Below are 144,179 nucleotides of genomic sequence, written 5' to 3' on the forward strand. Positions count from 1 at the left end.
CCAGAACATGCTAGCCTTCCTGCTAGTCCATTGGACTGTGGATAGTGAGGATTGTTGGTGACATGTGAGATGTCCCATTCACTGGTGAAAGTCTGGAACTCACCACTCATAAACTGCATGGCATTGTCAGTAAATGTCTTTTCATTTTGTTGATGACTATGGCACTTGTCAGTTGGTAAAGATAATCTCTCTTGAACCAATTGTAATATGAATCCACTAACAAAGTGCTCTTTCTCCCTCCATTCAATGAGATCTGCATTGGCGATGGACCAAGGGAGCTAAGGAACGTCTTGGAGAGTAAGCGGTTCCTTGGCATGATGGGCTCGTAAAGCACAGAGACAACCTGCTCAATGGCCCTCATTTCGAGTTGTTCGCTCGCTAGCTGCTTTTAGCAGCCGTGCAAACGCTAAGCCGCCTCCCTCTGGGAGTGTATCTTAGCTTAGCAGAAGTGCGAACGAAAGGATCGCAGTGCGGGTACAAAATAATTTTGTGCAGCTTCAGAGTAGCTCCAGACCTACTCCTAGCTTGCGATCACTGCAGACTATTTAGTTCCTGATTTGACATCACGAACACGCCCTTGGTTCGCCCAGCCATGCCTACGTTTCCCCAGCCACTCCTGCATTTTTATCTGAAATGCGTGCGTTTTTACACACACTCCCCGAAAACGGTCAGTTACCACCCAGAAACACCCACTTTCAGTCAATCACTCTGCGGCCAGCAGTGCGACTGAAAAGCGACGCTAGTGCTTGTGTAAAACTGCATCGGCTTTTGTGAAAGTACGTCACGCGTGCGCATTGTGCCGCATATGCATGCACAGAAGTGCCAATTTTTAGCCTGAACAACGGCAGCTAGCGATCAACTCGGAATGACCACCAATGTCAGCAGCCATAGGGGACCAAAACAGGGCATCCTTAGCCTGCCATATGTGGCCTCACATCTCACACCCAGGGTGCCCCTGGTAGGGATGCTGAGTATAAAAACCTTGAAGGGCATAAGATATCCCAATATGCTGACCACAAATGTGGGTGCCATCTGAGAGGCTTAATTCAATGCGCAAGGCAAAGAAAGACTTCAGGTCACAAGATAGTTCCCTGTAAAAAGAAGGCCAGCTATGCAGGACAATTTGAAACAACCATTGACAAAGGTCACGTCTGAGTGTGGAATTCCTCCATGCTTCCGGAGGATAGGACATCAAAATCATGACATTCAGGACATGATCAGCAGTGGCGGATCTTGCCACGGGCAAGCAGTACTTTTGCCCGGGGTGCCGCCTTCCGGAGGGCGCCGGCGCCATCCGGAGGGTGCCGCACCATGGCAAGATCCGCCGCTGTGCCCGCCGCTGGTCCCCCGCTTTGAAGGGAACCAGACGCTACGCGTCTAGTTTCCCTTCATGGAGAGGACCTGTGCTGTGCGGTGTGCGATGACGTCATCGCGCACCGCACAGCAAAGGTCCTCTCCATGAAGGGAAACTAGACGCGTAGCGTCTAGTTTCTCTTCATGGAGAGGACCTTTGCTTTGCGGTGCGCGATGACGTCATCGCGCACCGCACAGCATAGTGGCACAGACACTAGGGGTCATAATTGACCTCTAGTGTCTATGCTGTGCTATGGGAGAGACGTAATGACGTCTTTCCCATAGATCCGAGGACTGGAGAAGAGCGGCGCTGGTGGAGGAGGAGGTCTGGAATCAGGAGCGGGGATTGTAAGTATACTTTTATTTTATTTTTATTTTTATTCCAGCTGCGCTACAGGGGCACAAATGGGGGCGTAACTGACCATGCCCCCATATGAAGCCATGCCCCTATTTTTGCCCGGGGCGCCACAAGGGCAAGAACCGGCCCTGATGAGGGACACAAGAGTCTGGGCAATGAGCACATGATAAGGTGTCAGTGACATGGATTCCTTTCCACGTTTGTACACCACAGGCAGATGGTACCTTTGGAACTCGAGTGGGAAACATTGAATTCTTGCTGAGGCAGTATGCAGGGGATTAGGAGAATTGTAATCAGGGTTTGATAGTCTTTCTCAACCAGAACTGACTGCCCATGGATTAACTCATGAAACGTTTGACAAGCAAAGACTAGAGCTGACAGTTCCTTTTAAATCTAATCATATTGCGACTCAGTCTCCGTTAAGGCCTTGGAAGTAAAAGCGATGGATTTGTTATGCTACACAGATAAAAAAGTAAATGCTGGTGCACACTCTAAGTACTAAAAACACTGCTAATCAGAACGATTATATATGCGAAAGCCCTCACTCACTCACTCACTCACTCATTCACTCACTCACTCACTCAATGACTGACTAACCACTAATTCTCTTACTTCCTGATATGTTAGGAAGCTGAAATGTAACATAGGTATTCTTCAGGTGGGAAATAGGAAAACTATGTAATTAGAATGTTAATATACCTCCCCTAAGGGGATGAAAAGGGGGTTGACATAATGACGTCAACACCAACGCATGGCTTGTGTTGCGTGAACTATAACGCCCAAATGGAAAGTCAGATCAAAATTTGGATTGCACCTCCAGTGGGTAGAATTTAATTAACTACAAAAATGGTCCTGTCACTTTTTCCCATACTGTATCTGCTACGGGTGATCCTCAGTTAATGCCAAGAACCATGGATTAATATTTACTTACATTACGACGTCCCAAGTTTACATTTGTATAGATTTTTAAAAAATGTAATACTCATTTATATTTACAACCATGAAAATCAGAAACTCCCATGTGAAGAAAGGGTAGAACAGCTACAGTAGTATCATATACAGTAAAGTGGACCTTAGAGATCTCAAATGGTTTTATTACCAAATAAAAAAGTTTCACTGATGTACACAAGAAAGAATTCACATTCACTCATTATTGTCATGTACTGTATATATAAAGATAGTATCTTGAGTAAAACCAGAGTTTCCAAATTTCAGTATACATGTTAGAAGAAGATGTTGTAATAAAAATTAGCCAATCGGTAAGTGCTGGCAAAGTAGCACCAGACAGGCAGAAAGAGTATCTTACATTCTCTGATGGCTGTTACTTATACAGTACCGTTTTTAATGATCATTATCCTAATATAAACAATAAAGAAAAAAGTCAAGTTTTAATAGTTATCTAGCACCTTCTAGAACAGGCATTCCCAATAGAGTTCTTTTCTTTTTAGTCATCTTGCTTTAAGATATTCATTTATTTTTACTGCCTATTAAAAACAGGTTGTGTTACCAGCAGCCGGGATCTCAGTGGTCAGCATCCCAGCGTCGGGATCCCGGCCGTAGAATACCGACGAGGGAGCGAGCACAAAAAGCCCCTTGCAGGCTCGTTGCGCTCGCCACAGGTTCTATTCCCGCTCTATGGGTGTCGTGGACACCCACCAGTGGGAATAGTCCCTGTTAGTCAACATGCTGAGTGTCAGGATTTTGAGCGTGCAGGATGTAGGGGTCAGTATTGTGACCGGTGGTCTCCTGACTGCCAGTCACATAACTACATCCCATTAAAAACATACTGGACTTCACAGTTCAATTATGCACGTCTAAGTAGTGTGTTTTAACTGCACCTGTATATAGAAATAAACCAGTGCAGGAATCCCTTCCTCCTTGCTTGCATGTAATTGCATGCAATGGTCAGGTCTCTTTTTTAGCTATTATATTACTTGCAATTTTCCAATTGGAAGGTCATAATCAATAGACTAAAAATGGGTTTTAGTTATGGGAAATGATACAACAAAAAGCAGCTCAATATTAACTGTTTTTTTTATAAGTTTGAACCTATTTTTTGGGTGAAATATAAAATCAACCCAGTGGCTGCCACAAGACCTATCAAGAGTCCAGGAAATCTCCATCTTCTGATGGAAATGCTTGCCTCTTCACTCCCCAACAACAGGAGTGGCATGCCTCCATTTGGAGAAATGGAGGCCATGGTCACCCCCTCTCTGCCCTCAAATGGCATCAGGCTGTCAATCACTGACAGTCTGATGCCATAGTGCAGCCAATGTCACAGACCCATACTGCACATGCTCAGTATGGGGCCAACACATGCACAGAATACCAAACATTGGTATTCTGCGGCATGTGCCTCTACACCAACCACATCTGAATCAGACCCAGTGTACTGTGCTCATCTGTAATTATAAGAAGATTACTCTTTCATGTTCACTTCACCCCAATTGGTCACTTGCCCTCCAACTGGCACTTGTTAATGTGTATTCATGTCTCCACCAATAGTGATGGCCAACACTGGATCTGAAAGGGGGCTCAGAAAAAATGGTCCCTACATTAAGAGAGCAGCTTTTAAAAAAGAGGGGACTTGAAGGATTTTCTATAATGATTCCTTTGTCTTCTTATGATACTTAAAAATATGTACTTTATGTAGATCTTGGGATGTATCAGAAAAATGTACTGGAATGTATTGTGAGGACCACACTATATAATTGAGGCATACAGTAAATACAGTACATAAGATGTGGATGGAATATCATGGAATAACATTAGCTAAACATGAGTTCTTTCATTCCTCTGAAGTGCTCCATAGGTGGAGGGGCATTGCTGTTGATAGATATGTTCCACCAGTGTGTTACTCCCAGGTACCATGGTTTTACCTTCGCTGTTCATATAATTCCAGAGATGCAAGGCGTAAGACTTAGGAAAGGTTGGCAAATCCTTCCACACCTCAAAATACTTTTTCCAAGATGAATATGAGAGAGGATAAAAACGATCAGGATGAAGGTAGGAAATATTTGCACACATGGCATCATCCGCAGATGTAAATTTTGAAATCCCACACAGCCTTTTCACAACACGTGTAAAGACTCCTGGTCCTTGGTGTCCCCATATCTCACCTCTGTAATTCTGAACAAAGTTTTCCATGAACTCCCATGTCACGTTATAATGTGGAGGGAGCCCAAAAACACTACTGCTGGTAGCTGTGGAGTGCTCAGCAGCTACAAAATGATCTTTAGGAATGGGACGAAGCGAAATAACATCAGCATCCATGTAAATGCCACCATATTTCCATATCAGGGCAAACCGGCAGGCATCTGAGCTAACATGCGTCCAGTAAAGTTCTTTCTTAGGGTTCACCTAGAAATGCAGAAGAATACAGTAAGTGGTGGGAGAATGCCAGATTATGAAAATAATTATTCAGCTTTCTAGCATACTTGACAGAGAACTTGTGCTCTATTGGATGTCACATACAAATGCAACAACTTTTTGAGGTATAATTAGAGGCTTGCTTGAATGATGTACTGTATATCAGTTGCATATATGACAAGGCTGTTATCCCTGAAAGACGGAAATAAAAAGATTAAAAAAAAATACCCATTCACATGATAATTCTTCCATGAAGTGAGGTGAGAATATCATCTAATGCAGCAACTCTGGGGGCCAGAGATGATGTTACCCAAGTCTGGTAGTTCTCTCCCTTTCCAGTCATCACACCTTACTGGAAGAAGTATAGTGTGACACTCATATCCTGTACCCTAAAATTATTATATTACTAGGTTAGTTATTGGAAGCTAAAGTGGAACAGTACCAGGTGGAAGGGCAATTTATTTTTCTTCAAATACTTTCACTAACTACAGTATACCTGTTTTAGGGCCTGATTTAGAAATATATGCAAACATCATACATGCCCGATGTTTTCAGTACTGTGCATTTGCAGATCTCTGTCATGCATGATGGTTGCAGTGCTCTCTACCATGGAGGGTCTGCACAGATATCTCTGATAATGAATTACAATGCATTTCTCATAGCAAATCAGAAAAATGGGGAACATCATTTTGTCTTACCCCCTGTGTATATATTTATTAAATCCAACAAAAATAATAAACTGTAGCTGGTCATTTAAATAAGAATGTAAATATTCATACTGTGAAGACAAAATGTTCTTAAAGAAATGAGTGGTCCTAAGAGAAACAGAGATATATAATAAATATATGGGATGAAAAGCCTACAAAATCATGGTTTACCAAAGGCAGAAAAGTTCTACAGTATTTGTGCTACTTAAAGGGCACTGGTTCTGAGGCTAAAGATATCAACAAGGTACTGGATAAATTCAAACCCCCTATAAGGTTTTAGGCAATCTATTCCCCTAACATGTTTCATTGCTCCAGAATAGCAATTTCATCAGATGGCACTTTATTGGCTGAACTAATATAAGAACACATTTATTTAAAGCAGGGAGTGCATCTTTTATATTTAAACTAAAAGTGACTTGTGTGGAATTAAAGTCTCATTAATAGAGGAAATAGAGACAACCAAAATTGTTGATGAAATTTGGCTATTGTGACAAAATAATTAATCATGCAAAATGCCACAAGAACTGTAATAATGGACAACTGTACCTACTGACCATGTACAGTATGCATGCTTTTATGCATATAGTTGCTTCATGGTTGACTAATTAGATATATGCCTTGATGAGCAGCTGTACCTAAAATAAACCATTTAGAGAGACTGTGGTTATGTGACCGGCGGTCAGGATACCGATGCAGGGACCCCGACTCCTGCCAACCAAAAGGGACTATTCCCATTCATGGGTGTCCATGACACCCATAGAGTGGGAATAGAACCTGTGGCGAGTGCAGTGAGCCAACGAGCCCACTGCAAGTCGAGTGCAAGAGGCTTTGTTGCGCTCGCCCCCGCCCTCTGCTGGCCATCTAACAGCCAGGATCCCGGTGTCAGTATTGTGAGCGGCGGTCTCCTAACTGCCGGTCACACATACCCAACCGATTTAGAGATATTTATGTACAACATTTATTGTAATAGAATTCTAATTGTATATAAGCTAAAGGAAAGCACCTTTAAGACCAACGTTACTTGTATGTGTGTAACAGTTATGCTAGTTTATTGTATGCGTGCTATAGACATAGGGCCAAATTCAGCATGGAATGCTGCTGCAGTGTTTGCATACTTATGCTCTGTGCGCGTGTGCACACTTGGGCAGATGTATTAAGTCTGGAGAAGGGATAAAGAAGTAATAAAGCAGTGATAATGTACTATTCCACAGGTTCTCAAACTCGGTCCTCAGGACCACACACAGTGCATGTTTTGCAGGTCTCCTCACAGAATCACAAGTGAAATAATTTGCTCCACCTGTGGACCTTTTAAAATGTGTCAGTGAATAATGAATACACCTGTGCATCTGCTGGGTTACCTGCGAAAACATGCATTGTGTGGGGTCCTGAGGACCGAGTTTGAGAACCACTGTACTAGTCTGTCAGCTCCTGACTGTAATTTTTCAAGTCCGTAATGATTGGCTGGTGCGTTATCATCTTGCAATTATCACTGCTTTATCACTTCTTGATCCCATCTCCAGATTTAATACATCTGCCCCACTGTGAGATGCTATGGCATCTCATATCTGCAAACTAGAGATGAGCAGGTTCAGTTCTCATGGACTTCCCACCACACTCGGATCCCGGAACAAGGCAAAACATCATCATCCCACTGTCAGATTCTCACGGGTTTTGGATTCCATATAAAGAGCTGTGCATCACCGCCGTGTTCATTCTGGACTTGAAGAGTGAGGGAGACAGACCTCTGTGTCTCTCTTTGGGTGGTGGCATCAGGTGGGGTCAGTGTGTGCTCTTTAGGGGTGCTGTCCTGTGTGCTGTTAGTGGTGCTGTCCTGTCACTGTGGTGTCATGTGCTGTTAGGGGTGCTGCAGCTGTACATGGGCGTTGCTGTCCTGCCACTGTGCTGTACAGGTGCACTGTCCTGTATGCTGTAAAAATACAGGGGTGCTTTTAAAATACAGGGGTGATGGTTCTGTCCTGTATGCTGTAAAAACATACAGGGGTGTTGTAAAGGTACACTGGTCCTGTTTTTTATGCTGTAAAATGACAGGGGTGCTGTGAAAATATATGTACCCTGACTCTGTCTTGTATGCTGTAAAATACAGGGGTGCTGTGAAAATACAGAGGTGCTAGTTTTGTCCTGTAAGCTGTAAAAAATACAGGGGCATTGTAAAGGTACACTGGCCCTGTCTTGAATGCTGTAAAATTACAGGGGTGCTGTGAAAATAAATGTACACTGGCCCTGTCTTGTATGCTGTAAAATACAGGGGTGCTGGTTCTGTCCTGTATGCTATAAACAATATAGGGGTGTTCTAAAGGTACACTGGCCCTGTATTGTAAGATGTAAAATTACAGGGGTGCTTTGAAAACAAATGTACACTGTCCCTGCCTTGTATGCTGTAAAATACAGGGGTGCTGTGTAAATACAGCAGTGCTGATTCTGTCCTGTATGCTGTAAAAAAAACAGGGGTGCTGTAAAGGTACACTGGGCCTGTCTTATATGCTGTAAAATTACAGGGGTGCTATGAAAATAAATGTACACTGGCCCTGTCTTGTATGCTGTAAAAATACAGGTGTGCTGTGAAAATACAGGGGTGCTGGTACTGTCCTGTATGCTGTAAGAAAATACAGGGGTGTTGTAAAGGTTCACTGGCCCTGTCTTGTATACCGTAAAATTACAGGGGTGCTGTGAAAATAAATGTACACTGGCCCTGTACTGTATGCTGTAAAAGTACAGGTGTGCTGTGAAAATAAATGTACACTGGCCCTGTCTTGTATGCTGTAAAAATACAGGGGTGCTGTGAAAATAAATGTACACTGGCCCTGTCCTGTATGCTGTGAAAATACAGGGGTGCTGCTGTTAAAATAAATGTACATTGGCCCTGTCTTGTATGCTATAAAAATACAGGGGTGCTGTGAAAATAAATGTACACTGGCCCAGTCTTGTATGCTGTAAAAATGCAGGGGTGCTGTGAAAATACAGGGGTGCTGGTACTGTCCTTTATGCTGTAAGAAAATACAGGGGTGTTGTAAAGGTACACTGGCCCTGTCTTGTATACTGTAAAATTACAGGGGTGCTGTGAATATAAATGTACACTGGCCCTGTCTTGTATGCTGTAAAAATAAAGGGGTGCTGTGAAAATAAAGGGGCACTGTTCTGTGTGCTGTAATAATAAAGTGGTGCTGTCCTGTGAAATGGAGACTACAAATTTGGAGGAAAAAAGAGTAAAAGATCAGGAACCACATCCAGTTGCTAGTACTAGTGCTGTAGCTGCTGCTGACACCAGTCATGACATTGATGATGCAATTCCATCACCGTCTACTAAGGCCAATGCCCAATGTCATAGAGGGCATGTCAAATCCAAAAAGCAAAAATTAATAACTTTTTTTTTGGTTATCTGATAAGAAATTTAAAATTGACAATATGCCATTCACGTCACGAAGTAGCAAGGAAAGGCTAAGGCCTTGGCCTATGTTCATGACTGCTGGTTCAGCTTCTCATGAAAAATGGAGGCCCACCTCGCTCTCGAAAAAGTAAAAAATGAAGCTTGTTAAAGCACAGGAAAAAACAACTGTGCATTCAGAGATATCACAAATCCCCAAGGAGAGTTCAAGTGTGTCTGTGGTTGCGATGTCTAGGATTGACCTTCCCAAGACTGTATGGGAAGAGGAGTATCCTACCACCATTTGCAAGCCCCCTGCAAGTTCTGGGAGGATCACCGCCAGTCCAGTTGCTGATATTGAGATTTAGGATGTCACTGTGGAAGTACACCAGGATGAGGAGGATATTGGTGTAGCTACCGCTGAGGAGGAAGTTGGTGAGGAGTATTCTGATGGTGATGTGATTTGTTTGAATAAGGCACCAGTGGAGACTGTTGTTGGCCATGGGATGAAAAAGTTCATTGTCATGCCTGGGCAAAATACCAAAAAAGCCACCTCTTCGGTGTGGAATTATTTCTCTGTGAGGATGAGGATTGTGAGGATACGGGGTTCTTCTAATCACTCAGACACAGAGCCGATGAAACCAAAGTGATGGTTTATTTCTCACTGCCCACAGGAATAGATAATACACCGGATATAGAAGTAAATATAGCCCAGAAACAATACACAGGTAGCAGTACAGATAGCAAGTCCCAGTAGAGGTTTTAGGTCCACAGCAATTCCACATATAAGTTCCAGATAAACAGGTCCACACAGCAGAACTATCACTGAGTCCACACAGCAGTGATAGCAGATTAGTCCATGCAGTAGTAAGTACATATAAGTCCACACAGCACTGGTGATGCGTTCCACAAGTATCCTGGCAGAGAATTACCCCTTAACAAAAGTCCTGCGACTAACATCAAGAGCTGACCTGCGCAAACTCTTTTAAAACCTTCCAAATGCCAATCATGCCGCTTTCACCTGAGGAGGAGACACTGGTTCCTAATTGGTGGGATTACACCTCAGGTATTTCCCTACTCCCTCCCACAGCTGGTCTTCTCCTGCTGACAACATGCTGGGTCAGGCTCCGCGTTGTCTGTGAGAGACCAGGATGTGACAGAGGACAGTAAACAGAAGGCACAATGACAGGGAAATTTGTTTAAGTCCTGATTGTCCCCTGTGGAGGAGAAGCTTCAAAGAGACATTACCTGGTCCTCAAATGTATTTCCTGTGTGACCATATAAGGATAATAGCTGGACTCAATAGGCACAGCAATGATAACCTGTAATAACCTCATACCAGACTGCCATTCTCCTACAATCATAACATGACAGCACTATGTGCCAGGTCACAGCCCACCTGTATTTACCTGGGTAAGATTATAGATCAGAATATATTGGCTAATGGATGAACACACACATGGGATAATAGTGACACAAGCCAGAGAGGCATGAACAGAAGGAATAAAAAGTACTTTAAACGCTATAAAGATTTAAACACCATAAATACAGTTTTAGCCCCTGCCTATATCTTTACAAGGATGTAAACACTAAAGGGTGGGAGGAATCAGGGGATGAGGACAACATCTTGCCTCTGTAGAGCCAGTTTGTGCAAAGAGAGATTAATTGCTTTTCTTTTGGTGGGCCCAAACAAAGCAATCATTTCAGCCACAGTACAGTGGCAGAGCTTGTCGCTGAAATGATTGCTTTGTTAAAGTGTGCATGTCCTGCTTATACAACAAAGGGTGGGTGGGACGGCCCAAGGACAATTCCATCTTGCACCTCTTTTTCTTCTTTGCATCATGTGCTGTTTGGGGACTAGTTTTTTTAAGTGCCATCCTGTCTGTAACTGCAGTGCCACTCCTAGATGGGCTAGGTGTTTGTGCCACACACTTGTGTCGCTTAGCTTGGCCATCCAGCTACCTCATTGCACCTCTTTTTCTTCTTTGCATCATGTGCTGTTTGGGGCCTATTTTTTAAATCTGCCATCCTGTCTGCCACTGCTAGATGGCCCAGGTGTTTGTGCCGCACATTTGTGTCGCTTAGCTTAGTCAGATCCAAAACCAAAACCCGAAAGGGTGGTTTTTGGAAAAACCAATCCAGACCCAAATTCCGAACAGAGATCCAGATAAGAAACCAAAACACAAAACCTGAAAAGTGTCCGCCGCACATCTCTACTGCAAACACCTCGGCGTGATTGACAGGCAGAGGCGTTCATGGGGCAGGAGGAGATGGGAGGGGGCATCGTGGTGGCAATTAAGGGGCATTGTGGGGACAATTATGGGGCATCATCGTTGGGGGGGCATGGTCTGGACAATGCATGTGTGTCCGGACCGTTTATGGGGCGGGTCTCGGCTGCGTGACATCACATGCAGCCGCTACAACCCGAATCATGGCGGGTAGCCATCTGCCTTCGCAACTAGGCTGCATAGGCAGAGCTCTACCCTAAACGTGCAAAGCATCAGTGCCGTGAAATGCTTACACATGGGGGCCGGATCCGGCATGCAGAGTGGACTTGCCCTGTGCTGGGTACACCCCCCCCCCCTTCCGATTTAGTGTAATGGATTGTAGATGTAGGATTTTTCACATATCTTCAATCCTTGCTGAGTTGGGCTCATAATACGGGATCAGTATGCGATTCCTGTGGTCAGGAGACCGATGCCGTTGGTGAGTGCTGCGTGTCCCCTTGCGGGCTTGCTGCACTTACCATTCTTCAAGACCATTGGCGACCTTCGGTCACCACAATGGTTCTAACCCACCCCGGATGGTGGCATGGACCACCACGAAAGAGGGGAAACCAGCCGCAGGGATTGCAGCTTGTGTTGGGATTTTGGCGGCAGTATATTGACCATTGGGATCCCGTCAGGTGGTCAATTGACTGCCTCCCCATAATACATGCAATGAACAATTAATTATTTATCATAATATTATAATTATATTAACCTATCATGTTGAATTGTTAATGTCCTGTTACTGATTTCTAGATTAACTTGACCTTATGCATAAGTCAGCTGTCCTCTATCAAAGGTTAATTTAAACATTTTTTTCAAAATTTCCAAAGGAAATGGTTCTATACACTATTATTTGTAAAGTGAAAGCAACCATAATATTACTACTTTATGAAATAAAAATATTGTACCTACATTATACTTTTTCATACCTTTTTATACCATAGCTGAAGAGGTGTGTCGGTAAATAATTCCTCCATTTTCAGAGGGAAGAAGTAGATGTTATCAAAAGATGAGAGAGTTGGGAAATGTTTCCTAGTTCTGTTCTCATCCTCCTCTGTGTTTATGTCACCCAGTCCTTTCATGAAGTAGACCACGGGTCTGTCAGGGTAGACACGAGCTGCTGACTCAATCGCACACAAGACCAAGGATGGTGGTTCCATTCTGTCAGTGGTCTCCATGAGTAAGATTCCATTACCTTGGCGTAGAACAGCATCTGGACTTACAGAATTAGATGTTGCATTTCCTGGTCCAATGGATATTCTACCATTGTTGTCTATATAAAGGGAACTATTTTCAGTGGTTAATGATCCTGATATTAAGCCTTTTGAAGTGAAGAAATGCATGATGTATGAAGTCTTTTGCTTAAGAGTAGTTCTACAAAGAAAGCCAATGGCTGCTATTAAAAGTATTATGGTGAATATCCTTAGTTCCTTCAACATAGTGAGATAGCATAAGTTTAAGCTGTAGAAGAAAACAAAGGTTTGTTAAACAATTATTTTATAGTTTTCCATGCCATAATGTCATTCTGAAAAATATTTAAATCTTGTGCCACACAGAAACATTTTAATTAGAGATGAGCGCCGGAAATTTTTCGGGTTTTGTGTTTTGGTTTTGGGTTCGGTTCCGCGGCCGTGTTTTGGGTTCGACCGCGTTTTGGCAAAACCTCACCGAATTTTTTTTGTCGGATTCGGGTGTGTTTTGGATTCGGGTGTTTTTTTCAAAAAACCCTAAAAAACAGCTTAAATCATAGAATTTGGGGGTCATTTTGATCCCAAAGTATTATTAACCTCAAAAACCATAATTTACACTCATTTTCAGTCTATTCTGAATACCTCACACCTCACAATATTATTTTTAGTCCTAAAATTTGCACCGAGGTCGCTGTGTGAGTAAGATAAGCGACCCTAGTGGCCGACACAAACACCGGGCCCATCTAGGAGTGGCACTGCAGTGTCACGCAGGATGTCCCTTCCAAAAAACCCTCCCCAAACAGCACATGACGCAAAGAAAAAAGAGGCGCAATGAGGTAGCTGTGTGACTAAGATAAGCGACCCTAGTGGCCGACACAAACACCGGGCCCATCTAGGAGTGGCACTGCAGTGTCACGCAGGATGTCCCTTCCAAAAAACCCTCCCAAAACAGCACATGACGCAAAGAAAAAAAGAGGCGCAATGAGGTAGCTGACTGTGTGAGTAAGATAAGCGACCCTAGTGGCCGACACAAACACCGGGCCCATCTAGGAGTGGCACTGCAGTGTCACGCAGGATGTCCCTTCCAAAAAACCCTCCCCAAACAGCACATGATGCAAAGAAAAAAAGAGGCGCAATGAGGTAGCTGACTGTGTGAGTAAGATAAGCGACCCTAGTGGCCGACACAAACACCGGGCCCATCTAGGAGTGGCACTGCAGTGTCACGCAGGATGGCCCTTCCAAAAAACCCTCCCCAAACAGCACATGACGCAAAGAAAAAAAGAGGCGCAATGAGGTAGCTGACTGTGTGAGTAAGATAAGCGACCCTAGTGGCCGACACAAACACCGGGCCCATCTAGGAGTGGCACTGCAGTGTCACGCAGGATGGCCCTTCCAAAAAACCCTCCCCAAACAGCACATGACGCAAAGAAAAATAAAAGAAAAAAGAGGTGCAAGATGGAATTGTCCTTGGGCCCTCCCACCCACCCTTATGTTGTATAAACAGGACATGCACACTTTAACCAACCCATCATTTCAGTGACAGGGTCTGCCACACGACTGTGACTGATATGACGGGTTGGTTTGGACCCCCCCCAAAAAAGAAGCAATTAATCTCTCCTTGCACAAACTGGCTCTACAGAGGCAAGATGTCCACCTCATCATCATCCTCCGATATATCACCGTGTACATCCCCCTCCTCACAGATTATCAATTCGTCCCCACTGGAATCCACCATCTCAGCTCCCTGTGTACTTTGTGGACGCAATTGCTGCTGGTCAATGTCTCCGCGGAGGAATTGATTATAATTCATTTTAATGAACATCATCTTCTCCACATTTTCTGGATGTAACCTCGTACGCCGATTGCTGACAAGGTGAGCGGCGGCACTAAACACTCTTTCGGAGTACACACTTGTGGGAGGGCAACTTAGGTAGAATAAAGCCAGTTTGTGCAAGGGCCTCCAAATTGCCTCTTTTTCCTGCCAGTATAAGTACGGACTGTGTGACGTGCCTACTTGGATGCGGTCACTCATATAATCCTCCACCATTCTTTCAATGTTGAGAGAATCATATGCAGTGACAGTAGACGACATGTCCGTAATCGTTGTCAGGTCCTTCAGTCCGGACCAGATGTCAGCATCAGCAGTCGCTCCAGACTGCCCTGCATCACCGCCAGCGGGTGGGCTCGGAATTCTGAGCCTTTTCCTCGCACCCCCAGTTGCGGGAGAATGTGAAGGAGGAGATGTTGACAGGTCGCGTTCCGCTTGACTTGACAATTTTCTCACCAGCAGGTCTTTCAACCCCAGCAGACTTGTGTCTGCCGGAAAGAGAGATCCAAGGTAGGTTTTAAATCTAGGATCGAGCACGGTGGCCAAAATGTAGTGCTCTGATTTCAACAGATTGACCACCCGTGAATCCTTGTTAAGCGAATTAAGGGCTCCATCCACAAGTCCCACATGCCTAGCGGAATCGCTCCGTGTTAGCTCCTCCTTCAATGTCTCCAGCTTCTTCTGCAAAAGCCTGATGAGGGGAATGACCTGACTCAGGCTGGCAGTGTCTGAACTGACTTCACGTGTGGCAAGTTCAAAGGGCATCAGAACCTTGCACAACGTTGAAATCATTCTCCACTGCACTTGAGACAGGTGCATTCCACCTCCTATATCGTGCTCAATTGTATAGGCTTGAATGGCCTTTTGCTGCTCCTCCAACCTCTGAAGCATATAGAGGGTTGAATTCCACCTCGTTACCACTTCTTGCTTCAGATGATGGCAGGGCAGGTTCAGTAGTTTTTGGTGGTGCTCCAGTCTTCTGTACGTGGTGCCTGTACGCCGAAAGTGTCCCGCAATTCTTCTGGCCACCGACAGCATCTCTTGCACGCCCCTGTCGTTTTTTAAAAAATTCTGCACCACCAAATTCAAGGTATGTGCAAAACATGGGACGTGCTGGAATTTGCCCATATTTAATGCACACACAATATTGCTGGCGTTGTCCGATGCCACAAATCCACAGGAGAGTCCAATTGGGGTAAGCCATTCTGCGATGATCTTCCTCAGTTGCCGTAAGAGGTTTTTAGCTGTGTGCGTATTCTGGAAAGCGGTGATACAAAGCGTAGCCTGCCTAGGAAAGAGTTGGCGTTTGCGAGATGCTGCTACTGGTGCCGCCGCTGCTGTTCTTGCGGCGGGAGTCCATACATCTACCCAGTGGGCTGTCACAGTCATATAGTCCTGACCCTGCCCTGCTCCACTTGTCCACATGTCCGTGGTTAAGTGGACATTGGGTACAACTGCATTTTTTAGGACACTGGTGAGTCTTTTTCTGACGTCCGTGTACATTCTCGGTATCGCCTGCCTACAGAACTGGAACCTAGATGGTATTTGGTAACGGGGGCACACTGCCTCAATAAATTGTCTAGTTCCCTGTGAACTAACGGCGGATACCGGACGCACGTCTAACACCAACATAGTTGTCAAGGCCTCAGTTATCCGCTTTGCAGCAGGATGACTGCTGTGATATTTCATCTTCCTCGCAAAGGACTGTTGGACAGTCAATTGCTTACTGGAAGTAGTACAAGTGGGCTTACGACTTCCCCTCTGGGATGACCATCGACTCCCAGCAGCAACAACAGCAGCGCCAGCAGCAGTAGGCGTTACACGCAAGGATGCATCGGAGGAATCCCAGGCAGGAGAGGACTCGTCAGAATTGCCAGTGACATGGCCTGCAGGACTATTGGCATTCCTGGGGAAGGAGGAAATTGACACTGAGGGAGTTGGTGGGGTGGTTTGCGTGAGCTTGGTTACAAGAGGAAGGGATTTACTGGTCAGTGGACTGCTTCCGCTGTCGCCCAAAGTTTTTGAACTTGTCACTGACTTATTATGAATGCGCTGCAGGTGACGTATAAGGGAGGATGTTCCGAGGTGGTTAACGTCCTTACCCCTACTTATTACAGCTTGACAAAGGGAACACACGGCTTGACAAATGTTGTCCGCATTTCTGGTGAAATACTTCCACACCGAAGAGCTGATTTTTTTGGTATTTTCACCAGGCATGTCAACGGCCATATTCCTCCCACGGACAACAGGTGTCTCCCCGGGTGCCTGACTTAAACAAACCACCTCACCATCAGAATCCTCCTGGTCAATTTCCTCCCCAGCGCCAGCAACACCCACATCCTCCTCATCCTGGTGTACTTCAACACTGACATCTTCAATCTGACTATCAGGAACTGGACTGCGGGTGCTCCTTCCAGCACTTGCAGGGGGCGTGCAAATGGTGGAAAGCGCATGCTCTTCACGTCCAGTGTTGGGAAGGTCAGGCATCGCAACCGACACAATTGGACTCTCCTTGTGGATTTGGGATTTCGAAGAACGCACAGTTCTTTGCGGTGCTTTTGCCAGCTTGAGTCTTTTCAGTTTTCTAGCGAGAGGCTGAGTGCTTCCATCCTCATGTGAAGCTGAACCACTAGCCATGAACATAGGCCAGGGCCTCAGCCGTTCCTTGCCACTCCGTGTGGTAAATGGCATATTGGCAAGTTTACGCTTCTCCTCCGACAATTTTATTTTAGGTTTTGGAGTCCTTTTTTTACTGATATTTGGTGTTTTGGATTTGACATGCTCTGTACTATGACATTGGGCATCGGCCTTGGCAGATGACGTTGCTGGCATTTCATCGTCTCGGCCATGACTAGTGGCAGCAGCTTCAGCACGAGGTGGAAGTGGATCTTGATCTTTCCCTAATTTTGGAACCTCAACATTTTTGTTCTCCATATTTTAATAGGCACAACTAAAAGGCACCTCAGGTAAACAATGGAGATGGATGGATACTAGTATACAATTATGGATGGACTGCCGAGTGCCGACACAGAGGTAGCTACAGCCGTGGACTATTGTACTGTACTGTGTCTGCTGCTAATATAGACTGGATGATAATGAGATGTAGTATGTATGTATAAAGAAGAAAGAAAAAAAAACCATGGGTAGGTGGTATACAATTATGGACGGACTGCCGAGTGCCGACACAGAGGTAGCTACAGCCGTGGACTACCGTACTGTACTGTGTCTGCTGCTAATATAGACTGGTTGATAAAGAGATGTAGTATGTATGTATAAAGAAGAAAGAAAAAAAAACCACGGGTAGGTGGTATACAATTATGGATGGACTGCCGAGTGCCGACACAGAGGTAGCTACAGCCGTGGACTACTGTACTGTGTCTGCTGCTAATATAGACTGGTTGATAAAGAGATGTAGTATGTATGTATAAAGAAGAAAGAAAAAAAAACCACGGGTAGGTGGTATACAATTATGGACGGACTGCCGAGTGCCGACACAGAGGTAGCTACATCCGTGGACTACCGTACTGTACTGTGTCTGCTGCTAATATAGACTGGTTGATAAAGAGATGTAGTATGTATGTATAAAGAAGAAAGAAAAAAAAACCACGGGTAGGTGGTATACAATTATGGATGGACTGCCGAGTGCCGACACAGAGGTAGCTACAGCCGTGGACTACTGTACTGTGTCTGCTGCTAATATAGACTGGTTGATAAAGAGATGTAGTATGTATGTATAAAGAAGAAAGAAAAAAAACCACGGGTAGGTGGTATACAATTATGGACGGACTGCCGAGTGCCGACACAGAGGTAGCTACAGCCGTGGACTACCGTACTGTACTGTGTCTGCTGCTAATATAGACTGGTTGATAAAGAGATGTAGTATGTATGTATAAAGAAGAAAGAAAAAAAAACCACGGGTAGGTGGTATACAATTATGGATGGACTGCCGAGTGCCGACACAGAGGTAGCTACAGCCGTGGACTACTGTACTGTGTCTGCTGCTAATATAGACTGGTTGATAAAGAGATGTAGTATGTATGTATAAAGAAGAAAGAAAAAAAAACCACGGGTAGGTGGTATACAATTATGGATGGACTGCCGAGTGCCGACACAGAGGTAGCTACAGCCGTGAACTACCGTACTGTGTCTGCTGCGACGGATGATAAATAATGATATAAAAAATATATATATATCACTACTGCAGCCGGACAGGTATATATTATATAATGACGGACCTGCTGGACACTGTCTGTCAGCAGAATGAGTTTTTTATAGAATAAAAAAAAAAACACCACACAAGTCACACGACGAGTGTTTAACTTTTTCAGGCAATCACAATATAGTATACTACTAACTATACTGGTGGTCAGTGTGGTCAGGTCACTGGTCAGTCACACTGGCAGTGGCACTCCTGCAGCAAAAGTGTGCACTGTTTAATTTTAATATAATATTATGTACTCCTGGCTCCTGCTATAACCTATAACTGGCACTGCTCCCCAGTCTCCCCCACAATTATAAGCTGTGTGAGCACAGTCAGATATATACATAGATGATGCAGCACACTGGGCTGAGCAGTGCACACAGATATGGTATGTGACTGAGTCACTGTGTATCGTTTTTTTCAGGCAGAGAACGGATTATATTAAATAAAACTGCACTGTCTGGTGGTCACTGTGGTCAGTCACTACTAAACTCTGCACTCTCTACAGTACTCCTAAGCTCCAGTAAATCAAGTGTCTCTGTCTCAAATCAATCTCACTCTCTCTCTTCTAATCTGAATGGAGAGGACGCCAGCCACGTCCTCTCCCTATCAATCTCAATGCACGTGTGAAAATGGCGGCGACGCGCGGCTCCTTATATAGAATCCGAGTCTCGCGAGAATCCGACAGCGTCATGATGACGTTCGGGCGCGCTCGGGTTAACCGAGCAAGGCGGGAAGATCCGAGTCGCTCGGACCCGTGAAAAAAAACATGAAGTTCGGGCGGGTTCGGATTCCGAGGAACCGAACCCGCTCATCTCTAATTTTAATAGACTGTAACAATCTTTAACGTGTTTGATGTTGTTTTCTCCATACTTTTTCAGCTTTTGATTTCTTTCCTTATTCGTCCCCTGTCTCAGATCATCAATTTATCACTTACATACTGTACTCACATACTGTATTTTATCATTTAGGTGATCATCACCATCGAGTCATCATCTGCATATTCACTAATATCATCAACTTATGTAATCATCACCAGCATTATATCACATACACACTAACTAATATTACCACCTTAGGTAATCATCATTATCACTTCTTAAGCTGCATACTCACTAATGTTATCACCTTATGTCAGGCATGTCCAAACTGCGGCCCTCCAGCTGTTGTGAAACTACATATCCCAGCATGCCCTGACACAGTTTTGCTGTCAGAGAATGCTAAATCTGTTTCAGGGCATGCAGGGATGTGGAGTTTCACAACAGCTGGAGGGCCGCAGTTTGGACATGCCTGCCTTATGTGAACCTTGCCATCACCTTATCACCTGCACACTCACTAATGCCATCACTTCATGGGGTTTGTTATGGGTGATCATACCGACGCTGGGATCTGTGTGTTTAGATTGCTGGGGGGACGAGTGTAACAAATCCCCTTGGAGCGTAACAAATCATCGTGGACACCCATGACTGAGAATAGTCCCTGTCATTTGGCATGCAGACTATTAGGCTTTTCACCGGGAGGGATTCCAGCATTGGTATCCTGACTGGCAGTCTCCCGACCAGCGGTCACATAATTGCATGCCACCTCATGTTATCCTCACCATCACCTTATCTGCTGCACATTCGTTAAAGTCATCACAATTTGAGGTCATCATCATCATCTGCATACTTACCAATATCAATACCTTTTGAGATTATCGCCATCACCTTTGAGTCTTTGGAGGCAGCAGCAATTAAAAAATATGCTAATGCCACAGGAGGCATTTGAAGAAAAAAGATGTCTCCTACCAACATCACAGATCTGAATGCTGTGCCTGAAGACAGAGCATCTGATCACCATTGCAATCATCGGCCATCTGATGAAGAAAATCTGTGCTTGAAGATGCATGACTTTGCCACACCTACAAAATGGAGGCAAAATTCCCATGTTTTATAAAATAGTCCCATCCCTACCCCAAACATCCACAGCCTGTCAGCCAGGCTGTGTCTTAAGAAGCACTGTGTACAACAATGCCAGACTCATTCTCCACATGTGCATAATGGGTCCTGTACATGCACAGTCAGTACATCCACCATCAGAGTGGTACGCAAACCATCTGGTTTGCAAACAACTCTCAATCAGGCCCAGCATACAGTATCTGTGCAGAACATTACTTTTTTAAACTGAAGGTTTTTTTTTAGATTTATACATGATCAAACAATAGAAAAATATTATCACTGAACTAAACAATACATAATAAAATGAGCATGAGCAAACAAGAGACATACAGTAGCAGCACATTGAGTATGGAGGAAAGAATACACAGTATATAATTATATGATAGCTATAGAGCAGGGTTTGGAGAAAAATAACAAACGAGAAATTATCAACTGAGTAATGTAGAGAGTTGAATATAAACAGGGGTCAGGCATAGCAAGGCACCAGAGACACCACAGAGCCCAACATAAATATTGCATCACAAATCAGGAGGGGGTGAGTCAAAAGCATATTTAGAGGGTTTCCACAGAGCCCATACCCAAATTTGAGAGCACATTGTCTTTTAAGGTACATAAGTCTCTCATGAGAGAAGTGACATCAACCAAGGCCACCCAGGTAGGAAAGAAAGGAGCATGTGGAGCCATACAAGTTCAGGCTATATAGACTCTAGCTAAGGCAAGGAGGTTGTTACCATACAGCTGTAAATATGAATCCAGGGAATTCACCAGACCAAGGCCAAAAATACAGCAGGGGTACCCTAATCCCAGTTGCATTCACACAATCCACAACTCAACATCAAATTGAGGAGACCTGAGAGTAGGACATCAGGCTAGATGCATCATTGCTTGGAGAGTGATACAATGGAGAGAGAAAAAGTACCAGCCAATCAGCCCCTAACTGCCATGTTACAAGCTGTGTTTGAAAAATGACAGTTAGGAGCTGATTGGCTGGTAGTTTATCACTTTGCATTTTATCACTCTCCAAGCGATTATGCATCTAACCACAAAGCAGATGCAAAAATCCAGCACCAGAGTTTCTGCATTTACAGTATGACAAGAATTCAACCATCCAAAACTACTGAGCCTAATGGGGGTCTAATATACCCTATGAAGAAGGTGCTGCTACATTTGAAGGTATCTGGCAGATGCCATGTCCACCTGGGTGGACCCCAAGAAAAACTCATCATCAAAAAAGTATCCAGGTCTACTTCCCACTGAGATCTAAGGGAATAAAGAACCTCAGCCCTGAGTGCAAATGAATGATGAATACTGTACATCAGAACAGGGAACTCAGGGCCTTATTCAGCATCAGTTGCAGTTTTGCTATTTTAGCAAAAAGCATTTTTGCTAAACCAAACCAAACACAAAACCGGATGATGAATTAATACCAAAACCAACAAAAATGGTCTGTCGCACATTTCTAGTTTTAATAACATAAAAGTAATAAGTCTGATATTTGAATACATTTTTAATGTGCGGATATCCTTCATACAAAAAGGTTTAAAGGGCCATATACGGAGTGTTTATAGTAAAAGCAAACAATGCCTTTGAATGTGCAAACAAGTTTTAAAGCCAAAACAATACTTTGACCTTAGGTACAAATACACATAATAAAAAATACAAGTTTGTCTATGTAAGGTACAAAAACCTGTAATAAAAAAATACCATGGAACAAGTTTGTCTACTCTTTTTGCCAATAAAATACTTTGTCATCTCTACAAAGTACAAATACACATATGACCTCAACATGTCATGCCAACATTGATATATAAATTGATTACATACAGATGTGTCCTGTTTCCATCCTTGCTGTTAGAGGCAGCATGCCACGATGCTGCCACTGTGCATCTGCATTGTGGCATAGTGCAGACTCCTGGAGTCAGCAGGTCTCCCATTGACTGCTATGGGCAACAGACAGTGTGCATATGCATGCTTCTGCTACCACCACCGGCTTCCCCTGGAAAGGTTATGGGTAGCGGGAGCATAGGCTCCTATTTCTCCCACTGAAATACCACTGCTGGCTCCCTATACCTACGGGACGCAAGAGCATTGCTTCCCGCTACCTCCTCCGGCTCGCCCTGCCAGATATACTGTATGGCTAGTGGGAGTATGCATTCACACACTTTCACTAAAATACGCTATGCCACAACTTTTAGGGCATCACGGGCAACAATTTATGTGGACTCATCTGTATACATACAGTATTATCTTCAACTTTTTGGAGCCTGAGTAGGGGGATGCCACCAACTTTTTGGAGCCTGACTAGGACCTATGCAATCACCAGAGATAAACTTGAAAAACGATTCATGTGATACTGCTAGGGGTAATATGTTTTTAAACACACTAAATGATAACTTCTTAGTTCAACTAATCGAGGAACCTACCAGGTACAATGCAATCTTAGACCTGGTATTAACAAACAATGGGGAATTGGTATCAAGTATTATGGTAGGGGAGCCCATAGGAAACAGCGACCACAATATGGTCACATTCAATATCAGTTTTCATAAACAGTTCTATATTGGCTCGACTAGGACTCTAAACTTTAGCAAAGCCAACTCTGACATGATGAGGAAAGCTTTAAGGGATATTAAATGGGATATTTTGTTTCTAGGAAAAAATACTACGGAGAAATGGGATGTATTAAAATCACTGCTAGCTAAAAATACTCTCAATTTTATTCCTATGAGCAGCAAAAAAAGGAATAAAAATCATAAACCGATGTGCTTAACAAAAAAATAAAGGAACTTATGGCAAGAAAAGGAGTGCATTTAAAAAATACAAATCTGAAGGGAATGCGGAGTCATTTCAGCACTATAAGGACTGTAACAAAATATGCAAAAAAGAAATAAGACCGGCTAAAGTAGAAACTGAAAAACTAGTAGCAAAGGAAAGCAAAGCGAATCCCCAAAAAATCTTTAAATACATCAATTACAAGAGATTAAAGAAGGAGAGTATAGGCCCTTTAATAGACAAGTTGGGAGTCTTAATCAAAAATGATAATGACATAGCGGACAAACTAAATAAGTTTTTTCAACGGTATTTACAAGAGAGGACCAAATTCAGGGACAAGCACACAATCTCAATAATGATAATATCCCACTAATAGGTACTTATTTAAGTAAGGAGGTAGTCTGTGACCGATTAAAACATTTAAAGATTAATAAGTCACCGGGTTCCGAAGGTATTCACCCAAGGGTTCTAATGGAGCTTCACTCCGAACTTGCAAAACCGCTATTTTTGATCTTTAAAGATTCAGTTATATCAGGTATGGTTCCCAAGGACTGGCGTATAGCGGAGGTAGTGCCTATAGTCAAAAAGGGACGTAAAGCTGAACGGGTAATTATAGACCAGTTAGTCTTACATCAATAGTGGGGAAAGTATTGGAGGTATTCTAAGGGATAGTATTCAGAAGTTCTTTGAAGCCAATAAGGTTATTAAAAGGAATCAACATGGATTTGTGAAGGACAGATCATGTCAAACCAACTTACTTGGCTTTTATGAAACAGTGAATGCGAACCTTGATCAGGGTAAGGATGTAGATGTAATCTTTTTAGACTTTGCCAAAGCTTTTGACACAGTACCACACATGCGACTTATCTATAAGCTACAAGAATAGGGCTAGGGAGCACAATATGCACTTGGGTTAAAAATTGGTTAGATAATAGGGAGCAGCGCATTGTGGTTAATGGATCATTTTCAAATTGGACTCAAGTGCTACTTGGTGTGCCACAAGGCTCTGTACTAAGACCACTATTGTTCAACATTGTCATTAACGACCTAACAGAAGGTCTACAGAGCATAGTGTCAATTTTTGCAGACGACAACAAATTGTGTAAGGTTATAAATATGGATGAGGATGCTGAGTCTCTTCAGCCAAATGGACAATGTTTTTCAATACAGACAAGAATACGGTAATGCACAGTGGTAGCAAGAACAAAAATAACACCTACATACTAAATGAGGTAAAATTAGGGGATTATGTACTGGAAAAGGACTTAGGTGTTCTCATAGATAGCAAACTAAGCAGCAGTACCCAAAGTAGGATTGCAGCAAAGAAGGCTAATAAGATATTAGCATGCATAAAACAGGGAATTGATGCAAGGAACGAGAGTGTTATACTCCCATTACTAGTGAGGCCACATCTTGAATACTGTGTACAATTTTGGTCACCATACTACAAAAAGGATATCCTGGAGCTAGAAAAGGTTCAGAGGCGGGTGACCAAACTAATTAAGGGCATGGAGACGCTGGAATACGAGGAAAGGCTTGCAAGGCTAGGCATGTTTACACTGGAAAAGAGGAGACTAAGAGGGGACATGATCAACATCTACAAATATATAAGAGGACAATACACAGAGCTCGCGTGGGACCTGTTTTTTGTAAGATCAGCACAGAGGACTCGTGGACGCTCGCTTAGGTTAGAGGAGAGGAGATTCTGCACAATGCGACGTAAAGGCTTTTTCACGGTAAGTACAATACGTGTTTGGGACTCCCTGCCTGAGGTAGTTGTAATGGCGGACTCAGTCAACACTTTAAGAATGGGTTAGATAAACTCTTAATTGATAAGGATATACAGGGTTATGGTGCGTAGTCGCGCACTATAGTTACTATAAAAAGAGGGATAAAATGTAACAGCTGATATCAGCATCAGACAAAATTTTAGACCAAAATAATTCTGCATAGAAGACCACAAATAGGTTGAACTCGATGGACAAATTGTCTTTTTTCAACCATAGATACTATGTTACTATGTTACCTCTGGTGTGGGCACAATGCCTGGTTGGGGTGGGTAGAGGAAAAGGATTCAAGCTGCTGTTGCAGCGACTTTGTGGCTGAGGTAAGCGACTAATGATCTGTTGTTTCAATGAGGATATGTTGTTTAAGTCGTGTATGGCCTTAGTTTGTGTTTAGTAAATACGTACAGTAGGAGATTTTCCTAGAATTATATGTTAGCATTAGTTTGTACCTCTAAGACACAGTGATTTAATGCCGACGAAAACGCATACTGTATGTAAATATAAGCTGTGATCCCTTTTACTCGGTTTTGCTTATACAGTATTGTCTAAGGGACTTGGACGCTTTAACATGTAAGTTTATTTCTGTATACTTAGTAAGACGTTACCTTCCTTGCTAATAGCGCTCCACATTCTCCTCTACTGCATGGAATTAAGAGTATCAGGGTGCCAATACAGCGCTCCATGGCACACTTGTCCCCAGCCCCCCGTACAGTGCAGGTACACAGTATACAGTAAGCAATAAAACTACTGTTTGTGCATCAGAGACGCTCCTTCAGTTCATGATGCAAACTAATTTTATATATATATATATATATATATATATATATAGTAAACAGAGGGCGTCACTCAATGTTCTTGAACAGCATAACAGAATAAATCAATACTCCATAACTTCAACATTTCGGGTTTATAACAACCCGTCTTCAGGATACAGCAACAAAAGTGTAACAAGTGTACATTTCTTATATACTGTAGCAGAGGCCGGGTCCCCACGGCTCCGACCAGCGCCACCAGCCCCACTTCCGGTGACTTCCGGGGCAGTGTATGCTGGGAGCAACCTCCGTTACCACGGCAACCTGGTATCACCACAAGAATACTAGAAAACACCAAATAAACATAAAACCAAGTGTACAAAAGTAGCAGCAAAGGTCACTGAGGAGTACAAACAGTATAAATACTCAATTTGGAATAGTAGCTTATAATTGCAAAAACCAGCAGGCCGTGTAGCACCTGTTGCTATGGCAACATGGCTACAGTGCTAAATTAGACTAATCCCAAAAGAACAAACTGTATATATAAATATATAAATGAAGCTACATACTCTCAAATATTACATATAAAGTGTCATCATAGAAAGGAGAGATGATCATTGAGTCCTCTCGGTTTCACCCTATCCAGATAAAAAATCCATTTACTTTCAAGTTGCAACAATCGCTTGTATCAATCTCCTCCACGTACTGTCTCAGGGACATGATCTATAATAATATGTTTAAAACAGGAAAAGCTGCGTTTCAACTCCGCAAAGTGCCTTTCTACCAGCTGGTCAGATGTTTTGCCCTGGAGCGCAGCCCGAATAGATGACCTATGCATGCTCATCCGCTCACGGAAGGTACATATCGTTTTGCCGATATAGCACAGGCCACAGGGGCACTAGATCATATAGATCACATAAGAGGAGGTATAAGTCACTACAGATTTTATAGTAAAACGTCGTCCTGTATATGGATGAAAAAAGAATTTGCTGGCAATCATGTGTCGACATGTGGTGCATCCTATGCATTTGTTGCAGCCTCCACTTCTCAATTGGGTATGTATGGACAGAGAAGACTGTTGAGTAATGTCAGGCCGTACTAGCCAGTCATGTAAATTTCTACCTCTTTTCAGACATGACATTGGTTGTAATGGTTTCAGGGACTTGAGCTCTTAATCACCATGTACAATGTGCTAAAGAATCCTAGTCGATTTTTCAACTGTATTGTGTAAAGTATTACATTTTCTCACCCAGTGGATTTTATCAGTTGGTTTCTTAACAACATTCTCTTTGAGTTGGTCCATCTTGGGTATTTGGTATACCCTTTGTCTAGCTGCTGTTAAAGTCCTTTCAGAGTAGCCTTGACTTCTGAATTTATCTGACATCGTATTTAAATCCTTAGTTAGTGCATCATCATCACTGGTGATTCTTTTAACCCTCAGCATTTGTGAGTATGGTAAGCTTCTCTTAGTTGCTGGAGGGTGATGACTGCTGGCAAGTAAGAGAGTGTTCCTATCAGTAGGTTTTAGTATATAATGCTGTCACTATTTTATTATCTTCAATCATTATTTGTACGTCCAGATAATTAACTTGTTCCAAACTTAGCGTATATTTATACTTAATGGGACAGTCTCTGCCATTAATAGTCTCCATGTAATTGACAATTCTTCATAATCTCCACGCCATAAGAGCATAATATCATCAATATACCTGGTATTAAAGAAAATTTTATCTCATACATTTCTGTTAAAGAAGCAAGTCTCCTCGATGGTAAACTTAGGAATTAGCGTAAGCCGGCGCGACTTGAGACCCCATTGCACATCCTGCACATTGAAGAAAAAACTCTCCATTAAAAAAAAAATAGTTTTTATACAGAAATTCCAATAGAGATATGAAAAAATTAATTTCTGGACCTTGGTACAAAGGGTTATGAGTTACCAAATCACGAACAGCTTGTAATCCCCCAATATGTGGAATGTTGGTATACAGACTAACTATATCCAGAGTGCACATTCAGGTATTATCTGGGACTGAACCAATGTCTCTCAATTTGTTAAGTAAAGATGTAGTATCCTTAAGGTAGGTCTTACGCGTCTGTATGCATGGCTGGGGAAAAAATCCAAATACTCTGATATCCTACTTGTCAAAGAGTCCCTTGCAGAAATTATTGGGTGGCCAGACGACCTTTCCAAATTCTTATGAGTCTCTGGTAAGCCGTATAACATCGGAGCTTTAGGGAAATCTGTTTTCAAAAATAAGCAAGTATTGTTAGCAATAATACCGTTCATCTTTGCATTATCCAATAAAGCATCAACAAGGAGTTTATACTCCAATATTGGATTACCAGATAGTTTTTCATACACGTTATGGTCAGATAGTTGTCTATCCAGCTCTTCTCTGTATTGTTGAACATCTTGCACCACAATACCGCTGCCCTTATCTGCAGGGTGGATGACCGCATCTTGGTAGGACCTCAGTTTTGCAAGGCTTGATATTCCAACCTGGATAAATTCCTCCTTACAGTATTCTGCCTTTTTGAAGCTTCTATCACTTGCACATCCAATGCCTTCATGAATGCTGCAAGTAAAATGTTATTGGACATAGGGTCGAAAATCGATTTTCTGTTAAAGCAGTGACTGACTGAGACACCCCTGCCATGTTGTCATTACTTCCAAAGAACTCTTTAAGTTTCAGTTGGCAGTATAGGACTGTTTGGTCAATTTTCCAGTCTAGTTGATTAAATGTAGACGTAGGTACAAAACTTAGACCCTTGTTAAGGACCTCCAGTTCTGTTGGTGTAAGAGTTCTAGCGGAAAGGTTAAAGACAAGATCTAGTTTGCCCGTCCTTGTCCTTTGGTGGGAGCCCCTGTGGCATTGGCCGCCCCTCCTCGTGGATTTTGTTTTATCCCGCGTCCTGTGCGGGTATGTATTCCAGATATGGACTAACAATCAGTTTTGGAACACCTGCTTTGGAATTTTCTCTGTGGGACATTCACAATTACAGCACCGACTGGAGAGACCCAGCTTGAATACAAGTGGCACAGCTTGCTTGCTGTTATTTAAAGCCTCTGGAAGCCTCCGTCCTTACGGGTAACACCAGCTGTATCCATTTCTTTTCCCCAGGGAACTTTGTCCAGTGTTCTAGTCCGGGATCCTCAATGGACACTTATTAGCAGCAGATTTAAATGCTTCACAGCTCTTTACATGCCCTTAATTTCATGTGTATATGTGAATTTTAACTCTAGCTTTATTAATTGATGTTTAGATAATAAATTCAAGTGTTTTTACAATCATCCATGGTTTTTTCATTATGTACTATTGGAGAAACAGCCAGCGCCGGCCTCAGTGCTTTTCTTTGTTAAAAATTCTTTTGGGACTGACAATCCCTTGCTGGCAGCTGTGACAGCGCGTCTGGAATTGTTCTCTTTCTATGTATTCCTAAAGGGGGCATAGTAATTGAGGTGGTGGGTTGCTGGGCTTGGGCTAGATCATCCCCTGAAGATGAATAGGCTTCACTAGAGGTCTGATTGTCACAGTCAAATCTTCCTCTACGGAATTTATGATAACGTGTACGTTGCTGATCACCTGTTGAGCCCGACAGCCATCGATAAACACATTGTTCTGCATAATCTTTGTTGACAGTTTCCATTTTCTGTTTTTTAAAGGCTATCAATTTGCGTTTACTTGCTGTGACAGTTTCTCCATCCAGTTCTCCATGGTGTCATCAATTAAGGACTATTTATGTATAGTTTCAAATTCCAAGATCTTAGTTCTAGTGACGGGCAATTCATGTGCTGACTCCTCAATTACCAAAGGCATTAGGTCAAATGCACATTTGGTTAACACAGCCACCCATCTGCGGCAGAAATCATTGTTATAGCACCCAATGGTGGGTGTGTTTCTAACATGGAAACCGCGAGGTATCTTTTTTTCTCTATGGTACTCAGAAAGGGTGACACCATGCAATAAAAAGTCAGTCTCTCTTTTTCTTAATTTAAGTAAGGCTGCAAATAAATCATCCACTGGTATATCATAATCTGTATCTTCCAGTCTTTCCTTAAATAAAACGGATTTGGATTCACTTTCTGAAAAACTCAGTGTCTCTCCTAGGGGTAAATTGATCACATTAAATCCCCCTATATCACCAGCCACAGAATGCGTCATTTTAATGTAGAAATAATGCAACTCCAAATTAATGTCACCACAGTGACTAAAGTGCTCACGGGTGTGCAAACAAGTATAATACCTATATAAGGGAGGGTAGGGGTAGTAGCGACTGACAGTGTCTACACTTAAAGGATATATATATGAAGAATGATGCAATACGTATTTCTAAAAAATGGGGGGGTATTTATTATAAAACAGATATTTTAATAACAATACAAAAAAATGGCTTGGAATAAAAAACGGTGGATTTGATCGATTAAAACATAAATTCAGGCTAATTAAAACATAAAAATTATCTGGAACAATAAAAATATAAAAATATATTTGAGATAAGAGAAAGGTGCTTATCTTTAAAATTGGAAGGTCAACTGAGGTACACCCAACGTGTTTCGTCCATCTGACTTCATCAAGTCAGATGGACGAAGTCAGATGCAATTATAAGCTACTATTCCAAATTGAGTATTTATACTGTTTGTACTCCTCAGTGACCTTTGCTGCTACTTTTATGCACTTGGTTTTATGTTTATTTGGTGTTTTCTAGTATTCTTGTGGTGATATCGGGTTGCCGTGGTAATGGAGGTTGCTCCCAGCATACACTGCACTGGAAGTCGCCGGAAGTGGGGCTGGAGGCGCTGGAGGCCGCAGGGACCCGGCGTCTGCTATATAAGGTATGTACACTTGTTACACTTTTGTTGCTGTATCCTGAAGACGGGTTGTAATAAACCCGAAACGTTGAAGTTATGGAGTATTGATTTATTCTGTTATGCTGTTCAAGACAATTGAGTGCCGCCCTCTGTTTACCTTCTAAAAGCCTATCCGACTGGCACCTTGGCAAACTGCATGTTATAGGGAGTGCTGAACATCTGGACTTTGTGTGTGTATATTTATATATATATATATATATATATATGTGTGTGTGTATGTATTAGTGATGAGCGGGTTCGGTTCCTCGGAAACCGAACCCCCCGAACTTCACCCGTTTTACACGGGTCCGAGGCATACTCAGATTCTCCCGTATGGCTCGGTTAATCCGAGCGCGCCCGAACGTCATCATCCCGCTGTCGGATTCTCGCAAGATTCGGATTCTATATAAGCAGCCGCGCGTCTCCGCCATTTTCACTCGTGCATTGGAAATGTTAGGGAGAGGACGTGGCTGGCGTCCTCTCCGTTTATTAATAATATTTGTGCTACTGCAGTGCTTATTGCTTAATTGTGGGGACTGGGGAGCAGCTGTATTATATAGGAGGAGTACAGTGCAGAGTTTTGCTGACCAGTGACCACCAGTATACGCTGTCTGCCTGAAAAACACTCCATAACTGTGCTCAGTATGCTGCATATATCTGTGCTCACACTGCTTAATTGTGGGGACTGGGGAGCAGCTGTATTATATAGGAGGAGTACAGTGAAGAGTTTTGCTGACCAGTGACCACCAGTATACGTTGTCTGCCTGAAAAACACTCCATATCTGTGCCCAGTGTGCTGCATATATCTGTGCTCACACTGCTTAATTGTGGGGACTGGGGAGCAGCTGTATTATATAGGAGGAGTACAGTGCAGAGTTTTTCTGACCAGTGACCACCAGTATACGTTGTCTGCCTGAAAAACACTCCATATCTGTGCTCAGTGTGCTGCATATATCTGTGCTCTCACTGCTTAATTGTGGGGACTGGGGAGCAGCTGTATTATATAGGAGGAGTACAGTGCAGAGTTTTGCTGACCAGTGACCACCAGTATACGTTGTCTGCCTGAAAAACACTCCATATCTGTGCTCAGTGTGCTGCATATATCTGTGCTCACACTGCTTTATTGTGGGCACTCGGGACCACCAGTATATTATATAGGAGGAGTACAGTGTAGAGTTTTGCTGACAGTGACCACCAGTATATATAGCAGTACGGTACAGAAGGCCACTGCTCTACCTACCTCTGTGTCGTCAAGTATACTATCCATCTAGATTCTATACCTGTGGTGCATTTTAGTTTTGCAGTTTGCTGACAGTGACCACCAGTATATATAGCAGTCGGTACGGAAGGCCACTGCTCTACCTACCTCTGTGTCGTCAAGTATACTATCCATCTAGATTCTATACCTGTGGTGCATTTTAGTTTTGCAGTTTGCTGACAGTGACCACCAGTATATATAGCAGTACGGTACGGAAGGCCACTGCTCTACCTACCTCTGTGTCGTCAAGTATACTATCCATCCATACCTGTGGTGCATTTCAGTTGTGCGCAGTATATATAGTAGTAGGCCATTGCTATTGATACTGGCATATAATTCCACACATTAAAAAATGGAGAACAAAAATGTGGAGGGTAAAATAGGGAAAGATCAAGATCCACTTCCACCTCGTGCTGAAGCTGCTGCCACTAGTCATGGCCGAGACGATGAAATGCCATCAACGTCGTCTGCCAAGGCCGATGCCCAATGTCATAGTAGAGAGCATGTAAAATCCAAAAAACAAAAGTTCAGTAAATTTACCCAAAAATCAAAATTAAAAGCGTCTGAGGAGAAGCGTAAACTTGCCAATATGCCATTTACGACACAGCGTGGCAAGGAACGGCTGAGGCCCTGGCCTATGTTCATGGCTAGTGGTTCAGCTTCACATGAGGATGGAAGCATTCATCCTCTCGCTAGAAAACTGCAGTGCCACTCCTAGATGGGCCAGGTGTTTGTGTCGGCCACTTGTGTCGCTTAGCTTAGTCACACAGCGACCTTGGTGCGCCTCTTTTTTTCTTTGCATCATGTGCTGTTTGGGGACTATTTTTTTTAAGTGCCATCCTGTCTGACACTGCAGTGCCACTCCTAGATGGGCCAGGTGTTTGTGTCGGCCACTTGGGTCGCTTAGCTTAGTCATTCAGCGACCTTGGTGCAAATTTTAGGACTAAAAATAATATTGTGAGGTGTTCAGAATAGACTGGAAATGAGTGGAAATTATGGTTATTGAGGTTAATATTACTATGGGATCAAAATGACCCCCAAATTCTATGACTTAAGCTGTTTTTGAGGGTTTTTTGTAAAAAAAAACGAATCCAAAACACACCCGAATCCGACAATTTTTTTTATATATATATATATATATATATATATATATATATATATAATTACTATAAATGTGTGAATGTGTAAAAAAAAAAAAAAATTTAAAAAAGGACAAGGAAAATTTAATTTCCTCTCACTCTCCCTTTCTGGAAATTAAACCCGGGAACATGGGTATGGCGCCCAGTCAAGCTACCGCCAGGCAACAGAACATGTCTTGTTTCAGGACAACTTCTCCATTCCATTCATATTGTAGGAAGCCTACCCACTCCGCCTCCCCCACAAGAGACTTTTCATTTTACACACAGGGAGGACAGCTTACAGTAAACATTATAGGCATTTATAGGTAGGATTACAGTTACAGGTATTTACAGTATACTGTAGATAGGATCGTAATGACTTTATATAGCGATCCTGAGGCCTGGCACTCATTTGTAGGCAAGCGGAAAAGGACGCTCGGTGATTGTAGAATTTCATACAATACTCCTTCATTATTATTGTATTTAAAAGGAAACTTTATTTACTGTTTTGTGCACTGGGCCACTTGTCAGGACTTCCTACAGTTGTAACTGTATTCTGTAGTTCCATATCCATCCGTGGTTATTAAGGCATCTATTAATTTATTGCAATTGCACCTTAACAACACTTTAAGCTGCCTTATCAACTAAGAATAACAACACGGACACAACTTCATTGGATAAAAAAGAACATTAATATTTATTAATTGGAATAGCAAGGAAGGCGCTACATTAACCAGCTCCAGTCAACTAGATCTTATAAAATGGCGGCAACTAGAAATGCTCCAACTGGAAAATGGCAGCGACTGAAATGCTCTACTGTATCTATATATAGACATAACCTCCGCTCAGAAGGTCTCACCACCCTTTACTATGGAACAGTGCAGACACTCCCGCAGAGAAGTGCCCATTGTCCCCTTGCAAGGGCAGAACACACCCGCCATCCTTCAAAAGGCTAAGTGCCCCACAACGAACACTTATGCCACATGAGACCACTGGCCAGTAGCACCTTCCAACCTACTGAATTCTAATTGAGTTCATGATGAAATTAACAAGCCGAATTGTATAGTGTGAAAAATTGTTTGGAGGGTGGGTAGTCTTCCAAACCGATAAGAGGAATAATTATATTCAAATTCACCCTTACATACCCTAACAAAGAATCCGCCCATATACTCAGTGATAGGCTAATCCATAGCTAACTACAAACCTTAAACAGAACTTGATCTGCCTAGCAACAAATAGACTTAAACTATCCAATAACCAAAATATAAGACTCTTAAATGGTTTCATCATGCCTATGCAGCCCTCACCTAATCTAAGCACTGTTTTCACTAGTGGAGCAATCGCCACCCAGCGGTGAAGCAGTGTAATTACATGTATGTACTGTATACTATTGAACCATAGTACACCATAGCAGTGGCAAACGCAGGATTTGCATGGGGGGGTTTCCAGAACTGCCAATCACGGTAGCCAATCACGGGGGTGGGGACTGAGGTGACCCAGTATATGCTAGGTCCGTAAAACTAGTGTGTCTGTGTGTGTGTGTGTGTGTGTGTGTGTGTGTGTGTGTGTGTATATATATATATATATATATATACATATATCTACACACACATATATACATATATATATATACATACACACACATAAATATACACATATCCATAGCATATTAAACATGCATACATATATATATATATATATATGTACACACACATACAGTACACATATATTTACACATGTATATATATATATATATATATATATATATATCATATGTGTGTGTGTGTGTGTTTATATGTATGTATGTATATACATGTGTATATATGTATGCACATGGATATATATGTACTATAATTAAAATAAAGTAAACTTTTATTGCACTTGCACTTACAAGTGCCACCAGGAAGACAGCAGGCTGCAGAGGACGCTAGACAGCCATTAATAATACTCTTGCAGCTAAAAAAAAAAAACAATTTTAGTGGAGGGGGGTTTCTGGGTGCGCGGAAACCCCCCCTGAGTGCGCCACTGCATAGTACGCCTTAGTGTGTCTTAATTAGAGATGAGCGGGTTCGGTTCGTTGAGATCCGAACCCACCCGAACTTCACCTATTTTACACGGTTCCGAGGCAGCTTCGGATCTTCCCGCCTTGCTCGGTTAACCCGAACGCGCCCGAACATCATCATCCTGCTGTCGGATTCTCGCGAGATTCGTATTCTATATAAAGAGCCGCGCATCGCCGCCATTTTCACTCGTGCATTGGAGATTGAATGGAGAGGACGTGGCTGCGTTCTCTCCCTGAAAAGCTCCGTAATCTGTGCTCAGTGTGCTGCAAATATCTGTGCTCAGTGTGCTGAAAATATCTACATTCTCTGCCTGAAAACGCTCCATACCTGTGCTCAGTGTGCTGCAAATATCTGTGCTCAGTGTGCTTTATTGTGGGGACTGGGGACCACCAGTATAATAGTAGTACAGTACAGTAGGCCATTGCTGTATCTTGCAGCTCTGTGTCACTGCAAGTATCCATTCCATATCTGTGCTGCATTATTGTGAGCAGTATATAGTAGGACAGTGCAGCATTTTGGTGACCAGCAGTATACACATATAGTACAGTACAGCAGGCCATTGCTGTATCTTGCAGCTCTGTGTCACTGTAAGTATCCATTCCATATCTGTGCTGCATTATTGTGAGCAGTATATATAGTATTACAGTGCAGCATTTTGGTGACCAACAGTATATAGTTGTACAGTAGGCCATTGCTGTATCTTGCAGCTCTGTGTCACTGCAAGTATCCATTCCATATCTGTGCTGCATTATTGTGAGCAGTATATAGTAGGAGAGTGCAGCATTTTGGTGACCAACAGTATAGAGTTGTACAGTACATTAGGCTATTGCTGTAGTATCTTGCAGCTCTGTGTCACTGCAAGTATCCATTCCATATCTGTGCTGCATTATTGTGAGCAGTATATAGTAGGACAGTGCAGCATTTTGGTGACCAGCAGTATACATATATAGTACAGTACAGTAGGCCATTGCTGTATCTTGCAGCTCTGTGTCACTTCTAGTATCCTGATCAGTGCACAATATCTGCTGCATTGTTGTGACCAGTATGTATACTGTACTGTGCGACGTGTGTTATACACCTTGTGATTATACATCCTGTAATCTGTACTGAGCGATGTGTGAGATACACCTGGGAATTATACACCCTATATACTGTACTGTGTGATGTGTGAGATACACCTGGGTATTATACACCCTATATTATTATTATTATTATTATCCTTTATTTATATGGCGCCACAAGGGTTCTGCAGCGCCCAATTACAGAGTACATAAATAATCAAATAGGAAAACAGCAACTTACAGTTGATGACAGTATAGGACAAGTACAGGGTAACTACACATAATTACATCAGCAGATGACACTGGAATAAGTATCAGGTGGCAGAAGACTGCTGGATGTGGTACAGTTGAAGATTATTAAAGTAAGACTAAGGATAAGCACATGAGGGAAGAGGGCCCTGCTCGTGAGTGCTTACAATCTAAAGGGGAGGGGTAGACAGACATTGGTGACACAGATGGGGTACATAGAGAACATGGAACATAGGGTTAGGATGAGATTTGGTTGGGTTTGGTGAAGAAGTGGACCCCCAGAAGGCACAAGTCAATACTTAACATTGCAACATTTTACTGGGCTATGCAGGAGAAAATTAAAAATAGGGGAATAAAAAAAAGAATCGATAACTTCTACCGCTTTCAAAAAGGTCAATGGAAGCTGAAATAATGGACAACTACCTCATGGAAGCCAGATACAGTATACCAAACAGTACTTAGCAGAGTTAGGAATGAGTGCTTATGAAATACAGTAACATTTTGTCATAATATTTCAGAAACTGCATGGCTGGTCTCTTGCACTCTTTTGCTCTAATACACCACCTGCTTTAGGATTTATATTCAAAAACATTATGTCTCCATAATCCCAAAAACGTCAGTCTTCTTGGAAAGTGGTTTGTTCCTTTGTAAGGGAAAGAGAACAAACGTTCTCAAACAACGGTTTCTCAATTTCTTTTTCCTCTGGGAAGGGATTGTGGATTCGCAGGAATATCTGAGCATTTCTGTAATCAGAAAGCAGCGACTTTCTACAAATGTTTACGAATAATTCCAGTGATTTTGTCATTCTCTTCCAGTGATTTGGACCAATAATACCATTGATTAGAATGAATAATTCCTGTGATTTTGTCATTTTCTTCCAGTGGTTTGGACCAATAATACCATTGATTATAACAAATAATTCCTGTGATATTGAGGTGTTTGTGTCGCTTAGCTTAGCCGTCCAGAGACCACAGTGCACCTCTTTTTCTCTTTTCTTTGCATCATGTGCTGTTTGGGGCCAATTTTTTTAAGTGCCATCCTGTCTGACACTTCCCTATATGTCCAGTGGTACTGCCATTTGATATAATTCCCGACATTACTACCATTTAATTCCAGTGATTTTGTCATTTTCTTCCAGTGATTTGGACCAATAATACCATTGATTAAAACAAATAAATCCAGTGATTTTGTCATTTTCTTCCACTGATTTGGACCAATAATACCATTGATTAGAATGAATAATTCCAGTGATTTTGTCATTTTCTTCCAGTGATTTGGACCAATAATACCATTGATTAGAACGAATAATTCCTGTGATATTGAGGTGTTTGTGTCGCTTAGCTTAGCTGTCCAACGACCACAGTGCACCTCTTTTTCTCTTTTCTTTTCATCATGTGCTGTTTGGGGCCAATTTTTTTAAGTGCCATCCTGTCTGACACTGCAGTGCCACTTCTAGATGGGCCAGGTGTTTTTGCCGCCCTCTTGGGTCGCTTTGCTTAGTCATCCAGCGACCTCGGTGCAAATTTTAGGACCAATAATAGTATTGTGAGGTGTTCAGAATAGACTGGAAATGAGTGGAAATTGTGGTTATTGAGGTTAATAATACTGTAGGATCAAAATTACCCCCAAATTTTGAGGGTTTTTTGAAAAAAAACACCTGAATCCAAAACACACCCGAATCCGACAAAAAAATTTCAGGGAGGTTTTGCCAAAATGCGTCCGAATCCAAAACACGGCCGCGGAACCGTATCCAAAACCAAAACCCAAAAAATTTCCGGTGCACATATCTAGTCTTAATGTGCAATTTCTCTAGCACAACCAGGCGACTGGTAGAGCTGACTGCAGCAACAATGAGCATGGCTTCATCTGTAGTTCAAATATTCTAGTGTTGAATGGTATTACTATGTGCCACATTATTAGAGAGCTGAATTACACTGTTATTTATGGCAGTAAGAGTGAAGTTGAGCCTGCGTAATTGTTCATTTGTGTAAGTTGTGTAATTTGTTTATCTATTAGTGCAACATGCCTGTCTTGAAATCCAAGCATACATTGTATGAAACTTGATCCAACATCAGCTGCAGGATTAGATGTTGGCTTCTGTAAATGAGGGGTGGGTGGCAATGGTGTTTGTGGCCTTGGTGGTGTTGCTTGGAATACGTTTACAGTGACATACTCTTCTGGTGTATCCACCAAGTGGCTGTACTGTCAGTGAATGTGGTTCGGCATTCTGTAGATCTAAAACAGGACATTGGGTTAGTATGGTTTTAGTGAAGAAAATCAACAATACAGACCAAAAAATACCATGTTTAAGGAGATCTATGAATCTCAGGCACCTGTTTTTTGGTAAAAATAATAAATAAACATTCTGCAAATCATGCAGACCTTTGTAATTATCTTTAAGAAGAAAAAAATATACGTGAAAAAAATACATGTACAGAATCTTTTCAGGTTACAAAAAAATGTGTAATTAAAAATTTGGACTTTGACATGTTGACACAAAAAACAAAACTTATCTTGTTGCTTGTACGTTACAGATAATCATTAACAGGCTGTGGACATAAAGTTGTTTCTGGTGCTCTTTGGATGTGAGGGTGTGGTGCTGTGTGAGGCTGGGCAGCAGAGCGCAGTGGACACCTGGAGGATGTCCCTGCAGAAGGTGGACCTTCAACAAATCCAAAAATTGTTATTAGCAAGGGCATTTTTTAAGAAAAAAATAGTTTTTGAACAACACATTACTTGATTGCTTGTCATCCTCTCTGAGGCTTATATGTGGTGCAGAAGGTGTGTTGCTTCTCTTGTGTGTGATGAAACATGAAAAATAAGTAAAAAGTGATTTAATACTCAATGGTTGTAATTTAACATACTGTACAGTACAAAATAGGCATTAAGGCACATGGAAGTGTCTGAAAATATGTCTGAGGTATCCTATATATGCTGAAGCAAACATTTAGAGATGAAACAAGCAACTTTTGTTAACATTGGGCCTAATTCAGAGTTGATCACAGCAGCAAATTTGTTAGCAGTTGGGCAAAACCTTCTTTCTGTCAATCTTCTTGCGGTCGGCTCTGCGACAGATTTCTTTGTTGGCCGCGACGTAACCCGGCGACCCCTGTCGCTGGGCAACGACGCGCATGCGCAGTGTGGCCGCTGCGCATTCCAGACCCGTTCGCACCGCAGCGACAAACCGCCGCGTGTGAACGAGTCGGAATGGCCCCCTATGTGCACTGCAGGGGGGGCAGATATAACATGTGCAAAGAGAGTTAGATTTGGGTGGGGTGTGTTCAAACTGAAATCTAAATTGCAGTGTAAAAATAAAGCAGCCAGTATTTACCCTGCACAGAAACAAAATAACCCACCCAAATCTAACTCTGTCTGCAAATGTTATTTCTTCTGCGGGCTCCACAGGGAATGACATTAGGGTGTAGAGTAGGAATTTGATCCGATGCACCAACAGGCTTAAAGCTTTGACCTTCTTCCCAGAATACATAGCGCCGCCTCCTCTATAACCCCACCTGCACAGGAGCTCCGTTTTGTTGTTGGTGCCATGCAGTGCAGGCATACAACAGGTGGGCTGCTCCAGCAGCCCTCAGAAGAGCTTTTTTAAGTGAAAAATGAAGACTTCAAGGGCTGCAGCAGAGACACTGTGAGTGTTAGATGTCAGACATCTCCTGCTGCAGCTCCATCACCTCCCCCAGCGGCGCTGTATACTCTCGCGCCCTGGTTGCCGGGTACTTACAGCGGAGGCTCCGGTTTTCTTCAGTCAGGCACACACCGCAGCTCTCCAGGATCGCGTGGCCACATTCAGGGAGGAGGTAAGTGGGTCCCCCAGGCGGGACCCGCTGTAAACCGCGATCCAGCACAGCTGGAGGGAGGCGGGCAGTGCGCGCTGGTGTGGACACTGTGGCAGTACAGGGACCCCACTAGACCACCAGGGCAAGGGCACAGGTCGGATTCTCTCAAAAATCCATTTGCTAAGGCCCACAGTACCAGGTGGTGAAGTCAAGTCCAGCAGGAGGATAAGGCTCTGACCTGTAGCCCCTCCCCAGCCCCAGCGCACCATTTAGAGTAAATGTTCCCGCCCTGGAGCTGCATATCTCTCTCTCCCTCACTCCCTGTCAGTGTTTGGGCGCCATTAGGACAAGCTGAGCTGATCCTGGGACTGTTTGGGCAATCCTCCTCTGTAAAGCCGCCTGCATGTCAGCGCTGTGCATTTTACAGGACACTTAAGTATTCTACATGTCTGTTGACAGGGTTAGTTAAGAAAAAGTGCATTTAGTCAGGGTTATTTAGTACAAGTACCCTGTGATATACATCCAGTCTTTACTGTGCATTGTTATATCTATTGAGTGTATAGCTATACTTAGTATTACTCTGTATTGCTAGTCCAGTGCAGTTTTATTGCATGTCATAATTTCTGCATTGTACAATGTGACTATGTGTGTGTGCATATAGCTGTTGTGTGACCTCCATTTCGTGTATCTCACTCAGATTGCTATCCCTATATTTTGTAACCTGAGGGGGCTAAGTGCGTAAGGATTATTACTTAATAAAGCTGTTTCACAAGATATACTTATTGTGTATTTTTCTCTGTGATTTTTAGTCACCAAATACCTCTGGAACTCTCTGTTTGTGCTAATACACTACACAGGGGGTTCATGTCAGGTGTTGTGCTGCTGATATTGTACTGGGTTTGTTCTGAATTGAGCTTTCAGACATGTCAACTACAAGAGGCGACGGAGCTGGAGCTGATCCCACATTGCGTGGTGGTGACGCTGCAGACACATTAGAGGAAAACATAGCAGCAGAGGGTTCAGGTTCTGGGGGTTCCCTACCCCCCAGTGGGACTGTAGCAACGGGGGTGCATAATGACCCACCTTGGGCTACTTTCTCCACATTATTGAATACGCTGGTAACTAGACTTAAACCCCCTATGGGACCTCCTGTGCTGGTGCAACCGCTTATGGTCCCTCCGGTTAATCCGCCATGGGCAGATCAACTGTCCACTCAGTTACAGCAATTGAACCAATCACTGACTAAACAGAAATCTCACCCTCATCCGCCTAAGACCAAGGGGACCTCTAAGTGGGCTATTACTTCCTCACAATCCACCAATGTCCCAGACACCTCGTCTGATGAGGATGGCATATATACTGTCCCCACAGACACTGATACTGATAATTCTGATGGGGAATCTGTTTCACAGGTGGATGTTCCTGACTTTTTGGAGGCTATCAGGATAATTCTTCAAATTACTGATGACCCGGAGCCTGATACTGCCCCTAAAAAACCGACAGATTTAAACATCAGAAAGTGGTTAAACAAGTGTTACCTCACTCTGACCATTTAGTTGACATACATCAGGAATCCTGGGAAAATCCAGGAAAGAAATTCACTCCTCACAAGAAGATGCTGGCTCGCTATCCCCTCTCGGCGGAGCTAAGTAAAAATTGGGAAACACTCCCGCCAGTGGATTCGAAAGTGGTGCGGCTGGTGGTATCCTCAGCTCTGCCTGTTACTACCATCACGTCTCTGAAAGAACCGGCGGATAAGCGTGTGGAGGGTTGTTTAAAGGCAATTTACACCCTAGCAGGTGCTGCGCATCGGCACAACATTGCAGCGACTTGGGCTGCAGAGGCCAACGTTTCTGATCATGCTAGATAAAGTCTATCGTATATTGTCACAGCTTCTCATTACATTAAGGAGGTGGCTTCTGATGCTGGTATTCTGGTGGCAAAGGCTTCTACTACGTCCATTTTGGCTCGTCGGATTCTCTGGTTGCGGTCCTGGTCTGTAGATCTGGACTCTAAGAAAACCCTGGAGGTACTCCCTTTTAAGGGAGACATTCTTTTCGGAGACGACCTCAATAAGATAGTGGCTGACTTAGCCTCTGCTAAAATAGCTTGTCTACCTAGTACTGCTTCCTCGGTACCGAAGGCTAACAGTACTTCCTCTCGCTTCTTTCATCCTTCAGGGAAAGCAAAGGGTCAGGCGTACCCGAAACAGGCTCGCACTTCCAAACACAATAAGCCCAAACCTAAACGGGCCCCTCAGCCTGCTTCCAAAACTGACAAGCCACATGATGGGTTGGGCCTCCCTCTGGGGGATCCTAGGTTGGGGGGCCGACTTCTAGCGTTTACCCAGGAATGATTGAAGACCACTTCGTTGCCTGGGTATGGGAAGTTGTCACTCGAGGTTACGCCATACCCTTCAAGAATCGTCCCCCTCATCGATTTTGCCTGACAGACGTCCCTTCAGATCAGGTGAAGGCAAAAACTCTTCATTCGGTGGTACAGTCCCTCCTTGACACAGGAGTGGTAGTACAGGTGCCTCTGGCTCAGAGAGGCAAGGGGTACTATTCACCGCTGTTCCTAGTCCCGAAACCGAATGGGTCCTCTCGGCCCATTATCAACCTCAAGTTCTTGAACAAATTTGTGAGGGTCTCCAAGTTTTGTTTCGAAACTCTTCGCTCTATTGTTCTGCCCTTGGAATCTAGGGATTATATGGTCTCCCTGGACATGCAGGATGTTTACCTGCATATTCCCATTGCAATGTCGCATCAGCAGTACCAATTTTGGGCATTACCTTTTGGTTTGACCACGGCTCTGCGAGTCTTCACCAAGGTCATGGCGGTAATGATGGCTGTACTCCGCCGTCAAGGGGTCAGGATCCTGCCGTATCTGGATGACTTGTTGATCCTGGCAAATTCACCTGAAATTCTCCTACGCCATCTGGATCTGACGCTCCAGTTTCTGCAAGCCCATGGGTGGCTCATCAACTGGAAAAAATCTTCCCTGTCCCTGCTCAGAGCACGGAGCACCTGGGGGCGTTGTTGGACACTCACAACCAGTGGTTGGTCTTGTCTCAGGAGAAGGTCCTGTAACTTCAGGACAGGATTCGATGCTTCCTATCTCGTCCGCAATACATTTGGCGATGCAAGTGCTAGGTCTCATGGTGTCGGCTTTCGACATGGTGGAGTACGCTCAATTCCATTCCCACCCTCTACAGAAATTGATTCTTGCCAAGTGGGACGGCCTGCCTCACCGGATCAGGTCTCACATGATCTCCTGGTCTCCAGAGGTCCGTCTGTCACTGAGCTGGCGACTTCAGGTCCAACGATTGAGCAGGGGTCATCCCCTCTGGATCTCCAACTGGGTCCTTCTGATGACGGTTGCCAGTTTGAGAGGTTGGGGCGCGGTGTTGGAGCAAGGAGGAGTCTCTCCTCCCGATAAACATTCTGGAACTGCGGGCAATGTTCAATGCTCTTCACTTGGCCCAGCATTTAATACAGAACAGACCTGTTCAAGTACACTCGGACAACGCCACCATGGTGGCGTACATAAATCATGGTGGCACTTGCAGTCGCATGTCAATGAGGGAAGTAACAAGAATTCTTCAGTGGGCAGAACGCCATCTGCCAGCCATATCGGCAGTATTCATTCCGGGGGTCCTAAACTGGGAAGCGGACTTCCTCAGTCGTCAGGACATACACGCCGGAGAGTGGAGCCTCCATCCAGAAGTATTTCAAATCCTAGTGGACAAGTGGGGCCTCCCAGATGTGGACCTGATGGCGTCTCAACACAATCACAAGGTTCCAGTCTTCGGAGCAAGGACAAGGGATCCTCAAGCAGCATTCATGGACGCACTGGCAATTCCATGGAACTTTCAGCTGCCCTATGTGTTCCCTCCAGTGTCACTCCTGCCCAGAGTATTAAGGAAATTCAAGCAAGAAGGAGGAATCCTATTTCTGATTGCTCCAGCGTGGCACAGACGGCACTGGTTCTCAGACCTTCAGGGTCTATCGTTAGAGCGTCCTTTTCTGCTCAACGACCAGACCTCCTCGTTCAGGGCCCTTGTGTCTACCAGGATCTGGCCAGGCTGGCTTTGATGGCGTGGCTCTTGAAGCTTCCATCTTGAGGGCCAAAGGATTTTCTGAGGCGGTCATTTGTTGAAGGCCCGGAAACCGGCTTCTGCTCGGATTTATCATAGGGTCTGGAATTCTTACTTTGCTTGGTGCACCGCTAACAATCAAGTTTAGTACGGTCAAACTTTTGGCCTTTCTACAATAGGGCCTGGATTTGGGCCTTCGTCTGGCCTCCATCAAGGTTCATATTTCTGCCTTGTCGGTTTGGCTCCAGAGAAAAATTGCTACTTTACCTGATGTTTATATGTTCACTCAGGGTGCGGATTCAACCTCCTTATGTCCCGCCTGTGGCTCATTGGGACTTGTCGGTGGTTCTGGAGGCATTGCAAGGGTTCCATTTGAGCCCCTTGAATCTGCAGACCTTAAGTGGCTTTCTCTTAAGGTATTGTTTCTGCTGGCTATTGCCTCTGCTAGATGGGTGTCGGATCTGGGTGCCTTGTCTTGTAGGTCCCCATATCTGATTTTTCACCGTGACCGGTCGGTTCTTAGAACACGTCCCAGGTACTTGCCTAAGGTGGTGTTTTCTTTCCACCTTAATCTGGAGATCCTGTTTCCGGCCTTTGCCTCTCCTGACTTATCTTCCAAAGAGCGGTCTTTGGATGTGGTACGGGCTCTACGTATCTCTGTGAAGAAAACTGCATCCCTTCGGAAGTCATATTCTCTCTTTGTACTGTTTGGTTTTCACAAACGTGGCTGGCCTGCTTACAAGCAGACCCTGGCCACATGGATTAGAATGGTGATTGCACATGCTTATGTACAGGCTGGCCTTCCTGCTCCTGCTACCATCAAGGTCTACTGCGTCCCTTGAACAATTGTGCAAGGCGGCTACGTGGTCCTCAGTGAACATGTTCATAAGGTTCTATGCCTTCGATACTTCCGCCTCCCAGGATGCTTCCTTTGGACGCCGGGTTCTTGTGCCCGCTACAGTGCATCCCCCCCCATGAGGAACTGCTTTAGGACATCCCCAATGTCATTCCCTGTGGAGCCCAGTGTACCCCACAGCAGAAAACGAGATTTATGTTAAATCTTTTTCTGCGAGGTACACTGGGATCCACCCTGACGCACTTGGCTTCTTTGGGTTGGTATGGCATTAGCCACTGACACTTTCTCCTGTCGTGAGAATGTGGTGTATGTGACTACTAAAAGTTGTCGTCTCTTTTACCTGCTACTGCATTGGACTGGTTAACAAAAACTGAGCTCCTGTGCACGGAGGCGGGGTTATAGAGGAGACGGCACTATGCATTCTGGGAAGAAGGTCAAAGCTTTTAGCCTGTTGGTGCCTCAGATCAAGATCCTACTCTACACCCCAATGTCATTCCCTGTGGAGCCCAGTGTACCTTGCAGAAAGAGATTTAACAACGGTAAGTTCTTACCATAAATCTTGTTATCTGCCACACCTGCAGTGCACATGGGGGGTCATTCCGACCCGATCACTCACCGCAGTTTGTCGCAGTGCAGCGATCGGGTCGGAACTGTGCATGTGCAGGCACAACAGTGCGCCGGCACATGCAGCCGTCGGTGCCTAGCGATCACCTCTGAGAGAGAGGCGGTCGCTGGGCGGGAGGGGGCTGAATGGCGGCGTTAAGCCGCCATTTAGGGGGAGTGGTCCGGCCAATGCAGGCATGGCCGGTCCGTTGGGGGGGTGGGGCGTCCGCAGCGGCTGCATGATGTCACACGCAGCCGCTGAGGGCCGGGGAGCAATGAGTAGCTCCCGGCCAGCACGCTAAAGCTGCGTTGGTCGAAAGCCACTCTTGAAGTGCAAAGGCATCGCCGCTTTGCGATGCCTTTGCACTTCTGCAGGGGGGCCAGCACCGACATGCGGGGCGGACTAGCCCTGTGCTGGGCGTCCCCCCGCATGTCTGTGTGAATGATCGTATCTGTGCTAAATTTAGCACAGCTACAATCAACTCGGAATGGCCCCCATGGTTTTGCCCAACTGCTAACAAATTTGCTGCTGTGATCAACTCTGAATTACCCCCATTGCCAGTCCATAATTAATAAGACAAATGCTTACACATTTTGCTGCTGTTGTATTTTTTTAAACAAAACAATGTAGTCCTTGCTTGTATTTGTAGGTTTAAGCAGTGTTTTTTCATGTGGTTTAAAAATAAACTAATCTAGTTTTAATTGTGTGCCTACATACAGATAGGTCCATGGTCATATTACCTAATAGTCATTTGCTGCTGTTAGCATGCCTGCAAACATGCACGTGCACGCATCCGTGACCCATAGGGTTGCATGGTGTCTGCACTCCTGCGAATGCGTCACATGCAGGCGTGGCTAATTGCAATCGTAACTCATATGCATTTTCGACCCGTTCACGGGTAAGATAGCCATGGACACATCTGTAATTCTTGTGACTTACTGCTGACATTTACATACACATAAGAAATAACTTTGTGGCTAAATGTTAAAATGTTAAAAGTATTTCATTGAACAAATTTCAACATACAGTAGCATAATGGTTTAAGCTTATAATAATGAAATAAACAAATTGACTTACTCTGTCAGGGTGGGGAATCAGAATCATAGACACAGAGTCTCTGCGGCACATCAGGTGGAATAATTCATTGCAGTGGTTGTTTGTAGTCCAGCCACTCTATTTAAATGGGGGAACCAATACCACTCTGTCTTCGGTGGCACGCTTCATTAGTCATCTTCTCTTCACCCTCCACTTTATGTCATTGAAGCGCTTCTTGCATGTCTCCACATTGCACTTTACAGGGCCTGCACAATTCACCACTGCCAGCGCCATATCCCAAATCTGTGCCTTTTGTGTGAAGATGCTCTTGCAGACGTGTCCAAACAGCACTGCATAGCTGCACAGCCATGATGGCTGTGATAAAGGCAACATTTACTTCAAAGGCAAATCTTACATTGCTGGCACTTTATGATTTGGATCGATAAATTATCATCATCATCATCATCATCGGTGCCAGAGCCCACTGAACCCTACAGAGTGCTCCTCAACAACCCTACTCTGACCACTGACCACCCCCATTTCAACACACAAAAAACACAGAAAAAATAACAAACTAAATAAAACCTACTTTACAACTAACCACACACACACACACACACACACACACACACACACACACACACACACACACACACACACACACACACACACATATTTACAAGACACAAAAAAGAGGACAAAAATGTAAACAGACACTTAAAACAAACAAGACAACAGATAAAGACAAGACTACAGTACTTCCAATATCACTCACCATTCCTAATTCAATAAGTTTCCTCTCCTCTCCAATGTGGTCATTCCTTCAACCCAAAATGGCCACAAGGCATGTGAAGCATCGATTTGGGGTGTTTCTAATGACACAGTTGCATGTGATCGATTGGACCAATAGAAATCATTCTAACACACTGCATTGTGAATTTCTTTCTAAATTCAAGCGCATTCAGTATTTGCAAGTACAATAACAAAAAAACAAAACAAATTGATTTAATCCTACTCGCTCTCGCACGTGCCCATATTTGATGATGACCACCATCAACACAAAACAACAAACGCAATCCACAGTAAATATGCAATTTCAAGTGGAAAACGTTCCGGTAAAGTACATTGATTTAAGATTGATGGCAAACACGACTGTTAGTAAATTTAGCCACAGGAGTAACCAAATTGGACCATGCAAATATGCTGAACAGATAAGTTTGATAACTTTTTCATACTTTGGTACTTGCCACCTTTTTATTCATTCTGAATGATTTTTATCTTTCAATACAAATTGCTATATATACTTATATAATACATAGCAAATAAGAAAATAAAAGTTTAGCACCAAAATCACTCCTGAATAAAAACATAAAGAATGCCAGTATATTTTTATCTATACATTAATAGTGGGATTATTTATGTTATAATTTGATATTACTAATTCCAAGATCTATTGTCTAACCAAAATTTACTGTAATGCAGAAGCAAATATTAATGGTTAATTATAAATCCAATAAATACCAATCAACCTCCAGTCTTCATTACCCACCCAGTAGGTTGATGATCAGTGCTGGCTCCAGAGGTGGGGCTGCATTTTTATTATGATATAATTTTCATTTTTAACCCATTCTGGGTTTTTTTTGTCAGCGTTCTCTGCTCAGTGGCGTCTAGAGGGGGGTACAAATTACCCAGGTTCAGGCTGCTGGAGGGGCCCGAGGGGGAAATCTGACATCTTCCTGGTGATATCTTCAGAAAGATGGTGCCGCACATAGAAAGCAAAGATTCTGTCACTGTGCCAGAATCTTTGCTCTCTAGTGACCAGTGTCATCTTTTATACTAGCTGTTTTACCCATTCTTTGCACAGGAGTTTCTGATTCTCAAAGTTGTAAATATACATAAGTGTTACAAATTTGGTAAATCTATAGAGCTGCAAATTTAAGACATCATAATATAAGTCAATATTAATCCATGGTCCTTAACGTTACCTGAAGAGCACCCATAGCAGATACAGTAAAAAGTGACAGGATCATTTTTGTAGTTTATTAAATTATACACACTGGGGGAGAAATCCAAATTTGATTGTCCTTCTGGGTGTTATCGTTTATGTAACGCAAGCCACCCATCGGTAAGGGATGTAGTTATGTGATCGGTGGTCAGGAGGCCGGCTGTCACATTACTGGCACCTACATCCCCCCCCCCCCCCCTAATCCCAACAGTCAGCATGCCGACTAGCAGGGACTATTCTTCCCACTCATGGGTGTCCATGACACCCATAGAGTGGGAATAGAACCTGTGGAGAGTGCAGCTCACCACTGAGCCAGCAAGGGGACTCGTTGCACTCGCCCCTCCCACCGGCATTCCGCAGACGGGATACCAGCATCAGCATGCTGGCCGCCGGGATCCTGGCCGCCGGTGACCCATACCCAACCCATCGGTAATAACGTAATTGTGTCAACACCCTTTTCATCCCCTTATGAGAGGTTTTTTAAAATTCTAATTACGTAGTTTTCCTATATTTCACCTGAAGAATACCTATGTTAAATTTCAGCTTCCTAACATATTGGGAAGTAAGAGAATTAGTGATGAGTTAGTCAGTCAGACAGTTACTGAGTAAGTGAGTGACTGACTGAGGGCTTTCACATTTATCCCCTTGATGAAGTCCACCTAATAGGACGAAACGCGTTGGGACAGGAACCTGCTACTTACCCCTTGGACTCCCTACATGCGGACAGATAAGCTGTTTTATTATTTCAATCCTGTACGTGTGCTACCTGCATTTATGGACAGATGAACTGCCTATTTGTTTTAATTGTCCTGTACGTTTGCTACTTTTAAGCGTGGCAGGATTGTGCCTATTAAATTATTATTTTTTATCATGTTTGCTTAACATTGATTGGAATGAGCCACATTCCTAGTTTTTAAGCTGTTGTGAAATCTTTGTCTTTTATGTATTCTAGTTTCCATTATCAGTTCTGCTTACTTTAATAATTGGAATGAGCCACATTCCTAATTCTTGATATCACCGCAAAATATTATGTCTTAAAACAGTACACACTATGTTGCTTTTATTTTCTCTTTACATGTTCGGCTTCCAAATGTCATCTGCCTGAAAGTATTTGAAGCTAAGTTGTTATTTATTTTAATAACTGCACCTGACTGCACAGATTTTATTCCACCGACACTATTAGGCGCTTGTTTTACTTCATTTTTTTCAGATTTTATTCACATACTGTATAAAAGCTGCCACTCATTTATAGATGAAGCGTGTTGTGTAAAAAATAAAAAAATATTTTCTTGGCCTTGGTCTCTATTAGATATACCCAGGCGCTGTTCTCCACTGCTCTCATACATATATATATATATATATATATATATATAGATAGATATAAATATAGATATAGATTAAAGGGCATAATAACACCCACTTTATTAAGCCATGCCCTGCCCCTTTATAAGGGCCCAGCGTGGCTCTCGATGACCCTGACTATGCGTATGTATAACTTTCATGTTCTACATTCAAAACAACTTTGAACTTACAAATTTTACTCATGGAGAACAATACTATATACTGTTTGCAAACATATACATGGCTCATAACTTATCCAAATGTCAAACATCAACACCTGAAACTGTGTTAAAAGTAGAGATGTGTGGCAGACACTTTTAGGGTTTTAGGTATGGATCTGGATCCCTGCTCGTATTTTGGATCTGGATTGGTTTTGCCAAAACCACCCTTTCGGATTTTGGCTTTGGATCTGGATGATTTTTGAAAAAAACATAAAAACAGCTAAAATCACAGAATATGGGGGTAATTTTGATTCTACTGTATTATTAACCTCAATAACATTCATTTCCACTCATTTCTAGTGTATTCTGAACACCTCACACTTTATAATATTGTTTTTAGGCCAAAAGATTGCGCCGAAGTAGCTTGATGACTAAGCTAAGCGACACAAGTGGGCAGCACAAACACCTAGCACATCTAGGAGTGGCACTGCAGTGGCAGACAGGATGGCAGTTTGAAAAAATAGGCCCCAAAGAGCACATAATGCAAAGAAAAAAGAGTTGCAAGATGGAATTGTCTTGGGCCCTTCCATCCACCCGCCCACCAATATGTTGTTTAAACAGGACATGCACAGTTTAATAAACCCAGCAACAGGTGGTCCCCCTGAAAAAAGTTTGCCAAATTCTCTGAATCATAGCTAGCTACAAACATACCACCTCCTTCTTTGATGACTTTTCACATTATGACAAGAGGCAAGAGGAAGAGGACAGTGTCAAGAAGGTGATTAAAAATTAGAGAGGCACACGTAATCAGGAACAACACGCAGGCTTTCACCTCCACTCCTATATTGGTGTGGAACAGAAAGGACTTCAACCAAGCAAATATATAGTTACCACATTACTGGACAAACTGAAAAAAGGGGGCCAAAACCTCCAAATTTGTACCCCCTTCTCCATGTTCTCGGATTAAATGGTGGTAAACTGGTAAACTGGAGTATACCACAGAATAAAGATTGGATATTTTCTCCTCCATGGAGTCTGGAGATTTTTTTTTTTAAATCTAGTGGGTTTCTTTTTTCCATTTTTTATTGCATTTTTATTTACATATTTTGTGGCAGATGCCTTATTTTTGTTTTTCTCAGCTCCCAGTTATACACACGTGAGCATACCTGTTTGTCCCAGTTACATGCATGTGAGCATACCTGTGTGTCTTTTTTATTTTATTTATATTTTATTTTTAAATAAAGTAGCCCCTTTGATGTTTTAGCAACCCCTCCTGAGCCCCCACAGCAGCCCCGGATGGGGCAAGTTGAGTTCAGGTGGGTTCGGTAAAGTACTAAGCAGGACTATGCAGTGATTTTTTTTGTTATTGAGCCCCTGCCCTAGTGGAGCTTACCACTCTACAGTCAATACTCATTTCATACTATAAGTAGGACTGTGGGGGGAAGCAATACTAACCTTCGTGCCCACAGCATGCCTCAGTCTGGCTAGCTAGACATCTTCCTGGCTGTAAGCTCCATACTGGGCCTTATTCAGTAACTGTTTGTGCCTCACAGGAGCTCCTGGCCAATCTAGTGCTGCAATGCAATGGAAAGTTGATGCAATGCAAGATCACTAAAACTCTGTTCTTCTAACACCGCAGGGTATTCTGATAACCCTACGCAGCCCTTAGGAAAACAAGATCCCTGTACAAAAAATGTGCATCTTCTAAATAAATAATCCCAAAATGTGGAACATCACTAATAAATCAAAATTAAGGTTGACTAATTAGAGCCATTCATTTGAGTGAGTCCCTAACATGAAAAACTTGAGAAGAACCTCTCTTTAATGCACCGGCAGAAAATATCAGTTTTACCTCTCTGGCAGTTGCGCTGGATTATGATTCAGTCTCTTCTGAGTCACACTGACTTTGGCCACAAATGTGGTCTCTCGCCACTTTATTTAAAAACACTTCGTCATGATAGCAATTTCCATTTCCACCGTTGCAGCTATGTGTTCACAACTCTGTTTGTGATGCTGAAGCTTGTTTCATATCTGCTCTAGGCTTTCATTTAAACCTAGGATCAAGAACAGCAGCACCCCTGGAATTATACGACAGCACCCCTGGATTTTTACAGCATAGACAGCACCCCTGGAGAATTAAACAGCACAGCAGATAGGAACCAGCACCCCTGGACTTAAACTGCAGTGGGGCAGCACCCCTGGACTGATAGGGCAGAGGGGCAGCACCCCATATATGGTAGTACCCCTGGAATGATGTGGCAAAGAAAAGACGTGCAAGATGGCATTGTAATTGGGCCCTCCCGCCCACCCTAATGTTGTTTAAACAGGACATGCGCACTTTAACAAACTAATAATTTCAGCAACAGGGTCTGCCATATGACTGTGGCTGAAATGATTGGGGTTTTTTTTGGGCCCCCACCAAAAAATAACAATTAATCTCTCCTTGCACAAACTGGCTCTACAGTCGCAAGATGTCGTCCTCATGTTCAGATTCCCCCTTCAGTGTTTACATCCTCATCCTCACAGAGAAAGAATATTCGAACAAAACCTCATCATTTAGGTGTCAGTGGACTGCTTACGCTACTATCAAAAGTTATTGAACTTGACAATGACTTATGATGAATGCTCTGCAGGGAGGATGTTCCTAGGTGGTTAACATCCTTATCCCTACTTATTATTGACAAAGGCAACAGATGGCTTGACACCTGTTGTCCAGATTTGTGGAGAAATAAGTCCACAATGAAGAGGTGGCTTTTTTGGTATTTTGCCCAGGCATGTCATCCCATGGCCAACAACTGTCTCCACTGACGCCTTATTCAAACCAACCACATAACCATCAGAATCCTCATTGTCAACTTCCTACGCAGCACCAGCTACACCCATATCTTTATCATCCTGGTGTACTTCTACAGTGACATCCTCAATCTCAATATCAGCAGCTGCACTGGCGGTGCTCCTACCAGCACTTGCAGAGGGCATTCAAATGGTGGTAGGAGCCTCCTCTTCCCATACAGTGTTGTGAAGGTCAAGCATAGACATCACAACCACAGACAGTGCCAGCACCCAGGGCTGCCATCAGAAATGATGGGGCCCAGGACTGACAAATTTGGAAGGGGCCACCTGAGCCGTAGCTCCCCCAAAGCTTACCAGAGGGGTCCCTGGTGGCAGCAATGAGGATTGCGGGGACAGACCAGCAGCCTGTGCAGTGCGCACCATCAGGGCAGGCAGCCACGGAGGCACACAGAGCAGCAGTGTGTATTCTTTCTATTGAGCCGACCGCGAGCCAATCGGAGCACATGGACTGGCAGCCAATCAAGAGCCGGTCCGTGAGCTCTGATTGGCTCACGGCTGACTGAATCAAAGGAATACACACTGCTGCTCTGTGTGCACCCGTTGCTGCCTACCCTGACGGTGCACACTGCGCAGGCAGCTGACCTCTACCTACAATCCTCATTGCTGCCACCTGGGACCCCTCTGGTAAGCTTTGGGGGAGCTACAGGTCCAGTGTAATTTTATTTTAAAAACAGCACCCTTGTATTTTTACAGAATACAGGACCAGTGTACTTTTATTTTAACAGCAGCACCCCTGTATTTTTACAGCATACAGGGCCAGTGTACATTGATTTTCATTGCATTCCAGAATTTTTACAGCATACAAGACAGGGCCAGTTTATATTTGTTTTACTGTACCCCAGAATTTTCACAGCATACAAGACAGGGCCAGTGTACATTTATTTTCACTGCACCCCTGATTTTTTACAGCATACAAGAAAGGGCCAGTGTACATTTATTTTACTGCACCCCTGGATTTTTACGGTATACAAGACAGGGCCAGTGTACATTTATTTTACTGCACCCCTTAATTTTTACAGCATACAAGACAGGGCCAGTGTACTTTTATTTTAACAACAGCACCCCTGTATTTTAACAGCATACAGGATCGGTGAGATTTTATTTTAACAACAACAGCACCCCAGAATTTTTACAGCATACAAGACTGGGCCAGCACCCCTGTTTTTTTCACAGCATACAGGACCAATGTGCTTTTATTTTATCAACTGCACCCCTGAATTTTTATAGCATACAGGGCCAGTGTAATATTTTAACAGCAGCACCCCTGAATTTTGACAACATCCAGGACCGGTGTGCTTTTATTTTAGCAACAGCAGCCCCCCAGAATTTTCTACAGCATACAAGACTTGGCCAGCACTCCTGTATTTTCATACCATACAGGACCAGTGTGCTTTTATTTTAACAACAGCACCCCTGAATTTTTACAGCATACAGCACTAGTGTAATATTTTAACAGCAGCACCCCTGGATTTTTACAGCATACAGGACCAGCAAGCTTTTATTTTAAAAACTGCACCCCTGAATTTTTACAGCATAAGGGGCCAGTGTAATATTTTAACAGCAGCATCCCCTGCATTTTACAGTATACAAGAATGGGCCAGCACCCCTGTATTTTCACAGCATACAGGACCAGTGTGCTTTTATTTTAACAACAGCACCCCTGAATTTTTACAGCATACAGGAGGACAGTGCCCCTGCCACCTGTACAAAACCATGACAGCTAGGACAGCAACAACACCCATGTACAGCTGCAGCACTCCTAACAGCAAATGAAACACCAGTGACAGCCAAGACAGCACCCCTAATAGCACAGGTACACCACAGTGACAGGAGCAGCACCCCTACAGAGCACACACTGACCCCACCCAACACTACCACCCACAGAGAGACAGAGATCTGTCTCCCTCACTGTCCAGGTCTGGAGAGAAAATGTCAGCAATGCGCAGCTCTTTATATGGTATCCAAAACCTGCAAGAATCTGACAGTGGGTTGATGACATTTTGCCGACACAAACACCTGGCCCATCTAGGAGTGGCACTGCAGTGTCAGACAGGATGGCAGATTTAAAAAATAGTTCCCAAACAGCACATGATGCAAAGAAAAAAGGAGGTGAACCAAGGTCGCTGGATGGCTAAGCTAAGCGACCCAAGTGGCCGACACAAACACCTGGCCCATCTAGGAGTGGCACTGCAGTGTCAGACAGGATGGCAGATTTAAAAAATAGTCCCCAAACTAGAGATGAGCGCCTGAAATTTTTCGGGTTTTGTGTTTTGGTTTTGGGTTCGGTTCCGCGGCCGTGTTTTGGGTTCGAACGCGTTTTGGCAAAACCTCACCGAATTATTTTTGTCGGATTCGGGTGTGTTTTGGATTCGGGTGTTTTTTTCCAAAAACACTAAAAAACAGCTTAAATCATAGAATTTGGGGGTCATTTTGATCCCAAAGTATTATTAACCTCAAAAACCATAATTTACACTCATTTTCAGTCTATTCTGAATACCTCACACCTCACAATATTATTTTTAGTCCTAAAATTTGCACCGAGGTCGCTGTGTGAGTAAGATAAGCGACCCTAGTGGCCGACACAAACACCGGGCCCATCTAGGAGTGGCACTGCAGTGTCACGCAGGATGTCCCTTCCAAAAAACCCTCCCCAAACAGCACATGACGCAAAGAAAAAAAGAGGCGCAATGAGGTAGCTGTGTGAGTAAGATTAGCGACCCTAGTGGCCGACACAAACACCGGGCCCATCTAGGAGTGGCACTGCAGTGTCACGCAGGATGGCCCTTCCAAAAAACCCTCCCCAAACAGCACATGACGCAAAGAAAAAAAGAGGCGCAATGAGGTAGCTGTGTGAGTAAGATTAGCGACCCTAGTGGCCGACACAAACACCGGGCCCATCTAGGAGTGGCACTGCAGTGTCACGCAGGATGGCCCTTCCAAAAAACCCTCCCCAAACAGCACATGACGCAAAGAAAAAAAGAGGCGCAATGAGGTAGCTGACTGTGTGAGTAAGATTAGCGACCCTAGTGGCCGACACAAACACCGGGCCCATCTAGGAGTGGCACTGCAGTGTCACGCAGGATGTCCCTTCCAAAAAACCCTCCCCAAACAGCACATGACGCAAAGAAAAAAAGAGGCGCAATGAGGTAGCTGTGTGAGTAAGATTAGCGACCCTAGTGGCCGACACAAACACCGGGCCCATCTAGGAGTGGCACTGCAGTGTCACGCAGGATGTCCCTTCCAAAAAACCCTCCCCAATCAGCACATGATGCAAAGAAAAAGAAAAGAAAAAAGAGGTGCAAGATGGAATTATCCTTGGGCCCTCCCACCCACCCTTATGTTGTATAAACAAAACAGGACATGCACACTTTAACCAACCCATCATTTCAGTGACAGGGTCTGCCACACGACTGTGACTGATATGACGGGTTGGTTTGGACCCCCCCCAAAAAAGAAGCAATTAATCTCTCCTTGCACAAACTGGCTCTACAGAGGCAAGATGTCCACCTCATCTTCACCCTCCGATATATCACCGTGTACATCCCCCTCCTCACAGATTATCAATTCGTCCCCACTGGAATCCACCATCTCAGCTCCCTGTGTACTTTGTGGAGGCAATTGCTGCTGGTCAATGTCTCCGCGGAGGAATTGATTATAATTCATTTTAATGAACATCATCTTCTCCACATTTTCTGGATGTAACCTCGTACGCCGATTGCTGACAAGGTGAGCGGCGGCACTAAACACTCTTTCGGAGTACACACTTGTGGGAGGGCAACTTAGGTAGAATAAAGCCAGTTTGTGCAAGGGCCTCCAAATTGCCTCTTTTTCCTGCCAGTATAAGTACGGACTGTGTGACGTGCCTACTTGGATGCGGTCACTCATATAATCCTCCACCATTCTATCAATGTTGAGAGAATCATATGCAGTGACAGTAGACGACATGTCCGTAATCGTTGGCAGGTCCTTCAGTCCGGACCAGATGTCAGCATCAGCAGTCGCTCCAGACTGCCCTGCATCACCGCCAGCGGGTGGGCTCGGAATTCTGAGCCTTTTCCTCGCACCCCCAGTTGCGGGAGAATGTGAAGGAGGAGATGTTGACAGGTCGCGTTCCGCTTGACTTGACAATTTTGTCACCAGCAGGTCTTTCAACCCCAGCAGACCTGTGTCTGCCGGAAAGAGAGATCCAAGGTAGGCTTTAAATCTAGGATCGAGCACGGTGGCCAAAATGTAGTGCTCTGATTTCAACAGATTGACCACCCGTGAATCCTTGTTAAGCGAATTAAGGGCTGCATCCACAAGTCCCACATGCCTAGCGGAATCGCTCCGTGTTAGCTCCTTCTTCAATGCCTCCAGCTTCTTCTGCAAAAGCCTGATGAGGGGAATGACCTGACTCAGGCTGGCAGTGTCTGAACTGACTTCACGTGTGGCAAGTTCAAAGGGCATCAGAACCTTGCACAACGTTGAAATCATTCTCCACTGCACTTGAGACAGGTGCATTCCATCTCCTATATCGTGCTCAATTGTATAGGCTTGAATGGCCTTTTGCTGCTCCTCCAACCTCTGAAGCATATAGAGGGTTGAATTCCACCTCGTTACCACTTCTTGCTTCAGATGATGGCAGGGCAGGTTCAGTAGTTTTTGGTGGTGCTCCAGTCTTCTGTACGTGGTGCCTGTACGCCGAAAGTGTCCCGCAATTTTTCTGGCCACCGACAGCATCTCTTGCACGCCCCTGTCGTTTTTTAAAAAATTCTGCACCACCAAATTCAAGGTATGTGCAAAACATGGGACGTGCTGGAATTTGCCCATATTTAATGCACACACAATATTGCTGGCGTTGTCCGATGCCACAAATCCACAGGAGAGTCCAATTGGGGTAAGCCATTCCGCGATGATCTTCCTCAGTTGCCGTAAGAGGTTTTCAGCTGTGTGCGTATTCTGGAAAGCGGTGATACAAAGCGTAGCCTGCCTAGGAAAGAGTTGGCGTTTGCGAGATGCTGCTACTGGTGCCGCCGCTGCTGTTCTTGCGGTGGGAGTCCATACATCTACCCAGTGGGCTGTCACAGTCATATAGTCCTGACCCTGCCCTGCTCCACTTGTCCACATGTCCGTGGTTAAGTGGACATTGGGTACAACTGCATTTTTTAGGACACTGGTGAGTCTTTTTCTGACGTCCGTGTACATTCTCGGTATCGCCTGCCTAGAGAAGTGGAACCTAGATGGTATTTGGTAACGGGGGCACACTGCCTCAATAAATTGTCTAGTTCCCTGTGAACTAACGGCGGATACCGGACGCACGTCTAACACCAACATAGTTGTCAAGGACTCAGTTATCCGCTTTGCAGTAGGATGACTGCTGTGATATTTCATCTTCCTCGCAAAGGACTGTTGAACAGTCAATTGCTTACTGGAAGTAGTACAAGTGGGCTTACGACTTCCCCTCTGGGATGACCATCGACTCCCAGCGGCAACAACAGCAGCGCCAGCAGCAGTAGGCGTTACACGCAAGGATGCATCGGAGGAATCCCAGGCAGGAGAGGACTCGTCAGACTTGCCAGTGACATGGCCTGCAGGACTATTGGCATTCCTGGGGAAGGAGGAAATTGACACTGAGGGAGTTGGTGGGGTGGTTTGCGTGAGCTTGGTTACAAGAGGAAGGGATTTACTGGTCAGTGGACTGCTTCCGCTGTCACCCAAAGTTTTTGAACTTGTCACTGACTTATTATGAATGCGCTGCAGGTGACGTATAAGGGAGGATGTTCCGAGGTGGTTAACGTCCTTACCCCTACTTATTACAGCTTGACAAAGGGAACACACGGCTTGACACCTGTTGTCCGCATTTCTGGTGAAATACCTCCACACCGAAGAGCTGATTTTTTTGGTATTTTCACCTGGCATGTCAACGGCCATATTCCTCCCATGGACAACAGGTGTCTCCCCGGGTGCCTGACTTAAGCAAACCACCTCACCATCAGAATCCTTCTGGTCAATTTCCTCCCCAGCGCCAGCAACACCCATATCCTCCTCATCCTGGTGTAATTCAACACTGACATCTTCAATCTGACTATCAGGAACTGGACTGCGGGTGCTCCTTCCAGCACTTGCAGGGGGCATGCAAATAGTGGAAGGCGCATGCTCTTCACGTCCAGTGTTGGGAAGGTCAGGCATCGCAACCGACACAATTGGACTCTCCTTGTGGATTTGGGATTTCAAAGAACGCACAGTTCTTTGCGGTGCTTTTGCCAGCTTGAGTCTTTTCAGTTTTCTAGCGAGAGGCTGAGTGCTTCCATCCTCATGTGAAGCTGAACCACTAGCCATGAACATAGGCCAGGGCCTCAGCCGTTCCTTGCCACTCCGTGTGGTAAATGGCATATTGGCAAGTTTACGCTTCTCCTCCGACAATTTTATTTTAGGTTTTGGAGTCCTTTTTTTTCTGATATTTGGTGTTTTGGATTTGACATGCTCTGTACTATGACATTGGGCATCGGCCTTGGCAGACGACGTTGCTGGCATTTCATCGTCTCGGCCATGACTAGTGGCAGCAGCTTCAGCACGAGGTGGAAGTGGATCTTGATCTTTCCCTAATTTTGGAACCTCAACTTTTTTGTTCTCCATATTTTATAGGCAGAACTAAAAGGCACCTCAGGTAAACAATGGAGATGGATGGATTGGATACTAGTATACAATTATGGACGGACTGCCACGGTTAGGTGGTATAAAAAAACCACGGTTAGGTGGTATATATTGTAATACAATTATGGATGGACGGACTGCCTGCCGAGTGCCGACACAGAGGTAGCCACAGCCGTGAACTACCGCACTGTACACTGGTTGATAAAGAGATAGTAGTATACTCGTAACAACTAGTATGACTGACTATGACGGTATAAAGAATGAAAAAAAAACCACGGTTAGGTGGTATATATTGTAATACAATTATGGATGGACGGACTGCCTGCCGAGTTCCGACACAGAGGTAGCCACAGCCGTGAACTACCGCACTGTACACTGGTTGATAAAGAGATAGTAGTATACTCGTAACAACTAGTATGACTGACTATGACGGTATAAAGAATGAAAAAAAAAACCACGGTTAGGTGGTATATATTATAATACAATTATGGATGGACGGACTGCCTGCCGACTGCCGACACAGAGGTAGCCACAGCCGTGAACTACCGCACTGTACACTGGTTGATAAAGAGATAGTAGTATACTCGTAACAACTAGTATGACACTATGACGGTATAAAGAATGAAAAAAAAACCACGGTTAGGTGGTATATATTATAATACAATTATGGATGGACGGACTGCCTGCCGACTGCCGACACAGAGGTAGCCACAGCCGTGAACTACCGCACTGTACACTGGTTGATAAAGAGATAGTAGTATACTCGTAACAACTAGTATGACACTATGACGGTATAAAGAATGAAAAAAAAACCACGGTTAGGTGGTATATATTATAATACAATTATGGATGGACGGACTGCCTGCCGAGTGCTGACACAGAGGTAGCCACAGCCGTGAACTACCGCACTGTACACTGGTTGATAAAGAGATAGTAGTATACTCGTAACAACTAGTATGACTGACTATGACGGTATAAAGAATGAAAAAAAAACCACGGTTAGGTGGTATATATTATAATACAATTATGGATGGACGGACTGCCTGCCGACTGCCGACACAGAGGTAGCCACAGCCGTGAACTACCGCACTGTACACTGGTTGATAAAGAGATAGTAGTATACTCGTAACAACTAGTATGACACTATGACGGTATAAAGAATGAAAAAAAAACCACGGTTAGGTGGTATATATTATAATACAATTATGGATGGACGGACTGCCTGCCGACTGCCGACACAGAGGTAGCCACAGCCGTGAACTACCGCACTGTACACTGGTTGATAAAGAGATAGTAGTATACTCGTAACAACTAGTATGACACTATGACGGTATAAAGAATGAAAAAAAAACCACGGTTAGGTGGTATATATTATAATAATACAATTATGGATGGACGGACTGCCTGCCGACTGCCGACACAGAGGTAGCCACAGCCGTGAACTACCGCACTGTACACCGGTTGATAAAGAGATAGTAGTATACTCGTAACAACTAGTATGACTATGACGACGGTATAAAGAAAGAAAAAAAAATACCACGGTTAGGTGGTATATAATTATACAATTATGGATGGACGGACTGCCTGCCGAGTGCCGACTGCCGACACAGAGGTAGCCACAGCCGTGAACTACCGCACTGTACTGTGTCTGCTGCTAATATAGACTGGTTGATAAAGAGATAGTATACAACAATATACTACTATACTGGTGGTCAGGCACTGGTCACCACTAGTCACACTGGCAGTGGCACTCCTGCAGCAAAAGTGTGCACTGTTTAATTTTAAATTAATATAATATTATGTACTCCTGGCTCCTGCTATAACAACCTGCAGTGCTCCCCAGTCTCCCCCACAATTATTATAAGCTTTTATACATTGATGTGCAGCACACTGGGCTGAGCTGAGTGCACACAGACTGAGTCACACTGTGTGACTGCTGTGTATCGTTTTTTTCAGGCAGAGAACGGATATAGCAGAGAACGGATATATTAAATAAAAGTTAACTTAACAACAACTGCACTGGTCACTGTGGTAAACTCTGTCTGCACAATCTCTCTCTCTCTCTCTCTCTTCTAATCTATTCTAATGGAGAGGACGCCAGCCACGTCCTCTCCCTATCAATCTCAATGCACGTGTGAAAATGGCGGCGACGCGCGGCTCCTTATATAGAATCCGAGTCTCGCGAGAATCCGACAGCGTCATGATGACGTTCGGGCGCGCTCGGGTTAACCGAGCAAGGCGGGAAGATCCGAGTCGCTCGGACCCGTGAAAAAAAAGTGAAGTTCGTGCGGGTTCGGATTCAAAGAAACCGAACCCGCTCATCTCTACCCCAAACTGCACATGATGCAAAGAAAAATTAAAGAAAAAAGAGGTGCAAGATGGAATTGTCCTTGGGCCCTCCCACCCACCCTTATGTTGTATAAACAGGAAATGCACACTTTAACAAACCCATCATTTCAGCGACAGGGTCTGCCACACGACTGTGACTGAAATGACTGGTTGGTTTGGGCCCCCACCAAAAAAGAAGCAATCAATCTCTCCTTGCACAAACTGGCTCTACAGAGGCAAGATGTCCACCTCCTCCTCATCGTCCGATTCCTCACCCCTTTCACTGTGTACATCCCCCTCCTCACAGATTATTAATTCATCCCCACTGGAATCCACCATCTCAGGTCCCTGTGTACTTTCTGGAGGCAATTGCTGGTGAATGTTTCCACGGAGGAATTGATTATAATTAATTTTGATGAACATCATCTTCTCCACATTTTCTGGAAGTAACCTCGTACGCCGATTGCTGACAAGGTGAGCGGCTGCACTAAACACTCTTTCGGAGTACACACTGGAGGGGGGGCAACTTAGGTAAAATAAAGCCAGTTTGTGCAAGGGCCTCCAAATTGCCTCTTTTTCCTGCCAGTATACGTACGGACTGTCTGACGTGCCTACTTGGATGTGGTCACTCATATAATCCTCCACCATTCTTTCAGTGGTGACAGAATCATATGCAGTGACAGTATACGACATGTCAGTAATCGTTGGCAGGTTCTTCAGTCCAGACCAGATGTCAGCACTCGCTCCAGACTGACCTGCATCACCGCCAGCGGGTGGGCTCGGAATTCTTAGCCTTTTCCTCGCAGCCCCAGTTGCGGGAGAATGTGAAGGAGGAGCTGTTGACGGGTCACGTTCCGCTTGACTTGACAATTTTCTCACCAGCAGGTCTTTGAACCTCTGCAGACTTGTGTCTGCCGGAAAGAGAGATACAACATAGGTTTTAAATCTAGGATCGAGCACGGTGGCCAAAATGTAGTGCTCTAATTTCAACAGATTGACCACCCGTGAATACTGGTTAAGCGAATTAAGGGCTCCATCCACAAGTCCCACATGTCTAGCGGAATCGCTCTGATTTAGCTCCTCCTTCAATGTCTCCAGCTTCTTCTGCAAAAGCCTGATGAGGGGAATGACCTGACTCAGGCTGGCAGTGTCTGAACTGACTTCACGTGTGGCAAGTTCAAAGGGTTGCAGAACCTTGCACAACGTGGAAATCATTCTCCACTGCGCTTGAGTCAGGTGCATTCCCTCTCCTTTGCCTATATCGTAGGCAGATGTATAGGCTTGAATGGCCTTTTGCTGCTCCTCCATCCTCTGAAGCATATAGAGGGTTGAATTCCACCTCGTTACCACCTCTTGCTTCAGATGATGGCATGGTAGGTTCAGGACTGTTTGCTGGTGCTCCAGTCTTCGGCACGCGATGTCTGAATACCGAAAGTGGCCCGCAATTCTTCGGGCCACCGACAGCATCTCTTGCACGCCCCTGTCGTTTTTTAAATAATTCTGCACCACCAAATTCAATGTATGTGCAAAACATGCGACGTGCTGGAATTTGCCCAGATGTAATGCACGCACAATATTGGTGTTGTTGTACGATGTCACAAATCCCCAGGAGAGTCCAATTGGGGTAAGCAATTCTGCGATGATGTTCCTCAGTTTCCGTAAGAGGTTGTCAGCTGTGTGCCTCTTATGAAAAGCGGTGATAAAAAGCGTAGCCTGCCTAGGAACGAGTTGGCATTTGCGAGATGCTGCTACTGGTGCCGCCGCTGCTGTTCTTGCTGCGGGAGGCAATACATCTACCCAGTGGGCTGTCACAGTCATATAATCCTGAGTCTGCCCTGCTCCACTTGTCCACATGTCCGTGGTTAAGTGGACATTGGGTACAACTGCATTTTTTAGGACACTGGTTTCTCTTTTTCTGACGTCTGTGTACATTTTCGGTATCGCCTGCCTAGAGAAATGGAACCTAGATGATATTTGGTACCGGGGACACAGTACCTCAGTCAAGTCTCTAGTTGCCTGTGAATTAACAGTGGATACCGGAAACACGTTTCTCACCGCCCAGGCTGCCAAGGCCTGAGTTATCCGCTTTGCAGCAGGATGACTGCTGTGATATTTCATCTTCCTCGTAAAGGACTGTTGGACAGTCAATTGCTTACTGGAAGTAGTACAAGTGGTCTTCCGACTTCCGCTCTGGGATAACGATCGACTCCCAGCAGCAACAACAGCAGCACCAGCAGCAGTAGGCGTTACACTCAAGGATGCATCGGAGGAATCCCAGGCAGGAGAGGGCTCGTCAGACTTGACAGTGACATGGCCTGCAGGACTATTGGCTTTCCTGTGTAAGGAGGAAATTGACACTGAGGGAGTTGGTGGTGTGGTTTGCAGGAGCTTGGTTACAAGAGGAAGGGATTTAGTGGTCAGCAAATTGCTTCCGCTGTCATCCAAAGTTTTTGAACTTGTCACTGACTTCGGATGAATGCGGACCAGGTGACGTATAAGGGAGGATGTTCCTAGGTGGTTAACGTCCTTACCCCTACTTATTACAGCTTGACAAAGGCAACACACGGCTTGACACCAGTTGTCCGCATTTCTGTTGAAATAATTCCACACCGAAGAGGTGATTTTTTTTGTATTTTGACCAGGCATGTCAATGGCCATATTTGTCCCACGGACAACAGGTGTCTCCCCGGGTGCCTGACTTAAACAAACCACCTCACCATCAGAATCCTCCTTGTCAATTTCCTCCCCAGCGCCAGCAACACCCATATCCTCATCCTGGTGTACTTCAACAGTGACATCTTCAATTTGACTATCAGGAACTGGACTGCGGGTGCTCCATCCAGCACTTGCAGGGGGCGTGCAAATGGTGGAAGGCGCATGCTCTTCACGTCCAGTGTTGGGAAGGTCAGGCATCACAATTGGACTCTCCTTGGGGATTTGTGATTTAGAAGAACGCACAGTTCTTTGCTGTGCTTTTGCCATCTTAACTCTTTTAAGTTCTCTAGCAGGGAGGATGAGTGCTTCCATCCTCAGGTGAAGCTGAACCACTAGCCTTGAACATGGGCCAGGGCTTCAGCCATTCCTTGCCACTCCGTGTCGTAAATGGCACATTGGCAAGTTTACGCTTCTCCTCAGACGATTTTGATTTAGATTTTGGGTCATTTTACTGAGCTTTATTTTTTTTGGGATTTTACATGCTCTCTACTATGACATTGGGCATCGGCCTTGGCGGACAACGTTGATGGCATTTAATCGTCTTGGCCATGACTAGTGGCATCAGCTTCAGCACGAGGTGGAAGTGGATCTTGATCTTTCCCTATTTTACCCTCCACATTTTTGTTCTCCATTTTTTAATGTGTGGACTTATATGCCAGTTTCAATAGCAATGGCCTACTACTATATATACTGCGCACAACTGAAATGCACCACAGGTATGGATGAATAGTACACTTGACGACACAGAGGTAGGTAGAGCAGTGGCTTACTGTACCGTACTGCTATATATTATATACTGGTGGTCAGCAAACTGTGCAAAACTGAAATGCACCACAGGTATGGATGGATAGTATACTTGACGACAGAGAGGTGGGTAGAGCAGTGGCCTACTGTACCGTACTGCTATATATTATATACTGGTGGTCAGCAAACTGTGCAAAACTGAAATGCACAACAGGTATGGATGGATAGTATACTTGACGACACAGAGGTAGGTAGGGCAGTGGCCTACTGTACCGTACTGCTATATATTATATACTGGTGGTCAGCAAACTGTGCAAAACTGAAATGCACCACAGGTATGGATGGATAGTATACTTGACGACACAGAGGTAGGTAGAGCAGTGGCCTACTGTACCGTACTGCTATATATTATATACTGGTGGTCAGCAAACTGTGCAAAACTGAAATACTCCACAGGTATGGAAGGATAGTATACTTGATGACACAGGGGTAGGTAGAGCAGTGGCCTACTGTGCCGTACTGCTATATATTATATACTGGTGGTCAGCAAACTGCAAAACTGAAATGCACCACAGGTATGGATGGATAGTATACTTGACGACACAGAGGTAGGTAGAGCAGTGGCCTACTGTACCATACTGCTATATATTATATACCGGTGGTCAGCAAACTGTGCAAAACTGAAATGCACCACAAGTATGGATGGATAGTATACTTGACGACACAAAGGTAGGTAGAGCAGTGGCCTACTGTACCGTACTGCTATATATTATATACTGGTGGTCAGCAAAATTATGCACTGTACTCCTACTATATACTACAATGCAGCACAGATATGGAGAGTTTTTCAGGCAGAGAACGTATAATACTGGTGGTCACTGGTCAGCAAAACTCTGCACTGTACTCCTATATAATACTGCTGGTCCCCAGTCCCCACAATAAAGCAGTGTGAGCACAGATATATGCAGCAGACTGAGCACAGATATGGAGCCTTTTTCAGGCAGAGAACGTATAATACTGGTGGTCACTGGTCAGCAAAACTCTGCACTGTACTCTTCCTATATAATACGGGTGATCCCCAGTCCCCACAATAAAGCAGTGTTAGCACAGATATATGCAGCACACTGAGCACAGATATGGAGCGTTTTTCAGGCAGAGAATGTATAATACTGGTGGTGCACCCTTGAGTTATTATCCCGCACAGGACAAGAAATAATTTTTTTTATTATAATTCTGCTAATCAATAATCCAAATGTAAAACCAGCTAATCACCATACCTCCTATATTGGATTATATTCAAAAAGCTGGAGGTGCTCCTGCAATCAAAAAACCAAACATAGTAACAAAGATATCTGTTGCGAAGAAACAACACACAAAGTAGATTGCTTTTTTGGAGCACTCTTTTTAAACAATAAATGTTTTTTATGTAAATGAATTTGACATGGTTTTAATATGTTAAGACTTAACCTTTATTATGCTTCCTTAAAATAAATGGGGTAATTCAAGGGGCAGTACCTATATGTACATGCCCAGTCTGTGCATTCATTTTATTGCACCCCCTATCACAAATACCTATATCCTAAATTAGAAAAATTAATTAAATGTGGTGAATATATTACAAACTTAATTAAAGTGATGAAATTCGTAACAACAAATTGTGAATAGAATGGAATATTTATAAATCGCAGCCGGTGATTAGTATTCTATACAATCAGTAATGGCACACATCACATCTCCTGACTGCAATATATCCCCCAATAATAAGTTATCTGTATAATCAATTACAGCGTATCTCATATTTCATGGCTGTAATATACCCTTGTGACCATCATGATTTAAGTTATACTCGGCTACAAACTGCCTACTGAACATAGCTATATATTTTTATCCATGTTCCCCCCATGGACATTGCATTCCAACTCTGCTGCATTTTGCACTGAATGTTGTTGTAATAATAAACACATATGTCTAACATGTATCCTTTTACTGCCTTGTATCCATATATAACAGTTTTTAAGATCCTGGACTCACTGCCTTCAGTAGACTTATAGATATGATAGGACCATCCTTGCCAGTGTTAGCAGAAAATTATACACCAAATTGGACTGCTTCATCTTACACATAGGCAGATATCTAACCAGTCAGAAAAGCGTGTCGACCGTTTAATACTTTACTTAGTAGGTGGTCTATTCACACGGCATAATACACAAATTATATATCAAAAGCTACTCCAAGCAGAGAGCTACACATGCGTTAAATTGTTTTCCCTGGATATTCTTGGCTGCAATTTAAGGAGCACATCAGCAAGTGGACATTGTAAACGCATCTGTGAGTTGATATTTCTCTATTATAGCAATGTGTCCGCAAACCGTAATATGCAAAGACATGCAGCTTACCTTCGGCAAACGATTATACATCATATAAATCACCATACCAAGCGTGTAGGCAATGATATAATTTTATTACAACACTTTAGTAATTTACTTGGTAAGTATTGTGTCCACAAGGCATGATACACGAAAAGCACTTAGACTGTTTTAAACAGAGAGTTGCACATGAGATGGAATATTTTCACTTAACCCTTTAACTGCAATCTAAACAACGCGTCAGCAGGTTAGCATTTGCCTAAATGAGCAATATCTACATCAACTGTGGTGTGGAAAATACGAATGTACAACACATCCAAAGCACATCATATTGTTCACAGACAATTGGATATAATTGAGGTCTCCTTGTGTTTCATTTCGTACTACCAATTCATTAAACAAATGATCTAAAATGAGTTTGAATGTGCTAACCATAAACCTCTTATCACGCGTACATGGGCATCCCCAATCACACACCGCTTTAATTCCACAATCAACGGCTGAATTTACAGAGAACAGGTTCCGGTGCAAGGCTTGCATTAATAAGCACACATTTTTACTTTCCGGGGTACCCCTTTGGTTGGTATGATAGCGGTTAGCCCACAGTGAACTTGAGATATTTAAGTCACTGTGCGGCAGGCTGCCATTGAACCAAGATAACCTGTTTATTATTGCAATCTGAATAATTTATAGGGTGCATGTAAGACAGATTTGTGAGTTCATATCATATCGATGCATCAATAAAGAGTAGTACGGTCCGAAATGCAAATTCCCTCATCTGCTGCCCATCATCTTCTTTGAGCGGATGATGGGTGAGAGTAAGGGTAATTGCCGGGCCGATAGAAAAATAGATACAGCGTCACTTGGTCAACCTGTATTTAGGTGTTAGATGGATCCTGTTACCTTAACGGCATTGCAGGGTCCAAATGCGCCATCAGGAGACAATTGAATGCTAGGAAAGAAGTTAAATAGATACCGTGTGTCTTGGGGCTTCTAATTAAAATTGTTTTTATCAAAGACAGATGTCATAAAGTTGCAGTGATAGTAACTTGCTCCCTGTTATACACAGCTAAGTGTCACACAAACATGTACATATTGCAGCATGTATTACTAAACCATAATCATTGTTACGCATATCAGAGGCATAGATCACATAATCATGGATTGCAGCTGCTTAATTCAGAAGTAAATACCGTAGGGTCACAGGTACTAATAATTTTTACTGGCTATGTTACGTGTCACTCATGACATGTGTTTATTGCAGCACATATTTACCAGACCATTAATATTGCCCGGGGACATGAGTCATGCATACTGGTGGTCACTGGTCAGCAAAACTCTGCACTGTACTCCTCCTATATAATACTGGTGGTCCCCAGTCCCCACAATAAAGCAGTGTGAGCACAGATATATGCAGCACACTGAGCACAGATATGGAGCGTTTTTCAGGCAGAGAACGTATAATACTGGTGGTCACTGGTCAGCAAAACTCTGCACTGTACTCCTATATAATACTGCTGGTCCCCAGTCCCCACAATAAAGCAGTGAGCACAGATATTTGCAGCCACCTGAATAAAACTGAGAGGACGCCAGCCACGTCCTCTCACTATCGTTTCCAATGCACGAGTGAAAAATGGCGGCTCCTTATATAGAATACGAATCTCGCGAGAATCCGACCGCGGGATGATGACGTCCGGGCGCGCTCGGGTTAACCGAGCAAGGCGGGAGGATCCGAGTCTGCCTCGGACCCGTGTAAAAAGGGTGAAGTTCGGGGGGTTCGGATTCCGACGAACCGAACCCACTCATCACTAATTTAAACATACATGTGTAGATGTATGTAATATATGTGCTAGCAGTGTATCTGGGTTGGCAGTGGTGTACCATGGCCACTGTGGTGAGCACTGGACACAGCATTAGGTGTCACTCTCATATTTTCTCCCCAAGACTCCTGTGAAAGTAGCCAATGAGAGCCTTGAGGCTCAAGGGTTCAAAGGGAAATTGAGGTGAAGTAGGTATGTACTGAAAGGCAGGAAAAGAATTGATTAATTGATTGGTTAATTTAAATGTTTTTTGTTCCAAAAAGTTAAGAGAGGGATAGACTGATTTGGGGTTTACAGCTCTAACAGGAATCCTTGGCTATTAGCATTGCCCTTCAACCCTTGTCAGGAATCCTTTGCTATTGACATTGCTCGTCAAACCTTATCATGAATCCTTGGCTAATTACCATTGCTCTTCAACTCTTGTCAGGAATCCTTGACTATTGTATTAACATTGTATTCTTTTCTAGTTAACAATATTCTGCAAATTAGTAATGTATTAGAGCAATAAGCAATAAAAATGTTTGTCTATGCAAAATTGACTGTCCCCAATGCCACCCAAAAATACAGTCCACTATGAAAAAAAGGGTTGGGAATGGAATTCCGGAGGTAAGAATACCTAACACGGGATCCTGTCTGCCAGAATGCCTGCAGCGCGGTGAGTGGTACAAAGCCCCTTGCAGGCTCGGTGGCTCGCTTTGCTCACCACAGGTTCTATTCGAACTCTGGGTGTCATGGACACCCATGAGTGGGAATAGCCTTGTCACAGCTGTCGGCTTTATGAGCAGTTAGGATCCCGGCATTGGTATTCTGACCGCTGGGATCCCGACCGCTGGGATAGTAACTACGTCCTGAAAAAAAAGTGGTGCAACTTGGGATTGTCCTTGGACCCTCCCACTCATACTTATGTTGTACAATATATTAAAAAGGACATGCACAGTTTAACAAACCAAGCACTTCTGTGAAAGGGACTGGCACTTTGTGGCTGAAGTGCTTGATTTGATTAAGCACCAACAAAACATTTTCTTGTAAAGGACTACCTCCGATCATTGATGAGGAGGTTGATAATTAGGGTGTTGGTGGAAGAGATTGCATGTGCTGGTCCACACTGCTGGTAGCCTATACAGATTTTGATAAATAGCTTGCATGAACTCACTTCAAATAATGTAACAGAGACAAGGTGCCTAGATGGTTAACATCCCTACCTCTACTGACTTTAGCCTCATAGATAGTACAGACACCTTCACAAATGTTGTCAGAATTTGGGGGAAAATAATTCCACACCCAAGAGGTGGCTTTGTTCTTAACACCTGGAATGACAATAACTTAATTTTTATCTTGAAGAAAAACTGCTGCCACTGGTGGCCGACTAACAAAAACAACATCCTCATCATCAACATCCTCTTTAGTATCAGAGAAAACACAAATATCCCCCTCATCCTGTTGCACTTCCACACAGGCATCCTCATTTTTTTTTATGTCACCAGCTTTACTTGTACTGCACATCCCCAGATTTGCAGATGATGCTGAATTAGTGGACAAAGGCTTCTTTATGAGTACAATCTTAGAAATGTCAGCTTCACAGATAGCTAACGTCGAAGCACTTACTGAACTTTATTTTTTTAAGTACAGGGTCTGACCAACAACACACTTTTTTTTAATTTATCTATTTATTTTAACACTGAATAAAGTAACAGTGACACCTGTACTTAACATTCTTTTTTAAGCACAGTGCCTGCCCTGAACAACAAGTTTTATGTTTTTTAACCTTATATATTCATTTCCAGTAAATATTGACCACCTCACAGCTCACAGTATTGTTCACCAATGATCGTGGCTACATCTTGGCACAAATGTACCTAGTATGCCAAGACCACATGCATGTCCAGACGTGAATGCATCTAAGATGCACACGCACCCATTCAAAGTGAATGTTGCAGAAAAGACACAGCTCTGTGAGGTTAGGTGCAGGAGCGTCTACCCAAGCCAGTAGTGCACGTTCCTGCAAGATGTAGCCATGATGAGTGTGGCTATATCTGTTGGCCAAAGGCTGGCTAAATGAAGCAACAGAGCAGCAGCACAAATGCACAGCAGTTTAAAAGACTATAGCACATCTATAAAACATTGCCACACAGCAGTGGCAGACAGGATGTCAGTTTAATAAATTATAGAAACCCATAAAAACCAAGAATGTTTTCATTAATAAAGAACTAGACCAGAGGTCCGAGGGCAGTACAAGGGAATTGAGGTGGAGTATGTATGTAGTAGAAGGCAGGTAAAGGATTGATTGATTGATTGATTGTTAGTTAATTCAAATGTTTATTTTTTATTCCAAAAATGTAAGATAGGGATAGGCTGATTTGAAGTTTACAGCTCTGCTGAAACTATTTATTTTTTTGGTTTCTCTTCAACCCTTGACAGCAATCCGTGGCTTTTAACATTGCGCTTCAACCATTATCAGGGTCATTGTACTATATTGTCAACATTCTCCATATCAACACATCCCAAGGTAGAGATTTTCTGTACTATGCACAGACCTCCTGCATGGGAGCTGTGATACATAATAGCATTAATTAAACACTGCAAGAGCTAAAGAATACATTGAGTGATGAGTACACAGCACTGTACTGCATTATATCTGAAGATATTTATAGAAGTCTCTCTCCTTGAATTATACCATATTGTCAGCATTCCCTGTACTGATATACAATACTACAGAAGGGAATAAGCTACATTGATATTTACTGAATGTACAGTATCCTGATGGACAGAAATGAAAATATTAGTTTGTAATCAGTAGGTACAGATGTAGCCACGCTCATAAATCCTGCGGAGTGGCCACAAGGGCACACATGCCATGCCGAGGCATGGGTGCACGCTAGTACACCGAGCTGCGCCTTAGTATGGTGCCCATGTATTCCTATGGGTACACATACTTAGATGCATGCACATGTCCTAGTCGCCAGCACACTTGCCGCACCTGGCTTGACACAAATATGATATAGGAGTAAGAGCGCAGGTGCACCAGGTGTGGTGCCCAGGGGTGGTTTGCGGGTGCCCTGTGCCCCAGAGGTGAACCCCTATAATGTTAGGGACCTGTCCGATGAGGATACGGTGAAGAAGGTGGGCAGGCTCATATATTGGCCAATATATGCCAAGAACCTCTGATATGATGGTTTTAATATAATGTTAATGGTTGTATGGTGCACCTGCACTCTTGTTCCTTTATTGTAGTACTACAGATGGAGCCACACTAATTGCGTGCATGCGCGTGATGGGGATGTGCCCAATTCACTAGAATGGGAGAGTGTCTCCGTGCACTCCGACATGACAGAGACGCGCCCCATTCACTAGAATGGGAGAGCATCTCTGTGCACTCCTGGCGGGGCTAGACGGATGGATCACCTAGTTCACCGGGAGTACACGTATGCGACGGAGCCGCCTCAGAGAGCGCGGCTCCATCTGTAAGTCCCAGTAAGGTAGCACATTCCATTATAAGAAGCTAGGGTGTGCAGTCCAGGCCCCTTCCCCACAATATATTGACATGAATATGGCAAGCTGCAGGCTATATGAGCGTGGCAACATTTGTATGGTGCACAGTGGTTTTTAATCTCTTATTTCATTTTTCCACCCATTACTCCTTTATTTTAGATTTATTTTGCTGATTGTACTACAGTATATGTACATTTTAATTCATCTAATAAAAGTCATGTTTTATATATAAACAATCAGTGTAAGAGAAAATGTGCACTCCACTATAATTGACTTTCAGTTTCTCTTTATGTCATATAAGTAATTGTTCAAAGACCCCCCTGTAAATTTGACAATATTTTGAATGATGGAACAGGTAACATAAAATCTGCTAAATATTATTGTGACATTGAGTTGCGATGAAATAATCCACAAAGAGTAATGCTATATTAAAGATATAGATATAAGATGCACACGCACCCATTCAAAGTGAATGTTGCAGAAAAGACACAGCTCTGTGTGGCTAGGTGCAGGTGTGTCTACCCAAACCAGGAGTGCACGTTCCTGCAAGATGTAGCCATGATGAGTGTGGCTAAATCTGTTGGCCAAGGGCTGGCTAAATGAAGCAATAGAGCAGCAGCACAAACACACAGCAGTTTAAAAGACTATAGCACATCTATAAAACATTGCCACACAGCAGTGGCAGACAGGATGTCAGTTTAATAAATTATAGAAACCTATAAAAACCAAGAATGTTTTCATTAATGAAGAACTAGACCAGAGGTCCGAGGGCAGTACAAGGGAATTGAGGTGGAGTATGTATGTAGTGGAAGGCAGGCAAATGATTGATTGATTGATTGATTGATTGATTGATTGTTAGTTAATTCAAATGTTCATTTTTTATTCCAAAAATTTAGGATAGGGATAGGCTGATTTGAAGTTTACAGCTCTGCTGAAACTATTTATTTTCTTGGTTTCTCTTCAACCCTTGACAGCAATCCGTGGCTTTTAACATTGCGCTTCAACCATTATCAGGGTCATTGTACTATATTGTCAACATTCTCCATATCAACACATCCCAAGGTAGAGATTTTCTGTACTATGCACAGACCTCCTGCATGGGAGCTGTGATACATAATAGCATTAATTAAACACTGCAAGAGCTAAAGAGTACATTGAGTGATGAGTACACAGCACTGTACTGCATTATATCTGAAGATATTTATAGAAGTCTCTCTCCTTGAATTATACCATATTGTCAGCATTCCCTGTACTGATATACAATACTACAGAAGGGAATAAACTACATTGATATTTACTGAATGTACAGTATCCTGATGGACAGAAATGAAAATATTAGTTTGTAATCAGTAAGATGTAGCCACGCTCATAAATCCTGCGGCGTGGCCACAAGGGCACACATGTCATGCCGAGGCATGGGTGCATGCTAGTACACTGAGCTGTATCTTAGTATGATGCCCATGTATTTCTATGGGCACACGTACCTAGATGCATGCACATGTCTCAGTCGCCGGCACACTTGCCGCACCTGGCTTAACACAAATATGATATAGGAGTAAGAGCGCAGGTGCACAAGGTGTGGTGCCCTGGGGTGGTTTGCGGGTGCCCTGTGCCCCCGAGGTGAACCCCTATAATGTTAGGGACCTGTCCGATTAGGATACTGTGAAGAAGGTGGGCAGGCTCATTTATTGGTCAATATATGCCGAGAACCTCGGATATGATGGTTATTATAATGTTAATGGTTGTATGGTGCACCTGCACTCTTGTTCCTATATTGTAGTACTACCGATGGAACCACACTAATTGTGGCTATATCTGTGCCTAGGCGCGCGCATGCGCGTGACGGGGATGTGCCCCATTCACTAGAATGTGAGAGTGTCTCCGTGCACCCTGGCGTGACAGAGACGCGCCCCATTCACTAGAATGGGAGAGCATCTCTGTGCACTCCTGGCGGGGCTAGACGGACGGATCACCTAGTCACACCGGTAGTGCACGTATGCAACAAAGCTACCGCAGAAGAGCGCAGCTCCATCTGTAGGTCCCAGTAAGGTAGCACTTTCCATTATTAGAAGCTAGGGTGCGCAGTCCATGCCCCTTCCCCACGATATATTGACATGAATATGGCAACCTGCGGGCTAGATGGGTGGACTTCAGGCGACCACCATACCGGCACCGGAATCCCGACTGCTGGCATACCGACATCTTTTCTCCCTCTTGGGGGTCCACGCCCCCCCGGAGGGAGAATAGATAGCGCGGCGCGCATAGCGTGCCACCGTGCCCGCAAGGGACTCATTTGCACTCGCCCAGCTGTCGGTATGCCGGCGGTCGGGATTCCGGCACCGGTATGCTGGTTGCCGGGACCACGACCGCTGGCAAACCATACTACACCCGGCTAGATGAGCGTGGCAACATTTGTATGGTGCACAGTGGTTTTTAATCTCTTATTTCGTTTTTACACCCATTACTCCTTTATTTTAGATTTATTTTGCTGATTGTACTACAGTATATGTACATTTTAATTAATCTAATAAAAGTCATGTTTTATATATAAACAATAATTGTAAGAGAAAATGTGCACTCCACTATAATTGACTTTCAGTTTCTCTTTATGTCATATAAGTAATTGTTCAAAGACCAACCTGTAAATTTGACAATATTTTGAATGATGGAACAGGTAACATAAAATCTGCTAAATATTATTGTGACATTGAGTTGCGATAAAATAATCCACAGAGAGTAACGCTCTATTAAATCTTATTACATAGTTGTTGTTGCTGTTTTAAGAAATTACATAATAGAAAATTCACAAATGGGTGTGGTATGCAAGGTCGACAGTAACTAGCTCAACAGTAACTAAGTCTACCACTATTGGTTGACAGTAACTAGGTCGACAGGGTCTTTAGGTCAACAGGTCAAAAGATCAACATGAGTTATTAATGGGGGGGTTTTGTGTCGTTTTCTCCGTACAGTGACCGGGAACCCCAATTAGTGCATCGTGTCCCCTCGCATGGCTCGCTTTGCTTGACCTAGAACATGTCGACCTAGAGACCATGTCGACCAATAGTGGTCAACCTAGTTACTGTCGACCTAGTTACTGTCGACCTAGAGACCAGATCCCATCACAAATAATACACTGCAGATGTTCAGTTTTTCTGAGTTTCATTAAATTATGCTAGTATACTTTCTGAAACAGCAAACATCCATTACTTATTCTAAATTATTATAATCAATAGAAAGAGCTACTGTACTACAACGAAGGTTTGTTTGTGTTTTGTTTTTTTTGTAGACCACTATAAAACACATTACATATAGTAGTGGCTACTGTAACTAAATAAATAAATCAACATTATTACATATAATAGAATCCTTTAAATAGTAATTTACCAGTTAGCCTTTGATCAATGCTCTTCAAGCACAGTATAATATAAATGAGACAACTACTGTATGAGTAAACTGCTGGTAATCATCATTTCCTTATTTCTATCTAATGCATTGGAATTTGATCTTACTCTTTTGTCTGTATAATTAATTTTTGCTTCATTTTATGGAGTGAATTTTTTTTCACCATTAATTATTTTAATTTATACTCTTTATAGGATTATTTTTTAAGCTCATGGCTTTTGTATGATTTTAAAAATGTATAATAAATGTCCTTCTAAAGCTTATGTTAGCTCTTATATTTAAAAGTAATAGTTCTTATTTTAATTCTGAATTTATTTGTTTATTAAGTGACACAGACAATTTATTTATATTTTCTGAGCTCTCGTTTTACATTTGAAGACTTAAATTATAAAGAAATTGAAAAAATTACTATATAAAGGATGATTTACTGAAAGAATTAATTTTTTTTTTTTTGGTATGGTCAAACAGATAATATTTTATTCTTCAGAAAACCACAAACAGGATAGTATAGTAATAATTTATGCTGGTTGTGCTTTCTTCCGATTTAAATGTACTGTACTTGCAAAAGGAAAAAAGATGCATACATGAATCATTTAAAAAAAGTGCACTCAGATCTCCTATATTTACAAAAATAGTTCAAACTAAATATTATTTGGTATGCTTTAAAATAAATGAAAGTATTACTTATATTAATTGTATATTCAATAACCAGAATTAGGATTTAAATTGATATTCCTAAAAGAATGCTGTAAAGATAGCAGTAATATACACTAGATAGTGCTCAATGAAGTGAACTGTATATTAAAATTAAAAAAGGAAGAATAGAGGTGGATGGTTGCGCTGTAAGGATTTATGTAGGACTGGGGGTAGTCTGGGAGTTCCCTACAAACTCCCAACGGTATAAATGCACTAACATTGGTAAAGTGACTCCTCCCACTTAGCGCTAATCCAATGCTACACTTTTTGCAGGAACTTCTATTTTCTCAATAAAATGTAATGTACCAGCTTGATGTGAATAAAATATAAATTTTAATACTACACAATGATTAAAAGTGAGACAAAAACAGATCCCAACATGGGAAACAGAGTCCTACCAAGATGATAATCAGAGCCGCAGGTGTTATGAATGCAATGTATTTCCCAGGAACAATACCCAGCATGTGGCTCCGTCAGGCGTGTTCCCCAGTAGTCCCTTTCACAGTCAAGGATGTCCAGAAGCACAGGAAAGTACTGGAAAGCAGGTGCAAAGTGTAGCATTGGATTAGCGCTAAGTGGGAGGAGTCACTTTACCAATTTTAGTGTATATTAAAATTATACTGTAGATACAGAAATTGTGAAAAGGAAGGGGTAAGAATAGTGTTTTAAAAACAGCTATGCACCATCTCCGTATTTAGCAATTTTCAGTTTAGGCTGTGTGTAAATTGTTTAAAAATAGAAAATGAGTAGTACACTATAAGTAGATACAGTTACAGTGTTTCACTGTCTCAATAATACAGAAAAAAAATCTTAATTATGTACAGTATCTGTACATAATTATCAGTATACTGTATTCTTATTTACTCCCTTTTCACATTTTCTTTATAACCTTAAAATACAGTACTGCAGTTTCTTAAATTGAGCCCTATCTAGGGTATATTATTACTATCTTTATATCATTATTATAGGAATATAGATTTAAATCCTATTTCTAGTTAAATTTCTACAAAATTATATATGATATCTTAATTTATTTTAAAGCATACCAAGTAAAAACATTTTTTCTTTAAACTATTTTTGTAAGTATAGAAGATCTGTGTGCACTTTCCTTTAATTACGCCTTTACACCTCTTTTTTTCCATTTACTTGCACTTAATTTGTAATATACTTTGAAGAAAGATATAATTATAACATTAATTTCATTTGTGCATACCTTATTGAAAAGGGAAAATATATGAACCTTAAGTGTTCTTACTAGATATACACTGCGTATAGCGAATTTGTATCCATATGAATAACAGTTAATGCTGTGTATATATACAATAGGTTCATTTGATATTACAGTATCTCCAGCTTTTACAACTGCAATGCACAGAATTCTCTGCTAGATGGATAGTAAATGCTCAGATATGATATAAAGCTACAATAATATGGTTTATCTGGATAAAATACCTGCTGACAAGCAAATGTAACAATAATAACTAAGACACAGGGAATAAGAAATATTAAAGTTATTTAAAAGATAAAACAAGCAGAGAAGACTTACTGTAGATCACAGACTCCTCTCTTCGCTTAAAATAAATATTGCTTAATGTGTAGACTGTTTAAACACATATAACAAAGAGGCTTTGTGACTCAGTTCCCAATGCACAAATAAGTAAAGGTCATAAATTCAGTGTTCCAAAGTACATGATCAACATATCAAATAAATATTCAAACCATTCTATTCCAGAATTAGTCAGACAAAAAGATCATATTTCTTTGGTAGCTGATATTCTAAACCTTTACAGTAGGTACAGGAAAAAGTTGTAAAATGGGCAATGTCTGAGTTTATATCCAAATGTATTCAAATATACTTAAAACATTCAAATATTGTTGTAAATTACACTGTGTTAAATCCACATGATCTCAGATTCAAATTAGCAGCAAAATTCAAATCAACTGATACATAATATTAATGCAGTGTTAAAAGTAACTCGCAGAGAGCTCAGAAAATAAATCACTTTTATATGACTGTGTTGAGTGCCATAATATGGATTACAACAGTAGTCAAATAGGGGTGTCCACTGTGTACTAACCCTACCTATGCACAACACAACTGATGGTCTCAAACACATTAAGAAGGCAAGTAATTCCACAGATTGACGCTTGACAAGGCACACCTGTTATTTCAAAACCATTCCAGGAGACTACCTGATGAAGCTGATTGAAAGAATGCCAAGAGTGTGCAAAGCTGTCATCAAAGCAAAAGGGGGCTTCTTTGAGGAATCTAAAATATAAAACATATTTTGATTTGTTTAACATTTTTTTTGTTTACAACATAATTCCATATGTGTTCTTTCATAGTTTTGATGTCTTCAGTATTAATCTACAATGTAAAAAATAATAAAAAATAAATAAAAACCATTGAATGAGAAGGTGTGTCAAAATGTTTGAACGTTTGACTGGTACTGTATGTATATATATATATATATATATATATATATATATATATGTGTATGGGGTGAACCAATAGCGCCAAAAATTACAGTAGAAGAAAGTATATTCACAATATGTCAATTATGTGCTTACCCAAAAACCACTAGTCTCTGTATGCCACTCCCTTTAATATAGAGGGCGTCAGCTAGATCTTAAATAAAACCCGCATTTGTACACGTGCAGGATATGTAAAAATTGAATGGATAAATAAGATCGAAGCGACCACAGGTGGCGAATATTATTACGGACTGCTTGTTTCTTTAAAAAACAATACGGGGTTTATTACAGAGGATGTAAAAAACATGCACATAAAAGGAACAATAAAAATGTACAATAAAAATGTATTAAAAAACCTTCGAAAACCTAAAGGGCACATAAAAGACAAGAAAAATACGGTGCAGAAATTCATGCACTAAAAATGAACCTATTAAAATCAGCTGTGTGTATTAAAATGAAGTATATATAAAAAAAATAAGAATTTACTTACCGATAATTCTATTTCTCATAGTCCGTAGTGGATGCTGGGGACTCCGTAAGGACCATGGGGAATAGCGGCTCCGCAGGAGACTGGGCACATCTAAAGAAAGCTTTAGGACTATCTGGTGTGCACTGGCTCCTCCCCCTATGACCCTCCTCCAAGCCTCAGTTAGGATACTGTGCCCGGACGAGCGTACACAATAAGGAAGGATTTTGAATCCCGGGTAAGACTCATACCAGCCACACCAATCACACCGTATAACCTGTGATCTGAACCCAGTTAACAGCATGATAACAGAGGAGCCTCTGAAAGATGGCTCACAACAATAATAACCCGATTTTTGTAACAATAACTATGTACAAGTATTGCAGACAATCCGCACTTGGGATGGGCGCCCAGCATCCACTACGGACTATGAGAAATAGAATTATCGGTAAGTAAATTCTTATTTTCTCTAACGTCCTAAGTGGATGCTGGGGACTCCGTAAGGACCATGGGGATTATACCAAAGCTCCCAAACGGGCGGGAGAGTGCGGATGACTCTGCAGCACCAAATGAGAGAACTCCAGGTCCTCCTCAGCCAGGATATCAATTTTGTAGAATTTTACAAACGTATTTGCTCCTGACCAAGTAGCTGCTCGGCAAAGTTGTAAAGCCGAGACCCCTCGGGCAGCCGCCCAAGATGAGCCCACCTTCCTTGTGGAGTGGGCATTTACAGATTTTTGGCTGTGGCAGGCCTGCCACAGAATGTGCAAGCTGAATTGTACTACAAATCCAACGAGCAATAGTCTGCTTAGAAGCAGGAGCACCCAGCTTGTTGGGTGCACACAGGATAAACAGCGAGTCAGATTTCCTGACTCCAGCCGTCCTGGAAACATATATTTTCAGGGCACTGACAACGTCTAGCAACTTGGAGGCCTCCAAGTCCCTAGTAGCCGCAGGCACCACCAATAGGTTGGTTCAGGTGAGACGCTGAAACCACCTTGGGGAGAAACTGAGGACGAGTCCTCAATTCCGCCCTGTCCGAATGGAAAATCAGATAAGGGCTTTTTCAGGATAAAGCCGCCAATTCTGACACGCGCCTGGCCCAGGCCAGGGCCAACAGCATGACCACTTTCCATGTGAGATATTTTAACTCCACAGATTTAAGTGGTTCAAACCAATGTGACTTTTGGAACCCAAAACTACATTGAGATCCCAAAGTGCCACTGGAGGCACAAAAGGAGGCTGTATATGCAGTACCCCTTTTACAAACGTCTGAACTTCAGGGACTGAAGCTAGTTCTTTTTGGAAGAAAATTGACAGGGCCGAAATTTGAACCTTAATGTACCCCAATTTCAGGCCCATAGACACTCCTGTTTGCAGGAAATGTAGGAATCGACCCAGTTGAATTTCCTCCGTCGGGCCTTACTGGCCTCGCACCACGCAACATATTTTCGCCAATTGCGGTGATAATGTTTTTGCGGTTACATCCTTCCTGGCTTTGATCAGGATAGGGATGACTTCATCCGGAATGCCTTTTTTCCTTCAGGATCCGGCGTTCAACCGCCATGCCGTCAAACGCAGCCGCGGTAAGTCTTGGAACAGACAGGGTCCTTGCTGGAGCAGGTCCCTTCTTAGAGGTAGAGGCCACGGATCCTCCGTGAGCATCTCTTGAAGTTCCGGTTACCAAGTCCTTCTTGGCCAATCCGGAACCACGAATATAGTGCTTACTCCTCTCCATCTTATCAATCTCAGTACCTTGGGTATGAGAGGCAGAGGAGGGAACACATACCCTGACTGGTACACCCACGGTGTTACCAGAGCGTCTACAGCTTATTGCCTGAGGGTCCCTGGACCTGGCGCAATACCTGTCGAGTTTTTAATCATGTGGAAGACTTCTGGGTGAAGTCCCCACTCTCCCGGGTGGAGGTCGTGCTGAGGAAGTCTGCTTCCCAGTTGTCCACTCCCGGAATGAATACTGCTGACAGTGCTATCACATGATTTTCCGCCCAGCAAAGAATCCTTGCAGCTTCTGCCATTGCCCTCCTGCTTCTTGTGCCACCCTGTCTGTTTACGTGGGTGACTGCCGTGATGTTGTCCGACTGGATCAACACCGGCTGACCTTGAAGCAGAGGTCTTGCTAAGCTTAGAGCATTGTAAATGTCCCTTAGCTTCAGGATATTTATGTGAAGTGATGTCTCCAGGCTTGACCATAAGCCCTGGATATTCCTTCCCTGTGTGACTGCTCCCCAGCCTCGCAGGCTGGCATCCGTGGTCAGCAGGACCCAGTCCTGAATGCCTAATCTGCGGCCCTCTAGAAGATGAGCACTCTGCAACCACCACAGGAGGGACACCCTTGTCCTTGGTGACAGGGTTATCCGCTGATGCATCTGAAGATGCGATCCGGACCATTTGTCCAGCAGGTCCCACTGGAAAGTTCTTGCGTGGAATCTGCCGAATGGGATTGCTTCGTAGGAAGCCACCATTTTACCCAGAACCCTTGTGCATTGATGCACTGAGACTTGGCTCGGTTTTAGGAGGTTCCTGACTAGCTCGGATAATTCCCTGGCTTTCTCCTCCGGGAGAAACACCTTTTTCTGGACTGTGTCCAGGATCATCCCTAGGAACAGAAGACACGTCGTCGGAACCAGGTGCGATTTTGGAATATTGAGAATCCAATCGTGCTGCCGCAACACTACCTGAGATAGTGCTACACCGACCTCCAACTGTTCCCTGGATCTTACCCTTATCAGGGAATTGTCCAAGGAAGGGATAACTAAAATTCACTTCCTTCGAAGGAATATCATCATTTCGGCCATTACCTTGGTAAAGACCCGGGGTGCCGTGTACCATCCATACGGCAGCGTCTGAACTGATAGTGACAGTTCTGTACCATAAACCTGAGGTACCCTTGGTGAGAAGGGTAAATTTTGACATGAAGGTAAGCATCCTTGATGTCCCGAGACATCATGTAGTCCCCTTCTTCCAGGTTCGCAATCACTGCTCTGAGTGACTCAATCTTGAATTTGAACCTCTGTACGTAAGTGTTCAAAGATTTTAGATTTAGAATCGGTCTCACCGAGCCGTCCGGCTTCGGTACCACAACAGTGTGGAATAATACCCCGTTCCCTGTTGCAGGAGGGGTATCTTGATTATCACCTGCTGGGAATACAGCTTGTGAATGGCTTCCAAAACTGTCTCCCTGTCAGAAGGAGACATCGGTAAAGCCGACTTTAGGAAACGGCGAGGGGGAGACGTCTCGAATTCTAATTTGTACCCCTGAGATATCACCTGAAGGATCCAGGGGTCTACTTGCGAGTGAGCCCACTGCGCGCTGAAATTCATTGAGACGGCCCCCCCACCATGCCTGATTCTGCTTGTAAAGCCCCAGCGTATACTGAGGGCTTGGCAGAGGCGGGAGAGGGTTTCTGTTCCTGGGAACTGGCTGATTTCTGCAGCCTTTTTCCTCTCCCTCTGTCACGGGGCAGAAATGAGGAACCTTTTGCCCGCTTGTCCACGAAAAGACTGCGCCTGATAATACGGCGTCTTCTCATGTTGAGAGGCGACCTGGGGTACAAACGTGGAATTCCCAGCTGTTGCCGTGGCCACCAGGTCTGAAAGACCGACCCCAAATAACTCCTCCCTTAATAAAGCAATACTTCCAAATGCCGTTTGGAATACGCATCACCTGACCACTGACGTGTCCATAACCCTCTACTGGTAGAAATGGACAACGCGCTTAGACTTGATGCCAGTCGGCAAATATTCCGCTGTGCATCACGCATATGTAAAAATGCATCTTTTAAATGCTCTATAGGCAAAAATATACTGTCCCTATCTAGGGTATCAATATTTTCAGTCAGGGAATCCGACCACGCCAACCCAGCACTGCACATCCAGGCTGAGGCGATTGCTGGTCGCAGTATAACACCAGTATGTGTGTAAATACCTTTTAGGATACCCTCCTGCTTTCTATCAGCAGGATCCTTAAGGGCGGCCATCTCAGGCGAAGGTAGAGCCCTTACAAGCGTGTGAGCGCTTTATCCCCCCTAGGGGGTGTTTCCCAACGCACCCTAACCTCTGGCGGGAAAGGATATAATGCCAATAACATTTTAGAAATTATCCGTTGTTATCGGGGGAAACCCACGCATCATCACACACCTCATTTAATTTCTCAGATTCAGGAAAACTACAGGTAGTTTTTCCTCACCGAACATAATACCCCTTTTTTGGTGGTACTCGTATTATCAGAAATGTGTAAAACATTTTTCATTGCCTCAATCATGTAACGTGTGGCCCTACTGGAAGTCACGTTCGTCTCTTCACCGTCGACACTGGAGTCAGTATCCGTGTCGGCGTCTATATCTGCCATCTGAGGTAACGGGCGCTTTAGAGCCCCTGACGGCCTATGAGACGTCTGGACAGGCACAAGCTGAGTAGCCGGCTGTCTCATGTCAACCACTGTCTTTTATACAGAGCTGACACTGTCACGTAATTCCTTCCAACAGTTCATCCACTCAGGTGTCGACCCCCTAGGGGGTGACATCACTATTACAGGCAATCTGCTCCGTCTCCACATCATTTTTCTCCTCATACATGTCGACACAAAAGTACCGACATACAGCACACACACAGGGAATGCTCTGATAGAGGACAGGACCCCACTAGCCCTTTGGGGAGACAGAGGGAGAGTTTGCCAGCACACACCAGAGCGCTATATATATACAGGGATAACCTTATATAAGTGTTTTTCCCCTTATAGCTGCTGTATAGTTAATACTGCGCCTAATTAGTGCCCCCCTCTCTTTTTTTTAACCCTTTCTGTAGTGTAGTGACTGCAGGGGAGAGACAGGGAACTTCCCTCCAACGGAGCTGTGAGGGAAAATGGCGCCAGTGTGCTGAGGAGATAGGCTCCGCCCCTTTTTCGCGGACTTTTCTCCTGCTTTTTTATGGATTCTGGCAGGGGTTAAATGCATCCATATAGCCCAGGAGCTATATGTGATGCATTTTTTTGCCATCCAAGGTGTTTTTATTGCGTCTCAAGGCGCCCCCCCCCAGCGCCCTGCACCCTCAGTGACCGAAGTGTGAAGTGTGCTGAGAGCAATGGCGCACAGCTGCAGTGCTGTGCGCTACCTTGTTGAAGACAGGACGTCTTCTGCCGCCGATTTTCCGGACCTCTTCTGCCTTCTGGCTCTGTAAGGGGGCCGGCGGCGCGGCTCTGGGACCCATCAAAGCTGGGCCTGTGATCGTCCCTCTGGAGCTAATGTCCAGTAGCCTAAGAAGCCCAATCCACTCTGCACGCAGGTGAGTTCGCTTCTTCTCCCCTTAGTCCCTCGATGCAGTGAGCCTGTTGCCAGCAGGTCTCACTGAAAATAAAAAACCTAATCTAAAACTTTCACTAAGAAGCTCAGGAGAGCCCCTAGTGTGCACCCTTCTCATTCGGGCACAGAGATCTAACTGAGGCTTGGAGGAGGGTCATAGGGGGAGGAGCCAGTGCACACCAGATAGTCCTAAAGCTTTCTTTAGATGTGCCCAGTCTCCTGCGGAGCCGCTATTCCCCATGGTCCTTACGGAGTCCCCAGCATCCACTTAGGACGTTAGAGAAAGCAGCTTAACTGAGGATTCAATAGTAGCAGGATTCATCCAACGCGTTTCGTCTGGTCTGACTTCATCATATATAGTGGGACACAATCAGTCAAGCAATAGTGAAAAATATATTAAGCTCATGGAAGGCCTGGGTCAGTTATTATAATAATTCATGCGTTTGCATTTTAATCTCCCCGAAAGACCTTTACCAGCGGTTCTATGCAGAAATCCTCAAACTACACAGTACTGATACAAAACAAAATATGTGAGAATATAACCAAATATCTGTGATTCTCAATATAATATTAGTTACAAAGTGCAGTCTTACTAACACTTCAAAGACAAGATATCTCTGTTTCAGACATCCTGTAAAAGATAATGCAGTAATGTTTATACTGGTCATGATCCTTAACCACTTGCCTGGCATGGTCGTACCAGATGCGACCATGCCTGCAAGTGCTTTATCTGACCTGGTGGCACAGGATGTGACCAGTCAGATAAACAGTGTTAGCAGAGGCAGGGAAGGGAAACTTCCCTCTGCTGCTGCTGTCAGAGGGACCGGAGGCTATCCAGGCTTTCAAAATGAAAGCCGCGATGGTCTCTATGTTTCCGATGTTCCGATGGTCATAATGTTCCTGATCGATGTTTGGGGGGGAAACATAAAAAATCAGAAAATGTTTTTATTTTTTATTTTTTATTAAAATCATTTTGAATAGGGTTAAATTTATGTTCTTCACCTCATTCACTCATAAAAATAAAAAGACAATTTCAGAGCGTTTTTTGTGGGAGAAAACCGTCAGTTAAGTGGTTAATCTCAGTTTTGTGTCTAGTTTCCGTGGACCATATATAACAAATCTGGTCTGTATATAGCCAAACTCTAACAATGAACATGCCTAAAATAGTCTGACATTCTGGAGAAAATTTCACCTTTAGAGCATACTGTCAAGTAAAGGTATTCTGTACCGTGTCTCAGCGCTATTGTGGTGATCCCCATCTGCTGTTACTCCATGTGTCCATTGGCAGTGAATGGGTGTAATGAGAGTGGGAATGTCTGCACATGTTGGACTGAAAAGATAGAGAAAAGTTTAGCAGCTACTGCTTTCCCTAGACCAAGCCATCCTCCTCCCTGTTGCATCAATGAATTGCAGGGAAAGATGGCCAGCATTCTGGGATGACAGAGAAACTCTGGGAAATTCCTTGGTTACCAGGGAGAGAGTGTAGGTGCTGGTAAAAAAATCACAGAGGTGCGTGTAGAGCCGCTGGGACAACGGGGGCCAGGTTGCGTGTGTACTCCGTGAACCCTATAGTGACGCCAGCTTGGTAAGACCCGATAACGTATATTTTGCAGGCTTGCTTGTTCACATCAGAGCCTACAGAGAGTCATCCTAGGGCAGAATTTCTGGCAAGGGAGGTGGAGCGTGGTTATCCTCTTTCAACTTGCTGCCACTACAGTCTTTTTATATTACGGTCCCCTTTCCTACAGATTTTGCGCTATAGTGGCTAGTTGTGCAGCGTAGCAGAGACTGGACTTGGTATTAAATTATGCCCTTTCAGGGTGAGTTTAAATTAGCATTCTGATTTTGTTCTTATATTAGAGTCATATGACCTTATAAGAGTATTATAACAGTAGTCGGGATCCCGTACATGTTAACATAGGCAATAGCCATAATGTTCGCATATTTTGAACCGTTCTGATTATATATGGTATTAGAGATGAGCGGGTTCGGTTTCTCTGAATCCGAACCCGCCAGAACTTCATGTTTTTTTTCACGGGTCCGAGCGACTCGGATCTTCCCGCCTTGCTCGGTTAACCCGAGCGCGCCCGAACGTCATCATGACGCTGTCGGATTCTCGCGAGGCTCGGATTCTATCGCGAGACTCGGATTCTATATAAGGAGCCGCGCGTCGCCGCCATTTTCACACGTGCATTGAGATTGATAGGGAGAGGACGTGGCTGGCGTCCTCTCCATTTAGATTATAAGAGACTGAGAGAGATTTACTGGAGCTGACTAGGAGGAGTACTGTTACTGTAGAAGTGTAGAGACTGAGTGGAGAGAGTTTACTAGTGAGGACAGTGCAGTTTACTTTATAATCCGTTCTCTGCCTGAAAAAAGCGATACACAGCACACAGTGACTCAGTCACATACCATATCTGTGTGCACTGCTCAGGCTCAGGCCAGTGTGCTGCATCATCTATTATCTATATATAATATTATATATATATCTGTCTGACTGCTCAGCTCACACAGCTTATAATTGTGGGGGAGACTGGGGAGCACTACTGCAGTGCCAGTTATAGGTTATAGCAGGAGCCAGGAGTACATAATATATTATATAGTGAGTGACCACCAGACACACAGTGCAGTTTATTTAATATATCCGTTCTCTGCCTGAAAAAAGCGATACACACAGTGACTCAGTCAGTCACATACCATATCTGTGTGCACTGCTCAGGCTCAGGCCAGTGTGCTGCATCATCTATATATATTATATATCTGTCTGACTGCTCAGCTCACACAGCTTATAATTGTGGGGGAGACTGGGGAGCACTACTGCAGTGCCAGTTATAGGTTATAGCAGGAGCCAGGAGTACATAATATTATATTAAAATTAAACAGTGCACACTTTTGCTGCAGGAGTGCCACTGCCAGTGTGACTAGTGACCAGTGACCTGACCACCAGTATATATAATATTAGTAGTATACTATCTCTTTATCAACCAGTCTATATTAGCAGCAGACACAGTACAGTGCGGTAGTTCGCGGCTGTGGCTACCTCTGTGTCGGCACTCGGCAGCCCGTCCATAATTGTATATACCACCTAACCGTGGTTTTTTTTTCTTTCTTTATACATACATACTAGTTACGAGTATACTATCTCTTTATCAACCAGTCTATATATTAGCAGCAGACACAGTACAGTGCGGTAGTTCACGGCTGTGGCTACCTCTGTGTCGGCACTCGGCAGCCCGTCCATAATTGTATATACCACCTAACCGTGGTTTTTTTTTCTTTCTTTATACATACATACTAGTTACGAGTATACTATCTCTTTATCAACCAGTCTATATTAGCAGCAGACACAGTACAGTGCGGTAGTTCACGGCTGTGGCTACCTCTGTGTCGGCACTCGGCAGCCCGTCCATAATTGTATATACCACCTAACCGTGGTTTTTTTTTCTTTCTTTATACATACATACTAGTTACGAGTATACTATCTCTTTATCAACCAGTCTATATATTAGCAGCAGACACAGTACAGTGCGGTAGTTCACGGCTGTGGCTACCTCTGTGTCGGCACTCGGCAGCCCGTCCATAATTGTATATACCACCTAACCGTGGTTTTTTTTTCTTTCTTTATAGTCATACTAGTTACGAGTATACTATCTCTTTATCAACCAGTCTATATTAGCAGCAGACACAGTACAGTGCGGTAGTTCACGGCTGTGGCTACCTCTGTGTCGGCACTCGGCAGCCCGTCCATAATTGTATATACCACCTAACCGTGGTTTTTTTTTCTTTCTTTATACATACATACTAGTTACGAGTATACTATCTCTTTATCAACCAGTCTATATTAGCAGCAGACACAGTACAGTGCGGTAGTTCACGGCTGTGGCTACCTCTGTGTCGGCACTCGGCAGCCCGTCCATAATTGTATATACCACCTAACCGTGGTTTTTTTTTCTTTCTTTATACATACATACTAGTTACGAGTATACTATCTCTTTATCAACCAGTCTATATATTAGCAGCAGACACAGTACAGTGCGGTAGTTCACGGCTGTGGCTACCTCTGTGTCGGCACTCGGCAGCCCGTCCATAATTGTATATACCACCTAACCGTGGTTTTTTTTTCTTTCTTTATACATACATACTAGTTACGAGTATACTATCTCTTTATCAACCAGTCTATATATTAGCAGCAGACACAGTACAGTGCGGTAGTTCACGGCTGTGGCTACCTCTGTGTCGGCACTCGGCAGCCCGTCCATAATTGTATATACCACCTAACCGTGGTTTTTTTTTCTTTCTTTATACATACATACTAGTTACGAGTATACTATCTCTTTATCAACCAGTCTATATATTAGCAGCAGACACAGTACAGTGCGGTAGTTCACGGCTGTGGCTACCTCTGTGTCGGCACTCGGCAGCCCGTCCATAATTGTATATACCACCTAACCGTGGTTTTTTTTTCTTTCTTTATACATACATACTAGTTACGAGTATACTATCTCTTTATCAACCAGTCTATATTAGCAGCAGACACAGTACAGTGCGGTAGTTCACGGCTGTGGCTACCTCTGTGTCGGCACTCGGCAGCCCGTCCATAATTGTATATACCACCTAACCGTGGTTTTTTTTTTTTTCTTTATACATACATACTAGTTACGAGTATACTATCTCTTTATCAACCAGTCTATATATTAGCAGCAGACACAGTACAGTGCGGTAGTTCACGGCTGTGGCTACCTCTGTGTCGGCACTCGGCAGCCCGTCCATAATTGTATATACCACCTAACCGTGGTTTTTTTTTCTTTCTTTATAGTCATACTAGTTACGAGTATACTATCTCTTTATCAACCAGTCTATATTAGCAGCAGACACAGTACAGTGCGGTAGTTCACGGCTGTGGCTACCTCTGTGTCGGCACTCGGCAGCCCGTCCATAATTGTATATACCACCTAACCGTGGTTTTTTTTTCTTTCTTTATACATACATACTAGTTACGAGTATACTATCTCTTTATCAACCAGTCTATATTAGCAGCAGACACAGTACAGTGCGGTAGTTCACGGCTGTGGCTACCTCTGTGTCGGCACTCGGCAGCCCGTCCATAATTGTATATACCACCTAACCGTGGTTTTTTTTTCTTTCTTTATACATACATACTAGTTACGAGTATACTATCTCTTTATCAACCAGTCTATATATTAGCAGCAGACACAGTACAGTGCGGTAGTTCACGGCTGTGGCTACCTCTGTGTCGGCACTCGGCAGCCCGTCCATAATTGTATATACCACCTAACCGTGGTTTTTTTTTCTTTCTTTATACATACATACTAGTTACGAGTATACTATCTCTTTATCAACCAGTCTATATATTAGCAGCTGACACAGTACAGTGCGGTAGTTCTCGGCTGTGGCTACCTCTGTGTCGGCACTCGGCAGCCCGTCCATAATTGTATATACCACCTAACCGTGGTTTTTTTTTCTTTCTTTATACATACATACTAGTTACGAGTATACTATCTCTTTATCAACCAGTCTATATATTAGCAGCAGACACAGTACAGTGCGGTAGTTCACGGCTGTGGCTACCTCTGTGTCGGCACTCGGCAGCCCGTCCATAATTGTATACTAGTATCCAATCCATCCATCTCCATTGTTTACCTGAGGTGCCTTTTAGTTGTGCCTATTAAAATATGGAGAACAAAAATGTTGAGGTTCCAAAATTAGGGAAAGATCAAGATCCACTTCCACCTCGTGCTGAAGCTGCTGCCACTAGTCATGGCCGAGACGATGAAATGCCAGCAACGTCGTCTGCCAAGGCCGATGCCCAATGTCATAGTACAGAGCATGTCAAATCCAAAACACCAAATATCAGTAAAAAAAGGACTCCAAAACCTAAAATAAAATTGTCGGAGGAGAAGCGTAAACTTGCCAATATGCCATTTACCACACGGAGTGGCAAGGAACGGCTGAGGCCCTGGCCTATGTTCATGGCTAGTGGTTCAGCTTCACATGAGGATGGAAGCACTCAGCCTCTCGCTAGAAAAATGAAAAGACTCAAGCTGGCAAAAGCAGCACAGCAAAGAACTGTGCATTCTTCGAAATCCCAAATCCACAAGGAGAGTCCAATTGTGTCGGTTGCGATGCCTGACCTTCCCAACACTGGACGTGAAGAGCATGCGCCTTCCACCATTTGCACGCCCCCTGCAAGTGCTTGAAGGAGCACCCGCAGTCCAGTTCCTGATAGTCAGATTGAAGATGTCAGTGTTGAAGTACACCAGGATGAGGAGGATATGGGTGTTGCTGGCGCTGGGGAGGAAATTGACCAGGAGGATTCTGATGGTGAGGTGGTTTGTTTAAGTCAGGCACCCGGGGAGACACCTGTTGTCCGTGGGAGGAATATGGCCGTTGACATGCCAGGTGAAAATACCAAAAAAATCAGCTCTTCGGTGTGGAGGTATTTCACCAGAAATGCGGACAACAGGTGTCAAGCCGTGTGTTCCCTTTGTCAAGCTGTAATAAGTAGGGGTAAGGACGTTAACCACCTCGGAACATCCTCCCTTATACGTCACCTGCAGCGCATTCATAATAAGTCAGTGACAAGTTCAAAAACTTTGGGTGACAGCGGAAGCAGTCCACTGACCAGTAAATCCCTTCCTCTTGTAACCAAGCTCACGCAAACCACCCCACCAACTCCCTCAGTGTCAATTTCCTCCTTCCCCAGGAATGCCAATAGTCCTGCAGGCCATGTCACTGGCAATTCTGACGAGTCCTCTCCTGCCTGGGATTCCTCCGATGCATCCTTGCGTGTAACGCCTACTGCTGCTGGCGCTGCTGTTGTTGCCGCTGGGAGTCGATGGTCATCCCAGAGGGGAAGTCGTAAGCCCACTTGTACTACTTCCAGTAAGCAATTGACTGTTCAACAGTCCTTTGCGAGGAAGATGAAATATCACAGCAGTCATCCTACTGCAAAGCGGATAACTGAGGCCTTGACAACTATGTTGGTGTTAGACGTGCGTCCGGTATCCGCCGTTAGTTCACAGGGAACTAGACAATTTATTGAGGCAGTGTGCCCCCGTTACCAAATACCATCTAGGTTCCACTTCTCTAGGCAGGCGATACCGAGAATGTACACGGACGTCAGAAAAAGACTCACCAGTGTCCTAAAAAATGCAGTTGTACCCAATGTCCACTTAACCACGGACATGTGGACAAGTGGAGCAGGGCAGGGTCAGGACTATATGACTGTGACAGCCCACTGGGTAGATGTATGGACTCCCGCCGCAAGAACAGCAGCGGCGGCACCAGTAGCAGCATCTCGCAAACGCCAACTCTTTCCTAGGCAGGCTACGCTTTGTATCACCGCTTTCCAGAATACGCACACAGCTGAAAACCTCTTACGGCAACTGAGGAAGATCATCGCGGAATGGCTTACCCCAATTGGACTCTCCTGTGGATTTGTGGCATCGGACAACGCCAGCAATATTGTGTGTGCATTAAATATGGGCAAATTCCAGCACGTCCCATGTTTTGCACATACCTTGAATTTGGTGGTGCAGAATTTTTTTAAAAACGACAGGGGCGTGCAAGAGATGCTGTCGGTGGCCAGAAAAATTGCGGGACACTTTCGGCGTACAGGCACCACGTACAGAAGACTGGAGCACCACCAAAAACTACTGAACCTGCCCTGCCATCATCTGAAGCAAGAAGTGGTAACGAGGTGGAATTCAACCCTCTATATGCTTCAGAGGTTGGAGGAGCAGCAAAAGGCCATTCAAGCCTATACAATTGAGCACGATATAGGAGGTGGAATGCACCTGTCTCAAGTGCAGTGGAGAATGATTTCAACGTTGTGCAAGGTTCTGATGCCCTTTGAACTTGCCACACGTGAAGTCAGTTCAGACACTGCCAGCCTGAGTCAGGTCATTCCCCTCATCAGGCTTTTGCAGAAGAAGCTGGAGGCATTGAAGAAGGAGCTAAAAGGGAGCGATTCCGCTAGGCATGTGGGACTTGTGGATGCAGCCCTTAATTCGCTTAACAAGGATTCACGGGTGGTCAATCTGTTGAAATCAGAGCACTACATTTTGGCCACCGTGCTCGATCCTAGATTTAAAGCCTACCTTGGATCTCTCTTTCCGGCAGACACAGGTCTGCTGGGGTTGAAAGACCTGCTGGTGACAAAATTGTCAAGTCAAGCGGAACGCGACCTGTCAACATCTCCTCCTTCACATTCTCCCGCAACTGGGGGTGCGAGGAAAAGGCTCAGAATTCCGAGCCCACCCGCTGGCGGTGATGCAGGGCAGTCTGGAGCGACTGCTGATGCTGACATCTGGTCCGGACTGAAGGACCTGACAACGATTACGGACATGTCGTCTACTGTCACTGCATATGATTCTCTCAACATTGATAGAATGGTGGAGGATTATATGAGTGACCGCATCCAAGTAGGCACGTCACACAGTCCGTACTTATACTGGCAGGAAAAAGAGGCAATTTGGAGGCCCTTGCACAAACTGGCTTTATTCTACCTAAGTTGCCCTCCCACAAGTGTGTACTCCGAAAGAGTGTTTAGTGCCGCCGCTCACCTTGTCAGCAATCGGCGTACGAGGTTACATCCAGAAAATGTGGAGAAGATGATGTTCATTAAAATGAATTATAATCAATTCCTCCGCGGAGACATTGACCAGCAGCAATTGCCTCCACAAAGTACACAGGGAGCTGAGATGGTGGATTCCAGTGGGGACGAATTGATAATCTGTGAGGAGGGGGATGTACACGGTGATATATCGGAGGGTGAAGATGAGGTGGACATCTTGCCTCTGTAGAGCCAGTTTGTGCAAGGAGAGATTAATTGCTTCTTTTTTGGGGGGGGTCCAAACCAACCCGTCATATCAGTCACAGTCGTGTGGCAGACCCTGTCACTGAAATGATGGGTTGGTTAAAGTGTGCATGTCCTGTTTTGTTTATACAACATAAGGGTGGGTGGGAGGGCCCAAGGACAATTCCATCTTGCACCTCTTTTTTCTTTTCTTTTTCTTTGCATCATGTGCTGATTGGGGAGGGTTTTTTGGAAGGGACATCCTGCGTGACACTGCAGTGCCACTCCTAGATGGGCCCGGTGTTTGTGTCGGCCACTAGGGTCGCTAATCTTACTCACACAGTCAGCTACCTCATTGCGCCTCTTTTTTTCTTTGCATCATGTGCTGTTTGGGGAGGGTTTTTTGGAAGGGACATCCTGCGTGACACTGCAGTGCCACTCCTATATGGGCCCGGTGTTTGTGTCGGCCACTAGGGTCGCTAATCTTACTCACACAGCTACCTCATTGCGCCTCTTTTTTTCTTTGCGTCATGTGCTGTTTGGGGAGGGTTTTTTGGAAGGGACATCCTGCGTGACACTGCAGTGCCACTCCTAGATGGGCCCGGTGTTTGTGTCGGCCACTAGGGTCGCTAATCTTACTCACACAGCTACCTCATTGCGCCTCTTTTTTTCTTTGCGTCATGTGCTGTTTGGGGAGGGTTTTTTGGAAGGGACATCCTGCGTGACACTGCAGTGCCACTCCTAGATGGGCCCGGTGTTTGTGTCGGCCACTAGGGTCGCTAATCTTACTCACACAGCTACCTCATTGCGCCTCTTTTTTTCTTTGCGTCATGTGCTGTTTGGGGAGGGTTTTTTGGAAGGGACATCCTGCGTGACACTGCAGTGCCACTCCTAGATGGGCCCGGTGTTTGTGTCGGCCACTAGGGTCGCTTATCTTACTCACACAGCGACCTCGGTGCAAATTTTAGGACTAAAAATAATATTGTGAGGTGTGAGGTATTCAGAATAGACTGAAAATGAGTGTAAATTATGGTTTTTGAGGTTAATAATACTTTGGGATCAAAATGACCCCCAAATTCTATGATTTAAGCTGTTTTTTAGTGTTTTTTGAAAAAAACACCCGAATCCAAAACACACCCGAATCCGACAAAAAAAATTCGGTGAGGTTTTGCCAAAACGCGTTCGAACCCAAAACACGGCCGCGGAACCGAACCCAAAACCAAAACACAAAACCCGAAAAATTTCAGGCGCTCATCTCTAAGGTATATGACTATGGAGATGGAACCATGTAATTTTTTCTAGGAGAGGATTTCGATGGAATTTAGTTAATTTATACAGTGCAACCAAGAATAGACATGGTAATAACCTTAACCCAGTGGTTTCCAAACTTTTTTGAATCACGGCGCCCTAGAATATCAGAATTTTTTTCACGGCACCCCTAGGCCAAAAATTTCTTATTGAGAAATTTACAAAGAAATATTACATTAAGTAGATCGTATTTATATGTCATCCTTAGGGTCAGTTGTGTGGTGAGGGACAAGATTTGCTTCTCTTTGGCCACATATTTTATGACTGCCAGCCACCAGCACTGGTTTTGCCTATTATATTGACCATGAATAATTTGAATTGGTACTGGACCACCAACCCAGGGCACCCCAGCAAGTGTCCCGAGGCACCCCAGGGAGCCACGGCACACAGTTTGGGAACCTCTGCCTTAACCTCTTGGGAGGATTGTAGCAGTAATCAGGGGCCCGTACACATTACTATAAACAATAGTAATTATATTGACTTATTTTGAGATGTTCTGATTATATATATATAAATCCTATAATCATGAGGATGGAATCATATAGTTTTTTCTGGGAGAGAATTTAGGTAGCAAGGAGTGATTATAGTATAATTATTATTGACTGGATATCACCCCAGTTTATACATAATATGTGCTATCCGCGGTGGTAAAGACGGTTTCTAGTTTAGTGATAAAGTGATTATAATGTATTCCTATTCAGGTTACCTTATATGTGGAGGGTATGGATATATAACCTAGTGATAGAGTAATGCTGTTAGCTTCTAATTATATTAAATACAGTTAGTTGTGAAACAAATAGGTGTGTATGTCTATCAGGTAAGTAAAAGTGGGAGGGCTTGTATGTGAGAAACTCTGTCTTATACAAGTAGATAGATAAGTACGTGTGCTAAAGGTATATGAACAGGGTTATAACTATATCCTGTGAATACTGGTTTGTGAATAATCCGTAGTGACAGTGTTTAAGTATGTGATCATAGATGACAGTGTTATCATTGGATCCCCCCCATAAAAAAAGTGAAAAAAGTAAAAAAAAATAAAAAATATTTGTACTATAAGTGAAATGAGTGTGAAATGAGTGTGGCTAGCTGTGTATTTCAGCTTTAGAAAAAGTCTAATTGGACATATCTGCACTTAAGTGTGGATCCTTGGTTAAGTGATTATCATATGTATATAAAGATAGACTAGTGCTGTTGACATGTAGTAACATATTGATAAAGACAAGGAATTGGCATATTTTATAATGTTAGGTAACCAATATCTCTTATATCTGATAACAGAATTGGCTCATTGGGATAATATACTATGTCATGGCTGGAGGACAGGATAAGCTTATTATTGTGGTCTAGTTACAGAAAGCTAGATAGTTGACTATTTAAAATGTCACTATTGGAAGAGTTTATTTAAGTTGGAAAGGAGACACTGTAATTTATGTTTTCTTTCAAGCCACCTGGGGCCACAGTGCCTAGTTGGAAGATCCATTTGCTATCCAACTTCTGCAGCTCTCTAGAAACATCACTTCCTCTGATACCCATCTTCAGTCTCTCTAGTTCAAAGAATCTGAGGTCCCATGGAGACTGGGAATGTTTATGGAGAAAATGTTTAGCGACAGTTGTTAATTGTTTGAATTTTGCTAAGTCAGCTCCAGCATTCTTGATATTGCCTATATGTTTCAGGATGCATGTTTTGACCATTCTTGTGGTCATGCCCACATATTTAAGTCCACATGGATATTGGATACAGTATATAATATTTGTGGTTTGACAGTTCATGAATTTCATGGCTTCCACCATCTTCCCGTCTCTGTCCTTCACAATAGGTCTCTTATTGACGAACTCACAAGCTTTGCATGATCCACTCCGAGCAGGAGGATGAGCAGGACAAGCAGGCTGTGACGAGCAGGAGGCAGAAAAGCAGAAATGGAAGTGATGTGCACGAGGGTGCGGTCATGTGCACACGGGAGCGGGGAGCGCACTGAGTGCCGGAGCAAGCCAGGCACCGGGGGAGCCGAAATAGCGGAGCCAACAGTGGGGGAGATGGGTGCTAAGCAGTGGTGAGCAGTGGAGCAAGGTGCTGGGGTGTGAAGAGGTGGGGGTCTGACTGAGGCTGGAGCCTGGAGCAGGGCTGAAGCAGCAAGTGTCTGACTGAAGCTGGAGCCGGGAGCAGTGCTGCAGGAGAGAGCCAACACTGGGGAAGCAGGTGCCTGTGAGTAGATGCTGCTGCAGGTGGTCATGACTCCCGTCGGACACACAAGTATAATTTTTATTATTGTACTGACTGTTTTGCATTGATACATTATTATATATTGTATTACCAATTACTTTTCTGTTGTTAAAAATTGTTTCTCTCCAGAGCTAGGCTATAGTACCGTATTGTATTGCATAGTTTGTATTGTATTGTATTATATTGTTTTTCTGAAGGTAACAGGGAGTTAGAGGTTTCTTTTAACATAATGGGAGGGGCCGTGATTGAGAATCTTACTTAGTGCATGTCGTGCAAGATGTATTTGCACCTGAAACAACTGGCCCAGTGTGAGTACATCTGTGCGAGGTGTGTGCGAACGGTTGCCCTGGAAGCCCAGGTAACTGATCTAGAGCAAACCGTTACATGACTGAGGGATATTCACAATCTCAAGCAGAGCTTAGATAGAACGGAGGAGGAGTTGCAGGGGGGTTAACTGGTAGAGGAGGACGAGAACAGTCAGGTAACCAGCTGAGTCACGGTTAGAAGGAAGAAAAAGAGGGGGAAGAAGGATATCTCTGAACTACCAAACCCCAATAAATTTGCCCAATTACCTTTCCCTCTACCAACCGGAGTAGGAGCGGTCCCTCCGGCACAAAGGGGATAAGAGAAAGTGAGGTACCTAAACAGATTGCGGTGGTAGGGGATTCTATTATCAGGAAGATAGAAAGGTCAATCTGCTACTGGGACCATGTTTGTCATACAGTTTGTTGTGTCCCAGGTGCTCTGGTACGGCACATTGCGTTCCGGATAGAAAGATTGTTTGGAGGGGCCGGGAACGATCTGGCAGTCTTGGTGCACAAAGTTAGTGGTAGGTGGGATGTCCTTAAGAAAGATTATAGGGACTTAGGCCAGAAACTAAAGGCAAGGACATCTCAGGTAATATTCTCTGAAATATTACCTGTGCCACGTGCTAGTCCAGGGGGGCAGAGGGAGATTAGGGAGGTAAATGTGTGGCTTAGAGAAGGATGTAGGAAAGAGGGGTTTGTGTTCTTGGAACACTGGGCAGACTTCTCAGTCAGGCTCCATCTTTCTTGTCGCGATGGATTGCACCTGAATGAGGAGGGGGTAGCAGTGCTGGGGGTAAGGATGGTTGGAATGCTGGAGGAGATTTTATACATGTGTCTGGGGGGAGGAAGTAGAAAGGATTAGTGGGACAACTAGAGAGCGAAGAAAAGAGGGATGTATCAAGTATAATGGGGTGGAGAAGGGGGAAAGAGAAAAATAGTCAGCAATGTTAAATTAAGGATAACTCAAGTTCCTATGGAAACGTTATCTACAACAAAATTTGCAGATCAGGGAATTACTAAACTTAAGTGTATGATTGCAAATGCAAGAAGCCTAACAAGTAAAATGGTGGAATTAGAGACAATTGCACCTAATGACCAATATGATATAATAGGGGTTCACTACGGCTGGCCGGCGGTCGGGCTCCCGGCGACCAGCATCCCGGCGCCGGGAGCCCGACCGCCGGCTTACCGACAGCTTGGCGAGCGCAAATGAGCCCCTTGCGGGCTCGCTGCGCTCGCCACGCTACGGGCACAGTGGCGCGCTACGCGCGCCACACTATTTTATTCTCCCTCTATGGGGGTCGTGGACCCCCACGAGGGAAAATAAGTGTCGGTATGCCGGCTGTCGGGCTCCCGGCGCCGGTATACTGAGCGCCGGGAGCCCGACCGCCGGCAAACAGAAGACCACCCTATGATAGACATTACAGAGACATGGTGGGATGATTCACACGACTGGGTCAGCAAACATGGAGGGGTACACCCTTTTCAGAAGAGATTGGACTAATAAAAAGGAAGGGGGTGTTTTATCTTTATGTTAAGCCATTCTTAAAACCGTATTTCAAGGCAGTCATTTACGAGGGGACTGGAGATAACGTGGAGTCATTATGGGTTGAGATTCCGAGTGGGGATAAAGATACAAAAAAGCTTTTAACAGGAACATGCTACAAACTGCCCAATATTAGTGTGGCTGATGAATTACAACTCTTGCAGCAAATAAAAAACGCTGCAGGAATTGGGGACATCATTATTGTTGGGGACTTTAATTACCAGGACATAAATTGGAACACCGAAACAGTAAATACAGCTAGGGGTAACAGGTTCTTAAACATGCTAAAAGATCATTACTTGTCCCAGGTAATTGAGGAATCAACTAGGCCTAGGATTATACTGGACCTAGTACTAACTAATAATGAAGAGTTAATATCAAATACTAAAGTAGGGGAGACCTTGGGAAATAGCAATCATAATATGATCACATTTCGATATCAGCTTCCAAAAACAACACTATAAGGTTTTAACTAAAATGTTTAACTATAGAAAAGCCAATTTCAACTTGCTAAAACAAGCAATGAAGGACATCAATTGGGAAATTGTATTTCATGGTAAGAATACGGCTGAAATGTGGGATGTTTTTACAACTGTTCTCAATAAGTACACTCATTTGTTTATTTACAAGGGCAATAAAAACAGCAGTAGTAATTTCAAACCGATGTTGCTTAATAAGAAGGTCAAGGAACAAATGGATAAACATAGGCGTGTTTTCAAATCATTTAAGTCTGATGGGAAGGCGTAATCATTTCAGTTCTACAAGGAATGTAACAAAAAATGCAAATAAGAAATCAAAGCAGCTAAAATAGAAATCGGAAAAAAAAAATTGCAAAGGCGAGTAAAACAAACCCCCAAAAATTATTTTAGTATATAAATGGTAAAAGGTTAAAAAAGGAGAATATTGGGCCATTAAAGGGTGAGTTGGATGTCTTGAATAATGGTGATGGGGAAAAAGCAGATTTATTGAATACATTCTTTTCATCAGTATTCACGAAAGAGGACCGGTTGACGAGAGTAGAGCACAACATAAGCTATAATAACGACCCATTGCTAAGTACTTGGTTAAACGAGGAAGTAGTCTGGGAGAGACTAAGTAAAATTAAGATAAATAAATCTCCTGGGCTGGATGGACTTCACCCCAGGGTTCTTATGGAATTTAACTCAGAGCTATCGAGACCCCTATATTTGATTTTCAGTGAGTCAATTACATCAGGAATGATACCAAAGGACTGCTGTATAGCAGAGGTAATCCCAATATTTAAAAAGGGAATTAAAACTCATCCTGGTAATTATAGTGGGGAAAATACTGGAAGGTATATTAAGGGATGGCATACTAGAGTTCTTGGATACCTCCAAGGTTATTACTAGGAATCAGTATGGTTTTGTGAAGGACAGGTCATGTCAAAGTAATTTAATAAGCTTCTACAAGATCAATATCAGGATAAAGCAGTAGATGTGGTCTTTTTGAACTTCGCTAAGGCCTTTGACAAAGTCCCACATAAGAGACACATTTCAAATTAAGAGAGCTTGGGGTATGAAACACTATTTGTACTTGGGTGAGTAACTGCAGGGCCGCAACTAGGGGGGGGGGGCTAGGGGGGAATGTGACCCGGGCGCTGGATGGATGGGGGCGCTGTGATCACTCTGAACCCCCCCCCCCCATCCCGCTACGTGGATGCTGCAGTGCTTTGCCGAGATCAGAGCTCATGGATTGATTATGATGTCTGTGACAGTCTGTAACTATTGAGTGCCGAGCTGCTAACGCTCCTGTGTGCACGCTCAGATCTCCGGGGCTGCACTGCGTGGCTGTAAATCTCACTGCTGACAGGATGACCTGCTATAAAGTCAGACAGTGAGTAAATGCTATTTCAGATAACATCTATTGAATTTCCTAATAGACCCCTTTACGATCTAGGAACACCAGCAAACATTGAGCTCACTAAAAATGATTTCAACACTTTTGGTGGCTAATGGGCACTGGGCATCTGGCGTTTGCTCTGCATTGTTTTGGACCCATTTAATTATTTTGGCATCGGGTGTTTTAAAGTCAAGTTAAATAAAATGTGGTAGTATTTCATTTTATCATTATTGTTCTATTCTTTCCCTTTATACCTGGAGAGGCAGAAAATTGGCATGTCAGTAGAATAGAGTATGGATGTACACACCTGTACACACATGCTGTAGGTGTAGTATTCTCAACTAATAAGCAGTCTACCTGTACAGTGGTTCATAATGACAATTTGTCATGTCTGCATGCATTAGGCTGGCATGTTATACACAGCATGTCAACAGTAACCATGTCAACATTTATCATGCCTACCAAGACCACATGTTGACATGAGAATGTCAACTTAATGTCCCTAATGGTTAAGCAGTCATATAAATCTAACCCCCCTCCCCCCCACACACAGCCTAACCCTAATTGCGCCTGCAGCCCAACCCTGACCCTCCCAGTGTTGCCTATCCATTGGCATTCTGAGGATGTCGACACGTTGAATCATGTTGACATTCTGCTGTCAACATTATGAATGTCGATGGGAGGAGGAGGAGGAAGGGGGGGGGGTGACACTTTGCTGCTTTGCCCCGGGTGACAGAAATCATAGTTTTGGCCCTGGTAACTGGCTGTACAACAGGGAACAGCGAGTGGGGATTAATGGGATGTTCTCTGAATGGGCCTCAGTGCTCAGTGGAATACCACAGGATTCAGTACTCAGGCCATTGCTGTTTAACGTATTCATTAATGACCTAGGAGTGGGCATAGAAAATGAGATTTATTTTTGTGTAGAGTAGGATCTTGATCTGAGGCACCAACAGGCTCAAAGCTTTGACCTTCTTCCAAGAATGCATAGCACTGCCTCCTCTATAACCCCGCCTCCGTGCACAGGAGCTCAGTTTTTGTTAACCAGTCCAATGCAGTAGCAGACAAAAGAGATGACAACTGTTAGTAGCCACATGCACCACATTATCATGACAGGAAAAAGTGTCAGCGGCTAATGCCATACTAACCCAAAGAAGCTAAGTGCGTCAGGGTGGGCGCCCTGTGGAGCCCAGTATACTTCGCAGAGAGAGATTTAACAATGGTAAGTTCTTACCATAAATCTCGTTTTCTGCTGCGGGGTACACTGGGCTCCACATGGAATGACATTAGGGATGTCCTAAAACAGTTCCTTATGGGAGGGGACGCACTGTAGCGGGCACAAGAACCCGCGTCCAAAGGAAGCATCCTGGGAGGCGGAAGTATCAAAGGCATAGAACCTTATGAACGTGTTCACTGAGGACCACGTAGCCGCCGTGCACAATTGTTCGAGGGTTGCATCACGTCGGGCCACCCAAGAAGGTACAACAGACCGAGTAGAATGGGCCTTTATAGTAACAGGAGCTGGACAATCAGCCCGTACATAAGAAAGTGCAATCACCATTCTAATCCATCTGGCCAAGGTCTGCTTGTGAGCAGGCCAGCCACGTTTGTTAAAACCAAATAGTACAAATAGAGAATCAGACTTCCTGATAGGAGCTGTCCTCCTCACATAGAAACGGAGAGCCCGTACCAAATCCAAAGACCGCTCTTTGGAAGACAGTTCAGGAGAGGCAAAGGCCGGAACCACAATCTCATGATTAATGTGGAAAGAAGACACAACCTTAGGTAGGTACCCGGGACGTGTTCTAAGAACAGCCCGGTCACGGTGAAAAATCAGATATGGTGACTTACAGGACAAGGCACCCAAATCCTACACACATCTGGCAGAGGCAATAGCCAGCAGAAACAACATCTTAAGAGAAAGCCACTTAAGGTCTGCCAATTCAAGAGGCTCAAATGGAGACCATTGCAACGCTGCCAGAACCACCGACAAGTCCAAAGGAGCCCCAGGCAGGACATAAGGAGGTTGAATCCACAATACACCCTGAGTGAATGTATGAACATCAGGTAAAGTTGCAATTTTTCTCTGGAACCAAACCGACAAGGCAGAAATGTGAACCTTGATGGAGGCCAGACGAAGGCCCAAGTCTAGGCCCTGTTGTAGAAAGGCCAAAAGTTTGGCCGTACTAAACTTGTAAGCGTCATGATTGTTAGATGCGCAACAAGCAAAGTAAGAATTCCAGACCCTATGATAAATCCAAGCAGAAGTCGGTTTCTGGGCCTTCAATATGGTTTGAATGACCATATCAGAAAATCCTTTGGCCCTTAAGACGGAAGCTTCCAGAGCCATGCCTTTAAAGCCAATCGGGCTAAAACCTGATATACACAGTGGAAGGGGATGCCCTATCGAGAGACCCTGAAGATCTGAGAACCAATGCCATCAGGGCCATGCTGCAGCGATCAGAAGTAGGATTCCTCCTTCTTGCTTGAATTTCCTTATTACTCTGGGCAGGAGTGACACCAGAGGGAACACGTATGGTAGCCGAAAGTTCCATGGAATTGCCAGTGCATCCATGAATGCTACTTGAGGATCCCTTGTCCTTGCTCCGAAGACCGGAACCTTGTGATTGTGTCGAGATGCCATCAGGTCAACATCTGGAAGGCCCAACTTGTCCTCGAGGAGTTGAAACACTTCTGGATGGAGGCTCCACTCTCCGGCGTGTACGTACTGACGACTGAGAAAGTACGCTTCCCAGTTTAGGACTCCCCTAATGAACACTGCTGATATGGCTGGCAAATGGCGTTCCATGATACTTCCCTCATTGCCATGCAGCTGTGAGTGCCACCGTGGTAGCGTTGTCCGACTGTACTTGAACAGGTCTGTTCTGTATTAAATGCTGAGCCAAGTTCAATGAGTTGAACAACGCCCGCAATTCCAGAATGTTTATCGGGAGGAGAGACTCCTCCTTGGTCCACAGAACCTGAAGGGAGTGTTGCTCCAACACCGTGCCCCATCCTCTCAGACTGGCATCCATCATCAGAAGGACCCAGTTGGAGATTCAGAAGGGACGACCCCTGCTCAATCATTGGTCCTGCAGCCACCAGCTCAGTGACAGACGGACCTCCGTAGACAAGGAGATCATTTGAGACCTGATCCGGTGAGGCAGGCCGTCCCATTTGGCAAGAATCAGCTTCTGCAGAGGGCTGGAACGTAATTGAACGTACTCCACCATGTCAAAAGCAGACACAATGAGACCTAGCACTTGCATTACCGAATGTATCGACACCTGTGGGCGAGATAGGAAGCATCGAATCCTGTCCTGAAACTTTAGGACTTTCTCCTGAGACAAGAACAACCGCTGGTTGTGAGTGTCCAACAACGTCCCCAGGTGCACCATGCTCTGAGCAGGAACGAGGGAAGATTTCTTCCAGTTGATGAGCCACCCATGGGCTTGCAGAAACTGGATAGTCAGATCCAGATGGCGTAGGATAATTTCTGGGGAATTTACCAGGATCAACAAGTCGTCCAGGTACTGTAGGATCTTGACCCCTTGACGGAGGAGTACAGCCGTCATTACCGCCATGACCTTGGTGAAGACTCACGGAGCCGTGGTCAAACCAAAAGGTAACGCCCGAAATTGGTAATGGAGGTTGCCAACCGCAAACCTCAGGTACTGCTGAAGCGACACTGCAATGGGAATATGCAGGTAAGCATCCTGCATATCCAGGGAGACCATATAATCCCCAGGTTCCAAGGCCAGAACAATAGAACGAAGAGTTTCCATATGAAGCTTGGAGACCCTCACAAATTTGTTCAAGGAATTCAGTGGCGCACCCAGGGGGGGGGTTTCTGAGCACCCAGAAACCCCCCTCCACTAAAAAAAAATAAACAATTAAGTATTATTAATGGCTGTCTAGAGTCCTCTGCAGCCTGCTGTCTTCCTGGTGGCACTTGTAAGTGCTATAAAAGTTTACTGTATTTTAATTATAGTACATATATATCCATGTGCATACATATATACACATGTATATATATACATACACACACACACATTATATATATATACATGTGTGTGTATATATATATATATATATATATATGTGTACTGAATGTGTGTGTACATATATATATATATATATATATATGTATGCATGTTTAATATGCTATGTATATGTGTATATGTATGTGTGTGTGTATATGTATATATATATATATATATATATATATATATAGCAGTAGTTCCAGTTTCCTGGGGGGCACTCTCCTTTACACATCATCCAACGTATTTTCTTAATTCACAATCGGCTTTATTGGGTCGACGTTTCGGCTCAATAGGTAGAGCCTTAATCAAGACAAGCCATACATATAATCTTATTGTCAAATGGTCATAACCTATACAAATAACAAATACATAAAATGAATAAATACAATCAGTCTCACGGGCCCAATCAGAGAATCACCACTAGAGTGCAATTCGCATAATCAAAAGAAAAGGTGCCGGGAAGTAGTAATACAACCAGACACAAAAAACCCAACGTATAAATATCTCTCTTACTAGGATACCCAGTGAAATGAAGAGAAATAGAGAAATAGAGTAAAGTATCAGGTCACCCAACTAGAGTGAAACGCCAGAAGAAATACTAATGGCGTACTTACTAGAATAAATATAACTCGGCGGTGCAACACTGTAGACGGACTAACGGTCACTTCAGCATATTGGCCTATTAATGAAACAATAAATTTCATATATATATTACAGGTTCCTGATGTGGTGGGAGTTAAATGTAATACCAAGTGACACCGGAATCAAACAATGATTTCCACTTACTTCACAAAGAAAAACTCCTGGATAGCTATCCAAATAGTGGCACCTCAGTCAATAGAACCGCTGCAAATGCAAATACAGGGGGTGTATCATGAGAAGAATGCCCCGAAATTTTCAAAAATGGACCTCAGCTATCATGTAAGGTAATCAGAATTAAAGAACAATAATTACTCTTACCACTGGAGGTAGCGGATCGACGTCCATTCAGTGTGACTGCCTAATGTCTAATGAGCACAGCGTGCCTTATAAGTACACACGACCGGAAGTAACGTCAGCCCCGTTACACTGATAAATCACCCTATTCCTTAATTAAACAAAGCGACTCTCTCAATACGCAGTCACCTCCGTTGCACCCGCCACCACATCACCAAACTAAAACAATCAACCAAACAAACCATAGGGAAAGGAACCCAACCATCGCCGCCAGACCGGGCAGCGTGCGCTCCACTGCCCGGAAGTCACACGCCGGGTGCGCTCCAAAGTCCGGAAGTCACACGCCAGAAGCGCTCCAACAACCGGAAGCCTCACCACCAGGGGGAACCGCTGCCTAGCAACATAATGCCGTGAATCGCAGTAGCAGAAATTAAAGTGTAGAATGTAGTAACTTGCAGATTCCACAATATCAAAATGGTCCCTACAGGGAGCCCCCAATACACTAATAATACCAGACAAGAACAACCAATACTCCAGGCATAATGTGGACTGCGGGGAATTCGCTACAAACCCACTGCGCCAACCAATAGGATCCAGTGCCTTGATAGTCGTTACATAGCGACGGCAATAAATAAATAAACTACATAACAATCACGTGGCACATGCTGGGATGAGCTCTCCATACGGGGATAATAAAGGAGCACACCTCGTTCCTATACATAATGATGAGTCCATGGGACGGGAATGGATAAGACTCAAGAAGTCCACTAGGTCCTATAGAAATTGGAATTTGTATATCAAGGCCTCCAGCCTAAACGGCCGAATATTCATTTACATGGACAAACATATATAGGTGTATCTAATCAGCCCCGTGAGTGTAGACTTACAAACAAACAATTGAAACATAATACAACACTAAGCTTAAATACATTAACATACAGTTAAAACCTATTGAAATATTCTGTATCAGGAAACACCAATCACAGTGATGCCGTGTGTCCATACCTAAAAATAAGAAAAGAAACAACAACAAAAAGAAGAATATACTTATAGACATGTAGAACACATTACAAGAAAATGTTCATGGTGTTATATTCATTAAGTCCCCTCGGGGCAACAGTATCAAGCCTGTTGATCCAAAAGCTCTCTTTCTTTTTCAAGGCTAATGTCCTATCTCCCCCGTTGGGCAGGGGGGGGATCCAATCAATAAGCATGCATTTGAGGTTTGCTACCCGATGTTTATTTTCCAAAAAATGTCTCGCTACAGGCTTATCAGAAAATCCAGTTTGGATTGCAGCTCGTATAGTAGTCCTGTGATTCGCCATCCGGTCTCTAAAACATCTAGATGTAAGTCCCACATAATATAGGCCGCAGGGGCAGATTAAACAATAGATCACATGATCTAATTTGCAATGTAGATGGTACTTAATTTTTATATTTTTCCCAGTGTGTGGATGTGTAAAGCTGTTTCCAATCCTCATGGCCCTGCAAGTAGTACAGTTCCCGCATGAGAAACAACCAGGCTTTAAACTCATCATTTGGGAAGTATTCATTTGCTCATCAGGGATAAGTGTAGGGCGCATGAGTAACTGTTTCAAATTGGCCCCACGTCCGTAGTCCATCATAGGAGGCCCAATGCGGGTAAAAGGCAAAGCGGGGTCTGTCGCTAGAATGGGCCAGTGTTTGCGTAGAATCTTATTGGTTTCTGATGCATGACTATCATATTTGGTAGTATAAATCATTCTATTGGTATTCTTACGGTTTTTAGAAACCTTATGCAAATATATGTTACGTGCTTTACGCAAACATTTCCCCAAAGTGCGTGTAGTATAACCACGCTGCCTGAATCTATGCATCATTTCATCCAGTTGGACTTCTCTGAAAGTGTCATCAGTGTTATTTCTCATAACACGAAGTAGTTGGGAGACAGGCAAATTATCCTTTAAAGCAGGTGGATGGAAGCTACTAGTGAGCAATGTAGTATTCCTATCCGTGGGTTTCCTAAAAAGAGTAGTAGTAAACGCCCCCTTTGTGTGTCCAATGGTAATGTCCAAAAAATTAACATGCTCAGCTGAGATCTCGAATGTAAATTTAATCGGGCTGTCTAAATTATTTACCTAATCTATCATATCAACGAAGGACTTGCGAGTACCAAGCCAAACCACAAGTATGTCGTCTATAAACCTTTTATAGATCTTAATATTCTGTCCAAACTCTGACAGTATATGCCTTTGTTCAAATACCGTCATATACATATTCGCATACGAAGGTGCGAGGTTCGACCCCATTGCGGTCCCTGAAACCTGATAGTAATATTCGTTTTTATGCTGAAAATGATTGAGTCCTAACACAAGATTAGTTAGCTCAAGTATATATTCAATTGGTATTCCTATAGTAGGTTCAAGAGCAATCAATTCTCTTAATGCCCCCAGGCCTTCAGAGTGGGGTATCGCGGTGTACAAGGATTGTACATCCATAGTAGCAAGCAATATGTTATCAGGGAGATCCTGATAAGATTTCAGATGTTCCAATAGGTCACTCGTATCACGAATGTAGCTAGGACTCTTAACGACAAATGGTTGTAATAAAGAATCAATAAACTGTGCTATTGGCTGTAGCAGTGATCCTTCGGCCGCTATAATCGGCCGCCTGGGTGGATTTTGTAAGGTTTTGTGTATTTTAGGCAATGTATAGATTATTGGGCAACTGGGTTTATCAACTGTCATATATTCAAACAAATCAGCATCTATCCATTGATTGTCCAAGCCTCTTTTGAGACAAGCGTCAATTTGACTTTTAACATGTGTCAAAGGGTTATTCCTAACTTTCCTATAGGTTAATTCATCTTTAAGTTGACGATTGATCTCTATGTCATAATCCACCCAGTCCTGTACGACAACAGCTCCACCCTTATCTGCTGGACGAATCACTAGTATTGAATTAGAGCGTAATTTTTGAAGTGCTTGTCGCTCATCGGCAGGTAGGTTGTCGTACAGTCTGGGCGGCTTGATTGAACGAGTATCTTTAGCAACCATTCTAAGAAAAGTTTTTAAGCTTGAATTCGTAGACGGAGGGTCAAACCTAGACGGTTTCTTAAACTGTGTCCTGGATTTGATGCAGTCTTTACCCGCAAAATACTCTCTAAGGCGTAAGTTTCTACCAAACCTATATTGATCAATGGTGGTCTCAAATGGTTTGTGTGGGAAAAAAAGGTACGAAGGACAAACCACGCGCTAATAGGCGTATTTCTGCATGATCCAATACCGTAGAAGAAAGATTAAATGCAGAACTCAGGTCCGATTCCTGCGGCCCTGTCTTTTTGCAACCGCCCCTCTTTGTGTGCGAGCGGTGCCTCTTGAGGTGCCTACAGGGGGTGTGGTCCTGGAATCGGTTCCTGAATCTAAAAAATGTTGATCACCTGTTTTATTATCTGAGATGTCAGTCTCTGATGTAGAAGCAGTATAGCCCTGCTCCCTAGGATAATATTGGCGTCGCTGCTGTCTATATGGTCGAGTTTGTCTATCAGTGAAAGATTGGTTACTATTACCTAGTAACCAACGATACACTGTATGTGTCTGGTAGTCTGTTGTCACTGTAGTCAATTTCTTCCTTTTAAAGGAAGTAAGTTCCTTACGATAGGAGTCAATTTGGGTTTGTAGTCTATCAAGCCAACTAGAATTTTTATCTTCCCTTAGAGTGGGTATAGACATAATCTCAAGTTGTTCTATCTCGCCTTTAACCTTTTTAAGCTCATTGCTAGCTTCTTCAACCACCAGCACAAGCAGATCAAGGGAACATTTATTTAAAATCCCGCACCATTTAGTGCAAAACACTGGATTACTACGACCCAATGTCGGGATATTGTTGATCCTAAAACCCCGAGGAATTAATTTACGACGATGGTATTCGGACAAGAACTGGCCGTGTAACTGGAGGTCAACCTCACGTCGTTTAAGTTTTAACAACCTGTAGAAGACATCAGCCGACGTCTCCGCAGGTAATGCCTCAAATTCCACTCTGTCGAACAATACCTTCTCAATCTCATCGTCAGTAAACAAAACTGTCCCTTGCTCTGCTTGTGCTAGAAGTCCCTCATCAAACAGACATGTTGCTCCTTGGGCCATAATATAGTAAATCACATTCAAAGTGACATAAACATAATCATAAAATCCTGATACAGAAAGTCTCTAGATTGACATTATACATTCACATGTAGGTGTAAACGGGCAAACATAAGTGACGGGTGGCAGGAAAAGAATGACAGTAGTTTACTGGCAGTCCATAATATCTATGGAAGTCCTGCACTCACATCCGTATATAATCAACTTTGGGGTGCACCCAGTGGAATCCACACAATCTCTGTAGATCAACACATATAGCAGTAGTTCCAGTTTCCTGGGGGGCACTCTCCTTTACACATCATCCAACGTATTTTCTTAATTCACAATCGGCTTTATTGGGTCGAAGTTTCGGCTCAATAGGTAGAGCCTTAATCAAGACAAGCCATACATATAATCTTATTGTCAAATGGTCATAACCTATACAAATAACAAATACATAAAATGAATAAATACAATCAGTCTCACGGGCCCAATCAGAGAATCACCACTAGAGTGCAATTCGCATAATCAAAAGAAAAGGTGCCGGGAAGTAGTAATACAACCAGACACAAAAAACCCAACGTATAAATATCTCTCTTACTAGGATACCCAGTGAAATGAAGAGAAATAGAGAAATAGAGTAAAGTATCAGGTTACCCAACTAGAGTGAAACGCCAGAAAAAATACTAATGGCGTACTTACTAGAATAAATATAACTCGGCGGTACAACACTGTAGACGGACTAACGGTCACTTCAGCATATTGGCCTATTAATGAAACAATAAATTTCATATATATATTACAGGTTCCTGATGTGGTGGGAGTTAAATGTAATACCAAGTGACACCTGAATCAAACAATGATTTCCACTTACTTCCAAATAGTGGCACCTCAGTCAATAGAACCTCTGCAAATGCAAATACAGAGGGTGTATCATGAGAAGAATGCCCCCGAAATTTTCAAAAATGGACCTCAGCTATCATGTAAGGTAATCAGAATTAAAGAACAATAATGACTCTTACCACTGGAGGTAGCGGATCGACGTCCATTCAGTGTGACTGCCTAATGTCTCATGAGCACAGCGTGCCTTATAAGTACACACGACCGGAAGTACCGTCAGCCCCGTTACACTGATAAATCACCCTATTTCTTAATTAAACAAAGCGACTCTCTCAATCCTCAGTCACCTCCGTTGCACCCGCCACCACATCACCAAACTAAAACAATCAACCAAACAAACCTTAGGAAAGGAACCCAACCATCGCCGCCAGACCGGGCAGCGTGCGCTCCACCGCCCGGAAGTCACACGCCGGGAGCGCTCCAAAGTCCGGAAGTCACACGCCAGAAGCGCTCCAACAACCGGAAGCCTCACCACCAGGGGGAACCGCTGCCTAGCAACATAATGCCGTGAATCGCAGTAGCAGAAATTAAAGTGTAGAATGTAGTAACTTGCAGATTCCACAATATCAAAATGGTCCCAACAGGGAGCACCCAATACACTAATAATACCAGACAAGAACAACCAATACTCCAGGCATAATGTGGACTGCGGGGAATTCGCTACAAACCCACTGTGCCAACCAATAGGATCCAGTGCCTTGATTGTCGTTACATAGCGATGGCAATAAATAAATAAACTACATAACAATCACGTGGCACATGCTGGGATGAGCTCACCATACGGGGATAATAAAGGAGCACACCTCGTTCCTATACATAATGACGAGTCCATGGGACGGGAATGGATAAGACTCAAGAAGTCCACTAGGTCCTATAGAAATTGGAATTTGTATATCAAGGCCTCCAGCCTAAACGGCCGAATATTCATTTACATGGACAAAATATATAGGTGTATCTAATCAGGCCTGTGAGTGTAGACTTACAAACAAACAATTGAAACATAATACAACACTAAGCTTAAATACATTAACATACAGTTAAAAACTATTGAAATATTCTGTATCAGGAAACACCAATCACAGTGTTGCCGTGTGTCCATACCTAAAAATAAGAAAAGAAACAACAACAAAAAAGAAGAATATACTTATAGACATGTAGAACACATTACAAGAAAATGTTCATGGTGTTATATTCATTAAGTCCCCTCGGGGCAACAGTATCAAGCCTGGCCCCACGTCCGTAGGCCATCATAGGAGGCCCAATGCGGGTAAAAGGCAAAGCGGGGTCTGGCCAGTGTTTGCGTAGAATCTTATTGGTTTCTGATGCATGACTATCATATTTGGTAGTATAAATCATTCTATTGGTATTCTTACGGTTTTTAGAAACCTTATGCAAATATATGTTACGTGCTTTACGCAAACATTTCCCCAAAGTGCGTGTAGTATAACCACGCTTCCTGAATCTATGCATCATTTCATCCAGTTGGACTTCTCTGACCGTGTCATCAGTGTTATTTCTCATAACACGAAGTAGTTGGGAGACAGGCAAATTATCCTTTAAGCAGGTGGATGGAAGCTACTAGTGAGCAATGTAGTATTCCTATCCGTGGGTTTCCTAAAAAGAGTAGTAGTAAACGCCCCCTTTGTGTGTCCAACGGTAATGTCCAAAAAATTAACATGCTCAGCTGAGATCTCGAATGTAAATTTAATCGGGCTGTCTAAATTATTTACCTGATCTATCATATCATATACATTGACTAAAATACACAAAAACTTACAAAATCCACCCGGGCGGCCGATTATAGCGGCCGAAGGATCACTGCTACAGCCAATAGCACAGTTTATTGATTCTTTATTACAACCATATGTCGTAAAGAGTCCTAGCTACATTCATGATACGAGTGACCTATTGGAAAATCTGAAATCTTATCAGGATCTCCCTGATAACATATTGCTTGCTACTATAGATGTACAATCCTTGTACACCGCGATACCCCACTCTGAAGGCCTGGGGGCATTAAGAGAATTGATTGCTCTTGAACCTACTATAGGAATACCAATTGAATATATACTTGAGCTAACTAATCTTGTGTTAGGACTCAATCATTTTCAGTATAAAAGCGAATATTACTATCAGGCTTCAGGGACCGCAATGGGGTCGAACCTCGCACCTTCGTATGCGAATATGTATATGACGGTATTTGAACAAAGGCATATACTGTCAGAGTTTGGACAGAATATTAAGATCTATAAAAGGTTTATAGACGACATACTTGTGGTTTGGCTTGGTACTCGCGAGTCCTTCGTTGATATGATAGATCAGGTAAATAATTTAGACAGCCCGATTAAATTTACATTCGAGATCTCAGCTGAGCATGTTAATTTTTTGGACATTACCATTGGACACACAAAGGGGGCGTTTACTACTACTTTTTTTAGGAAACCCACGGATACGAATACTACATTGCTCACTAGTAGCTTCCATCCACCTGCTTTAAAGGATAATTTGCCTGTCTCCCAACTACTTCGTGTTATGAGAAATAACATTGATGACATGGTCAGAAAAGTCCAACTGGATGAAATGATGCATAGATTCAGGCAGCGTGGTTATACTACACGCACTTTGGGGAAATGTTTGCGTACAGCACGTAACATATATTTGCATAAGGTTTCTAAAAACCGTAAGAATACCAATAGAATGATTTATACTACCAAATATGATAGTCATGCATCAGAAACCAATAAGATTCTATGCAAACACTGGCCCATTCTAGCGACAGACCCCGCTTTGCCTTTTACCCGCATTGGGCCTCCTATGATGGACTACGGATGTGGGGCCAATTTGAAACAGTTACTCATGCGCCCTACACTTATCCCTGATGAGCGAATGAATACTTCCCAAATGATGAGTTTAAAGCCTGGTTGTTTCTCATGCGGGAACTGTACTACTTGCAGGGCCATGAGGATTGGAAACAGCTTTACACATCCACACACTGGGAAAAATATAAAAATTAAGTACCATCTACATTGCAAATTAGATCATGTGATCTATTGTTTAATCTGCCCCTGCGGCCTCTATTATGTGGGACTTACATCTAGATGTTTTAGAGACCGGATGGCGAATCACAGGACTACTATACGAGCTGCAATCCAAACTGGATTTTCTGATAAGCCTGTAGCGAGACATTTTTTGGAAAATAAACATCGGGTAGCAAACCTCAAATGCATGCTTATTGATTGGATCCCCCCCCTGCCCAATGGGGGAGATAGGACATTAGCCTTGAAAAAGAAAGAGAGCTTTTGGATCAACAGGCTTGATACTGTTGCCCCGAGGGGACTTAATGAATATAACACCATGAACATTTTCTTGTAATGTGTTCTACATGTCTATAAGTATATTCTTCTTTTTTGTTGTTGTTTCTTTTCTTATTTTTAGGTATGGACACACGGCATCACTCTGATTGGTGTTTCCTGATACAGAATATTTCAATAGTTTTTAACTGTATGTTAATGTATTTAAGCTTAGTGTTGTATTATGTTTCAATTGTTTATTTGTAAGTCTACACTCACGGGCCTGATTAGATACACCTATATATGTTTGTCCATGTAAATGAATATTCGGCCGTTTAGGCTGGAGGACTTGATATACAAATTCCAATTTCTATAGGACCTAGTGGACTTCTTGAGTCTTATCCATTCCCGTCCCATGGACTCATCATTATGTATAGGAACGAGGTGTGCTCCTTTATTATCCCCGTATGGTGAGCTCATCTCAGCATGTGCTACGTGATTGTTATGTAGTTTATTTATTTATTGCCGTCGCTATGTAACGACTATCAAGGCACTGGATCCTATTGGTTGGCGCAGTGGGTTTGTAGCGAATTCCCCGCAGTCCACATTATGCCTGGAGTATTGGTTGTTCTTGTCTGGTATTATTAGTGTATTGGGGGCTCCCTGTAGGGACCATTTTGATATTGTGGAATCTGCAAGTTACTACATTCTACACTTTAATTTCTGCTACTGCGATTCACGGCATTATGTTGCTAGGCAGCGGTTCCCCCTGGTGGTGAGGCTTCCGGTTGTTGGAGCGCTTCTGGCGTGTGACTTCCGGACTTTGGAGCGCACCCGGCGTGTGACTTCTGGGCAGTGGAGCGCACGCTGCCCGATCTGGCGGCGATGGTTGGGTTCCTTTCCCTATAGTTTGTTTGGTTGATTGTTTTAGTTTGGTGATGTGGTGGCGGGTGCAACGGAGGTGACTGAGTATTGAGAGAGTCGCTTTGTTTAATTAAGGAATAGGGTGATTTATCAGTGTAACGGGGCTGACGGTACTTCCGGTTGTGTGTACTTATAAGGCACGCTGTGCTCATTAGACATTAGGTAGTCACACTGAATGGACGTCGATCCGCTACCTCCAGTGGTAAGAGTCATTATTGTTCTTTAATTCTGATTACCTTACATGATAGCTGAGGTCCATTTTTGAAAATTTCGGGGCATTCTTCTCATGATACACCCCCTGTATTTGCATTTGCAGAGGTTCTATTGACTGAGGTGCCACTATTTGGATAGCTATCCAGGAGTTTTTCTTTGTGAAGTAAGTGGAAATCATTGTTTGATTCAGGTGTCACTTGGTATTACATTTAACTCCCACCACATCAGGAACCTGTAATATATATATGAAATTTATTGTTTCATTAATAGGCCAATATGCTGAAGTGACCGTTAGTCCGTCTACAGTGTTGTACCGCCGAGTTATATTTATTCTAGTAAGTACGCCATTAGTATTTCTTCTGGCGTTTCACTCTAGTTGGGTGACCTGATACTTTACTCTATTTCTCTATTTCTCTTCATTTCACTGGGTATCCTAGTAAGAGAGATATTTATACGTTGGGTTTTTTGTGTCTGGTTGTATTACTACTTCCCGGCACCTTTTCTTTTGATTATGCGAATTGCACTCTAGTGGTTATTCTCTGATTGGGCCCGTGAGACTGATTGTATTTATTCATTTTATGTATTTGTTATTTGTATAGGTTATGACCATTTGACAAGAAGATTATATGTATGGCTTGTCTTGATAAAGGCTCTACCTATTGAGCCGAAACGTCGACCCAATAAAGCCGATTGTGAATTAAGAAAATAAGTTGGATGATGTGTAAAGGAGAGTGCCCCCAGGAAACTGGAACTACTGCTATATGTGTTGATCTACAGAGATTGAGTGGATTCCACTGGGTGCACCCCAAAGTTGATTATATACGGATGTGAGTGCAGGACTTCCAAAGATATATATATATATATATGTGTGTGTGTGTGTGTGTATATATATATATATATATATATATATATACAGACACTATTTTTATGGACCCAGCATATACTGGGACACTTCAGTACCCACCCCCGTGATTGGCTCCGCCCAGTTCTGGAAACCCCCCCATGCAAATCCTGCGTTTGCCACTGGACTTGAGGTTGAGAATGGGACGGGAGGACCCATTCGGTTTCGGGACTAGGAGCAGTGGTGAATAGTACACCTGGCCTCTCTGAGCCAGAGGCATCTGTAGTACTACTTCTGTGTCCAGGAGGGACTGTACCACCGAATGAAGAGTTTTTGCCTTCACCTGATCCGAAGGGATATCTGTCAGGCAAAATCGATGAGGTGGACGATTCTTGAAGGATAAGGCGTAACCTTGATTGACGACTTCCCGTACCCAGGCATCGGAAGTGGTCCTCAACCATTCCTTTTTATACCCTAGAAGTCGGCCCCCCACCCTGGGATCCCCCAGAGTGAGACCCACCCCGTCATGCGGCAGGCTTGTCAGTTTTGTAAGCAGGCTGATGGGCAGCCCAGGCCCATTTGGTTCTAGGCTTATTGGGTTTGGAAGTGCGAATCTGTTTCGGGTATGCCTGACCTTTTGCTTTCCCTGAAGGACAAAAGGCGCAAAAGGGAGTACTCTTAGCCTTCGGCACCGAAGGAGCAGTACTAGGTAGACATACTGTTTTAGCAGAAGCTAAGTCAGCCACTATCTTGTTGAGGTCTTCTCCGAAAAGAATGTCTCCCTTAAAAGGGAGTACCTCCAAGGTTTTCTTAGAGTCCAGATCCACAGACCAGGACCGTAACCAGAGAATCCAGCGAGCCAAAATGGATGTAGTAGAAGCCTTGGCTGCCAGAATACCGGCATCAGAAGCCACCTCCTTAATGTAATGAGAAGCTGTGAAAATATAAGGCAGACATTGTCTAGCATGTTCAAAAGCGTTGGAAGGCAACTCTGCATCCAGCTCCTGAGCTCACGCTTCAACAGCCTCTACAGCCCATGTCGCTGCAATGGTGGGACAATGCACAGCAACTGCTAGGGTGTAAATCGACTTTAAACAACCCTCCACATGCTTATCCGCCGGTTCTTTCAGAGGTGTGATGGTAGTTACCGGCAAAGCTGAGGATACCACCAGCCGGGCCACCTGCAAATCCACTGGCTGGGGTGTTTCCCAATTTTTACTTAGCTCCGCTGTGAGGGGGTAGCAATCCAGCATCTTCTTGTGAGGCGTGAATTTCTTTCCTGGATTTTCCCAGGACTCCTGACGTATGTCAACTGAAGGGTCAGAATGAGGTAAAACTTGTTTAACCACTTTCTGACGTTTAAACCTGTCCGGTTTCTTAGGGGCAGCATCAGGCTCCGGGTCATCAGTAATTTGAAGAATGGTCCTGATAGCCTCCAACAAGTCAGGAACATCCACCTGTGAAACAGATTCCCCATCAGAAGCATCGGGATCAGAATCTGTGGGGTCAGTATAAACGTCATCCTCATCAGACAAGGTGTCTGGGATGTTGGTGGATTGTGAGGAAGTAATGGCCTGCTTAGAGGACCCTTTGGTCTTAGGCAGGCGAGGGTTAGATTTCTGAGTAGTCAGTGATTGGTTCAATTGCTGTAACTAAGCGGTGAGTTGATCTGCCCATGGTGGGTTAACTGCGGGGACCATAAGTGGTTGTACCAGCACAGGAGGTCCCATAGGAGGCGTTAGTCTAGTTACCAGCATATTCATAGGCGTGGAGAAGGTGGGTCATTTTGAACCCCCGTTACTACAGTTCCACTTGGGGGTAAGGATCCCCCGGAACCTGAACCCTCAGCTGCTATGTTTTCCTCAAATGTGTCTGCAGCGTCACCACTATGCAATGTGGGATCAGCCCCAGCCCCATTTCCCTTTGTAGCTGACATATCCGAAAGCTCAATGCAAGGCAACACAGTACAATATCATCAGCTCAATACCTGACAAGAACCCCCTGTGCAGTGTATCAGCACAAACAGGAAATTCAAGAGGTATATGGTGACTAAAAGTCACAGAGAAAAATACACACTAAGTAGATCCTGTGAACTGCCTATATTAAATGATAAACCTGATAGACTTATCCCCTCAGGTTGTAGAATATAGGGATAGCAATCTGAGTGAGATACACGAAATGGAGGTCACACAGCAGCTATATGCACACACACATAGTCACATTGTACAATGCAGAAATTATGACATGCAACAAAACTGCACTGGACTAGCAATACAGAGTAGTACTATGTATAGCTATACAGTACACTCAATAGATATAACAATGCACAGTAAAGACTGGATGTATATCACAGGGTACTTGTATTATATAACCCTGACTAAATGCACTCTTTCTTAACTAACACTGTCAGCAGATATTTAGAATACTTAAGTGTCCTGTAAAATGCTCAGCGCTGACATCCAGGTAGCTTTACAGAGGAGGATTTGCCCAAACAGTCCCAGGTTCCGCTCAGCTTGTCCTAATGGCACCCAAACACTGAGAGGGAGTGAGGGAGAGAGAGAGATGCAGCTCCAGGGTGGGAACATTTACTCTAAATGGCGCCCTGGGGCTGGGGGAGGGGCTACAGGTCAAATCCTTATCCCCCTGCTGGACTTCACCACCGGGTTCTGTGGTTTATGAGAGAAAACTGACCTGTGCCCTTGCCCTGGTGGTCTAGTGGGGTCCCGGTCCTACCACAGTGTCCACGCCAGTGCGCGCGGCCCGCCTCCCACCGGCCGCGTGGGATCACGATTTACAGCGGGTCCCGCCGGGGGGCCCCACTTACCTCCTCCCTGAGGGCCGCCACGCGATCCTGGAGAACAGCTGCCGTGTGTGAGACTCACTGGAAGAAAACCGGAGCCTCCGCTGTCGGTACCCGGCAACCAGGGCACGGGAGTGTACAGCGCCGCTGGGGGAGGTGATGGAGCTGATGCAGGAGTTGTTTGACTGACATCTAACACAGACAGTGCCTCTGCTGCAGCCCCTGAAGTCTTCATTTTTCTTTTAAAAGCCTCTTCTTGGTTGCTGGAGCAGCCCCCCCTGTTGTATGCCTGCTTTCTGCATGGCACCAACTACAAAACTGAGCTCCTGTGCACGGAGGCGGGGTTATAGAGGAGGCGGCGCTATGCATTCTGGGAAGAAAGTCAAAACTTTGAGCCTGTTGGTGCCTCAGATCAAGATCCTACTCTACACCCATTCTCTGTGGAGGCCAGTGTACCCCGCAGCAGAAAGCACAGTGTCAATTTTCACTGATAATACTAAACTGTGTAGAGTAATTAATTCAGACAAGGATGTTGAGTCTCTACAGAATGATTTATCTAGACTTGAGGTCTGGGCAGACAAATGGAGAATGAGGTTCAATATAGACAAATGTAAAGTTATGCACTTTAGGACTAAGAACAATTGGGTAGCCTATAAACTAAATGGGGAAAATGTAGGGATAACGGTAGTTAAAAAATATTTGGGGGTGCTCATCGATTATAGACTTAGTAGCAGTACACAATGTCAAAATGCAGCAATAAAAGTAAATAAGGTGTTAGCATGCATAAAACGGGGGAATGAGAGTATAATCCTGCCACTGTATCAAGCATTGGTGCGGCCACACCTAGAATATTGTGTACAGTTCTGGGCCCTTCAATATAAAGAAGATATCTTGGAACTCAAAAGGGTTCAGAGGCGAGCCACCAAACTGGTTAAGGGGTAGAGGAACTAAATTATGAGGAAAGACTAAAAAGGTTAGATTTGTTTACACTGGAAAAGAGGTGATTGAAAGGGGACAGTATTAATATTTATAAATACATAAAGGGACAATACAAGGATTTATAAATTGATTATTAAAAAACGCTACATAGGACACGAGGATACCCCCTGAGCAGGGGCGGATTGGGATCAAAAACCAGCCCGGGAAATGTATGGAAGCAGCCCTAAAGGGGGGTGTCTGTTGAGGGGGTGGAGTCTGTCAAGTAGGAGGGATTACTGCTCTGAAGGTCTGATCAAATTCAGGGAAGGAAAGTGCGCGCCTCAGGCGCGCCGCAAAATGTTAGGGGCGTGGCTTCATGGGGAAGGGTCGTGGCCACATAATAGTGCCAATTCACATTACACCACAAAGTAGTGCCACTTATACACATTGCACCAAACAGAACCTCCTATACACACTGCGCCAGGAAGAGCACGTTATACATATTCCGCCAGATAGAGCATGTTCTACTACTACCACTACCACTAATAGCTGCATTAAATCTATTTAAATTCAAACTGTAGTGTCGTGCTGTATGATGGTATTTCTACATCATCCATACTGGGTTATAATATATATATATATATATATATATATATATTAGAGATGTGCACCGGAAATTTTTCGGGTTTTGTGTTTTGGTTTTGGATTCGGTTCCACGACCGTATTTTGGATTCGGACGCGTTTTGGCAAAACCACCCTGAATTTTTTTTGTCAGATTCGGGTGTGTTTTGGATTTGGGTGTTTTTTTTCAAAACCCATCAAAAACAGCTTAAATCATAGACTTGGGGGGTCATTTTGATCCTATAGTATTATTAACCTCAATAACCATAATTTCCACTCATTTCCAGTCTATTCTGAACACCTCACACCTCACAATACTATTTTTAGTCCTAAAATTTGCACCGAGGTAGCTGGATGACTAAGCTTAGCGACCCAAGAGGGCGGCACAAACACCTGGCCCATCTAGGAGTGGCACTGGAGTGTCAGACAGGATGGCACTTAAAAAAATGGCCCCAAACAGCACATGATGCAAAGAAAAGAGAAAAAGAGGTGCACTGTGGTCTCTGGACGGCTAAGCTAAGCGACACAAACACCTCAATATCACAGGAATTATTTGTTCTAATCAATGGTATTATTAGTCCAAATCACTGGAAGAAAATGACAAAATCACTGGAATTATTTGTTCTAATCAATATTATTATTGGTCCAAATCACTGGAAGAAAATGACAAAATCACAGGAATTATTCGTTCTAATTAATGGTATTATTGATCCTAATCACTGGAAGAATCACTGGTCCTAATCACTGGAAGAAAATGACAAAATCACTGGAATCATTTGGCAAGATCACTGTAATTAATAATTAATTATAAATCACTGATATTAATTGGTAAAATCTCGCTATTGCCTGCCTAGTGAAGTGGAATCTAGATGGGATTTTGTATCGGGGACACAATAACTTCATCAATTGTCTAAATCCCAATGCACTAATGGCGGAAAACGGGCGCACGTCTAACATCACACTGATTATACTGAGAACTGATTCGACTGATCAATCACTGATTATACTGAGCATTGATTTTACTGAGCACTGATGATACTACAGAGAACTGACACTGAGCAGCGAGAACAGCACTGGACTATTGTACTGTAGTATACTGGTCACCAAAATGCTGCACTGTACTACTATATATACTGCTCACAAAAATGCAGCACAGATATGGAATGGATACTTGAAGTGACACCACGGAGCTGCAGGATACAGCAATGGCCTACTGTGTTGTACAACTATATACTGTTTGTCACCAAAATGCTGCACTGTACTACAATATATACTGCTCACAAAAATGCAGCACAGATATGGCATGGATACTTGCAGTGACACGGAGCTGCAAGAAACAGCAATGGCCTACTGTACTGTACAACTATATACTGTTGGTCACCAAAATGCTGCACTGTACTACTATATATACTGCTCACAACAATGCAGCACAGATATGGATACTTGCAGTGACACAGAGCTGCAAGATACAGCAATGGCCTACTGTACTGTACAACTATATACTGTTGGTCACCAAAATTCTGCACTGTACTACTATATATACTGCTCACAAAAATGCAGCACAGATAAGGAATGGATACTTGCAGTGACACGGAGCTGCAAGATACAGCAATGGCCTACTGTACTGTACAACTATATACTGTTGGTCACCAAAATGCTGCACTGTACTACTATATTTAATTAGTGATGAGCGGGTTCGGTTTCTCGGAAACCGAACCCCCCCGAACTTCAGCCTTTTTACACGGGTCCGAGCCGTGCTCGGATTCTCCCGTGTGGCTCGGGTAAACCGAGCGCGCCCGAACGTTATCATCCCGCTGTCGGATTCTCGCGAGACTCGGATTCTATATAAGCAGCCGCGCGTCGCCGCCATTTTCACATGTGCATTGAGATTGATAGGGAGAGGACGTGGCTGGCGTCCTCTCCGTTATAGTAGAAAAGACACAGAGTGACTTAGTTATAATTGTGGGGAGGATTGGGGATGGGGAGCAGCTGGGAGTACAGTGCAGGGTTTTGATTATAATAGTAGTGACCACCAGTTTAATCCGTTGATTCTCTGCCTGAAAAAAACGCTCCACCATATCTGTGCTCAGTGTGCTGCACTGCTGCATGATATATCTGTGCTGAGTGCACTGCTCCCACTGCCTAATTGTGGGGACTGGGGAGCAGTTATAGCAGGAGTACAGTGCACAGTTTTGCTGACAGTGACCACCAGTCCAGTATACGTTTGTCTGCCTGAAAAACACTCCTGTGGTGGCTTTTTTTTTCTTCATACTAGTTTAGCAGTCTGCTGACAGTGTCCACCAGGTCCGTTATTATTATACAGTATATTATATATATATATAGCAGTACGGTAGGCCACGGCTGTACCTACCTCTGTGTCGTCAGTCACTCGTCCTCCATTAGTAATATAATACTATACTATCCATCCATCTACATTGTATACCTGTGGTGGCTTTTTTTTTTTCTTCATACTAGTTTAGCAGTCTGCTGACAGTGTCCACCAGGTCCGTTATTATTATACAGTATATTATATATATATATATAGCAGTACGGTAGGCCACGGCTGTACCTACCTCTGTGTCGTCACTCGTCGTCCATAAGTAATATAATACTATACTATCCATCTACATTGTATACCTGTGGTGGCTTTTTTTTTCTTCATACTAGTTTAGCAGTCTGCTGACAGTGTCCACCAGGTCCGTTATTATTATACAGTATATTATATATATATATAGCAATACGGTAGGCCACGGCTGTACCTACCTCTGTGTCATCAGTCACTCGTCGTCCATAAGTAATATAATACTATACTATCCATCCATCTACATTGTATACCTGTGGTGGCTTTTTTTTTCTTCATACTAGTTTAGCAGTCTGCTGACAGTGTCCACCAGGTCCGTTATTATTATACAGTATATTATATATATATATATAGCAGTACGGTAGGCCACGGCTGTACCTACCTCTGTGTCGTCAGTCACTCGTCCTCCATAAGTAATATAATACTATACTATCCATCCATCTACATTGTGTACCTGTGGTGGCTTTTTTTTTCTTCATACTAGTTTAGCAGTCTGCTGACAGTGTCCACCAGGTCCGTTATTATTATACAGTATATTTTATATATATATATATATATATATATATATATATATATAGCAGTACGGTAGGCCACGGCTGTACCTACCTCTGTGTCGTCACTCGTCGTCCATAAGTAATATAATACTATACTATCCATCTACATTGTATACCTGTGATGGCTTTTTTTTTCTTCATACTAGTTTAGCAGTCTGCTGACAGTGTCCACCAGGTCCGTTATTATTATACAGTATATTATATATATATATATAGCAATACGGTAGGCCACGGCTGTACCTACCTCTGTGTCATCAGTCACTCGTCGTCCATAAGTAATATAATACTATACTATCCATCCATCTACATTGTATACCTGTGGTGGCTTTTTTTTTCTTTATACTAGTTTAGCAGTCTGCTGACAGTGTCCACCAGGTCCGTTATTATTATACAGTATATTATATATATATATATAGCAGTACGGTAGGCCACGGCTGTACCTACCTCTGTGTCGTCAGTCACTCGTCCTCCATAAGTAATATAATACTATACTATCCATCCATCTACATTGTGTACCTGTGGTGGCTTTTTTTTTCTTCATACTAGTTTAGCAGTCTGCTGACAGTGTCCACCAGGTCCGTTATTATTATACAGTATATTATATATATATAGCAGTACGGTAGGCCACGGCTGTACCTACCTCTGTGTCGTCACTCGTCGTCCATAAGTAATATAATACTATACTATCCATCTACATTGTATACCTGTGATGGCTTTTTTTTTCTTCATACTAGTTTAGCAGTCTGCTGACAGTGTCCACCAGGTCTGTTATTATTATACAGTATATTATATATATATATATATAGCAGTACGGTAGGCCACGGCTGTACCTACCTCTGTGTCGTCAGTCACTCGTCGTCCATAAGTAATATAATACTATACTATCCATGCATCTACATTGTATACCTGTGGTGGCTTTTTTTTTCTTCATACTAGTTTAGCAGTCTGCTGACAGTGTCCACCAGGTCCGTTATTATTATACAGTATATTATATATATATATATATATAGCAGTAAGGTAGGCCACAGCTGTACCTACCTCTGTGTCGTCACTCGTCGTCCATAAGTAATATAATACTATACTATCCATCTACATTGTATACCTGTGGTGGCTTTTTTTCTTCATACTAGTTTAGCAGTCTGCTGACAGTGTCCACCAGGTCCGTTATTATTATACAGTATATTATATATATATATAGCAGTACGGTAGGCCACGGCTGTACCTACCTCTGTGTCATCACTCGTCGTCCATAAGTAATATAATACTATACTATCGATCTACATTGTATACCTGTGGTGGCTTTTTTTTTCTTCATACTAGTTTAGCAGTCTGCTGACAGTGTCCACCAGGTCCGTTATTATTATACAGTATATTATATATATATATAGCAGTACGGTAGGCCACGGCTGTATCTACCTCTGTGTCGTCACTCGTCGTCCATAAGTAATATAATACTATACTATCCATCTACATTGTATACCTGTGGTGGCTTTTTTTTTCTTCATACTAGTTTAGCAGTCTGCTGACAGTGTCCACCAGGTCCGTTATTATTATACAGTATATTATATATATATATATATATATATATAGCAATACGGTAGGCCACGGCTGTACCTACCTCTGTGTCGTCAGTCACTCGTTCTCCATAAGTAATATAATACTATACTATCCATCCATCTACATTGTATACCTGTGGTGGCTTTTTTTTTCTTCATACTAGTTTAGCAGTCTGCTGACAGTATCCACCAGGTCCGTTATTATTATACAGTATATTATATATATATATATAGCAGTACGGTAGGCCACGGCTGTACCTACCTCTGTGTCGTCAGTCACTCGTACTCCATAAGTAATATAATACTATACTATCCATCCATCTACATTGTATACCTGTGGTGGCTTTTAGTTGTGCGCATTAAAATATGGAGAACAAAAATGTGGAGGTTAAAAAAATAGGGAAAGATCAAGATCCACTTCCACCTCGTGCTGAAGCTGCTGCCACTAGTCATGGCCGAGACGATGAAATGCCATCAACGTCGTCTGCCAAGGCCGATGCCCAATGTCATAGTACAGAGCATGTAAAATCCAAAACACAAAAGATCAGTAAAAAAATGACCCAAAAATCAAAATTAAAAGCGTCTGAGGAGAAGCGTAAACTTGCCAATATGCCATTTACGACACGGAGTGGCAAGGAACGGCTGAGGCCCTGGCCTATGTTCATGGCTAGTGGTTCAGCTTCACATGAGGATGGAAGCACTCAGCCTCTCGCTAGAAAAATGAAAAGAATTAGGGGTATATGCAATTGCGGTCGAATTCCCGATATTGTCGAATTTCGGGTATTTTTCGCCAAAAAAAAAAATCGTCAATGCAATTCAGTGCTTTCCGTCAAAAAAACGGACTTTCAAAATTCGACTTTTTGAAATTCAACTTTTGTCAAATTCGACTTTTCTGCAATGATACAAGTGCTGCAATTCGACCAAAGTGTATTCAATTGAAGTTTGGAAATTCGACAACAGTGCTTTTAGACAGTAAATTCGTCATTTTCAATCCGCCACACTTTGGTGGGTGAAACTAATTAAAAAAAAATTAAAACATGTTTTTTTTGTGTTTTTTTTATTGATAATAGCATATCGATTTATATTAGAAGGGATTAGGTACTTGGTTTGTCTTTTTTGGAGGCACAAGTATTATTTATATATATTTAAAAATATATTTTTTTTTAGATGGAATGGTAAAATTCAGAAAAAAAATGGCGTGGGGTCCCCCCTCCAAAGCATAACCAGCCTCGGGCTCTTCGAGCTGGTCCTGGTTCTAAAAATGCGGGGAAAAAATTGACAGGGGATCCCCCGTATTTTTAAAACCAGCACCGGGCTCTGCGCCTGGTGCTGGTGCAAAAAATACGGGGGACAAAAAGAGTAGTGGTCCCCCGTATTTTTTACACCAGCATCAGGCTCCACTAGCTGGACAGATAATGCCACAGCCGGGGGTCACTTTTATACAGTGCCTTGCGGCCGTGGCATTAAATATCCAACTAGTCACCCCTGGCCGGGGTACCCTGGGGGAGTGGGGACCCCTTCAATCAAGGGGTCCCCCCCCAGCCACCCAAGGGCCAGGGGTGAAGCCCGAGGCTGTCCCCCCCATCCAAGGGCTGCGGATGGGAGGCTGATAGCCTTGAGTAAAATGACAGAATATTGTTTTTTCCAATAGTACTACAAGTCCCAGCAAGCCTCCCCCGCAAGCTGGTACTTGGAGAACCACAAGTACCAGCATGCGGGAGAAAAACGGGCCCGCTGGTACCAGTAGTACTACTGGAAAAAAAATACCCAAATAAAAACAGGAGACACACACCGTGACAAGTACAACTTTATTACACACTGCCGACACACACATACTTACCTATGTTGACACGAAGCAGTCGGTCCTCTTCTCCAAGTAGAATCCACGGGTACTTGAAAATAAAAGATAATTATACTCACCTGATCCATGGTCCAGAGATAAATCCACGTACTTGTCAAAAAAAGAAAACGAACACCCGACCAGCGGACTGAAAGGGGTCCCATGTTGACACATGGGACCCCTTTCCCCGAATACAGAGAGACCCCCCCGTGACTGCTGTCACTGAAAGGTCTCGTAAGCCAATCAGCGAGCGCAACGTCCTTGCACTCTGCTGATTGGCTCTGTGCGCGTCTGAGCTGTCAGCGCTTCGCACAGCTCCCTCCATTATATTCAATGGTGGGAACTTTGCGGTAAGTGGTGGGGTCACCCACCGGTCAGCGGCTGACCGCGAGTAACCCCACCGCTGACGGCAAAGTTCCCACCATTGAAAGTAATGGAGGCAGCTGTGCGATGCGCTGTCTGAGCTTAGACGCGCACAGCCAATCAGGTGAGCACCACGGAGTAGCGCTTCCTGATTGGCTGAAGGGACCTCAGTGACAGGAGTCACATGGGGTCCCGGCATTCGTGGAAAGGGGTCTCATGTGTCAACATGGGACCCCTTTCAGTCCGCTGGTCGGGTGTTCGTGTTTTTTTTTTGCCAAGTACGAGGATTATCTCTGGACGTGGATTTGTCTCTGGACACTGGCAGGTGAGTATAATTTTTTTCACAGGTACCCTCGGATCGTCGGAGACTGTGGCAGTCGGCGTGTCAACATAGGTAAGTATGTATGTGTGTCGGCAGTGTGTAATAAAGTTGTACTTGTCACGGTGTGTGTCTCCTGTTTTTATTTGGGTATTTTTTTTCGAGTAGTACTACAGGTACCAGCGGGCCCGTTTTTCTCCCGCATGCTGGTACTTGTGGTTCTCCAAGTACCAGCTTGTGGGGGAGGCTTGCTGGGACTTGTAGTACTATTGGAAAAAACAATATTCTGTCATTTTACTCAAGGCTATCAGCCTCCCATCCGCAGCCCTTGGATGGGGGGGACAGCCTCGGGCTTCACCCCTGGCCCTTGGGTGGCTGGGGGGGGACCCCTTGATTGAAGGGGTCCCCACTCCCCCAGGGTACCCCGGCCAGGGGTGACTAGTTGGATATTTAATGCCACGGCCGCAAGGCACTGTATAAAAGTGACCCCCGGCTGTGGCATTATCTGTCCAGCTAGTGGAGCCCGATGCTGGTGTAAAAAATACGGGGGACCCCTACTCTTTTTGTCCCCCGTATTTTTTGCACCAGCACCAGGCGCAGAGCCCGGTGCTAGTTTTAAAAATACGGGGGATCCCCTGTCAATTTTTACCCCGAATTTTTAGAACCAGGACCAGCTCGAAGAGTATTTTTTGGAAGGGCCATCCTGCATGACACTGCAGTGCCACTCCTAGATGGGCCAGGTGTTTGTGTCGGCCACTTGGGTCGCTTATCTTAGTCATCCAGCGACCTTGGTGCAAATTTTAGGACTAAAAATAATATTGTGAGGTGTGAGGTGTTGAGAATAGACTGGAAATGAGTGTAAATTATGGTTATTGAGGTTAATAATACTATGGGATCAAAATGACCCCCAAATTCTATGATTTAAGCTGTTTTTTATGGTTTTTTGAAAAAAACACCCGAATCCAAAACACACCCGAATCCGACAAAAAAAATTCGGTGAGGTTTTGCCAAAACGCGTTCGAACCCAAAACACGGCCGCGGAACCGAACCCAAAACCAAAACACAAAACCCGAAAAATTTCCGGTGCACATCACTATATATAATATATATAGTATATACTGGTCACACAACAATGCAGCAGATATTGAGCGATGATGATCAGGATACTGTCTAGAACTGAGTCTGACACGGAGCTTCAAGATACAGCAATGACCTACCGTACTGTACTACTATAATTATGTACTGGTGGTCCCCACAATACAGCACACTGAGCACAGATATTTGCAGCATTCTGAGCACAGATATGGAGCTTTTCAGGCAGAGAACGTAGATATTTGCAGCACACTGAGCACAGATAAGGAGCTTTTCAGGCAGAGAACGTAGATATTTGCAGCACACTGAGCACAGATATTTGCAGCACACTGAGCACAGATATGGAGCTTTTCAGGCAGAGAACTTAGCCACGTCCTCTCCATTCAATCTCCAATGCACGAGTGAAAATGGCGGCGATGTGCGGCTCTTTATATAGAATTTGAATCTCGCGAGAATCCGACAGCGGGATGATGATGTTCGGCCTCGTTCGGGTTAACTGAGCAAGGCGGGAAGATCCGAGGATGCCTCGGACCCGTGTAAAATAGGTGAAGTTCGGGGGGTTCGGATCTCGACGAACCAAACCCGCTCATCTCTAATAAATATATATATATATATATATATATATATATATATTTATATTTATAACACAATTCCCAAGGTGTGAGCTCAAGAGGGAGTATCTTCACAGACTGGGTTAATAGCTTTTGACTGACAAAACCAACGCGTTTCGTCAGAATGACTTCATCAGGGGTAACAAATATAAAAATCAAACTTCTTTACCATTGGTGGGTTTGTATATAAAGGATCACAACCTTTGATATAGATATAATTAATTAGATACTCCCTCGAGCTCACACCTTGCAAAAGGTGAGGGAGTATCTAGAGTTATCATTGTATATCAAACATACTAGTTATATCTTACTGGCATCATTTTAGACAATTTATATGTAATCACCATAAGATGAACTATTATTATATACAGTATACATATATATATATATATATATATATATACATATATTATATTATGCAGCATGCCACAATTACTATATAATTATTTATGTATCACTATTACCATTACTTACTGACTGACTCACACAACTGGTGTGTGACACAGTCAGAATTGCTGGTTGCCGCTGGCTCCCGTGTTTTCCCCTAGCTGCAACCTGCAGCAGCCGCAAGCCCTGTTTGTGCAGTCTGAGTCTGCAGTGTGCTGTGAAGGGACTGGGAAGCGGAACACGTGATGCGGTGGAGTGGAGGCGGGCCAAGCACGGGCAGTAGGCAGCGCAGCGCAAGACATGATGGATGTCACATTACTGAGCATCATGGAGAGGAGGAGGGGCTACTGCTTATGCGCAAAAGCTCAGACGGCAGCCATTTTCAAAGTGTTTCACTGAGCTTCTGCGCATGCACAGAAGCTTTCCGTGAACAAAGCAGTGATCGCGGCTGGCGGCGGCCTGCATGGGGGTGGCAGGCAGCCCACGAAGGGACGCCGGACCGACCAAACGGAATCCGATCTGGTGTCACGGCATGCCAATCCGCCACTGATTGTTAGATCACCAGTTCTCCTCCCGTGTAGGCAATTTGGAAACTTCTTTCTCTGGCAAGAGGTCAGCAAAGTCAGTACACAAGCGCTGTGGGGTCTGGTTTAAGCCAATGCATTTCGACCCTGTTCTTTGGGTCTTTGTCAAGAACAGGGTCGAATCGCATTTGATTAAAGCAGACCCCCACAGTGCTTGTGGACTGACTTTGCTGACCTCTTGCCGGAGAAAGAAGTTTCCATATTGCCTACCCGGGAGGAGAGCTGGTGATATAACAATCTTGTTAAGAACTGACTTATTCTGGTTCTTATTACCTCTGGTAATTGTTTTGCACATCAGTACCCACAAGATTGAGGGGGAACGCAATCTGTTTTTATTTGTGTCCTTAATGTTTTTTAATATTTGTTTATACTTTTTAATATTTTGTGTGATGTGGATTATGTTATTAAATGAATGTTCTCTGTTCTTCTCCTCATGTGCTGATTAATGTACATTGGTATTGCATCATCTGAGGAGGAAATGACCACAAAGGACGTATTGTATATACATTTTCACACATTATTACGATATTGTGGTGATTGGCACCCAGTGGTACATATACATCATACTTTCCATTTTCATTACTGCAAATTTGGGGTATCTTGGAGAGATACCCAATTGGTGTGTACATTCCACAGGGCTGCCTGAGTGTTTTTGCACAGTTTTTTTAGGTATCCGACAATCACTTTTGCTCAGAGTCATTTAAATCCTCTAATCCTCCTCAAACCTGCAGAAATATTAACACAATTAATTTTCAAGAACTGTCCGCCTCTCTGCAACAACTGCTCTCACCCATTTCTGCATTTACTACTCCTGAGACTGCTGAACACCTGACACCTGAACCAGACTCTAGAAATAGCTCTTGACCAAGTGGCTCCAGCTACCCATCACACTCCACGTAGGTCAAGATGTCAACCGTGGCACTCTAAATTAACAAGACACCTACAAAAACTCACGCAAAGCTGAACGTCAGTGGCGTAAATATCGTATTTCTAGCAACTTTCTCACATAAAAGACTGTCTACTACTCTTATCGCAATGCCCTGGACTCTGCCAAACAAACATATTTCCAAACTCTCATCTCTGCTCAAGCTTCTAACCCCAAACGACTCTTTCGCTCATCTCAAAATATCTCCCAACCCGATCTCTCCGCTCTTCACAAGATCTACGTCTCTCATCCACACTCATTACTTGCTCCCATGCACGATTGCAGGACTTTCTTCGGGCTGCACCCACTCTGTGGAATGACCTACCACACACAATAAGACTCTCCCCTAGTCTCCAAACCTTCAAACGTTCCCTGAAAACTCACCTCTTCAGGCTAGCTTATCACATTCCAGAACCGCATCAGGCTCCGGGTCATCAGTTATTTGAAGAATGGTCCTGATAGCCTCCAACAAGTCAGGAACATCCACCTGTGAAACAGATTCCCCATCAGAAGCATCGGGATCAGAATCTGTGGGGTCAGTATAAACGCCATCCTCATCAGACAAGGTGTCTGGGATGTTGGTGGGTTTTGAGGAAGTAATGGCCTGCTTAGAGGACCCCTTGGTCTTAGGCAGGCGAGGGTTAGATTTCTGAGTAGTCAGTGATTGGTTCAATTGCTGTAACTGAGCGGAGAGTTGATCTGCCCATGGTGGGTTAACTGCGGGGACCATAAGTGGTTGTACCAGCACAGGAGGTCCCATAGGAGGCATTAGTCTAGTTACCAGCATATTCAATAGCGTGGAGAAGGTGGGTCATTTTGAACCCCCGTTACCACAGTTCCACTTGGGGGTAAGGATCCCCCGGAACCTGAATCCTCAGCTGCTATGTTTTCCTCAAATGTGTCTGCAGCGTCACCACTACGCAATGTGGGATCAGCCCCAGCACCATTTCCATTTGTAGCTGACATATCCGAAAGCTCAATGCAAGGCTACACAGTACAATATCATCAGCTCAATACCTGACAAGAACCCCCTGTGCAGTGTATCAGCACAAACAGGAAATTCAAGAGGTATATGGTGACTAAAAATCACAGAGAAAAATACACACTAAGTATATCCTGTGAACTACCTATATTAAATGATAAACCTGACACACTTAGCCCCTCAGGTTATAGAATATAGGGATAGCAATCTGAGTGAGATACACGAAATGGAGGTCACACAGCAGCTATATGCAAACACACATAGTCACATTGTACAATGCAGAAATGATGACATGCAATAAAACTGCACTGGACTAGCAATACAGAGTAGTACTATGTATAGCTATACAGTACACTCAATAGATATAACAATGCACAGTAAAGACTGGATGTATATCACAGGGTACTTGTACTATATAACCCTGGCTAAATGCACTCTTTTTAACTAACACTGTCAGCAGACATGTAGAATACTTAAGTGTCCTGTAAAATGCTCAGCGCTGACATGCAGGTAGCTTTACAGAGGAGAATTTGCCCAAACAGTCCCAGGATCAGCTCAGCTTGTCCTAATGGCACCCAAACACTGAGAGGGAGTGAGGGAGAGAGAGAGATGCAGCTCCAGGGTGGGAACATTTACTCTAAATGGCGCCCTGTGGCTGGGGGAGGGGCTACAGGTCAAATCCTTATCCCCCTGCTGGACTTCACCACCGGGTACTGTGGTTTATGAGAGAAAACTGACCTGTGCCCTTGCCCTGGTGGTCTAGTGGGGTCCCTGTCCTACCACAGTGTCCACGCCAGTGCTCGCGGCCCGCCTCCCACCGGCCGAGTGGGATCGCGATTTACAGCGGGTCCCGCCGGGGGGGGCCCACTTACCTCCTCCCTGAGTGCCGCCACGCGATCCTGGAGAACAGCTGTCGTGTGTGAGACTCACTGGAAGAAAACCGGAGCCTCCGCTGTCGGTACCCGGCAACCAGGGCGCGGGAGTGTACAGCGACGCTGGGGAAGGTGATGGAGCTGCAGCAGGAGATGTCTGTCTGAAGTCTTCATTTTTCTTTAAAAAGCTTCTTCTCAGGGCTGCTGGAGCAGCCCCCCTGTTGTATGCTTGCTTTCTGCATGGCACCAACTACAAAACTGAGCTCCTGTGCACGGAGGCGGGGTTATAGAGGAGGCGGCGCTATGCATTCTGGGAAGAAGGTCAAAAATTTGATCCTATTGGTGCCTCGGATCAAGATCCTACTCTACACCCATTCCCTGTGGAGTCCAGTGTACCCCGCAGCAGAAAGCACAGTATCAATTTTCACAGATAATACTAAACTGTGTAGAGTAACTAATTCAGACAAGGATGTTGAGTTTCTACAGAATGATTTATCTAGACTTGAGGTCTGGGCAGACAAATGGAGAATGAGGTTCAATATAGACAAATGTAAAGTTATGCACTTTAGGACTAAGAACAATTGGGTAGCCTATAAACTAAATGGGGAAAATGTAGGGATAACGGTAGTTAAAAAATATTTGGGGGTGCTCATCGATTATAGACTTAGTAGCAGTTAGTGATGAGCGGGTTCGGTTCCTCGGAATCCGAACCCGCCCGAACTTCACCTTTTTTTTACACGGGTCCGAGCGACTCGGATCCTCCCGCCTTGCTCGGTTAACCCGAGTGCGCCCGAACGTCATCATCCCGCTGTCGGATTCTCGCGAGACTCAGATTCTATGTAAGGAGCCGCGCGTCGCCGCCATTTTCACACGTGCATTGAGATTGATAGGGAGAGGACGTGGCTGGCGTCCTCTCCGTTATATTAGAATAGAAAAAAAACTGAGTGACTTAGTTTTAATTGTGGGGAGGATTGGGGACGGGGAGCAGCTGTTAGGGAGTACAGTGCAGGGTTTTGATTATACCACCAGTGAGTTTAATCCGTTGTTTCTCTGCCTGAAAAAAAACGCTCCACCATATCTGTGCTCACTCAGTGTGCTGCACTGCTGCATATATCTGTGCTGAGTGCACTGCTCACACTGCCTAATTGTGGGGACTGGGGAGCAGTTATACCAGGAGTACAGTGCACAGTTTTGCTGACAGTGACCTGACACTGTGGTGTTTTTTTTTTTCTTTCTTCATGCTAGTTTGTTTAGCAGTCTGCTGACAGTGTCCACCAGGTCCGTTATACAGTATATTATATATATAAGCACTAAGCAGCAGTACGGTAGGCCACGGCTGTACCTACCTCTGTGTCGTCAGTGCACTCGTCGTCCATAAGTATAAGTATTACTATACTATCCATCCATCTACATTGTATACCTGTGGTGTTTTTTTTTTCTTTCTTCATACTAGTTTGTTTAGCAGTCTGCTGACAGTGTCCACCAGGTCCGTTATACAGTATATTATATATATAAGCACTAAGCAGCAGTACGGTAGGCCACGGCTGTACCTACCTCTGTGTTGTCAGTGCACTCGTCGTCCATAAGTATAAGTAATACTATACTATCCATCCATCTACATTGTATACCTGTGGTGTTTTTTTTTCTTTCTTCATACTATTTTGTTTAGCAGTCTGCTGACAGTGTCCACCAGGTCCGTTATACAGTATATTATATATATAAGCACTAAGCAGCAGTACGGTAGGCCACGGCTGTACCTACCTCTGTGTCGTCACTCGTCGTCCATAAGTATAAGTAATACTATACTAACCATCCATCTACATTGTATACCTGTGGTGTTTTTTTTTTCTTTCTTCATGCTAGTTTGTTTAGTAGTCTGCTGACTGTGTCCAACAGGTCCATTATACAGTATATTATATATAGAAGCACTAAGCAGCAGTACGGTAGGCCACGGCTGTACCTACCTCTGTGTCGTCAGTGCACTCGTCGTCCATAAGTATAAGTAATACTATACTATCCATCCATCTACATTGTATACCTGTGGTGTTTTTTTTTTCTTTCTTCATACTAGTTTGTTTAGCAGTCTGCTGACAGTGTCCACCAGGTCCGTTATACAGTATATTATATATATATAAGCACTAAGCAGCAGTACGGTAGGCCACGGCTGTATCTACCTCTGTGTCGTCACTCGTCGTCCATAAGTATAAGTAATACTATACTATCCATCCTTCTACATTGTATACCTGTGGTGTTTTTTTTTTCTTTCTTCATGCTAGTTTGTTTAGTAGTCTGCTGACTGTGTCCAACAGGTCCATTATACAGTATATTATATATATAAGCACTAAGCAGCAATACGGTAGGCCACGGCTGTACCTACCTCTGTGTCGTCAGTGCACTCGTCGTCCATAAGTATAAGTAATACTATACTATCCATCCATCTACATTGTATACCTGTGGTGTTTTTTTTTTTCTTTCTTCATACTAGTTTGTTTAGCAGTCTGCTGACAGTGTCCACCAGGTCCGTTATACAGTATATTATATATATAAGCACTAAGCAGCAGTACGGTAGGCCACGGCTGTACCTACATCTGTGTCGTCAGTGCACTCGTCGTCCATAAGTATAAGTAATACTATATTATCCATCCATCTACATTGTATACCTGTGGTGTTTTTTTTTTCTTTCTTCATACTAGTTTGTTTAGCAGTCTGCTGACAGTGTCCACCAGGTCCGTTATACAGTATATTATATATATAAGCACTAAGCAGCAGTACGGTAGGCCACGGCTGTACCTACCTCTGTGTCGTCAGTGCACTCGTCGTCCATAAGTATAAGTAATACTATACTATCCATCCATCTACATTGTATACCTGTGGTGTTTTTTTTTTCTGTCTTCATGCTAGTTTGTTTAGCAGTCTGCTGACAGTGTCCACCAGGTCCGTTATACAGTATATTATATATATAAGCACTAAGCAGCAGTACGGTAGGCCACGGCTGTACCTACCTCTGTGTCATCAGTGCACTCGTCGTCCATAAGTATAAGTAATACTATACTATCCATCCATCTACATTGTATACCTGTGTTGTTGTTTTTTTCTTTCTTCATGCTAGTTTGGTTAGCAGTCTGCTGACAGTGTCCACCAGGTCCGTTATACAGTATATTATATATATAAGCACTAAGCAGCAGTACGGTAGGCCACGGCTGTACCTACCTATGTGTCGTCACTCGTCGTCCATAAGTATAAGTAATAATAGTATACTATCCATCCATCTACATTGTATACCTGTGGTGGCTTTTATTTGTGCGCAAATTATGGAGAACAAAAATGTGGAGGTTAAAAAAATAGGGAAAGATCAAGATCCACTTCCACCTCGTGCTGAAGCTGCTGCCACTAGTCATGGCCGAGACGATGAAATGCCATCAACGTCGTCTGCCAAGGCCGATGCCCAATGTCATAGTACAGAGCATGTAAAATCCAAAACACAAAAGATCAGTAAAAAAATGACCCAAAAATCAAAATTAAAAGCGTCTGAGGAGAAGCGTAAACTTGCCAATATGCCATTTACGATACGGAGTGGCAAGGAACGGCTGAGGCCCTGGCCTATGTTCATGGCTAGTGGTTCAGCTTCACATGAGGATGGAAGCACTCATCCTCTCGCTAGAAAAAAGAAAAGCAAAGCAAAGAACTGTGCGTTCTTCGAAATCACAAATCCCAAAGGAGAGTCCAATTGTGTCGGTTGCGATGCCTGACCTTCCCAACACTGGACGGGAAGAGCTTGCGCCTTCCACCATTTGCACGCCCCCTGCAAGTGCTGGAAGGAGCACCCGCAGTCCAGTTCCTGATAGTCAAATTGAAGATGTCAGTGTTGAAGTACACCAGGATGAGGATATGGGTGTTGCTTGGGCTGGGGAGGAAATTGACAAGGAGGAATCTGATGGTGAGGTGGTTTGTTTAAGTCAGGCACCCGGGGAGACACCTGTTGTCCGTGGGAGGAATATGGCCATTGACATGCCTGGTGAAAATACCAAAAAAATCAGCACTTCAGTTTGGAAGTATTTCAACAGAAATGCGGACAACAGGTGTCAAGCCGTGTGTTGCCTTTGTCAAGCTGTAATAAGTAGGGGTAAGGACGTTAACCACCTCGGAACATCCTCCCTTATACGTCACCTGCAGCGCATTCATAATAAGTCAGTGACAAGTTCAAAAACTTTGGGCGACAGCGGAAGCAGTCCACTGACCAGTAAATCCCTTCCTCTTGTATCCAAGCTCGCGCAAACCACACCACCAACTCCCTCAGTGTCAATTTCCTCCTTACCCAGGAAAGCCAATAGTCCTGCAGGCAATGTCACTGGCAAGTCTGACGAGTCCTCTCCTGCCTGGGATTCCTCCGATGCATCCTTGAGTGTAATGCCTACTGCTGCTGGCGCTGCTGTTGTTGCTGCTGGGAGTCGAACAACAGTCCTTTGCGAGGAAGATGAAATATCACAGCAGTCATCCTGCTGCAAAGCGGATAACTGAGGCCTTGACAACTATGTTGGTGTTAGACGTGCGTCCGGTATCCGCCGTTAGTTCACAGGGAACTAGACAATTTCTTGAGGTAGTGTGCCCCCGTTACCAAATACCATCTAGGTTCCACTTCTCTAGGCAGGCGATACCGAGAATGTACACGGACGTCAGAAAAAGACTGACCAGTGTCCTAAAAAATGCAGTTGTACCCAATGTCCACTTAACCACGGACATGTGGACAAGTGGAGCAGGGCAGACTCAGGACTACATGACTGTGACAGCCCACTGGGTAGATGTATTGCCTCCCGCTGCAAGAACAGCAGCGGCGGCACCAGTAGCAGCATCTCGCAAACGCCAGCTCGTTCCTAGGCAGGCTACGCTTTGTATCACCGCTTTCCAGAATACGCACACAGCTGAAAACCTCTTACGGCAACTGAGGAAGATCATCGCAGAATGGCTTACCCCAATTGGACTCTCCTGGGGATTTGTGGCATCGGACAACGCCAGCAATATTGTGCGTGCATTACATCTGGGCAAATTCCAGCACGTCCCATGTTTTGCACATACCTTGAATTTGGTGGTGCAGAATTATTTAAAAAATGACAGGGGCGTGCAAGAGATGCTGTCGGTGGCCAGAAGAATTGCGGGCCACTTTCGGCATGCAAGCACCACGTACAGAAGACTGGAGCACCACCAAAAAAACCTGAACCTGCCCTGCCATCATCTGAAGCAAGAGGTGGTAACGAGGTGGAATTCAACCCTCTATATGCTTCAGAGGATGGAGGAGCAGCAAAAGGCCATTCAAGCCTATACATCTGCCCACGATATAGGCAAAGGAGGTGGAATGCACCTGTCTCAAGCGCAGTGGAGAATGATTTCAACGTTGTGCAAGGTTCTGCTGCCCTTTGAACTTGCCACACGTGAAGTCAGTTCAGACACTGCCAGCCTGAGTCAGGTCATTTCCCTCATCAGGCTTTTGCAGAAGAAGCTGGAGGCATTGAAGGAGGAGCTAAAACAGAGCGATTCCGCTAGGCATGTGGGACTTGTGGATGGAGCCCTTCATTCGCTTAACCAGGATTCACGTGTGGTCAATCTGTTGAAATCAGAGCACTACATTTTGGCCACCGTGCTCGATCCTAGATTTAAAACCTACGTTGGATCTCTCTTTCCGGCAGACACAAGTCTGCAGGGGTTCAAAGAACTGCTGGTGAGAAAATTGTCAAGTCAAGCGGAACGCGACCTGTCAACATCTCCTCCTTCACATTCTCCCGCAACTGGGGGTGCGAGGAAAAGGCTACGAATTCCGAGCCCACCCGCTGGCGGTGATGCAGGGCAGTCTGGAGCGACTGCTGATGCTGACATCTGGTCCGGACTGAAGGACCTGCCAACGATTACTGACATGTCGTCTACTGTCACTGCATATGATTCTCTCACCATTGAAAGAATGGTGGAGGATTATATGAGTGACCGCATCCAAGTAGGCACGTCAGACAGTCCGTACGTATACTGGCAGGGAAAAGAGGCAATTTGGAGGCCCTTGCACAAACTGGCTTTATTCTACCTAAGTTGCCCTCCCTCCAGTGTGTACTCCGAAAGAGTGTTTAGTGCCGCCGCTCACCTTGTCAGCAATCGGCGTACGAGGTTACTTACAGAAAATGTGGAGAAGATGATGTTCATTAAAATGAATTATAATCAATTACTCCATGGAGACATTCACCAGCAGCAATTGCCTCCAGAAAGTACACGGGGATCTGAGATGGTGGATTCCAGTGGGGACGAATGAATTAATAATCTGTGAGGAGGGGGATGTACACAGTGAAAGGGGTGATGAATCGGACGATGATGATGAGGTGGACATCTTGCCTCTGTAGAGCCAGTTTGTGCAAGGAGAGATTGATTGCTTCTTTTTTGGTGGGGGCCCAAACCAACCAGTCATTTCAGTCACAGTCGTGTGGCAGACCCTGTCGCTGAAATGATGGGTTGGTTAAAGTGTGCATGTCCTGTTTATACAACATAAGGGTGGGTGGGAGGGCACAAGGACAATTCCATCTTGCACCTCTTTTTTCTTTCTTTTTTTCTTTGCGTCATGTGCTGTTTGGGGAGTATTTTTTGGAAGGGCCATCCTGCGTGACACTGCAGTGCCACTCCTAGATGGGCCAGGTGTTTGTGTCGGCCACTAGGGTCGCTTAGCTTACTCACACAGCTACCTCATTGCGCCTCTTTTTTTCTTTGCGTCATGTGCTGTTTGGGGAGTATTTTTTGGAAGGGCCATCCTGCGTGACACTGCAGTGCCACTCCTAGATGGGCCAGGTGTTTATGTCGGCCACTAGGGTCGCTTAGCTTAGCCATCCAGCGACCTCGGTGCAAATTTTATGACTAAAAATAATATTGTGAGGTGTGAGGTGTTCAGAATAGACTGGAAATGAGTGTAAATTATGGTTATTGAGGTTAATAATACTATGGGATCAAAATGACCCCCAAATTCTATGATTTAAGCTGTTTTTTAGGGTTTTTTGAAAAAAACACCCGAATCCAAAACACACCCGAATCCGACAAAAAAAATTCAGTGAGGTTTTGCCAAAACGCGTTCGAACCCAAAACACGGCCGCGGAACCGAACCCAAAACCAAAACACAAAACCCAAAAAATTTCCGGTGCACATCACTAGTAGCAGTACGCAATGTCAAAATGCAGCAATAAAAGTAAATAAGGTGTTAGCATGCATAAAACGGGGGAATGAGAGTATAATCCTGCCACTGTATCAAGCATTGGTGCGGCCACACCTAGAATATTGTGTACAGTTCTGGGCCCTTCAATATAAAGAAGATATCTTGGAACTCAAAAGGGTTCAGAGGCGAGCCACCAAACTGGTTAAGGGGTAGAGGAACTGAATTATGAGGAAAGACTAAAAAGGTTAGATTTGTTTACACTGGAAAAGAGGTGATTGAGAGGGGACAGTATTAATATTTATAAATACATAAAGGGACAATACAAGGATTTATAAATTGATTATTAAAATACGCTACATAGGACACGAGGATACCCCCTGAGCAGGGGCGGATTGGGATCAAAAACCAGCCCGGGAAATGTATGGAAGCAGCCCTAAAGGGGGGTGTCTGTTGAGGGGGTGGAGTCTGTCAAGTAGGAGGGATTACTGCTCTGAAGGTCTGATCAAATTCAGGGAAGGAAAGTGCGCGCCTCAGGCGCGCCGCAAAATGTTAGGGGCGTGGCTTCATGGGGAAGGAGTGTGGCCACATAATAGTGCCAATTCACATTACACCACAAAGTAGTGCCACTTATACACATTGCACCAAATAGAACCTCCTATACACACTGCGCCAGGAAGAGCACGTTATACATATTCCGCCAGATAGAGCATGTTCTACTACTACCACTACCACTAGTAGCTGCATTAAATCTATTTAAATTCAAACTGCAGTGCCGTGCTGTATGATGGTATTTCTACATCATCCATACTGGGTTATAATATATATATATATTAGAGATGTGCACAGGAAATTTTTCGGGTTTTGTGTTTTGGTTTTGGATTCGGTTCCACGGCCGTGTTTTGGATTCGGACGCGTTTTGGCAAAACCGCCCTGCAATTTTTTTGTCAGATTCGGGTGTTTTTTGGATTCGGGTGTTTTTTTTTTCAAAAACCCATCAAAAACAGCTTAAATCATAGAATTGGGGGGTCATTTTGATCCTATAGTAGTATTAACCTCAATAACCATAATTTCCACTAATTTCCAGTCTATTCTGAACACCTCACACCTCACAATACTATTTTTAGTCCTAAAATTTGCACCGAGGTCGCTGGATGACTAAGCTAAGCGACCCAAGAGGGCGGCACAAACACCTGGCCCATTTAGGAGTGGCACTGCAGTGTCAGACAGGATGGCACTTTAAAAAAATGGCCCCAAACAGCACATGATGCAAAGAAAAGAGAAAAAGAGGTGCACTGTGGTCTCTGGACGGCTAAGCTAAGCGACACAAACAACTCAATACCACAGGAATTATTTGTTCTAATCAATGGTAATATTGGTCCAAATCACTGGAAGAAAATGACAAAATCACTGGAATTATTCGTTCTAATCAATATTATTATTGGTCCAAATCACTGGAAGAAAATGACAAAATCACAGGAATTATTCGTTCTAATCAATGGTATTATTGATCCTAATCACTGGAAGAATCACTGGTCCTAATCACTGGAAGAAAATGACAAAATCACAGGAATTATTCGTTCTAATCAATGGTATTATTGATCCTAATCACTGGAAGAATCACTGGTCCTAATCACTGGAAGAAAATGACAAAATCACAGGAATTATTCGTTCCAACTTCTAATCAATGGTATTATTGGTCCAAATCACTGGAAGAAAATGACAAAATCACTGGAATCATTTGGCAAGATCACTATAATTAATAATTAATTATAAATCACTGATATTAATTCGTAAAATCTCGCTATTGCCTGCCTAGTGAAGTGGAATCTAGATGGGATTTTGTATCGGGGACACAATAACTTCATCAATTGTCTAAATACCAATGCACTAATGGCGGAAAACGGGCGCACGTCTAACATCACACTGATTATACTGAGAACTGATTCTGCTGATCAATCACTGATTATACTGAGCACTGATTTTACTGAGCACTGATGATACTACAGAGAACTGACACTGAGCAGCGAGAACAGCACTGGACTATTGTACTGTAGTATACTGGTCACCAAAATGCTGCACTGTACTACTATATATACTGCTCACAAAAATGCAGCACAGATATGGAATGGATACTTGAAGTGACACCACGGAGCTGCAGGATACAGCAATGGCCTACTGTACTGTACAACTATATACTGTTTGTCACCAAAATGCTGCACTGTACTACAATATATACTGCTCACAAAAATGCAGCACAGATATGGCATGGATACTTGCAGTGACACGAAGCTGCAAGATACAGCAATGGCCTACTGTACTGTACAACTATATACTGTTGGTCACCAAAATGCTGCACTGTACTACTATATATACTGCTCACAACAATGCAGCACAGATATGGATACTTGCAGTGACACAGAGCTGCAAGATACAGCAATGGCCTACTGTACTGTACAACTTTAAACTGTTGGTCACCAAAATTCTGCACTGTACTACTATATATACTGCTCTCAAAAATGCAGCACATATATGGAATGGATACTTGCAGTGACACGGAGCTGCAAGATACAGCAATGGCCTACTGTACTTTACAACTATATACTGTTGGTCACCAAAATGCTGCACTGTACTACTATATATAATATATATAGTATATACTGGTCACACAACAATGCAGCAGATATTGAGCAATGATGATCAGGATACTGTCTAGAAGTCTGACACGGAGCTTCAAGATACAGCAATGACCTACCGTACTGTACTACTATAATTATGTACTGGTGGTCCCCACAATACAGCACACTGAGCTCAGATATTTGCAGCATTCTGAGCACAGATATGGAGCTTTTCAGGCAGAGAACGTAGATATTTGCAGCCCACTGAGCACAGATATGGAGCTTTTCAGGCAGAGAACGTAGATATTTGCAGCACACTGAGCACAGATATTTGCAGCACACTGAGCACAGATATGGAGCTTTTCAGGCAGAGAACGTA

At 43.7% G+C, this 144,179-nt stretch overlaps 1 protein-coding gene across 2 annotated transcripts; it reads right to left on the reverse strand.

Annotated features, from left to right (window-relative positions):
- Window positions 1-2,826: 2,826 nt before the first annotated feature.
- On the reverse strand, window positions 2,827-79,052 carry LOC134909099 (alpha-1,4-N-acetylglucosaminyltransferase-like). 2 transcript variants are annotated; one of them, XM_063915535.1, is made up of 4 exons: window positions 78,986-79,052; window positions 77,838-77,973; window positions 12,369-12,900; window positions 2,827-5,071 (listed from the first exon to the last, which is right to left on the reverse strand). In XM_063915535.1, exons 3-4 carry the CDS (start codon window positions 12,876-12,878, stop codon window positions 4,484-4,486), a joined length of 1,098 nt encoding a protein of 365 aa, XP_063771605.1. In that variant the 5' UTR covers window positions 12,879-12,900; window positions 77,838-77,973; window positions 78,986-79,052; the 3' UTR covers window positions 2,827-4,483. The 2 variants fall into 2 exon arrangements, with proteins under 2 accessions (XP_063771605.1, XP_063771606.1); XM_063915536.1 differs by lacking the exon at window positions 77,838-77,973 and having other exon boundaries at window positions 78,986-79,046.
- Between the last annotated feature and the right edge of the window lie 65,127 nt (window positions 79,053-144,179).

Source organism: Pseudophryne corroboree, chromosome 4 (genome assembly GCF_028390025.1).
Source record: "Pseudophryne corroboree isolate aPseCor3 chromosome 4, aPseCor3.hap2, whole genome shotgun sequence".
In the NCBI taxonomy this organism is placed as follows: Eukaryota; Metazoa; Chordata; class Amphibia; order Anura; family Myobatrachidae; genus Pseudophryne; species Pseudophryne corroboree.

Bases quoted from the DNA above. Each gene is read 5' to 3' on its own strand.
- LOC134909099 (XM_063915535.1), bottom strand. From the start codon at position 12,878: ATGTTGAAGGAACTAAGGATATTCACCATAATACTTTTAATAGCAGCC. The intron at 5,072-12,368 runs GTATGAAAAAGT...CTGCATTTCTAG, and splicing joins TTCAGCTATGGTATAAAAAG to GTGAACCCTAAGAAAGAACT.